At 41.9% G+C, this 144179-nt stretch overlaps 1 protein-coding gene across 1 annotated transcript; it reads left to right on the forward strand.

Annotated features, from left to right (window-relative positions):
• Window positions 1–6519: 6519 nt before the first annotated feature.
• LOC126095539 (uncharacterized) lies at window positions 6520–120845 on the forward strand. Its single transcript, XM_049910320.1, has 6 exons — window positions 6520–6702; window positions 37013–37261; window positions 54731–54982; window positions 75362–75558; window positions 89898–90099; window positions 120813–120845. Exons 1-6 carry the CDS (start codon window positions 6520–6522, stop codon window positions 120843–120845), a joined length of 1116 nt encoding a protein of 371 aa, XP_049766277.1.
• The last annotated feature ends 23334 nt before the right edge of the window (window positions 120846–144179 follow it).

The raw sequence follows: 144179 nt of genomic DNA on the forward strand, positions 1-144179 counted from the left end.
AGACTGTAAATTTACGGTTTTCAGCCCAGGAAAGTCGTTGCACGTGGAAATCGCAACTAATCTCGTCCTTTGAATAGTTGTTTACGAGTTCTAGCCACTACTGGCCTCGTAAGAGGAAGCTGCGACACATACGTCTTGGCCAGCTCTGTGGTAACGTGCTGACCTGTGAAAAAGTGTCTGTTATAGTTCATAGTTCCAGTCTCACTGACTTTAACGATTTTATCCCTTCTGTGAAAGAGCTACACGCAGTCAGATCAAACATCGATAAGGAAATGGCAAGAAAATGCTTTCAGCTCATAGTGCAATGGTGAAAAACTTACAATGCTGCACAACAGGTAACACCTCTTTCCGCTGCTGACAAGCAAATTTTGGGTTTCTAGGAATACGTAACTATATTTATGAAATTCCACATTTGCATACCTCTTGAGTATGACACAGAATATCAGTTAAACACAGACCCAATCAAAAGGTAAGTGAGTAGTATTTTACTAATTCGTGTCGACAGAGGCCGCTTGTGTACACATACTCGGTTTTATTAAAACAGATTTTCGTCGTAAGGTTATCGTGAGTAGTTTTATTTCATTTCTTATAATACAGTGCACAATTTTCGTAACGTTTCGTTTAGTGTTGTTAAAACAATAGTAAACATGAGAGAGAAATTAATCATCAACGATATATGCGAATTCTCTGATGTTATCTGTAACAGTCTGACAATGTACATGCAGTTTATTGATTACATGGATGTAGAAAACTTGTTCCGAGTTAAAACTGTTAAACAAGGTTTGAATAAGAATAAAATGCCACTACCCCACGACAGCTAATGTAGAAAATACTTTCCTGAGGTATTTTGGCACGATGCGCTCTCTCCATACATAATGCAAAAGTTTCGAGATGCATCTGCTGCCTGGTTATCTAATAAACCCGAAAAGAACCAAATGCAGCAGATTTTAGCCCTTTTTCCACATGTGACTATTTTGGGTTGAGAATGAGGGGAATTATGTTCAAAATTCCACTTGATTGATAACTTCAGCAGACAGCAGAATTGCGTTTAAAAAAATGTTGCAGTGATTGTACTCGAACTCGCGGCATCTTGCCTACGGTGGACAACACTTACCATTACGCTACTAGCTGACACATAGCCACTGCACCTCCAGAACTCAACAACAATTCCTGCAGAACCTCTGCATTCCACAGTGCTGTGAGAGAATGCATATAGCCGGGTCTAGACTTCTGAGAGACAAACAGTTGCAGCTTTTCTTTTGCACTGCACGACGTTTTCAACAAACAGATAGCGCAATAGAGTAACTCAAATGGAAAGGAATACTTCGTATTTAAATTTATGCATCCTACACTGTTGGCAATTCTGTGTAGGTGGCAGTCACGTGATTTTATTTCCGTGATTACAAAATAGAGTCGAATGTATGCACTGGGTAGCCGAGGCACCTAGTTCGTAGTGATTCGGTCAACCACGTAAATGAATTCACTGAACATTCCTTGTCAACACTAACTATATCTGACGTTTTGACTCCCAGCGAGACACAGAACTATTTGCGGGATCTCAGTAAGTTGAAGATGTTATTCCGAACTGCTGGTGGAGAAAAATTCGGTAGCTGACGTCTCTGTGTGTAGTCAACAACGATATGTGTGGGGCTCTATTCCCAGTCAGCACTGAACTCTTCGTCATATTATTTCTAGTTCAAACATCCTCACATGTCGCTGTTGGTGCAACAAACCCATATTTAACGTTCGTTTTCTCTACAATATAACAGCGATAGGTGCGGGGTTGGAGTCCTGGGAAAGAAAAAAATTGATGTTTCGTCTCGTCATTTCAGTTAAAACATCTAGCTACTGCCGAGAAAATCCGATATGTCACGGTTGCTTGTGCTTCGATATCAATCCGATTAGGTTCTGTGTTCGAATCCCTGTCCTACACTAAGCTTTAACTCACCGCATTTCAAGTAAGTTACTTGTGAAGAAGCAATATTTAACATCTCTCGTACTTCGTTAACAGAGACAACAGGTGCTGGGTAGGAATTCGCGTACGTTAAAAATGTTTGCGTTATGTAATTTAACGTTGATATTTGCTAACTGATACTGTCTAAAATCGAGGTATTTCACACTCTGTATGCCTAATCAGGAATGACTGTTAGTTTCCGTCAGTCACGAAATCTTTGCTTAATCTGCATGACCTGGGTTTGAGTCCATATGCAGAACGAGACGGTTCGTCGTGTCATTAGAAGTTCATACATATTCTCAACTAGCTGCTCGTGAATAACTTAAATTTTTAATGTCATTTTGTGTTAAATAATATGTACGGTATGTTACTTTGAAGAGGAAATCATGAATACGACGAGCTTACTACGTGCATTACCTGTCTGACGTAATAATGAGAGTGGTAACATTTCAGGCATTTCATTTATTGTAATAAATTAGGCTTACAAGCCTTAAGGACAGTTTTAACTGTGATAAGGTGTTCCCTGATATTTGTAGTATCGTAGTATTACTTTACATCTTAAGTTTTTGAGACACAGAGCAGTGTTTTCTAGTGGTGACTTGTTGGAAACATTTTCAATAGTCAAACGACTGTACCGAGAAGTGATTAGAGGACCTGCTAGACAGCTGCGTCATGCGGGTTGCATGAGAATCAGGCCAAAATGCAATTAAGGTCGTTCGGATACTTCTGAGCTCGACTTACCTTGAATACAAAGAACCAGTACTGACAGTTATTGATTCATTTGTACTAAAAAAATTGACAAACGACAGACCTGGTCCCCCTTGGTTTACAAAACGGGTCATAGCGCTGTTGCAGAAACAACATAAAAAACATGCCAAATTTAAACGACGCAAAATCTCCAAGATAGGCGACCTTTTACAGAAGCTCGAAATTTTCTGCGGACATCAGTACGAGATTCTTATACGAGCGTAATAGTTTTCACAACGAAACGTTTCTCGAAACGTCGCAGAACGTCCAAAGAGATTCTAGTCGTTTGTAAAGTATGCTAGCTTCAAGACCTAATCAATTCTATTTCTGTGCGACAGCAATGGAAATACAATCGACGACTTTGCTGCTATAACAGAGTTACTGAACATAGATTTCCAAATTTCCTTCATCAAAGAAGACGAAGTAAATATTCCAGAATTCCAATCGAGAACAGCTGCCAACAAGAGTTAATTAGAAATAGATATCTTCTGAGTATTCCATCAACTTAAATCATTAATGAAAGGAAATCTTCTGTCCCAGACCGTATATCAACTAGGTTACTTTCAAAGCATGAGGATGCAATAGCTCCTTATTTAACATTCATATAGAACCGCTCGCTCAACGAAAGATCCATACCCAAAGACCGAAAAGTTGCACTGGTCACACCAGTATTCTAGAAAGGCAGTAAAGGTAATCCACTAAATTACAGGCACATATCATTAACGTCGATATGCAGCAGGACTATGGTACATATATTGTGTTCGAACATTATGAATTACCTGGAAGAGAACATTCTATTGACACACAGTCAGCAAGGATTTAGAAAAAATCGTTTTTGTGGAGCGAAACTAGCTCTTTACACACACGAAGTGTTGAATGCTATTGACAAGGGAGTTATGATTGATTCCGTGTTTTTAGATTTTTAAAAGGCTTTTGACACTATGCCACACAAGCAGCTTGTAGTGAAATTGCTTGCTTACGGAATATCGTCCCAGTTGTGTGACCAGATTCGTTATTTCCTGTCAGAGAGGTCACAGTTCGTGGTAATTGACGGAAAATCATCGAGTAAAACAGAAGCGATTTCTGGCATTCCTTAAGGGAGTGTTATAGGCCCATCTGATATTCCTTATCTATACAAACAATAACGATAGGGAAAAGATATCTGAATGATGAGAAAATTGGCAATAGAACCTAAATAATGAAAAGTGTGAGGTCATCCACATTTGTGCTAAAATAAATCCGTCAAACTTCGGTTACACGATATATCAGTCTAATCTAAAGGCCTAAAACTCAACTCATTACCTAGGAATACAATTACGAACAATTTAAATAAGAATGAACGTATAGAAAATGGTGTGGGAAAGGCAATTCAAAGAAAGCTTTTCATTGGCAGAACACTTAGAAAATGTAATAGATCGACTAAAGAGACGGAGTTCACTACGCTGATTCGTCCTCTTCTGGAGTACTGCTGTGCGGTCTGGGATCCTTACCAGACAGGATTAACTGTGTTCATCAAAATAGTTCAACGAAGTGCAGAGCGTCTTGTTTTATCACGAAATAAGGGATAGAGTGTCACGGGCGGATACAGGATTTGGAATGGACACATTTCAAACAAAAGGGTTTATCGTTCCGGTGAAGTCTTCTCACGAGATTTCAGTCATCAACTTTCTCTTACGAATACGAAAATATTTGGCGCCGACCTAAATAGGGTGAAACTATCATCAACATAATAAAACAAGGAAAATCGGAGCACTCACGGAATAATACCGGTGTTCGTTTTTTCCGCCCGCTGTCCAAGAGTGGAATAATAGAGAATTAGTTTGAAGGTGGTCCCATGAACCTTCTGCCAGGCACTTAAGTGTGTTTTGCGGAGTACCCATGTAGATGCAGATGGAACGCACATTAATGGGCGTAGCGACTAGGTTGACAGAAACTGTATTATGTTCTGATATGTCCTCGATAAGCACACGAATTATTAAACTCTTTTGTAATTACTGACTCACATTTTCTCAAATATTCTGAGGACCGTTTACGCGATTTTGGGATGTCCATGAAGCTGAGGTAAAAACTATTGCATGTACATATTATTAAATATTAACAGATTCTATGTTTCTCATAGATCCGTGAGTCTCTGCATCAAGGCAGACTTCAAGTAAATAGAGGTGGTGGTTCAGTATAGGACAACTGCCAACGTCTGTCTGACCCATCTCAGTACAGCTACAATGCATTATAGTCGGTGACGTCTCCGGACATAGTAACGTTATGTCCATGGTGCTATCTGCTGGAGGCTGCCACTTCTCTTCAGTTGTAGAATTCACCCTCGGCCTGGTGACTTCACTATCTCACGGATGAACGGTCATCTTATGAAGCTCATGATGCCTTCTGGTGGTTAGCAATCGTCTTCATGTGGACTCTGTTGTGGTTCCACTTATGCTCAGTTTGGTGAATCACATCCAGGACAAGCCATCATTTTTTGCTTTGTCGTAACAGTGTGTACGCCACTTTACCCCATAGAGTTCTAGTGAATAAGTCTTGTTCATAGCATATCAAGTATAATAGTCCCCGTTTTAAATGTGCCTACAAAATAAAATGTATTTGTTAAACTTCTTTACACCCTCCGCCATACACCGTTGGGTGGCTTGCGGAGTATAAATGTAGATGTATATTATAATAGCAGGCCGGGGTGGCCGAGAGGTTCTAGGCGCTACAGTCTGGAACCGGGCTACCGCTACGGTCGCAGGTTCGTATCCTGCCTCCGGCAGGGGTGTGTGTGATGTCCTTCGGTTAGTTAGGTTTAAGTAATTCTAAGTTCTAGGAGACTGATGACTTTAGATGTTAAGTCCCATAGTGCTCAGAGCCATTTTGAACCATTACAATATTCCCTTGTCGATGAGATTTCTTCCTGGGTGTCACTCTTTTCGCTGTATATTTCTCGCTGTCTGGTTCATGAGCTTAAAAATCCGATGTACTTCCCGTTAATTTATTGCGACTGCTACCATTGGTTCAGATTACTGTGCGGGATTTCTGCCGCACATTTGTCCCCCCCGCACTGTATGCTGCAGAAAGGACGTAGTTAGCAGTTAGCAATAGCTTGTGGTTACACGCATTTGTTGCTCTTGGCTGGTTGATCAGGACGTTTGTGTTGTTTCGTAGACGAGGAAAAGCACGAGATTTGCACTATAAGAGCGAATATAGGGAGTAGCCAGTTTCTTGTGTTTTATTACGATGTTTTTAGTCAAATGTCTCTGAGCACAATGGGACTCTACAGCTGAGGTTATCAGTCCCCTAGAACTTAGAACTACTTCAACCTAACTAACCTAAGGACATCACACACATCCATGCCCAAGGCAGGATTCGAACCTGCGACCGTAGCAGTCGCGTGGTTCCAGACTGAAGCGCCTAGAGCCGCTCGGCCACTCCGGCCGGGTTTTAGTCAAGGGTTTCATAATACTTATGTTATTCAGGTATGTGCATGTTAACTAATAAATACAGCTCAGCTTCTTTAGTAAGCTATCCTTTCTGCTAATGCGAACTGTTCTCAATGAGAGAGAAACTGAGAGAGGGAGGGAGGGGGAGAGAGAGAGAGAGAGAGAGAGAGAGAGAGAGAGAGAGAGAGAGAGAGAGAGAGAGAGAGAGAATAGTTTTTCAGTCAGAATGTTCGCTTCCATTATGGAAAACCTGAGGAACTATAAATCATGACTCCAATCTGCCTGTGTGTACCAAAGTGTGATTTAAACTTTCGTGCAGATAAGCTTCAAACATTTTCTGTATTTTATGGTCACTGCTTGTGTCACTGTCTGTATTTCCACAGGGTGAACATGACAATGTTCCCGAACTACCCAACAGCCATCCCAAGAGGGGCAAAGCTGCATCCTGTCTGCAAAGACGAGTTGGACATAGACCCTCTGCCACTAGATCCAGATGTCAGGAAGATGAAGTATTATGGCATGGACTCAGAAGTCGTTACAGCACTGAGGAAGTCGTTAAACTTTGATCCTCAGGTACTTTATATTAATACATTTTTATGTAGAGTACTTTCATTTGTGATTTGTATACTTTTGTTTTATTGAATTGTATGTTGGTTTTAGTCCTCTATCAGGGTTCCGACATTGTGTTAGTTTTGTATACGGCCACATTTCCCACACACCCGTGTCTTAGAAACTTTGCTATATAATGAGTTCTTAATTTTTATGTTTTGTGGTTGTTTATTAAAGTGCCCTAGCTTATCACTTAAGCTCATTCTCTTCGAAAATTTGCTTTAAAAATCTGTTATAATGAAAGACGCCTGGAGATATTGCGGGGTTTCAGATAGATTTTGTAATGATAAAACAGAGATTTAGGAATCAGGTTTTAAATTGTAACAAATTTCCAGTTTGAGAGAGAGCATTGGGGAACTGTTGTCAAGAACAGGGGAAAGAAATACAATAGAAAAAGAACGGTTAACTTTGACAGATGAAATAGTAAAGGCAGCAGAGGATAAGTAGGCAAAAGTACAAGGGCTAATAGAATAGCTTGAGTAAGAGAAGAGATATTGAATTTTAATTGATGAAAGGAAAAAATATAAAAACGCAGAGGATGAAGCAGGCGATAAGGCTGAAAAATGTGATCGACAGGAAGTACAAAATAGCTAAGCAGGGATCACTAGAGGACAGATGTAAGGATGTAGACGCAAATTTTACTAGGGGTAAGATAGATACATTCTACAGGAAAATTAAAGAGCCCTTTGGAGAAAGGAGAACCACCTATATGAGTATCAAGAACTCAGATGGAAAACCAGTCCTAAGAAAAGAAGGGAAAGCAGAAAGGTGGAAGGAATATATAGAGGGTCCATAGAAGGGCGATATACTTGAGGGCAATATTATGGAATTGCAAGAGAATATAGATGAAATAGGAGATTTGATACTGCGTGAAGAATATGACAGAGCACTGAAAGACCAAGTCGAAACAAGGCCCCGGGAGCCGATAACATTCCATTAGAACAAACGACAACACTGGGAGAGCCAGCCATGACAAAACTCTTCTATCTGGTGAGCAAGATATATGAGACAGGCGAAATACCTTCAGACTTCAAGAAGAATATAATAATTCCAATCCCAAAGAAAGCAGGTGTTGTACCGAACTATCAGTTTAATAAGTCATGGTTGCAAAATACTAACACGAATACTTTACAAACGAATGAAAAATCTGGTACAAGCCGACCTGGGGGAAGATCAGTTTGGTTTCTATAGAAATGTTGGAACCCGCGAGGCAGTACTGACCCTAAGACTTTTCTTAGGAGATAAGCTAAAGAAAGGCAAATCCACGTTTCTAGCATTTGTAGATTTGGAAAAAGCTTTTGAGAATGTTGACTGCAATACTCTCTTTAAAATTCTGAAGGCGGCAGGGGTAAAATACAGGGAGTGAAAAGTTACTTACAATTTGTACAGAAACCAGGTGGCAGTTATAAGAGTCGAGGGGCATGAAAGGGAAGTAGTGGTTGAGAAGGGTGTAATACAGGGTCGTAGATTATCCCCGATGTTATTCAATGCGTATATTGAGCAAGCAGTAAAGGAAACAAAAGAAAAATTCGGAGGAGAATTTAAAATACATGGAGAAGAAATAAAAACTTTGAGGATTGCCGATGACATTTTATTTCTGCCAGAGACAGCAAAGAACCTGGAGAGCAGCTGAAAGGAATGGACCGAGTCTTGAAAACAGGATGTAAGATGAATATCGACAAAAGCAAAACAAGGATAATGGAATGCAGTCGAATTAAATCAGGCGATGCTGCGGGAATTAGATTAGGAAATGAGACACCTAAAGTAGTAAATGCGTTTAGCTATTTGGTTAGCAAAATAACTGATGGTGGTCGAAGTACAGAGGATATAAAATGTAGATTGCGATTTTTACTCTGCAGCGGAGTATGCGCTGCTGTTGAACTTCCTGGTAGATTAAAACTGTGTTTCCCGGGTTCGAGTCTCGGTCGGCACACAGTTTTAATCTGCATGTAAGCACATAAGCACAAGAACAAAATAATGAACAACTGGAACTGTTGCAATACAAATTTTATCCCACAATCGACTGAATAAAACATTTCAATACTTAGTGCCATTTTTAAGCTTATAAAACGTAACAACAATTTTAAACTGACAATAGCATCTTCACTCCAGACAGAGACATAGAACTAAAACGCAAACATATTAAAGAGGATTACAAGACTTAACTAGAATTGCAGTTCTGTCAATTGATTAACAACCGTCCAAACTCTTCACAGAGAGTCATTTGGAGCATACAAACGAATAACAAAGACGTGCACAGGCAACATAAATTAATAAAAACGTGAAATGAAATTAATTAATAAACACCGTTGAGAAGTTGGGAGCAGTCCTGGGAACAGGTGTAGCCCCTTATTCGTCTGCTACACCGTTGTGCATGTGATTTGTGTCCTTACCGGCGTCGAGAATTACCCAACGCCTTGTTTTTCAAAAATTATATCTAACATATTACCAAACATGGTCCTGACATTTGGGTAACGTTTCATCTTCCGACGTGCCGTTCTCATATAAGCCTCGAAACTAGTGAGATTATCTTCACTATTGTGGTTGATGGTATGTGTCACACACTGCCCTAACAGCCACATCACGGTGTTGTTCTTGGTAGCGGGAAAATGTTTCGTGTCCGACCAGAGCTGGATGTCGGTGCAGTGGCTGGCTAGGGTGCTGCGGGTAATGAGGCCCAGTCTCTGCTGCACCCATTTCCAGTTAATGAGATGACTGCCACAAGTGAAGCGATGGCGTAAGGTGTCGACCAGACCACAGCGGACGCATTTATCACTGTCACATAAGCCGATTCTATGCAACCATTCATTAGTGGGTATAATGTCGTTTACCACTTTATACCATGTGGATGCCATCTCAACAGCGTGGATGGTTAAACTTACGTTGTCAAACTCCCTTCCAATGACCACTCGGGTATTTATGCTCAATGGGATTCCGGACTATTGGAGATGCCCATCTTTTTCATAACAGGTGCGTCGTCGGTAAATCCTGCGTGAGATAGTTTCCATCCATATAGTTTACTTCAAGAAAAAACTGCTTGACATGTCGTAGCTTGTAATGCATTTTACCTACATCAATGTGTGGGTGCATATCGGTGGGTTGTAAGGTTCGAAAGAGCCAACTGGTTACGCTGAGAGGTTCCTTGTCAAACAAGTGGGTCTTTCTTTTAATATATAACGCAGTACACTTTCGATTAATGTCAGGCATGTTGAGTCCACCGACCTGTCTGGAAAACGTCAGCGTGGTGTATTCCACCTTAAACAGTTGCCTTGCCAGATAAATCACGTGTTTGGCCTGCATCTCGGGGACTGGAAATATTTGGGCCGTATAGTACGTTTTACTGAATATATAACTGCTGAGGAGTCGTATGCGTTGGAGAATGTCAACAGACCGCCAATGGTTTTCATAGATGGCACCTTGCATTTTATTGGTGACCTGTTTCCAATTTTTTGCATTCATTTTCAACGGGCATTTGTCGATAATCACCCCATACTGCTGTGGGCTTAGCCACGCTTCGCCCAAGGTACAATAACTGCGTCGAATCCCCGAATGTTGACAAGGATGCATTTACCGGCGTTGATTTTAGCACCGGAAGCACGACAGTACTCGTCTACCGCCATCGTGAGGGTTCATACATCTCCGTTGTTGCGCACTAAAACTCCGACGTCTTCGGCGTAAGCACGAACCACGAAGGACGTCCCGGCGCTCGACAGGCCTGCAAGTTTGTCATGAATGGAGCGTAAGAGTGGCTCGAGCGATAAAACAAATAACATCATTGAGAGAGGGCTCCCCTGCAACACTCCTCTTTGGACCTTGATGGGCTGAGTAAGCTGTCCATTTACGCTGACTTTGGTTGTAATGCCAGTGAGTAAATGTTGCACGACGTTATTAACCCGTTGATCAAAACCACACCGCTGCAGTAGCTGTAGGAGGTACTCGTGGAGGACGCGATCAAATGCCTTGCAAAAGTCGATAAACAGCAATGCGAGATTCACCAAAGCGAGCGACGCTATGGCTATTACATCTCTATATTCCGAAAGGTAAGTCATAATAGTGCCACCAGAGAAGCATGATTGCTGATTGTGAATCACTTGCTTCATTAATGGAGACAATCTGCTGTTGATTGCTCTGGCAAAAGTTTTGTAATCAAAATTGTGTAAAATAATCTGTCGGAAGTTGTCTAAGGTTTTTCGGTGTTTGCTTTTTGGTATCAATACAATTCTACCTTCCTTAATTTCGACCGGCACGTCACTCCCTCGCATCACTTCATTGAGAACATTTGCAAATGCGTGTCCGTTTATGGGCCAGAAACGCACATAAAATTTCCGTGGTAAACCATCATGGCCAGGGGATTTAGTCGATGGTGAGCCAGAAATCAGTTCAAGGACTTCGTCTGGAGCAAAATCATGTACGACCGCCGAGTTCTCCGCAGGCGTGAATATGGGGGGCAGAACACGCACGATATCGCCGCCGTCATCACCATGTGCATCGCATTGTGAGTACAGATTCGTGAAGTACCGGTAAACTGCAGTAAGAATATCACTGTGTCGGGTCAAACGGAGTCCATCATTTGTGTCCAGCTCCCCGATGAAAGCTCGCCAGCGATTGGCTCGATGTTTTATGAGGTGATATAGCGACGCAAGTTCGTCCTCTTGAAGCGATTTTCCTTTAGATCTGATCTTCAGTCCTTCAAGCTGCGTTCGCTTTATGCCTATAACCTTCGCCTTCATTTGTTTGATGGTCGTCAGCTGCGTGTTGGTTGGTGACGTAGTCGCATACAACTCTCGCAGAACTGTCTGGCAAAAATCAATCGTGCCTTTGACATCTTGCGTCCATTGCCAACTGTAGATTTTTAAGGGTAATCGTATTTTCCGTTTGACCACAACATTCAACCAGACTATCTTTCTCTGATATCTGCAGCATTGCTCGAGACAGTGCGCCCATGTCGTGGAGATGACATCTTGTGGCGCGGCATCGGAAAGAATAGAAACATTTAGGCTCCACGGAATCCTATGCCATTTAGTATGCTGTTTGGCGAGATTTATCGTGACACAGAGGGCGCAGTGGTCGGAGAAACTAGCCGCAATGACATCAGCGTCCAGAACATGTTGACAAATATTCTCAGAGATGTACAAACGATCTAGACGGCTACATGCAGTGGAGGTCAGGTACATGTACTTTACCAGGGTAGGAAATTTTAGTTCCCACACATCCTTCAGCAGCAGGTGACACACCAGATCATGTAGTTCCATACAGTAATTAAAGTATGGTGATTGATATTTCCTGTGGATGACACAGTTAAAATCACCACTAATTATGAACTGGGTTGGGTTGCGGCGTAACATGTAGATGATGTCTTGTTTAAAGAAGTTAGCTCTCTCTGATTTTAGAGGCGTTCCAGATGGAGCATAGATATTGACGAGGGTGACGTCAAAAATTTGGCAAGCTATGCCTCTACCGGAGTCCAACATTTCGATATTGCTCACCGGGATTCCGTCTCGTGATAGAATAGCCGTACCTGTACCCTCGTCCGCAGCGGTATTTACAATTGTTGCAAATCCTGATACATGAAAACTTAAGATAGACACTTCCTGTAACAGAACTATATCAGCGTCGGACTCATGGATAAACTGCCGTAGCATTCCTAATTTTAACTCTGTCCGAACTCTATTAATGTTCAGGGACAAAAACTTATAAGCTAGACTCATGATCGTCAGACACGTGTGGGTGTTGGGAAGCGCAGGAAGCGCAGTCCATCTCACCGTTGGACTTCGAACCTACATTCGCAGGCTTTGTAACAGTTTTTGTGCTGACTTTACTTTTTGACTTGCTTCTAGCCACGGAGTAATTTGTTTTAACTTCATTTTGCCGTCGTACAGTCGTCCGAAGTGTCATAGAAGACGGCGGAGATGGCGAGTCGTGGCTGTAAGCAGTATGTGAAAGTCCTTGCTTCGGAACAGGTGACGGCAAGGTCCGACGACGCGTCTCCAGTAGGCTCACTGTGTTTGGTTGGAGCCGCACTGGCTGTTGATATACAGCTTTCCGGTCACTCGCGTTGTTTGGAGGCAGTTCCGGGGTGGCGGGTGTTTATGTTATGCTCTTCACCGCGTGCATCATCCTGTATGTTTACGATTTGCAGTTGACTGACTTACGCCTTTCGTGCGTTGACCACCTGTGGTGAGTCGAGAAGCGGCATCGGAACGGATTTCTGTGAACACTCGACTACACTCTTATTGAAAGTTTCTGCGTAGGGAGATTCAATGTGAATTTAGCGGGTCGTAACTGAGCAGTCCGACATATTCGTGTCTTGTGTGGAAGCCCGTGACTCAGCGTCATCAGTTTTACTTTTTACGACATAGTACGGCGTCGTTTGTTACCGACAGATAGTGCAACTCCGGCGGCTAACGGATGACGGCCACGGGTTTCTGAGGTAAGGGTGGTAAGGTGCTGTTACCGAGATTGTTGTCCTCTGACACAGATGCACTTGGTTGGGAGTCAATCACAGAAAGCATCTGATTTCGAGTTAGTAGATCAGCCAATGTTAATCTCTGGCGTTTTTGCAGATTGTTTCGAAGTACGACAACGCGCCTTGGGCAGTCATCTCGTAAGTGTTCACTCGTGTTACAGATGAAACAAGTGCCTACTTGTCCATTGTAAATGACATGAGCCTTATAACAACAAACCATTTTATAGGATGGGATATTGACTTTAACGGCCATGTCAACTGAGCGAACCCAATTATAACATTGGAGTTTGTGACGGCTCGACCATTTTTCGTTTCTAATGTGTCGGATGTTACCGTATTTGGCGAGGACATCTCTAAGAAAACAATTCTCAACCTCAGGTGGAAAATTGAACACTCGCACTTGTTTACATTCGATGTCAGCGTTAGTAATTGTACTCAATGACTGATCACGATGTCGGAGCTCTGCTTTCCCACCAGTATTCACTAAAATTTTCTCCAATTGTATCTGATCCAAAAACTTCACAAACAAACAGTATTCCGCCATGTCATAATATTCTGTGTAGACCTGGTAGGACGTAATGCCAATAATATCTAATATCCTGTCATGGATTTCTAGAGAAGTCGGTTGCACATTCCTGGAAGATTTATCAAAAACAAAACACAGGGTATTCTTTCGGGGTTCACTGGGAGCCATAAATGCACTACATGAGCATCCGAGACCGCTGTGAGATAATTAATAAGCGTGTGTACGACGGTAGTGAAGAAGCACAGAGAATATCACAGGTCAAAATCCTAGAATTTCTAAAAATATGGCTTGTGGCACTGCGACTCAACGGAAGTACCGGCACGTCCGGTCGTTGTCGCGTCCCAGGCGGAATTGCCAACTGAGCTACCCAACCACGACTCACGCCCCGTTATCACAGCTTTACTTCCGCCAGTACCACATCTCCTACTTTCCAAACTTGACAGATGCACTCCTGCGAACCTTGCAGAACTAGCACTCCTGGAAGAAAGGATATTGTGGAGACATGGCTTAGCCACAGCCTGGGACATGTTTCCAGAATGCGATTTTCACTCTGCAGCGGAGTGTACGCTGATATGAAACTTTCTGGTAGATTAAAACTGTGTGCCCGACCGAGACTCGACCTCGGGAGCTTCTCTCAAGTTTGGAAAGTAGGAGACGTGTTACTGACGGAAGTAAAGCTGTGAGGAAAGGTCCAGACTCGGGTTTGGATAGCTGAGTCGGTAGAGCACTTGCTGCGAAAGGCAAAGGTCCCGACTTCGAGTCTCGGTCCGGCACACAGTTTTAATCTGCGAAGAAGTTTCATATAAAATTTAGACTGCCAATGGCAAGGAAAGCGTTTCTGAAGAAGAGAAATTTGTTAACATCGAGTATAGATTTAAGTGTCACGAAGTCTTCTTTGAAAGTATTTGTATGTAGTGTAGCCATGTATGGAAGTGAAACATGGAGGTTAAACAGTGTACACAAGAAGAAAATAGCTTTCGAAACGTGGTGCTACGGAAGAATGCTGAAGATTAGATGGGTAGATCACGTAACTAATGAGGAGACACTGAATAGAATTGGGGAGAAGAGGAATTTGTGGCACATGTTGACTAGAAGAAGGGATCGGTTGGTAGGTCACTTTCTGAGGCTTCAAGGGGTCACGAATTTAGTATTGGAGGGAAGATTGGACGTTAAAAATCGTAGACGGAGACCAAGGGATTAACACGCTAAGCAGATTCAGAAGGATGTAGGTTTCAGTAGTTACTGAGAGATTAAGCGGTTTGCACAGGATAGAGTAGCACGAGGGGCTGCATCGGTAGTCGTACTACAAGCAATACATTCTATTCTCAGGTTTGTTTACACAGCTCACGTATTGAGTGTAAATTTCAATACTTTCTGCATCCCCTTGAGTTTGATAAATATTTTAATTTCTGAATGGTAACTTTTTTATTACATACGTATAATTTTCTTGCTGGTTGGAGTACGTGTCAATACATAAATTCGTTTTGTTAGCAACTTACGAACTATCGTTTAAAGTAATTTTTGCTACAGTTTTATCAAATGTGATAAAACATCATTGATACAAGGTGTGGGCATACCCAGCTGGGAGGCAGGTACAGCCGGAGTGATGTCGAAGGTGGTTCCGCAGAAATTAGATTCTCACTAACCAAACTCGAGTTAGGCAAACGACATAGACGGGTGAGAATTCATATCTACTGTTTGTATTGCTCCTGGGCATCTAGCCAGGTACAGTCGTTTACGAAGCACGATAACATGTCAGCGCAGATTGCCGTCATCTTGAGGTGAAACCTGTGAAGGAGCTACTGTCAACATGACTCGCGCATATGCTCTTATTTATATGTATTTGACGATGCTGGTGCTGATTTTGCATTGAACATTTCACTATGGCTGCAGTACATTAGGACACTGTTTTTATAAAACCCGAAGATGGTCATTGTAGACAGAAACCAGTAACATGTGAACAAAACGTTTGTGACCATAGACGTAACTTCAAGGAAATTTATTCTATGAAGTAGCGTTTATGCTACATCACTCCTCCTTTTTTCCTACCATGGCTTGCTACCCCTTCCATATCAACTTGGCGGAAGCTACAACGCTGTATCGGATTGTTTGATTGTCGGGACGCAGTCGCTGAATTCTGGACGTCAACTGTGGTCTCTCAGAATTTCTGCTGCAGCTGACAGGTGCGGAATTCATTCTCGGCTGACGTTATGACTTCACATGCTTGTGACGTAGGTCCCATTTTTCTCTTTTTTCTTCTTTTTCTTTCACAACACTTGTGACGGGTTTGATGTGGCCACGAATTACTCTCCTGTCCCAACCTCTTCATCTCATAGTAGCATCCTAAGCCCTCAATTATTGTTTGTATGTCTATCGTTACATGTGTCCATCTTTTCACAGATGGTTGCGGGACATCGGCTGTTAAGTACAGAATGTCAAATGACACAACTTTCCCCCGTCTAAACTTCTAAATTAATTTTGTATTGGGCTCTCAGTTTCGGCGATATATCACTCCATCTTCATGCCCCTCCGACCGACGTGTGGGAATGTTTGTCTAACAGTCGGCAGCCGATGTTTGAAGTGATCTGTGTCTCAAAAACCTACGGATGATAATTATAGAATGCTGACCTCTAGTTTGACTGGCCCAAACGGGGGAGGGGGAGCGGGTGGAGTCTTCCCAGACGTGAATTAGGGGGCCCGAAGATGGCGTAATACATCGCCCAAACTGGTAGGACAATAAAATAACAATTTGGAAATTTAGACAGCTGAAAGGTGTTTGATTTGACGTTTTGTGTCAGTAATTTGCCTACATATTTCCATATTTGTCTTCATCTACAGGTTTAATCCTCTACAGCTCCATGTAGGAAATCATTCCCCAATGTCTTAACAGATTTCCTTTGCTCATGTCCCTTCGTCTTATCACTGGGAAATAGGTTACTTTCTCCGAGGAAATTTTCAACACTTTCTGTCTTTGTTTTTCAGTCTATGACTCACTTCCAAAGGCTTGGCAAGCAGTAATCGAGTGGCCAGTGTTGCAGCCTCTGTATGATGGGGTCCTGGGATTGTGTTCCGCCAGTTTGGAGATTTCATCTGCTCTAACTGGCTATTGTCCTCACCATTATATCATCATTATCGACTGGCAAGATCCCGAAGTGGCATTACATAAATAGAACACACATTGTCAGGCATTTCTTCCTCAAAGTAAAGCCGATGTTTCATGCTAGAGGCCGGCCAGAGTGGCCGAGCGGTTATAGGCGCTTCAGTCTGGAACCGCGCGACCGCTACGGTCGCAGGTTCGAATCCTGCCTCCCGAATGGATGTGTGTGATGTCCTTAGGTTAGTTAATTTTCAGAAGTACTGAGTTCTAGGGGACTGATGACCTCAGCAGTTAAGTCCCGTAGAGCTCAGAGCCATTTGAACGAATTCATGCTAGAGGACTTAATTAGGCCGGGAATGCCATTTTTGCCTTTGCCAGTCTACTTTTCATGTCCTCCTTGTTTCGTTCGTCTTGTCTTGTTTTCCATCTGATGTAGTAGAGTTCCTGAACTTCATCTTCTTCGTTGCCACTAATTGTGATACTAAATTCATCGCTAATTTCACTTCTGCTGCTCCTCATTCCTTTCATCTAAGTTTTACTTTCAATCCATGTTCAGTGCTGAGAAAATTATTGTTTTCATTCAGTACGTCCTGTAATTCTTCCACACTTCACTAAGGGTAGCAATTTCTTCAGTGTATCTTATCATTGATATTATTCCACCCTGAATTTTAATCACAATTCTGTACTTCTATTTTCATTTTTGCTTCTTCAATGTACAGATTAAACAGTAGGGAAGAAAGTCGTATCCCTGTCTTACCCCTTTTTAATTCGGACACTTTGTCCTTCATCTTACTTACTTAATGTGAATTCTTTGCTTTCGTACATATCATACACAGAAGTATGGAGGAAGCGAAAAACCAAAACTGAGGGTCGAGATAATAATTAAATTTATACCACCAACTAGGGACACGATCTTTACATGCACTTCTTCTTTCTTCTTCTTCCTTTTTATCGTTGCCTTGTCCCACGTCTCGTAGGGTCGGCGTTGCCCTTCTGGATCCTTCTCCTCCGTAGTTCTCTATCCATTGCCTCTTCCTTCTTCCATCCTTTCTCCCTTAAGTCGCCGGATATCTTATCCTTCCATCTCATCTACGGTCTTCCTCTCCTTCTCACTCCTTCAATCTTTATATCTTCAACTCTGTTTTCGATATACTCTTCCCCTTTTCTCTGTACGTGTCCGTACCACCTTAGTCTGCTCTCTTGTATCTTTTTCCCCATGGGTCCCACTATCACAGCTCCTCTAACAAATTCATTTCTAATCCTGTCCTTCCTTGTTACCCCACACATCCACCTCAGCATCGTCATTTCCGCCACTTCCATCTTCCTTTCCTGGGCTACTGTCATTACCCATGTCTCTGTCCCGTATATCATAGCAGGCCTTACCACCGACTTGTACTCTTTTCCCTTTCAACCCAATGCTCAACTTCTTGTCACACAACACTCCACTCATATTCCTCCAGTTGTTCCAACCGCAATTTATTCGTTGTTGTATCTCGCTTTCCAGTCCTCCATCCCTCTGTATGTACGACCCCAGGTATTTAAATTTGCAAGACCTCATCTGCTCATCCTTCAGTGATAAATATTCTGACTTTGTCCTGCTAATTTTCATCCCTCTTGGCTCTAGTGCCTTCCTCCAATCCTCCAGCTTTTCCTCAAATCTGTCGATGCTCTGCTCACAAAGAACCACATCATCCGCAAACATCATATTCCACGGTACATCCTGCTTCACATCTTTCACCGGCACATCCATAATCAGGCCAAAGAGGTAGGGACTAAGCGCAGACCCTTGATGTAACTCTACTTTTACTGGAAACTCCTCTGACGTGCCTATACTACTTCTCACCTGTGTCATTACTCCTCTGTACATTTCCTTCACTAACCTCACATACTTCTCTGGCACGCACTGCTCTCGCATGCTTCTCTATATTTCGTCCCTTGAGACTCTGTCATATGCTTTCTGCAAAGCAATGAAAGCCATATGTAGATCGGCTTGTAGCTGCCCGTGTCTCTCCACTATCCGCCTTAAAGCACGTATTGCATCAGTTCATCAGTTGATCCTCTTCCAGGCATGAACCCAAACTGTTCTTCACACACCACAGTCTCCTAGCGTAATCTTGCTTCTATAACTCTTTCCAAAATTTTCATCGTGTGTGCCATCAGTTTAATACCTCTATAGTTACTGCAGTCCTGCACATCACCTTTCCCTTTAAATATTGGGATCAGTACACTAGTTCTCCACTCGTCTGGCATCTCCTCCTGTCGCCAAATCTTCTTCATTAAATTCCAATGCTCAATTCTCTTTTTACCGAGACACTTCCATACCTCTCGGCCAACTGCCTTCCCATTTCTCATCTTTTCAACTGCCCATTCGACTTCATCTCTACTTATATCTATCGTTAATCCTTCGTTTGCCCCTCCTTCCTCAGTTTTCACTCTTACATTTTCTTGATTCAGCAATTTCTCAAAATATTTCAAGCACCTTTGGATTATTTTTCAATGGTCATGCAAAATAATTCCTGTTTCATCTTTCATTTGTTTTATTGCTGTTAGATCCTTAGAAGCTTACCGAGCGAGGTGGCGCAGTGGTTAGCACACTGGACTCGCATTCGGGAGGACGACGGTTCAATCCCGTCTCCAGCCATCCTGATTTAGGTTTTCCGTGATTTCCCTAAATCGTTTCAGGCAAATGCCGGGATAGTTTCTTTGAAAGGGCACGGCCGATTTCCTTCCCAATCCTTCCCTAACCCGAGCTTGCGCTCCGCCTCTAATGACCGCGTTGTCGACGGGACGTTAAACACTAACCACCACCACTGCCACCTTAGAAGATTTATCTCTTGATTTGCCTGTCCGTATCAGTTGTTTCATATCCTGATTTTTCTGTAGTTGTTCGTATGCATCCCTTACTGATTCAGCTTTAGCTTTAGCCACGGCTCGTTATGCCTCCTTCTTTGCACTTTCGTATGCTTGCCCATCCTCAGCACTTCCGGCCCACTTCCTCTTAGCGTCTTTCCTTTCCTACACAACCTTCTGCACCTCTTCATTCCACCACCATGCTTCCTTATCATTTGGCACTCATCTCCCAGATGTTAACCCAAACACTTCCTCCCCGGTCTTCCTTATAACAGCACTATTTATTTTCCACCACTCCTGCACACTCTCTGCCAATTTTACCTTTCCCAGTACTTTTTCACTAAACTCCTATCTGAAATTTTGATTCTTTAATCTCCACCACTTAATTTTCCTTTCAAATTGATTTATGTGCCTCTGCCTTTTACATACTTTCATCTCACAATCCGCTACAACCAAATATAGTTGTTTTGCTATTCCTTCATCGTTTATGACGTTAGTATTTCGCATCTCCCCACTATTTTTTTTCTACATAATATGTAATCAATTTGGATTTTATTTTCTTTGGAAGTAGGTATCTGTAATCACTAGATCAAAAGCCTCTGTAAACTCCACTATCTTTTTTCCTTCCTCGTTTCTCTCGCCATACCCGCATTCTCCATGCCACCTTTCTTCCCCACCTTTCCTTCCGCCAACATGACCATTTAGATCCCCTCCGACTATCACTCTTTCAAATGGTTCTGAGCAATATGGTACTGAACTTCTGAGGTCATTAGTCTCCTAGAACTTAGAACTACTAAAACCTAACCAACCTAAGGACATCACACACATCCATGCCCGAGGCAGGATTCGAACCTGCGACCGTAGCGGTCTCGCGGTTCCAGACTGCAGCGCCTAGAACCGCACGGCCATTTCGTCTGGCCTATCACTCTTTCATTCTCTGGTATTCCGACCATTACTCCATCCAAATCTCTCCAAAATATTTCCTTCTCGTCCTCCGGACATCCCGCTTGGGCTGCGTAGGCTGTCAGCACTGTTACCATTTCTCCGCCAAACATCATCTTAACATACATGATCCTATCATTTACTCTGCTGACTTCACATATCTCCTCTTGAAGCTCTCTGTGCAGAATAACTCCAACTCCATTTCTTGATTCCGGGCGTGCACTACTATAAAGTAGCTTATAGCCTTCAGCTAAGATCTTTCCCTTATTGCCCATCCACCTTTTCCCTTGCACACACAAAGCCTTTATCTTCCTCCTCTGCATCATGTCTACTATCTCTCTTCCCTTTCCGGTCATCGTATCCACGTTTAGAGTTCCCACTCTGATCTTGGACACCTTTGGATCCTTCGCAAAACGCCTCCTCCGGAAATCCGAATGGGAGGCTATTACTCCGGAACATTTATCTTGACAAGCATCCATCATTCCTCTTGTTTTGGCAATCTTTTTTCAACTGGATGCCGTTCCTGCCGCCAACCCCCTTCCCTTGTTAGAGGGGCAGAGGCTTGATAGTTTTGGTCCACCCTGGGTATTTTATTTCCCCAGTACCCACCATATCTGGTGAGCGTTCCCCTATCCGCCACCCGGGGAGGCGCCCGATGGGAGACTAGCAACTCCACACGGGTGGCTGTTGAAAATCAGTACGGAGTAGCGTCACTGCGTGTAGTCCGAGCCACTAGATGTCATGGCATGAAATCAAAGTGCGCCTGAATACGCTATGTCACCCAGTTTGTCAGCGCGTGCACAAAATATCAACTGCGGCTCTTGGAGAACCTGAACGAACAAGTTATTGACCGGCCGTATCCTAGACATATTCGATGTTCGATATTTCAGGAGAGTGGACAGGTCAGGGAAGCAATAGTACCCGTCACACTTCGGGGAATGCTTGCACATTCCTCGCCACATGCGGCCGGACATTGTCCTGCAGAAATAAGGCATGTGTAACGGCTTGCTAAAGAGGCAGTGCCTCGGACTGAAAAACCTCCTTGATGCTCTGGTAGTTACACAGATGGCCCTCAAGATGCAAGAGACGTGATCACGTGTTATAGGCAATGGTGTCCCAAAGCATCGAACTTGAAATTTTTCCGTTATGCCACAAAACAACACCGTCTGCCCGTTTGTGTTCACTATATCAAACTATGTCTTTACTTCGCTACCGACAGTATTAGCACAGTCTATAGTGGTGCCAACGTACAGACAGGCTACTTACACATGGCAGTGTCGAACGCGTATGAGGTCATCACTGTAGGACAAGTTCAAGCGGGACGTGTCCGAAAACAGTACTTTGGGTACTCAGCACTCCAGTCTTGGCATTCACGTGTCCATTGTAGTCTGCAACGTTGTGGGTTCTGGGCGGTGCAAGCCGACGCAATGGTATGTGTGCCACCAGTCTAGCCCGCAGTAGACAGTGTTGAACCGTCAATGCAGACATATCCACATCTGTTGCAGCGCACCGTCAAGCCAACACGATAGACGGCTACAGCCAATCAGACTAGATGATCATCCCGCTCTGTGGTCACACTTTGTCGTCCAGTGCACTGTCGGCGCTGTGTACGGCCCTCTACTCTACACTTATTCCAAATACCCTCACTGTTGAAGAGGCGTGGCTGTACGAGTCGCAAAATGACGGAACGACACCCCGTCTCCCAGAGATCAATCATTCTGCCCCAATCGAGGGCGTCCACATGCTAATATTTCACACAGTTATGTCAGTTAGGCATAGTGGCACTTCGTTACACCTTTCCACGTCTCAGAAAAGAGGGCGCTGTGGGGCCTGCTGTCGGCATCCCACCTCTCTGGCATTTAAATCTTATTATAGTTCCACTGTTCTACACGTCCACTTATCGTGACATATTGCAAACCACTACTTCCGAGAGTTTCACTTTTTACAAAAACTAGTTATGCTACCATCTTTCCCTGCTGCTTATATATATATATATTTTTTCTAGTGATTTTGAACATCTTGCTCACTACACAGTGTCAATGACCTTTTCTAGGTCAAAGAATCCAATGAACATGCCTTGATTTTTCTTGAGTCTTTCTCCATTATCAAGCAAAACGACAAACTGCATTTACTTTCTTTTGCATTTATTTTCCTAATATCAAATCACCGTAAACTAACTTTTCGCCAGTTTTCTTTTCCACTCTGCTGTTCATTAATCTGATTAGCATTTTGGATGCACGAGACGTTAAGAAGTCGTGTCATCAATCCCTTACGAATTGTGTGAACTCAGGTCTTCGAAAGCTCAGTTAAGATCTGACTGTTAATACTGGATCCCCTATATCTTTAATATCGACTCTGAGTTTTTCTTCTATCACATTCTCATACAAGGCCTCCCACTTTGTAGAAGCCTTCAGTGTACTCTTTCCTCACATCCACTATCTTCTCTGCATATGACACTGGGATTCTTCTTGCATCATTAATGTTGATGATCTTAATTTCACCAAAAGTTGTTATGATTTACTATATGCTAAATCAGTCCTTCTTACGACCATTTCCTTTTAGACTTCTTCGTAACTTTCCTGTAGACATTCCGGCTTGGCTTCCCTGCGCTTTCTATTTATTTCATTCCTGACTGTCGTAATTAGCTGTACGCCATTCTTTCCCTGAATATTTTGGTACGTGCTTCTGTCGTTGATTAAATTAAATATTTATTCTGTTACCCTAAGTTTCTCCGCAGTTACCTTATTTTTTGTGTTTATTTGTCTGACTTCTGTCACTACCATTTTTGTGGATAATACATTCCTCTTCAACTTAATTGAATAGCGTAGTATTCTTCACGGTAGTCTCTACAGCCTTGGAGAAGTTCACCCGCTTGTCATCAGTCCTCAGTTCTTCCTTATGCCATTTCTCTCCCCACTGATTTTTATGGGCAATTCTAGTAAACTTCAGCCTACCTTCCATCATTACAAAATTGCAGTACGTGTCCGAATCCGCATCTTGCTGCTCCTTAGAATCCAATAAATGATTTCCAAATCTGACTGAACGTGATTATTCAAGCTGGAATTCTCTCATATCTCTCGACCTCCACCATGTACACCTTCTCCTCTTGTGATATCTGAGCAATATATTCGTTGTGACTAGCTATAAGTTATTGCAGAAATCAATCAAATCCTCTCTTTCATTCCTACTACAGTGTCGATATGCCGTCGCAAATTTTTCTTTTATTCCCTCCCATACTACCCTGTTCTAATGCTCCATGATTTTAATCATTTTCCTCTACCTAACGAATAAAACGTCCAGTTTTCTCACACACTTTCTCTTCCTAATCACCCTCTGCTTGTCACGTTGGCATGTATACCTGAGATACTGTAGTAGTCTGTGGTTTGTAGGTGGTTCTGACGAGAACACTGAATTATTCGCAGTAACTCTCTCTCTCTCTCTCTCTCTCTCTGCACGATTTTTCCATGCATGACAAATCCTAATCCAGTTACAGCGTTTTTTGGTACCGTTCGTATTACCCAGTATTCGTGTGATCAGGAATCCTCCCCTTCTTTACCATTCATAGATCTGCAATTTAACAGGACTAAGCCATTGCATTCCCTTACCAGATTTTCTGGCTTTCTACTTTTTTTTTCATGTGGCCTGCCACGAATTCCTCACCTGTGCTAACCTCTTCATCTTGGGGTAACATTTGAAACCTACATTCTCAGTTATTGGTTTGCTGATGCATTAAAATTTTTTTCTGACCCCTACAGTTTCCACTACTGTTTCCACTAGTACCACTGAGATTATTCTCTGATGGCTTAAGGCATCTCGTGTCAACGTGTCCCTACGTCTCGTCAGTGTTTTCCATATCCTCCTTCCTTCACCGATTCTGTCGGGAAACCCTTCGTTCCTTAATTTGATATTCCATATAATTTTTAAAATTCTACTGTAGCAAATTATCAAAAATTCTTGGATTCTTTCGTGTTCCGGTTGTTCCGTTGTCCAGCTGTGCTCCAAACGTACCGTCTTACCCAAAAGTATCTGAATGGCCTTAAGTGCGTTTCGCCTGATTTGCAAGGAACTCACTAAACGTAGGTGTCTTGCAGTTTCTCTAATCTCCCTGCAGTACAGTCGTTTGACTATAAAAACTTGATACCACGAGAGATCACTAGAGAACACTGTTCTTTATGGTAAACAGTCTACGTGTATATCAACATCGCAATTTTGCAAATGCTAGGAAACATGTCACTAGAGGTTCATCAGTCCTTAATGCTTAGTACTCAATTTTATTACTGTAAGTGACATTTCAGGATCACTACCACTGTCATTAGAATCTGAATTAACTTACTGTGTGACGTAAGTCATTCCAGTAGTCATTGTTATGACTTGGCAAGACAGCCAAGCCACTATGATTGGTAGCCGAAAAGCACGCGTTTAAGCTCACGCAGGCTGGCGTGAGGTCTGGAACTGGACAAGGTAATTAATATAGCCAATAATGTACGTTGCTGCTGGAATACTTAACTTTAATCCACAATTGGTGAACATCGGTCTGACGGTACATGCATCACAAGATAAATAGCAAATGATAATGGCGCCTTGCTAGGTCGTAGCAAATGACGTAGCTGAAGGCTATGCTAACTATCGTCTCGGCAAATGAGAGCGTAATTTGTCAGTGAACCATCTCTAGCAAAGTCGGCTGTACAACTGGGGCGAGTGCTAGGAAGTCTCTCTAGACCTGCCGTGTGGCGGCGCTCGGTCTGCAATCACTGACAGTGGCGACACGCGGGTCCGACGTATACTAGCAGACCGCGGCCGATTTAAAGGCTACCACCTAGCAAGTGTGGTGTCTGGTGGCGACACCACATTCCTCCCCCGCAAATCGGCGTACGGTTGTATTATAAGGCTTCCGCCCGCCGTGGGGAGGACCCCATGTTGACGAATGCGACGAGGTGGGGAGCCCAACAACAGGCGAGGCTGTGCCACCCGCACCCCGCCATTCGGTCCGAGGGGAGCTAGGAAACACCTGGAAACCTAGTCCAGGATGCACGTCAACATGCGGTGTACGCGCCCGTAGAGAGACAGGAGGGGCCGAAGGCTCGACCTCCATCGGGTCGGAGCACCCGACGGGCGAAGACGACAGATGGACCGGAGCGGGCAAGGGTTCCATGGCGGAGGACAACTGGTCACGGGAAGCGATCGGCGGCGCGTGACCCAGGGAGGCGCTCGGCGGTTGCAGCGACGAGTCCACTTCGGGCTTCGCCGGCGGAAAAACAGGCGGCGGCGGCGCGCCGCCATGGGACAAAATGGAAGGCATCGTCGGTGACACCTGGGGCTGAGGCGGGCCAGTAGATGGGTCCCCAGTGCGCTGACCGGACGGCACCGTCGCTGAAAGCAGACGGGGAGCGGCAGATCCCGTGCGACGACAGAGGCGCAGCTGATTGAGATGCCGACGCACCTCACCAGAGGCCCCCAAAACCAGATACATAGCGCGGCCGAGGCAGCGAAGAATGCGCCCTGCGAGCCAACGCCGTGAACCTCGATAGTTGCGATAATATACAACGTCGCCTGGGGCAAAAGCAGGTGTCTGCCGCTGCACAGGAACCTGATGCGGCGGATGTAGCAAAGACATCAAGGTTCGATGAGGGCGACCGTGAAGCAATTCAGCCGGCGAGCGACCATCTCGGGGCTGAGAGCGATACGAGGACAAAAAGAGCAATAACGCCTCCTCCCGAGAATGCGACTCTTTCAGCTTCAACATCTGTGACTTGAAAGTCCTGACCAATCGTTCAGCGGCACCGTTTGACTGTGGCGAAAACGGCGCGGACGTCAGATGTTGAATACCATTGGCCTTGCAGAATGACTGAAATTCTGCGGACATGAATTGTGGGCCATTGTCGGAAACAATAGTCTGTGGAAGACCTTCAATGCAAAAGATAGCGGATAACGCTCGGATGGTGGCAGATGACGTCGTGGAAGACATCCGGACAACAAAAGGAAAATTACTGAATGAAGCTACCAGAACCAACCATCGAGCATTCCAGAATGGACCAGCAAAATCGATGTGTAAGCGTTGCCAAGGGAAAGTGGCTTTTGGCCATGCAAAGAATTTCCGCGGTGGTGCGGATTGTTGTTCGGCACACGCCATGCAAGAAGAGCACATATTCGTAATCGCAGCATCGATTCCGAACGACGTACATTGCTGACGAGCAAGTTGTTTCGTTGTCACTATACCCCAATGTCCTTGGTGGAGAAGCTTTAAGATAGAGGACTGTAACGAACGTGGGACCACGACCCTGGACTGATCATTATCAGAACGCAACAGCAAAACACCACGTCGTACAAAAAGTCTCTCCTTGTGAGCAAAAAATCGGCGAACCAACAGATCCTCGATCCGTGACTTTGACAAGGGCCATTGCGTAGCAACAAAACGCAGAACGGTAGCAAGGACAGGGTCGGCAGCTGTAGCTGTAGCTACACGACGAAAATCAATCGGAAACGAGTCTACCACGTCATCGGTTTCCGAATCAATGAGCAGGCAAGCAAGTTCGGAGGAATCGAATGCTCTATCCTCAGCAACAGGCAAACGGGACAACGCATCGGCGTTTCCATGCTTAGCAGTGGACCGATACAAGATATCGTAGCGGTACTGCGAGAGGAAAATAGACCAGCGAATGTATTTCTGCGCTGCACGTGGAGGTACAGGCTTGGTCGGATGAAAAAGCGATTTCAAAGGTTTGTGGTCTATGCCGATGGTAAAGTGACGACCATACAAGAAATCATGAAACTTGGTAACACCAAATACGAGAGCCAATGCTTCTTTCTCGATCTGTGAATAATTTCTTTGCGCAGACGAGAGCAATTTGGACGCAAAGGCAATAGGGCGATCGTGCGAACCATCTTTGTGCGCAAGCACAGCACCGATCCCGAAATTCGATGCATCCACCATCAACAACAGGAGCTTCCGGGGATCGAATGGCGTAAGGCAAGTATTAGAAAGCAACGCCGATTTCAACTGGCGAAAGGCGCGTTCGCATTCCGTCGTCCAGACGAACGGAACACCTTTACGGCGTAAGCGATGAAGCGGAGCTGAAATAGAAGAGGAGTGGCGCACATATGTATGGTAGTAATTTATTTTTCCCAGCACACTCTGTAGCTGCTTCAAATTCTGCAGCGAAGGCAAGTCTTGTATGGCACGGAGGTGCTCGGGACTGGGATGTATGCCATGGGCATTGAGTACATGTCCCAGATAGGGTAAGTCACGAGCAAAAAACACACATTTGTCCTTCTGCAAGCGAAGACCATTTTGTTGCAAGACCTGAAATAATGTTCTGAGATTAACTAAATGTTCTTCTTCCATCTTTCCGGAGATCACAATATCGTCCAGATAGTTTGCTGCAGTAGGGACCGACGCACAGTTTGTAGATAGTGCTGAAACAAGGCAGGGGCGGATGCACACCCGAATGGCAGTCGTTTGAATCGATACAAACCAAGATGCGTGTTAACCACCAAAACGCGCTGGGATTCTTCGTCCACCGGTATTTGTAAGTACGCATCTGCTAGGTCCAACTTCGAGAAATATTTACCCGGGCACAGTTTGTCAAAAAGATCTTCCGGGCGGGGTAAAGGAAAAGTTTCATTCACTAGTTGTGGATTCATTGTTGCCTTGAAGTCCACACAAAGTCTCAATTTTCCGGAAGGTTTTTGCAATATTACTAAGGGTGAAGCCCTGAGAGAAGCCTGCACACGTTCAATTACACCTTGTGATTCCAAATCGTGTAATGTTCTAGCGACCTTTTAATATATCTTGTGTGGGATCTAAAATTTAAAAACCTCTCTCACACCGGCCTGATTTAGCTTCACTGATCAGGATAGTAAAAACATGCGTATATTAAGGGAATTTTCATTGACAAAGCAGGCTTATCACATTCACACAGTTCAATACTGTTCTGTCCTGATTAAATAGAGCTTAACTTAAATTCCATAAGGCAGTGAAGCAATTTCGAAGTCTCGGTGCGACGAAAATTGTCAGTCGATCTCCTGAAAACATTTGTAATAATTATTAACTTTCGGTGATCACATGGGGAAGACCGGAGATCTGCTGGTAAGACCGTGTTAGCCTATTTATTTGAAGTAACTGGATATCTTGAGCATACAAAACGGCAGGTTCGTCCAGTGTAAATCAGACGTTCCCCACTGATCCCATGCAACACAGCGTAGCAAGCAGACACTGTCAATAATAATCAGTTAAATAATACGGGAACACACTCACTTTAGTTTAGTTCATGTATTAAATTCCTTCTCATACAGAATCTCATCAAGAGGGCGACTAACTCAACAATACATACATATACATCCTTCTTTCATGACTAATCGGCAAGAAGTCCCCTATTCATTTCATAAGGGAAAACATAGATAGCAGAGAAGCTATTCCATGGAGTAAATGGACGCTCCAAGGAATAATTGGGCTTGAAACTACTTTGCATTGATAATCGGTAAGATAAGAAGAGATATTTCGAGATATGTACTGAGTTATATAATTTATAAAATTTCTGAAAATATCGCGGAGAGACCGCTGCAAGAGACATTACATCGCCCCTCGCAGCGAGCAAAGTTGATATGTATCCACTTTGCGGGCTAACTATTGGCTTAGCTAACTCGTTAGAATTTGTGGAACATACGTTCCTATAAATTTTAAGAAGTTAGTAAGATTTTTTTTTTTTGCAAGAATTGAAAGAGATTTTGTATCTTCGTTACTAGATACCTAGTTGTTGCTTTCACGTGCACTGGGGCATACCCGCATCCCACATACACAACCAGGGAAGATGGACTTATATAGTTGTTAATCAGGTCTACCTATTCAGGAACTGGCCTTCACAGGGAAACCCCGGTAAACCTGGAGGCTTAGACCCCAACTAGGTATCACAGATGATATGAAAGACAGAGTAATTTAAAAATTTGAGAGTTATCTAGAATTCATAGGAAAGATAAAATCTGCCTTATAGCCAAAAAAAAAAAAAAAACTTTACACATGCAAATTTTTTTTACAATCTTCTGAAAAATTTTCTTCATCGATGTCTTGCTGAACTGCGGTGAAACTGATCGAACAGGAACATGGGACACGGCACGGAGGACAGGCGTCGCATTGGCGTACCGGACAGGAGACGTAACGGATTTGAGAGACCAGAAGGAACCTCAGGAACAGGTACTCAGGATTGTGGCATGAAACAATCGAAATTCGTCTAAGGAATGGTCAACTATTAAAGATTCCTGGAAGAGAAGGGTTAGTCGAATTTTCCAAATTCATTTTGAACTCAAATATGGACCTGATCCATTCAATCTTGCATCTGAGGAATGGGAAAATCCATTCGTCTTATACTTTCCACACCTAGGTGTCTTAATCGATACTATAGTTGCACAATATCACAACTCCAGATCGGAAAACAATTTTGAAAACATGGATAATTTCATCCACCTTCTTGAGTAAGCCGAAAGGTTCTAATCCTGGTTTTAATGGTTTATTTATTTAATTTGTTTTTTCGTTGGCTTTTCCAGGTGGAAGTAGATCTGAATCTTTCCTAATTTGGTTTCAAGTACGAATGTGGATAGCATGTCAGAATATTAAAAACTTTATTATTTGAGACAATTTCAAAAAAAAAAAATTATATCTTACTCATACATGATTAAAATGAAATTTTGCTGAAAGAGAACGTTTAATTAAGTCTTGCTGCATGACCTCTTCAGCTGAAATTAATCTTAATTAGTATATATGATGATCAAATTTTTCTCTTTTATAATCCAAATGCCGCATGTTCTCATGAACATATATGAATGCAATATAACAATAAACAAATCCAACTGGAAAATGAAACATTATTACAAATTCAATGAAGAACTTTCTTATTAACTCTAATTTTATGAACACACACTAAGCTGGTTAATTAAATTCTCTTGAATAGAATTTAGCTCGCGCAAAAAAAAAAAAAAAAAAAAAAAAAAAAAAAAAAAAAACAGCGAGTCTTTGTATCTGTGGACAGTAGCAATCGACTCTAATTTCCTAACGCGGTTCATTTGTTCTCCTGTGAACTGTCAGTTTACAAACACTAACTTCACACGCAAGCGCCGTATTCGATCATATAGTTTCAGTAAACTTATGCTCACTGGAGGTTAACACTCCCTGAATGTATATTATTTCACACGTATAAGCTTCTTTGGTGATCATCGTGTAGACAGATAATCCGTAAGTCTTCACAGCAGTAATAGCTACAGTTCCACTTACTTTTCTAAATATTCCTATACTATCACAGAAGCAATCGCTTACTGTTCATTAAACTATCACAGATGCTTGGCATGCTGTCATTTAACCTATCACAGTAGCTGAGACATTCTGTCCTTCGCACTTCAATTATTTTTTTTTAACACTCAATTACTTCATACAGACTTTTCATTTAATTTGAAACACTTTCCTTAAAAGTACCTCTTTAGGTCTACATGGGGAAATAATCCCTTTATTCTTCCAGAATCCGGATATGCTAATAAATACGCACCAGGATTCGGTATATCAACTATTATATATGGACCAGTATAAATTAGATTCCACTCTCTGATGGTCTTCTTCAACCTTGATGACTTGATGTGTCTTCTTAAAAGAATTTTCTGTCCGATATTGGAAGTCTGAATCCGTTTGATGTTTCTGTCATGGATTTCCTTTCGCTGTCTTGCTTTCTTCGTAATATTAATGAGAGCATTGCGAATTTTTTCTTCCCATGACATTTTGGTGTCCTCGGGTTCAGGCAAGTTATCTACCCAAAAGTTTCTTTCGTTATCTCTGAACATCAGTTCATTCGGGGTAAAGTTTGTAGAACTATGAGGTAAATTTTTATAAATCTGCTCAAACTCGGTCAAATAGTTTATCCAGGTAGTTTGTTTATCATGACAGTACGTTCTCATGAATCTGTTTAGTTCTCGAAAAAACCGTTCAATTAAATTCCCTTGTGGATGATAGCAAGATGTAAATATCTGTTTTATTCCTAGTTGTGATACTAATTTTCTCCATAAATATCCAGTAAATATCTTCGCATTGGCGGAGATTATAGATTTTGGAATCCCTGCATGAGGAATGTAGTCATTTACAAACTTTACTGCGGCAGCTCTTGTAGTTGCTGATTTTATAGGATATAGTTTAACATATTTTGTAAACACATCACAGAATCCAATAATGTACTTAACACCACCTCTGGCTCTAGGAAGTGGTCCACAAATATCACATGATATAAGTGATCTTGGTGCTTCAGGTATTATTGAGTGAAGCGCAATTTTATTTCCCTTGTTGTCCGGCTTAGCCTTTTGACAGAGAATACATTTCTGTATGACTTTGTGCACTTTTCGTCTTATATTTGGGAAGTAACAATAATATCTAATCTTATTAGCACACTTTACAACACCAACATGACCCCAGGTCAAATATGTAAATCAAATTAATCGTTCTTCATATTCTTCGGGTATGCAGACACACCACTTTGGATTCTCAGCCTTCCCAGATTTAAAAAATAAAATATTATTCACAAGCCGGTAGTATTCCAAATTGACCATAGGATTTTGTTGATTGAATTGTCGTATTATAGCATTCCATCGTCGATCCTCCTTCTGAAGCTGAGCCATTGTCTTACATAAATGAAAATAATATAACTTGTAATTATATTCTTGAAGAAGAAGCACTGGAAATTCTGCCTCATTATTTACATCCAGTTCAGGTGTTATTCCTTCTGGAGATCTTGACAACGCGTCAGCTATAATATTTTCTTTTCCGGCTACATGAATACTTTGAAACTGATGTTCTTGCAGCGCCAGCGTCCACCTTGACAAGCGAGGATGCAGCAACTTACAAGTTTGTAAAAAGGCTGGCGATTGGTGGTCCCAATAAACGGCTATCCTTGAGCCATATACGTAATAATTAAACCTTTTCAAAGACCAAATAACTGCTAAAGCTTCCAATTCCGTAGTGGTATATGCTCTTTCACAGGTGGATAAAACTCTGCTAGCAAATGCAATTGGACAAAAGGTTTTTACACCATCGATGTACCTAATTTGAAATAAACAAGATCCTAATCCGACATCTGATGAATCAGTGACTAACCAGAATCCGACATTCATATCAGGGTGGTATAATAACGGAGCATTTATCAGTTGACCCATAATTTCACAAAAAGCCTTTTCACAATCATTAGACCATTTCCATGGTACATCTTTCCTCAGGAGCCGGTTTAGTGCTTCATAGTTCATTGCTTGAGTTTTAATAAATCGACGAAAAACGAAGCCAAGCCTATAAAGTCTTTCAGTTGTCTTCTGTTTCTTGGAGTTGGAAAATTTTTTATCGCACTAATCTTCGCTTCTGTTGGAAGAATGCCTTTTGCATTAATCATATGTCCTAAGAATTTAATTCTCTGTAGAGAAAATTGGGATTTTTTTTAGATTTGCAGTTATACCAGTTTGTTTGAACATAGCAAAAATCCTCCTAATAAGTTGTACATGTTCCTCCCAAGTTTTAGAGGCAATTAATACATCGTCCACAAAAATTGTTATTCGACTACGTAGTTCTGGTCCTAGGGCATAGTCCAACACAGAAATAAAAACTCCAGAGCTGATATTGAGACCAAACGGAACGACCTTCAACTGATAGCTTCTCCCTCCATATATAAAAGCAGTATATTTTCTTGAGTCCTTGTCTAACTGGACTTGCCAGAACGAACTTCTCAAATCAATACTGGTTAAACAGGATACATCTTGAAATTTCTGTATTAACTCATCGATGTTCTCCGTATGTGTGCGCACAGGTACTATAATTTTGTTTATTTCCCTTGCATCTAATACCAATCGAACTTTTCCTCCTGGCTTTGGTACAACAAGCAACGGAGAACAATATGGGCTGTTCGACGGTTCAGTAAGATTCCAGTTTAACATTTTTTGTATCTCTTCCTGAACTGGTTGTTTTAATCGCCAGGGAATGGGATAGTGTGTGCGGCAAAATGTCTTATGGGGCTTAATCTGTAATGTACAAACATATCCTCTAGTAATTCCGGGCTTCTCATCGAAAACTGACTCATATTATGTTAATATATTGAATAATTGTTCCCTCTGACTATCCGTTAGGCAATCTGACTCAGCAATCTTCTGTTCGACTGTTTGTCTGAAATCCTCTTCTTGAATTGACTTGATCGGTAGTCGGCACATATTATTCTTTTCAGCACAAATCAACTGCACAGCAGCACCACGGAAATATCGCTCATACACTGCCTCCTTTCTCAGTAAGATCAGTGTAACAGTGTAACAGTGTAACTGGTAGAATACTTAACTTTAATCCACAATTGTAGAACATCGCTCTTGTTTGTTCCTGTTCAGGCTTCACAATATTAATTATCAAATGCTATGGCGCCTTGCTAGGTCGTAGCAAATGACGTAGCTGAAGGCTATGATAACTATCGTCTCGGCAAATGAGAGCGTATTTGTCAATGTAGCATCGCTAGCAAAGTCGGCTGTACAACTGGGGCGAGTGCTAGTACGTCTCTCTAGACCTGCCGTGTGGCGGCGCTCGGTCTGCCATCACTGACAGTGGCGACACGCGGCTCCGTCATATACTAGCGGACCGCGGCCGATTTAAAGTGTGGTGTCTGGCGGTGACACCACAGTTTCAAATGATTCCTGAGCAAAGTCAAGTGTGTCCTGCCGATCCAATATGTCCATCACTTGTTGAAGGGAGGGATTGACTAGTTTCAAAATCTGTTCCCGTATACGAACATCAGAAACGTTCTGTGCAATTGCATCACGCACCATAGTATCTGAATAAGGGAGTCCACATTCACACTCAAAAGCACAATCCCTAGTAAGGCCTTGCAAGGTTGCAACCCACTCCCTATTAGTCTGACCGGCCGTACGTTTTGTACGAAAGAAGGTATACCTTTTCGCAACTACATTGACTGATTCTTTGAAATATGCATCTAATGCAGACAAAATTTCTTCGTAGGACAGAGTTACTACGTCGCGTCGGGGAAATAATTTCACTATCACACGGTAGGTTATGACGCCTACGGAGGAAAGGAGAAAAGGCTGCCGCTCGTTACCTTGAATTCTGTAGGCGGCGAGATGGAATCCAAATTGGCGTGACCACTCCGTCCAGCTTTCCAGTGCCGCATCAAAAGAACGAAAAGGCCGTGCAAAAGCGTGTTGTGGCTGCGTGAGCGGTGGAGCGGCGGCTGCCGCATCGTTTTGCATTGCACGTTGACCCTGGACGAGCTGTCCAAGGGCATCCAATAAGGCCTGCGTCTGCTGATTCTGCAAGCGACAAAATTCATACATCTGGAGATTGTGGCGAAGCCATGACACAAGTAAACCAGGAAAATCAATATGATCGCAAAATCCTCGTCGCCAATCCGTTGTGACTTGGCAAGACAGCCAAGCCACTATGATTGGTAGCCGAAATGCACGCGTTTAAGCTCACGCAGGCTGGCGTGAGGTCTGGAACTGTACAAGGTAATTAATATAGCCAATAATGTACGTTGCTGCTGGAATACTTAACTTTAATCCACAATTGGTGAACATCGGTCTGACGGTACATGCATCACACGATAAATAGCAAATGATAATGGCGCCTTGCTAGGTCGTAGCAAATGACGTAGCTGAAGGCTATGCTAACTATCGTCTCGGCCAATGAGAGCGTAATTTGTCAGTGAACCATCTCTAGCAAAGTCGGCTGTACAACTGGGGCGAGTGCTAGGAAGTCTCTCTAGACCTGCCGTGTGGCGGCGCTCAGTCTGCAATCGCTGACAATGGCGACACGCGGGTCCGACGTATACTAGCGACCTAGCAAGTGTGGTGTCTGGCGGTGACACCACAGTCTTTAGCAAAACCAAATATTCTTATGAACAAGAGATTTTGAGACAATATCTGGACTCCCAAAGTTCTGTGAAAATTCGAAGTATTTTTGTTCTTTAAAAGTAATTCCCACAAATGGGAAACATTGTTCTTCATACGAGTGATTGGACATAAACTGTATGTTGAACGAACCAGATAAAAGCAGTGAGATCAAGGCCTGCAAGAGCTCTGTGGAAACCTTAAAATTCACATTCTATCACCACTAATTTCTCTGTACTCATGATTGAGCAATTATTTGTGTACATTTATGAACTTTAAACGACATACGTACTTTTTTGTTCTGGATTTAAATTAATCAGCTGCAGAAATGACACTAAATTCAGGGTTAAATTAGAACCACTCTACACAAGCGAGGCATTATTTAGTTCTACCGTGGCAGCACAGGTGTGTAGATGGTTCTAGAATTTGCAGAGGCTATCCATATGCTTCTGAACGAAAAACTACGGCTACATCTGGTTACAGGTCATCCTTAATTTCTGCCAATCACAGAACTGCTCAGTAGTGAGTGAAGAGCATCATTACTAACTCCTCAACTTACACACAGCACAGTCCCAGCATATTCCATTTAATGGCAGCAAATTGGTCTATGCTCGCATCTTACTGCCAACGACTTAATTTCTGTTACAGTACTGTCACTCCATAAAGTTGACGAGAAACTAGTGTTATGGTGTAACACACCATCGTTCACGCCCACTCCCTCCTCGACCCCCCCCCCACATACCACACCCATTGTGAGTGTTTCATAAATTGTGAGACCAAACGCAGATTTATACCCGAGTTAACCAGCTTCCTAACAGCTTTTCTGATTGAGTGTTATGCTATTGCTCTGAAGAGGAATATTTACTGAAAATACGAATATTCTATATGGCGATCATGCAAGGTTTACATTCTTTGAGTTATATTATTCGAAAAATTGTGAGCATAAGTAACTGAGGACGACCTATCAATTAATGGTAGTAATTAGTGAAATTTAGTATAATCCATCTGTCATCTGACTATTATTAATAACTATGTTTTGACCTATACTGGACTGCGGTACCAACTTAAATATTTAGTACGGATTTGTTACTTAAATTCTGCTACTTAAGACATTGTCAATGTCACCAATATTCACCATAGTAGTGTGACTTAAGATCTTATTTTATTTTATCGTGAGGTTTCAGCATTTCCTTATGCCATCTTCAGGTCCCATACGCCTAGAATAATGACTGCTGAAACTGATAGCCTTCACGATAAAACAAAGTAATATCTTAAGTTACACGGCTGTTGGTGAATTTTATTGGCATAGGCAATTGCTTGACCAGTCAATGTCCCCTGTCCATGGCGGACCAACAGAGACTTCAGACATAAGTGGAGTCCATGCCATGTCGTGTAGCGCCACTTATGCTCGCTAGAGGGGGCCCTACACATTAGTCAGGTGCACCATTTTCTTCAGTGTTTCTTCCAATAACTGAGTGAGTTCGCTCACCTCTGCTGCCCGCAGGTTCGGCTGCCTCACAACCTGCCGGAGCACGGCGTGGCTTTGCCCGGTGGCGGCGCCACCGGCGCTCTGGCGGACGTGCTGTCCGGTGCTGCTGACGCCGCCATGAACCCGCGCATGCTGGTCCACATGGGCACCACCGACGCCGTCTTTCTGATGCCAGTGGTGAGCCGCAGCCGCGTCTGCGTGGTGGTGCCACGAGCGCCGCTGCTGCCCTTCTACAAGACGGCACTCCGAGTCTTCACGGTCGAGGTCAGTGACCACATACACTTGTCAACACTTCGTCGCACTATTACACCGATCACGTTCAGACTGCCTCGTGTAAGGATATATCATTTCAACTGTGAACAAGTATTACTCAGATTTTCTAGTCATTTTAGAATGCCGAGTAGAGGATGATGGGGAAATTTGTAGTAAGAATGCCGAGTAGAGGATGATGGGGAAATTTGTAGTACCTAAGCAGAACTTTAACACAATATTGTACTCTTGACCTGCCCACAAAACAAGGCGCAGTAACTTGTGAGACAATGACGTAACCCAAATCTGGACTAGCCCTAAAGCATGTGACAGAGGACATGTATAGAACGCTACAGTACATGTTATGTGCTAAGAAATGTTTAAATATGTCATATCAAATGGAAGAAACCTGTGCTATGTGCATTTATCAAATACAGGACAGCAAATGCGTGCGTGAGTCGGACTTACAATGAGTACCTACCTGGCATCAATAGACGAAATATGTTTGGTGCACACAAATGAATTCAGTTGCAAAGTATTGAATTTTTTTGATCTTTATGATACAGCGTCATGTGAAAAACCTTATTTTTATCTCTGTCAAACTGTGCCACCGGGTGGCAGAAAAGGTTGAGCCTCCGCGCGAACGTGTTTCAGTTGCCTTTCTACTATGCTCCAGAAGAAATGCGACCTCGATAAGGACCTCATATGTAACAATTGTCTAATCGCGTTTGTACAACCCTTCAGGATAATAAGTTTCGCAGTGCGATTTGGTCTTCCAGCAGTTCTCAATCTGTGAATTCAGTGTTGGAAAAACGCTGCCCTTTGGTGGTTTGTTCCCATTCCAGCTACGAGTATATGATGATAGCACAGGCTCGTGAAGAGATAGGAATGGGCATCATAACGGTCTTGCTTTGGCCAACATGTTACATAAATACAATGAAACACAGATAATATTTTGACATTGCCTTGAAATGTGCCACAGTTCCATGTGATTTGTGTACACAGTGCCTGGAAAAATCCTAACACCAAGAAGGAGTTTTGTGACATAAACGAAAGTTGGTAGGCGTGTTTTTATATCTGAAAGATGACATCATATGTCGCGTCAGTCACAGGGGACTGGCGGTAGTAGCACCTCCGTACTTTCTCTTTTTCTTAGTTCTCAGTCTTTCGACTGGTTTGAAGCGGCCCACCATGAATTTCTCTCTTGTACCAATCTCTTCACCTCAAAGTAGCCCTTAAAACCTACGTCCTCACTTATCTGCTGGATGTATTCCAATCTCTGTCTTTCTCGACAGTTTTTGCCCTCCACAGCTCCCTCTAGTACCATGGAAGTCCGTCCCTGACGTCTTAGGAATGTCCTATCATCCTGTCCCTTCTCCCTATCAGAGTTTTCCAGGTATTCCTTTCCTCTCCCATTCTGCGCAGAACCTTCTCACTCCTTAACTTCAAAGTTCACCTAATTTTCAACATTCGTCTGTAGCACCAAATCTCAAACGATTCTCTTCTCTTCCGGGTTTCCCATAGACTATGTTTCACTATCATACAATGCTGTGCTCCAAACGTATATTCTCAGAAATTTCCTTCTCAAATTAAGGCCTATGTTTCATGCTAGTACACTTCCGTGGCCAGGAATGCCCTTTTTGCCATTGCTAGTCTGCTTTTTATATCCTCCTTGCTCCATCCGTCATTGGTTATTTTGATGCCTAGGTAGCAGAACTCCTTAACCTCAACTACTTCGTGACCATCAGTCCTGATGTTAAGTTTCTCGCTGTTCTCATTTCTGCTACTTTTCATTACTTTCGTCTTTTTTCGATTTACTCTCAATCCATACTCATTAGACTATTCATTCCATTCAACAGATCACATAATTCTTCTACACTTGCACTCAGGATAGCAATGTCATCAGCGAATCGTAATATTGGTACCTTTTCACCTTGAATTTTAACTCAACTCCTCAACCTCTCTTCTTCGATCGCTGCTTCTGCGATGTGGAGATTGAAAGACTACATCACTGTCTTACACCTTTTCTTAATCGGAGCCTTTCGTTGTTGGTCGTCCACTCTTATTATTCCCTTTTGGTTCATGTACATATTGCGTATTACCCGTGTCTCTCTATAGCTTACCCCTATTTTTATCAGAATTTCGAACATCTTGCACCATTTACCGCTTTTTCCAGGTCGACAAATCCTATGAACAAGTAACACCACAACGAGGATACAAATAACGTTTGCTTTAAATACACGTTGTAACGGTCGGAAGCATTGACTGTGTGCATACATAATGAACCCTAGCGACACTAACGCATTTTCCAAGACGGAGTGAGGGTACCTTATGCCCACCTTAAAAAACATAAAAAAGGAAAATTCGTTAATTATTGTTGATTTATATTAAGAAATGATGTGTTAGTAAGGCCTGGGAAACAACCCTATCGTGTAGCACACTGTTAGCATTGTCAATAATCTTTCAATAACGTGTAACATTCATTATGAAAACTCTAACAACTTAAAAACGCAAAATTCGTAAACTGTTAACTTCTTATCAAACCATATAGCTTTGTGTAAGATCCTGAACTTCAAAACACTGAATAAGAATCATTGTGACTTCTGCCACTTCGATTAATTTTAACTGAGAACTTTAAAATGTTTATGGATTTTGATAGATGGAATCCTTAAGAACAATAAATACTTCTTTTCAAAATTTCAAAATATTAACTAACTGACTAGTTACAATAGTGTCAAAAGGTGGGCACGAAGTACCCGCTTTCCTCCGACTCCAGTTTCATGTTGGAATGTTAAACTTGCATCTTATTTGGGAACACAGAGGGAGCGAATTTAAGCACATATTAGCAGCAACAATTGATTTATCCTCGCTGGGCATCGTGTCGAACTGAGTTTGTGTTCTTCACTCCAAGCTACTCTGAGTCTATGTCAGAGTTAATCAATGGTAGTGACTGGCGAGTAATGTCGGCTGAGTATGTCAGCAGCACATGTGCAGATTATTTCAACGAGCGAGACACGTCAGGAGACCACGGGCAACATACTGTCTTTGTGCCTCTTGTTCAAATATAACGTCCCGCCAATAAAGGCAAGAAGTTTAAGGCTGCTTGGCGGAGCTCAGGTGATCGTGTTCAGTATACACTGGCACTCCACATCACAGTACGATTCATTGCTCCATAACGAAAATGGAAGATCCTGTACTGCATTCATGTTTTATTGTGCTAAAATGTGAAAAATCTAAAGATGTCTTATAACAACCCAGACAAAAATATCATGGAGTCTTGCCACCAAGCAAATCAAATTCAATCATTTGGTCTAGTATCACAAATCTGAAATTACATATTGTCTATGCACTGTATATGAAAAGTAATTAATTTTGTGATTTACTTTATTAATATAAATTAAAATGTCGTCAGGCGAGGAAAACGAGATGTCTGAATTGAGGTGTTTTGATCAACTACTTCTCATAAGTCCAATCCCCTCGTTCAACTCATGGGAGATTATCTTCAGCACAGAGCACCTGACGGAGCGACACCTCAACCACTGCCTTGCGGATCTTCAAAGGCAGAGGGATTAAAACCGGACGGAAAATTCTGCCAGCTTGAAAGGAAAAGGATGGCTGCTACACAACAATTGTTACCCTGCTCAGCACCGTGGACGCTGCTGGGGGAAATCTCACACACTGGCAGCCCTCCAAATAAAGCCGCGGAGTACTAACGACAATGGCGACCGGAAATAGGACAATGGTTTTTTTATAAAATATCGTATTAAGAGCGTGACGTTGGATGTACGTAAGAGGAACACTAGATGACAGAAAATTCATATTCATCCTGTGAGTTTACAAAAGTCATGCTCATATACAGACGGCGGTAGCTTCGCGTAAACACATTTAAAAGGGCAGAGTATTGGCGGAGCTGTCACTTGTAATCACGTGACTCACGTGACTATGGTCGCAATAAGGCAATTAACAGACTCTGAATCCGGATTGGTAGTTGGACTTAAACGCACGTGATGCTACCGTTCGGAAATAGTTATGGAATCCAACATTCCGAAATCCAAAGTGTCAAGTGTGCGCCGAGAATACCAAATTTCAGGCATTAAATTCCCACCATGGACAACGCATTGGCCGACAGCATTTACTTAAAGTCGAGAAAGCGGCGTTTGTGTAGAGTCATCAGTGCTAAAAAAAAGAAGCGACACTACGTGAAATAAACGTAGAAATCATTGTGGGACATGTAAATTAGAATAGTGCGGCAGAATTTGGCGTTAATGAGCTATGGAGGCAGACGATGGACGCGAGTACCTTTGCTAGCAGCACGACATTGCCTTCAGAGCCTCTCCTTGGTTCGTGCACGTATCGGTTGGACCCTAAGAAAACTGTGGTCTGGAAACATGAGTCCCGATTTTATTTGCTAAGAGCTGATGGTAGGGTCGAGTGTGGTGCAGAACCCACAAAGCCATAGACCCAAGTTGTCGACAATGCACTGTGTAACTTGGTACTGGCTGTATAATGGTGTAGTCTGTGTTTACATGGTCAAACTGTAGCGATCACTGATTGGAAATGGGTATGTGCGACTAGCTGGAGACCATGGATGGCAATGCGCAGTGTCACCAGGCCGCAATTGTTCACGACTATTTTGAAGAACATCCTGGTCAATTCGAGCGAATGATATGGCCACCCAGATAATCTGACATGAATTCCATCGAATATTTATGGGACTTAATTGGGAGGTTAAGCCCTGCACAAAATCCTACACCAGTAAAATTTTCTCACTCATGGACGGATATAGAAGTAGCATAGCTCAATAGTTCTGCGGGAGAGTTCCAGCAACTTCCTGAGTCCGTACCACGTCGAGTTGCTTCATTACGCCGAACAGAAAGCGATATCGCATGAACTTTGCCACGTCATTGTACGTAAACCCAAAGCCACGGTACGATGCGTGGTGGAAGGTATCTTGCACCATAGCTAGTCATTTCGTTCCCTATCCAACACCCAATTAGAGTGAGGGAAAAACGACTGCCTATATGCCACCATACGAACCCCAGTTTCTCTTATCTTCGTGGCCAATAAGTGAAATGTACTTTGGTCGTTATACAATCGTTCTGCAGCCAGATCGAAATGTCGGTTCTCTAAAGATTCTCAACAATATTTTTCAAAAAGAACTTTTCCTTCCCACCAGGGATTGCATTTGAATTCCGAAGCATCTCCGTAGCAAGTGCGTCTTGTTAGAACCTACCGTTAACAGATGCAACAGGCCCTCTCTCAACTGCCGGCCGGTGTGGCCGAGCGGTTCTAGGCTCTACAGTCTGTAACCGCGCGACTTCTACGGTCCCAGGTTCGAATCCTGCCTCGAGCATGGATGTGTGTTATAGCCTTAATTTAGTTAGATTCAAGTAGTTCTAAGTTCTAGGGAACTGATGTCCTCAGAAGATAAGTCCCTTAGTGCTCAGAGCCATTTTAACCCTCTCTCAACTACTTCGATGTCTTCCTTTAATCCGACCGTGCGTGGATCCCAAACAGTCGTGGAGTACTGGTGTCCGTTTCAGATGAACCACACTCTCTTAAAATGCTCCCTATAAAGTCGATTATTCGCCATCCCTCTTATAATTCTGACATGCTGGCTTCATTTAATATCGCTTTGCAACGTTACGCCCAGGTATTTAATCGACACGACTGTATCGAACTGCACACTATTACATGACAGATTTGTTTCTCCTACTCATATGCATTAACTCACACATAACTACTCTTAGAGCTAGCTGCCATTCATCACACCAACTATAAATTTTGTGTGACATATCCTTATACCATAACACAACAACGACACCTTCGCGGACGCCACAGCATCATCAGCAAACTGCCGCAATTTGCTACTGGCTCTGTTCGCCAGATCGTTTACGTATACAGAAAATCAGAGCGGTCCTACCACACATTTCTGGGGAACTTCTCATGAACACTCCTCGTCGAGGACAACGCATTGGTTTCGGTTACTTAAAAATAGTAGTGATGAAGAGTAGGCTGAAGTTCAAGACATTAGTCAGGAAGAATCAATACGCAAAGAAGTGGGATGCGGAAGTACTAAGGAATGACGAGATACGTTTAAAGTTCTCTAACGCTATAGATACAGCAATAAGGAATAGCGCAGTAGGCAGTACAGTTGAAGAGGAATGGACATCTCTAAAAAGGGCCATCACAGAAGTTGGGAAGGAAAACATAGGTACAAAGAAGGTAACTGCGAAGAAACCGTGGGTAACAGAAGAAATACTTCAGTTGATTGATGAAAGGAGGAAGTACAAACATGTTCCGGGAAAATCAGGAATACAAGAATACAAGTCGCTGAGGAATGAAATAAATAGGAAGTGCAGGGAAGCTAAGACGAAATGGCTGCAGGAAAAATGTGAAGACATCGAAAAAGATATGATTGTTGGTAGGACACACTCAGCATACAGGAAAGTCAAAACAACCTTTGGTGACATTAAAAGCAACGGTGGTAACATTAAGAGTGCAACGGGAATTCCACTGTTAAGTGCAGAGGAGAGAGCATATAGGTGGAAAGAATACATTGAAAGCCTCTATGAGGGTGAAGATTTGTCTGATGTGATAGAAGAAGAAACAGGAGTCGATTTAGAAGAGATAGGGGATCCAGTATTAGAATCGGAATTTAAAAGAGCTTTGGAGGACTTACGGTCAAATAAGGCAGAAGGGATAGATAACATTCCATCAGAATTTCTAAAATCATTGGGGGAAGTGGCAACAAAACGACTATTCACGTTGGTGTGTAGAATATATGAGTCTGGCGATATACCATCTGACTTTCGGAAAAGCATCATCCACACAATTCCGAGGACGGCAAGAGCTGACAAGTGCGAGAATTATCGCACAATCAGCTTAACAGCTCATGCATCGAAGCTGCTTACAAGAATAATATACAGAAGAATGGAAAAGAAAATTGAGAAAGCGCTAGGTGACGATCAGTTTGGCTTTAGGAAAAGTAAAGGGACGAGAGAGGCAATTCTGACGTTACGGCTAATAATGGAAGCAAGGCTAAAGAAAAATCAAGACACTTTCATAGGATTTGTCGACCTGGAAAAAGCGTTCGACAATATAAAATGGTGCAAGCTGTTCGAGATTCTGAAAAAAATAGGGGTAAGCTATAGGGAGAGACGGGTCATATACAATATGTACAACAACCAAGAGGGAATAATAAGAGTGGACGATCAAGAACGAAGTGCTCGTATTAAGAAGGGTGTAAGACAAGGCTGTAGCCTTTCGCCCCTACTCTTCAATCTGTACGTTGAGGAAGCAATGATGGAAATAAAAGAAAAGTTCAGGAGTGGAATTAAAATACAAGGTGAAAGGATATCAATGATACGAATCGCTGATGACATTGCTATCCTGAGTGAAAGTGAAGAAGAATTAAATGATCTGCTGAACGGAATGAACAGTCTATTGAGTACACAGTATGGTCTGAGAGTAAATTGGAGAAAGACGAAGGTAATGAGAAGTAGTAGAAATGAGAACAGCGAGAAACTTAACATCAGGATTGATGGTCACGAAGTCAATGAAGTTAAGGAATTCTGCTACCTAGGCAGTAAAATAACCAATGACGGACGGAGCAAGGATGATATCAAAAGCAGACTCGCTATGGCAAAAAAGGCATTTCTGGCCAAGAAAAGTCTACTAATATCAAATACCGGCCTTAATTTGAGGAAGAAATTTCTGAGGATGTACGTCTGGAGTACAGCATTGTATGGTAGTGAAACGTGGACTGTGGGAAAATCGGAACAGAAGAGAATCGAAGCACTTGAGATGTAATGCTATAGACGAATGTTGAAAATTAGGTGGACTGATAAGGTAAAGAATGAGGAGGTTCTACGCAGAATCGGAGAGGAAAGGAATATGTGGAAAACACTGACAAGGAGAAGGGACAGGATGATAGGACATCTGCTAAGACATGAGGGAATGACTTCCATGGTACTAGAGGGAGCTGTAGAGGGCAAAAACTGTCGAGGAAGACAGAGATTGGAATACGTCAAGCAAATAATTGAGGACGTACGTTGCAAGTTCTACTCTGAGATGAAGAGGTTAGCACAGGAAAGGAATTCGTGGCGGGCCGCATCAAACCAGTCAGTAGACTGATGACCAAAAAAAAAAAACTTAAAAATTCTTGAAACCACTCGTGTTTATTAATCCGTGTAATCTTCCCTTGCTTAACAATCTGCAGCTGGGTACCATGTCAAATGCTTTTCTGAAATATAGGGATATGGAACCTGCCTGTTACGCTTCATCCATAGTTTGCAGCATATCATGTGAGAAAGGATCAGTGATTTTCGCACGAGCGATGATTTAAAAACTGGTGTCGACTTGTGGTAAGTAATTTTCCCGGCTCAAGGCAGTTTACTATATTCGAACTCAGAAAATGTTCAAAATTCTGTAGGGAAGCGATATTAATTGTACTGATCTATAATTTTGGCGGTTGTCTTCGTAACTGAGTCAAGATGAAATTGAAACGATGTAAGTTCCTTGTAGAAATTGGATCTTATACCGTGGCTTCTTAAGATACTAAAGCGTCAGCGGAAGTAGTAATATTAATCAGTCAAAATTTTAAAGTAAGATACAGGGTGATAATTGCACTATATACAAAACCGTAAATTACTTGCAAACTAGGATGTGTACACACTTTATTCAACATGTAAATGTCACTACAGATACTCTAATTTACGTTATGACATGTTCGATATGTCTGCCATCATTGGCGATGATGTGGCGCAGACGAATAGCGAATTTCTGCATGACCCGCTGATGTGTCGGAACATCGATGCCATCGATGACCCCCAGACTGGCTGTTTTCAGCTCAGAAATGGTGTTGGGGTTATTGCTGTACACGCTGTTTATAATATAGCCCCACAAAAATGAGTCGCATGTGTTCAGATCCGGAGAATATGGCGGCCAATCGAGGCCCATGCCAGTGGCCTCTGGATACCCTGGAGCCAAAATGCGGTCCCCAAAGCGTTTCTCCGGGACATGAAACACTCCTGCTTCGATGGGGCGAGCTTCGTCTTGCACGAACCACATCTTGTCAAAATTAGGGTCACTTCAGTTAATGAGGATGAAATCATCTTCCACAACCTTCACGTACCGTTCGGTAGTCACTCCGTGACTGGACACTGCTCACCACAGTCACCCGTTGATGGCGAAGAGGTCTTGATAGCGAAATACGGATTCTCAGTCCCCAAGTGCGCCAGTTTTGCTTATTGTCAACTCATCCAAATGATAGTGGGTTTCGTCCTTGAACTATACTTACTAAACATGCTAAATCCCATCACGCACCGCAGCCAACCGTTCCGTTTGAAGGTCCAAGTGCAAATCGTTGAGAAGCTATGAAGATGTTACTTCATGTAGGTCAATAATTGTCACCCTGTACCCTCATACTCATGGGTAAATGAAAGGACATTATCCTACGTGACGCTCAAAATATGACACATGAACTCAAAAGTGCGAAGTTCATGGTCAATGGCTCCGGCCACATACAAAGCCGGAAAACCAAAGTCGGAACAGTCAGAGATACAAGACCATACGAGTGTCGATATCAGCGACGCAAGTGGAGCATAACTAGCGCCAGTCGTCACGGCTCAAGCAGCAATCGCAAAATATAGGTGACTCCACACAGCTAAAGAGCACACCAGTAGACCAAGAAAAGGGCCACTTTAACCGTGGCCGAAACTTTGGCTGCTGTGGTATAGTTTGGTATAGTTTTCTTTCTTTACACTATGACTCTGTGCGACACTCAGAAAATCTTTATTTCAAGTACCTATAAGATTTAAAGCAGAAAGAGGATTTCTAAGAGCAGTATACACCAAGTTCCCAAAAGAAGGCGGAAAGGAAGATACAGAAAAAATTTGTGAAACATTACAAGAATCATTTGGTGGCGTCATGAATGGAAAAGCAGATGACATTATGGGTATAATGGGATACTTTTGACAGATTTCACATGCTTCAATAAAACCGCATTATGAAAGTGGCGTGCAGCGGCTAGGTAGATTATTTATTAGCCTGTTTCGATGTAACTGACTTAGCAAGCATGTCTTGGGGGTGGGTTGGCAGGGCCCGCGCAAGCAGCGGCGAGAGACGGTGTTCAAGGGTTGGAGAAGTTACCTACCTGTGAGCCGAGAAGCCCTAACGGGCTGTTGGAGTGAACTAGGCTAACAGCGAGTTCTGGCGGTGGCAACCATTGTTAGTAGGATAAGGAGTTCAGACACGTGTGATTCTATTAGTATTCACAGAACCTGTGGCACGCCTGACTAATTACTACCCAACTTGTGGAACTGCAATGCTAACGAAAAGCTCCCTTCTGGAAATACATTTTTATCCAGCCTTCCTGTTCACTGCCAGTGCCATACTAGTGAGGACTGTCTAGGTAATTGCTTCTGCTAGTGTAACAGCGTGTGTGTGTGTGTGTTTTTGTGTGTGTGTGTGTGTGTGTGTGTTTGTGTGTGTGTGTGTGTGTGTAGTTAGGTATTCTCACAAGGAAATGGTCAAACAACACATGTCAAAACCTACGCTTAAATTTTTTACGCAGAAAGAAGGCAACGAAAGAAATCCCGTGTCAAATTTTTAGCTGCTAAGAGGCACTGCAGGTATTAAAAAAAAAGCTCAAAATTTCCAAATTTGCAGCGCGCCAGGCGGCTGTAGAACTAGACACATACACACTGCCGAGATCGGTGGTACATTTCTTAATAGGAAACACGACATGACCCGATCGTAATATGTAAACGACGTTTCAGGTTACCGTTCACTGATAGTTTCTCTGACACTACAGTATGCAGTTACAATTCTCTCGAATTAGCAACTCAAGTAACATCTATTAAAAAAATTTAAGTTTCTTTTTGCAGTACTGCTAAGTATTCCTAATTTCCAGGCTTCGTCGATCTGGATACGCATGTTCAAGAAATCGTACAGAATAGGATGTCGCAAAATTACCAAGTTTACGTCACGTGAGCATGTAGAGCAGCTGCCAGTGATAGAGAATGCTATAGAGATATTCATAGCTGACGTAAAGACGAACTTGCTGCTATCCCCGAATGTGCTCTTTATAGCGTTGATGAGTCACGTTTCCTGAAAGCACTGCGTGCACATCGCACTTTACCATTTCCGGGTGAAAGAAGGACGGAGTCGGTTGTGCAATCAATGAATGCAATGACACATTCATATACGATAATGCCAGTGATAAGTATGAGTGGGTTACTGTTTCCTACAACCGCAAGGCAAATTAGGACCAAAAATAAAACATCGACAGTTTAGTTGCAAAAAATTTTGTAATCAACGTATCAAATCTGGAAAAATGGGAAACAATAATTTTCAACATTTCGTTCTAAACGTATTCCTATCAGATACAGAAACTAAGTCATTGCTTTTATTGGATTAATGATCTGGATATAACGATGCCTCTGTTTTTGTGGAGGAGGACGACGAAAAATCTCTATATATAATATGAATTCTGCCTGGAACTACCAGTGCAGTTCAACCTGTAAATAAAGTATTTTTTCGATATTGGAAAGCATTTTCCAGGAAATTACCATACAACACAATTTCCGATACCTCTCTGATTTCAAGTTTATCAGCAGAACAGTATTCTTAAGCTTCATTCATTTGTGTATTACCAGTTTTCTTCGCCACACTTTACTACTTTGATCAAGTATGCCTGGTATGCTGTGCAATATGCAGAACAACGGCTGGGATTATTTCTGACTCCATCCCACTTCCGTCTAAATAAAACTAGTGGTTACTGCGAAGTGCATGACTGCATCAATTTTTCCTCAGTTTGGTGCCCCTGCTGCAAGAAAAATGTTCGTTTTTGTCGTTCAATACACAGTTCTCATTTTTGTGACGACTACAGGTAATAAAGAACTGTTTCACTGGTGGTTAAATGTACAACATTCAAACATTATTATAAGGAATGGCCTACAGAAATTGTTATAAAATGTAGTAGTGCAAGACACATTTCAATTCAACATATTACAAGTCCTCATTGATGGAACAAGGCTGCGACATCAAACACAACCATGATTTTATTTTCTCTGCTAGAAACTTTTATCAGAATTATACGTGCAAGAACTGAACTATCGATATGAAGTTATTAGAAAAAATGTTTTTATGGTTTTAGCCAGGTTTTAACCGGAACAACCAAGCTAACAAAAACGAGCAAAAGAGCATGCTGTCTGCTGTACGCGGTATGACTCTTTCATGTCTTTCAACTGCACGCCACTGAATCTGCCTATGTGTCCCTAACCTTCCCCAGTTACCTAATCAGAAAATGGAGACTTGCATTTAACGTGGAATCCGAACCACGTGTCTTTCGTGCCACTCCAGCATCTGTGAGAAGTGAATTCTCGGTTAAAAATCATAGTGAAAAAGTTGTGGTCTGAACGGGATTTGATCCTGCGCTCTCTGGATCACAATGCACGCTTTGTCACTAGACCATTTTTGTTTTAGAAAAAACCAAAAAACTAAAAACGAATATGACCATGACATCTTACGTAAGTAGTGGAAACGCTAGCTTTGTCACCTCTGGAAATGATGCTCGACGTAGGTAATTACTGTTCTATTCATAAATTACCTCTCAGGGTCAATGAGAAGCCAGAGAAAAATAGCAACCGACATACAAGGAAAATTTTGGACCAGTGCTAAGTAAAGATGGAGATGTAGTTCCGTGTAAAGTGCACGATCTCCACCTATATCACGTTTCGATACAAACTGAGACACATAAATTCTTCCTTCTCTGCTGTCGTGTCCTGACATAGGTGAGAGAGGGAGAAAAAGGGGTTACTGGTCAGCCTGTGCTCCCGAGCGGTACAGAGCACAAGGCAGAAGGACAGTTCACAGCAAATGCATTTGATTGCTTTCTTCTATCTAAGCCAACACTGGTACAGACATCTACAAAAATGCAATTGGTGAGACTTGGTAGGGAACTCGTTGTGGAGACTCTTCAAAAAACAGGGTTTTCCAACAGTTCTTTATTCCAGACAGGACTAACTAATACACTGGAGGCTAGTTCTAGGTTTAGAAAACGCATGAATGACACTGTTACAACAGCAGCCAGTTCAGAAATCCCAGGAGTGGATGCTAACCACAGCAGCAAACACTAGCATCATCTTAAGGCAACAACTTAGTTGGTAAACAAAACATAGTGAATGTGACACCGTTCACTGAGGCACTCCAAGTGAGCGGGCAGACTTACGCGGAGCTGGACCGAGACTGGAGTCGGCTGACGCTGATCCGGCGCCCAGATCGTCTGACTGAGAACTCCGCCAAAATGCGGAATCTAGGGGTATTATATAAAAATTTAGTTTCTGCAGGGCATCGTATAACTTTCTTGGCTAATGCCTTTCCAAGATTGATGTATGAAATACTCCTTCTTTCATACAGACAAGGGGGAGATTGAATCAAAAATTAAATACTTGAAGACTAACGAATCGCATCGATATGATTGAGTGCCTAGCAGAATATCAAAGCACTGTGCTGCACATCTTAGCCCTATATTTAGCCATATTTGTAATTTTTCCTTTATGAATGGTCAGTTTCCTGAAAGATTAAAGTACTTAGTAATAAAGCCGCTTTATAAAAGGGAAGAAAGGGATAGTGTAGACAATTTTAGATCTATTTCTATGCAATCAGATTTTGCTAAAGTTATTGAAGAGTCTGTTTATGTAAGGATAATTGATCATTTTATATCACACGATTTACTATCAAATGTACATTTCGGCTTTACATGTCGTTTAACAACTTAAAATGATATATTCCCTTTTCTCTGTGAAATATTGGATGGGTTAAACAAAAGGTTTATAACAATAGCCTAAATTTTTGATTGAACTAACGTTTTCGTTTGTGTTGGTCACAAAATATTTCTCCAGAAATTGGACCATTATGGAATACAAAGAGTAGCTCATAATTGGTTGACCTCTTACTTTAGCAATAGACAACAAAATATCATTATTCACAATGTTGAGAATGAGGTCGAGTGGGGTATGGTCAAATGGGGGTGGCCACAGGGGTGTTGGGGCCACTCCTGATCCTTATGTTTGTGTATTATATGTCCGCTAGTATTATTAGTAAATCTAAAATATTTTTGTTTGTTGACACTAGCTTGGTAGTAAACGATGTTGTGTGCAACATTGGCTTGCTTTCAAATAGTGCAGTTCATGACCTAAGTTCAGGGCTTGCATAAAATAAACAAATGCTAAATCACAATAAGACTCAATTTTTACAGTTTGTAACACACAATTCAACCAAACTTGACTTTTAATTTCACTGAATGGCCATGTGATTAGTGAAACTGCACAGTTCAGATTTCTATGTGGTTAGATTGATAGTAAACTGTCATGGATAGCCTACATTCAGGATCTTGTTCAAAGACTTAATGCTGTCATTTTTACTATTCGAACAGTATCTGAGATAAGGGATCGTTCGACACGAAAATTAGTCTCCTTTGCATATTTTCATTCTCTTATGTCATATGGTATTCCTTATGGGGTAACTCTTCCCATTCTAAAAGGATATTTTTGGCTCAGAAACGGGCGGTTCGGCCAATAAATGGTGTAAGTTCACGAACCTCTTGTCGACTCCTGTTGACGAGCCTAGGTATTTTGGCATTGGTGTCTTAATATATATATTCCTTACTGCCATTTCTTATTAACCAAATTATCTTATTCCCAAGAATAAGCATCTTTAACTCAGTTAATACTCGGCAGAATTCAAACTTGCATTTGGATCGGTCTTCCTTAACTTTTGTGTAGACGGGTCTGCAGTATACTGCAGCATCGATTTTCAGTAAACTACTCCTAGAATTCAAAAATCTTAGCAGTAATCCACGTGCTTTCAAATCGAAACTGAATAGTTATCTCATGGGTCAGTCCTTCTATCCTGTCGAGGAGTTCCTTGAAAAATTAAGCTGATTCTTGTTGTGTTGTTGATTACGTTTACTTAAACTTACGGCTTGACTTTTTTCGGGTTCATAAACGTTTTATTTTTTCCGTTATTAGTTCTATGTTGTAATTTCATGTAGTGACTCATTCCATGACCTTGGAGATTTTCTCCTCAGTTTGGTCCTACGGATATTAATAAATAACTAAATAAACCATTGATCTCAATACTCGGATTATTTTAGCTTCTTTAGTCAGCAGAGGAAATTTTCTGTAGAGAAGAAGCTCGTGGCACAAGAGATGAAGGTCCCTGACAAAGAACTGAATTGTGCTTCAGGCTCTAGAATGTGTCTGCTCATGTATTAGTGCGGATGGGAACGCGCATTAAAGTCACAGAGCATCACTAGAAAGGTCTAGGTCATTTGACTAGGCTTTTTCTGTGATATTTATTAACGTTTATCTTACATTGCACGTCATAATAAATAAAAAGATTGGGAGTCTCAGCTGCAGGAATGTAATTAGATTGCCACATAAAATATATTTTGAGGAAATAATGTACCGGACCATGGCTTCAAACAGTTTGTAATCACTGTTGCTAGACACTTATTTCCTTCATTTACAGTGTAATAAAATAATGATGTTCTCATTAATCAGAAAAAGTTAGACAGGATCGTTACCAGGATTTTAAATGGAGGATTCTAAAAGGAAAACTATATTGGTCCGTGGACTTTGATGGGAGTGTTAAAGTGCAAGTGATCTACCAGGCAATAGCCATGTTGCTGGTGGTATTTCTAAATGCGAGCTCGTGTCTGCCGGCAGCACTTCTCGGCTGGGACTTGCATGCAGTGGGTGGTGCTTGTCGTATAGCAGTGGCCAGATCTGGCTGTCCGATGTTAGCGGTACTGACATTTAGAAGCCAAATCTCAAATCCATCATCTATCTATGTCCCTACTCCAGCGTCTCCAGATGAAATGTCTGCTATCGAGTTTCAGAGTCAAGCACATTTTGCAGCCTTGAAGTTAAGTCCCCAACAACGACAATCTCCCTCCTAGCGTTCCTCTGACATCCCTCTGGCCGTGGCCATGTATCCCACTGGCCAGATGATTTTCTTTTTCTGGCGAATCACATTACTTTACAACAAATTTCTGAACTGTTGTGCACTACCCACTTGCTCATCATCTGTTGAGAGCTGAAGCTCCGTGACAAGAGGACGTGTCCATTTCTCATCTCTGCCCTTGAGAAACTTCTGCACATTTGCAAATGTCTGCTTTCACTACAGCCTGACCACATGGTTTTAAGTCCACGACCGGGAGACACCATTTCGGCCATAAAACACAAGCTGCGTTTCTCGACCTTTGGCTCCGAGCAGCACAGCTTATTGACTGGAAATAGGTATTACACCAAGTGGGTGGAACAGCATTTCTTATCTCGTTACTGAAGCATTACAACTGTTACATCGCTTTCTGAACTATGGCTCTGAAATCTGTATGATTTTAAGTCATTGTTTAAGACGATTCTGGCTCTCCTACCCGGTACTAATTCAGTTTGACATTACTATCACACGAAAAGTTCATTCTGACTGCCACCATTTAGCATCGATCTCGGTTAGAGCTGTCTATCACACTATGCATGTTGGAGGTGATGAATTAAATAGATTTATGCCAGAAGGCTAAGACAAAATATTTAAAGTTGTGGACTTCCAACACACTATCTGGGCCGAATGATCTATATTCCTAAGAATATTTCAGGGTCTGCATTAAAGGGACAAAATGGGCTATTAGCTACAACCACGGCAACTTCTAGACGTTCATGCAGTTCGTTCTTGGAGTTGTAATCCGCGAGTAACACATAACTGTTGAGTCATACCTCATTCGACGACACTGTCCAGCATTTGAAGGGGCTAGCAGCTACATGCACTGTACCGGTATATATTGCATTGCTGTTGTCGAATAGATGATCCTGTTGTGTTCCTTATTGATTTTCGAATGTGCACCTTCAGCTTCATGACTTATCTGTTTACATGTTTTGAATATTCATACTACATAATTCTTGTGACTAAAGTACTCTAGTCTTTCTCATAACTTATTCAGGAACTATAGTATCACTTCTTGGTTATGCGTACCATTTGTGGGAAAGTTGAGATAATTTCCATGTTACCAAATAACTAAGGTAAGCCGTCCCTAAGCTTACACACTAATTAATCTAACTTAACCTAACTAACGCTAAGGACAACATACACACCCACGCCCGACGGAGGACTCGAACCTGCGACGGGGGGAGCCGCGCGAACGGTGGCAAGGCGCCGAAGACCGCGCTGCTACCCCGCGCGGCCCAACATTTGTACATCAGTATATGTGAACTATGTTCAGATTCAGCTAATGTGAATGTGTTAATAACAATGTGCACCGTTTCAGTATTAGATGCACGAGTATTTTATTAATTTAAGGCAATGGATATAAAAAGTTAGTTTTTATTGATTTCATCTAATTTAGACACGAGCATCAGCGGAACTTAAGTTTTTTTGTAGTAATATGCTTTGCAAAATTAAATTTCGACTCGTATTTCGCAGGCATGGGCGACCATACTCAGTTCTTACTTTGCATCATCACTCTGTTGGCACGTCTTCAGAAAGATTTACGCGAGTAGCGAGAGACGGGGTCCCAGGTTCTCGGACTCTATGAGACAAGTGCTCAAGTTGTTCGTGACACTGCCTTATTCGTCGCTGCCATCCCTGCAAAGAGTATCCAGTCGGATGTTCGCTGCTTCCTGCTTAATCTTCAGCATCATTGTTTTCAGTGCCTTCCAAGGATCACTTGTCAAGGTGAGTTTTACTAAACAGTTACAAAAGGTGGTTTTAAAAGATTTCATTGTAAATTTATTTCTCTTCCAAAGATGTAGGCTTCGTCCGAGATAACGTTCCCATGTAATAAAGACAAGTTTATTCCATGATTGTTAATAAGAAATCACTCCTCTCCACATAACTCTTTAAAGATGATCAGGTGAAAACTGATGAGGATGAAGCTTTGTTGTTGTGTATTTTTGAAAAGTGTATGAATGAAATAATAAAAACTCATAAAAGTGCCTAACAGCTTTGTAGCGGTATCCAGTACAGCAAATTTACCATTTATTTTTGTATAATATTTGCGCCACTAGGGAATGAGAAATTTAACCTATCTTCAGATTTAGTTTCACGACAAAACAAACAAAATCTCACAGACAATACAATTTCGCATGTTTTTTGAACCACAGATTTGGAGTGTGTTTGTCATATTACAGCGGTATTAGCCTCCAAATTTAATGAGGTTTTTCTGTTATATATGATGCAGTAGCAGTTACAAAAGAAGAAATTGTCGTTTTTGTATGTGTAACTAGCTGATACATAATGAGCTAGGTTCTTCTCTCCTTTTTAGCGAATTCGTTGGTAACTACAACATAAAATTCAGATTCAGACCTCATCTACCACCACAGGAGACACTTTTCCAGTAATAATAGAGCAAAGTTTGCAAGCCGTTCTTGAGTTCGTGAATTGCGTGCATAGTTCTTTATTCTTTTTATGGCTGAAAACCTTCTCTCAACCGAGACAATCGTTACAGGAATAGTTCACACAGTTTTACAAATCCACAAAACGCTGTTAGGAGTCCTTTTGATGTAGTAAAATCACCTACATTTCTATGTCACATGCGTAATCACCAGTTGTGTTATTAAGCGGGAAATCTAAAAATATGACCCATGGCAGACTTTTGGCAAACTCAGGAAAACACAGAATTCGCCAAAATTACGTTCATTTAAAAGTTTAAAAAATAACAGAGACTCCAAGTTACTGAAACTATCTTGTAACCTCCCCATCACTGTGTCGAAAATTCCGCTGAAGTTTCGTAATCCGACTGCAGCAGTATACCTACGACATTTAGTTGGTGGTTCTTCCGCATGTCAGCTATGAATGACTCTTTCACATACGTTTCTTAAATCTGTCACGTTTGGTTCTCAATATTTATCTGAATTTACTGGTTCTTAATACAAAATAGCCAATGTAACTCTGGCTTACAGTACATCCAATGATGCGTCTGGAAATGACATCTTGCATCGTGATTTAATATCCACGAGCAGCAGTGTAGACACATTCGTCCTGCTTCTCATCTGCACCTATTTCCAACTTGGAAAGTGAAGACAATGTATTGCTGTATTCGTATACGGTTTGGCAAAACGAGACGGAGAACTCCACATCGTAACAGATACTTTAGGCTACTGTTTCTTTTCGTTTTCATCTAGAGCCCTGATTGTTCTTGTTGACTTGCAAAGAACTGTAGCAGGGTCATTCAAATTGGGGAAAAAATTCTGCATTCCTTAGTATTACGCACGGATAGTAGTAGCGTTCAATTCAGTTCGCGAGCGAAAAAGTGTGCAAATTTGCAACAAGAATTACGTTTTTGGCTCTAGGATTCAATTTGTTCAAACTACCAGTAAACATCACCACCGGTCGTTACAGTGAGTGATTAGTTATTCATTGCACCCGTAGTCGTGTACCTCTTGTAGCATAAATGACATAGACCCACAGTTGTTCTGTCATCAGAACTGGTCATGGATATTTAACATCTTTCATTGACTTGACCAGGAACAGTGACGTAACAGAGTATTGAGGAGACCAGCCAGAAATTATTCACGTCACTTGTTTCGTCCAATACTATTGAGACAGCATTGATCTCATCTGTATCCTTTCTTATTTAATTTATGAAAGCGTTAGCAGTAAAAACAATTAAATCACTCTCTATTAAATTTGACACTCTTATAGTCACAGAAGAATGTTCTCAAGGATATTTCTACTTTTCCTCAAGTTCACTGAGGAGCTGTGCGAGTTTACGAGTTTAATAACCATTCTGCGGTTAGTGTGATTTGATGTCCTCTGAACGCCTTACCTTGCATTGTCATAAAACAGTTTATATCAGTCAGGCGTTTCATTGTGTCCCTATTTATTCGTTCAAGGTTATCACGTAGATTACAAACTATATTCTGCTTAGTCCAAATACAATCAGTTCAGGTCTTTCAAGACGTATTTTCATTAATAATGGAGAAAAAATGGTGTCTGAGAGTGGGTGAGCTTTATAATAGCCTTGTTAACGTTGGCCACGTCAAAATTACCTATCAAAATTACCGACACTACTCCAAGCAGATAAACAAATGAAATTACCGAGAACATAGTTTCTGCATTACAGGGCTTCGTGTCGGCCACTCGTTGCTGTTATTTAGTTGTGTATCGTAATACCATGTGCAATATTTCATCTTAGTTGTAAACCATAATTCAGACGTAGGTCTACCTTGTTGTACCATCTCCGATTCTCTTGGAAACTTGCAGACTTGTGCAGCAGAATCACACGACCGCTACCCTGCTCAACGTCTCCAGGGCCTGCTGGAAAACCCTTTTACGCCCCCTATGCCTCCCACGTAAGTTTTTGTTGCCAAGTGCGATAGTCCCGCAAAGCAATCTTACAGTTGTGGCGTTTCTGACATCCCTCTCCGATTGGGGTCCCAAGAAGTAACTTGTGTCGCTTTGGGCTGAAGCCAGCCCTGGCCTTTCCATTCTTTCTCCATTCAGCACTATAATACGTATCAACCTCGGTTGCTTACCATCCTTCTAACTGCAATGTACCCACGCGATATTTGTATTAAACTGTTACATCTACATCTACACAGATGTTTCGCAAGCCACCGTACGGTGAATCGCTCCTGGCAAATGCCGGGATGGTTCCTCTGGAAGGGCACGGCCGACTCCCTTCCCTAATCCGATGGGACCGATGACCTCGCTGTCTGGTCTCTTTCCCCAAAACCAACCAACCAACCTACTACAGTTCTCACATGTTCTTTCCATTTCATATCGCCTTGCAACGTTATGGCCAGATATATAAACGACCTGACTTTGTCAAGTTGGACACTAGTAATGCAGTATCAGAACATTACATTTAGGGCTAGCTGATATTCATCACACCAACTGGAAATTTTGTCTAAGTCGTCTTGTATCTTCCTACAGTCACTCAACTTCGACATCTTACCGTATACCAGGACATCATTAGCAAAGACCGCAGATTTGCCCACCCCGTCAGCAAATAAAATATATGTAGCGAACAACAGTGATCCTATCACACTTTCCTGATGCTCTCCTGACGATACCATGATGTACAACGCTCATATAACTTAAAACTATGAACCACATGTAAAATTAGTCGTTTTCCTAAACCATGAAAGCGTTTCCCACAGCATAGAAAGAAACAAACAGCTCTGACCCGTTATAACCTCACAGCACGGTCTGCAGCTACCCGAGTGCCGATCCTAGTAACCAGGATCCGTGGGTAGCCAAGCAATTCGGACCTCCTGCGGCCGCTTGTGCACCACTTCGGAAAACATCGATTCCCACTAGAAACAGGACGCATAGTCAGTGCGGAAATACAAATGCTGCTGAGAATCACGAGAAATCGACAGCGCTAATGCAAAAAGACTTCGTAACGTTTCATTTGTCAACGTGAATAAGAAATACTTTTAAATAAGGTTTCCATTGGTTTTACCGTTGTTTCTGGTTCATGCCGGTAAACAGCGCTTACGTGGTGCCCAATGAACAAGTCACTGATGTGATGCAGTATTCCCTGGAGAGCCCTTACATAGTTTGCAGTTTCCTGACATACGGTTTGCGGATCCTAAGCGCCACAAACTGAAAACATCACAAAATCTGAGAAAGAAAAATCAATTTTATCACATTGACACTCTTGTGTACAATATTCTCGGACTTCTTGCTGCGTCATTTCTAGGCAAAACCTCAAGTTTCCGAAGATTACCACAGTTGCCTTTTTCAAAACCAGCTGCCTATCTTGGTTGCTGCTGTGGTGGCCTTATATAGCACATGGACGGCTTATGATCGGTAAGATATTACGTCATGTTTTCATAGTGTGTCAACATCTGCGCTGGTGGCATCACCTATCCCTTATGATTGTAAACAAGGTGACGACTTTATCTGCTTGTTCTTAGTTTCGGGAGCTCTCTTGTACGCACCACTAAGGTCATATACGATGTCCCGCTTTTGGTTGTTCTCGCCGATTATTCTATCCACCACATCTCCCAATCGGCTTTCACTGCATACAGCTAATCAAATACATCTGAGTTAGAGGATGGTGACATGCATTTCGAGAGGGTCCATTCTAATCGGATCAAAGGCAGTATTTATGTTTAGCCATAGCACAGTGGCACCTTGCGTACGAAAAATTTTGCATTCAGTGTGCAGAGTGTCAGTTGTGTATAGCCCTGAATGAAACCTTCTGACGTTTGCAGAGGCTCAGGTGACGTTCTACGTTCGCCAGCACCGTGAACATTCAATAGCGATTCTGACAGTAAAAGGATGGAACTTAGCCTAGAATCTGGAGGTAAACAAAGGTGTAGAGTATCAAAAGAAGAAATACGTAACGTCTTGCCGGCCGCTGTGGCCGAGCGGTTCTAGGTACTTCAGTCTGGAACCACGCGACCTCTACGTTCGCAGGTTCGAATCCTGCCTCGGGCATGGATGTGAGTGATGTCCTTAGGTTAGTTAGGTTTAAGTAGTTCTAAGTTCTAGGGGACTGATGACCTCAGATGTTAAGTCCCATAGTGCTCAGAGCCATTTGAACGTAACGTCTTGACAACGACCATGTCATTAGAGAAACGTTTCTAGTTTTTTTTCTTTTAAATGGATCCATCTGGGCATTTTACCTTTAGACGACACGCGAGACAAGTGGGCGGTGATATGAAATCTACTCTTCCCCAATGTTATTGTACTCTCTTAAGCATGGCAGTGAACCAGTTTTGACGTTGCTCATCGCAGTGGGAGCATGAATTAGGAACAATCAAGATAATATGTACATCGAAGAATCAAAGAGGCAATGAGTGAAATAAAACATATATTAAAGAGCGAGCCTGAAATTCAGAATTAAAGGATAAGAATTATATTATTCACTGACAACATTTGCTACTCTCAGAGCGTGTAAGAAAGAATTAGTCGACCTGCAGAACAGAATTAACCTTCTAATGGGTACAGAAAATGGACTGAGTGTAAATCGGAGAAAGACGAAAGTAAAAGAGAGACTCAGATAAGAGTTTTGCGATAAACTTCACATCACAACTGACGAACGCAAATTAGACGAATTGAAGGAATTCTTCTACCTTGGAAGCAAAGGAGCAATTAAGACACAAAAAGCAGATTAGCAGAGTTAAAGAGGGGTTTTCTGACCAAAAGAAGTCTACTGGATTCAAAAATAGCCCTTAGTGTGAGGAATAAGTTTGTGAGAGTGTCTGTTTGGAGCACAGAATTGTATAGTAGTGAATCATAAATGAATGAGCATATTCTTCACAGAATCACAGAAGGAAAATATTTAAGACATTGGCAAAAAGCTGGGACACGATGATAAGAGACATAATGAGACATCAGGGTATAACTTCTATGAAATTAGAGGAAGCTGCAGAGGAATAAATGTGAGACAGAGCATGGAATATATGCAACAAGTAATTGAGGACGGAGGATACAAGTGTTACTTTGACAGAACAGGTTGGCGTAAGAGCGCAGTTTGTATTGGGCCTCATCAAAACAATATGATAACTCAACAAATAAATATAGACTAGAGAAAAGAAGATATGAAAGTTAAGAGTTGATTGCATTCCATCAGTATTTTTATCCACTGGTAGACATTATCTCGAGCCTAAGAAGGTGTTCATCAGTAATTAGGAGTTGTTTCCTTTGATATCACTAAATGCGAAATGTTTCCCAATCTGTAGCGTGGTGATCCAGTAACCAGTAAATAAGATGAGGGAGAGACTCATTTTTTTCCGTTTTTCCTCCTTCACTTTGTCGCTTGTAGCTTTCAGAAAAACGGACGACCATAGCTTTTACATTTTTTAAATTCAACCCCATTATTTCAAGGTTATCGGATTTTATGTTTTTAATACATGACAGTAGCATATATTCATCTTAAACATTTTTCTTGCTTATTACAAGGAAAATTTACACTCATGTTCTGAAAAAACAGAGGACCTTGATTGACTAGAGATAGGACGTTCATACTCACAGGACATGTACATTAGTATGTTCTTCAGAAATGATAGCATTTGATCCAGTCGGTCCACGGGTTGAGGGTCAACATCGAGGTTGCGGCGCAACACTACCTACCGGTAAAATGTGCTTGCGGCTCTCGTTGTCGGTATAAACCGATGGGAATGGATCAGTGTGACTTGAGCAGACTTGCAAACGTATGGACGAACCGCACCGTCAGATCAGTGAGTTTGAAAAAGGCGCATTATTGGCATTAGAGAAAATGATGCCTCCATCCGGGCAAACGCTGCATGAAGTGTTTCAGCAGTGTAATGGGTGTGTACAGAATGGTTCACGGAAAGCTGTAGAACACGACAAGATGGGTCAGCTCGCACCACCCACACCAACTCCCGAGAAGATGAACACATCCGAATGTCATTGCAGGACAGGTATGCGTCCTCTTCAGCTCTGGCGCAATGGTGTAATATATCGTAAACTATCAGGGGTGACAGTCTGTCGCCGTTTCTTACGGCATGCTCGTCTCTACAATAGTGTAACAGTGTAACAAATAGTACACAGTCAGGGCTGACAGTCCGTTGTCTTTTATTACTGCATGCTCGTCGTCTACTTCTCCACCTACCTTTGTCAAATATGCAGAAACATCCTAGACGGCAGTGGTGTATGGAACGACGTCACTGACGACAGCACTGACATCAGATAGTGTTTTAGGATGAACACAGGTTCTGTTTGTTTGAAAATGATAGCCGCATTTTCGTTCGCTGTCGACACTGGGAGCGGCATCACAGCGACTGTATTGGCAGTAGACAAACAGTGCCAGTTCAAGGTCTTACGATGTTGGATGCATTGGGTACAACCACAAATCACAGTTGGTGCATGTCCAGGACACTGTGACCAGTGTGACCTAAGTGATTGACATTCTGCGACCCATAGCCACGCCCTTTCTGTACAACACCTCAGACGCCATTTTTCAACAAGACAATGTATAACGACATGTTGCTGCATGAAAAGATGCATTTGTGCTGTCACATGATGTCAGCCTTTTGCCCTGACCCGCAAGATCACAAGACTTGTCGCCGATCTGAAATTTGTGGAATGTAGTGAAACGACGTTGCAGCGCTGTGACCCACCGCCAATCACCACAGATGAACTTTGCAACCAGTTGAATGCAGCATGGAGACGCCACTCACGCCTTATACGCGTCGATGCTACCACTCAGGATCGAGTTATCAGTGCCCGTGCCTCCTAGGCAACAGGATGCATTCTGAACCGAGGTGACTTAAATGCTAATTATTTCTGTAGAAGATACATGTGGACCCGCCAGAGTAGCCGAGAGCGCTAATGCTCTGTTTCCTGGACTCGCGTAGGCGCGCCGGCCCCTGATCGAATCCGGCCGACGGATTAACGAAGAAGGCCGGTGTGCTGGCCAGCCTGGATGTAGTTTTTAGGCGGTTTTCCACATCCCGCTAGGTGAATACTGGGCTGGTCTCCACGTTCCGCCTCAGTTACACGCGTTGCAGACATTTGAAACACGTTCGCACTATTTCACGATTTACACAAGATGCAGACAGCTGGGGTACACTGATTCCGTCCCTGGGGGTACGGGTTGGTGGCAGGATGGGCATCCGGCCACCCCAAATACTAACATAGCCAAATCCGTTGTTACAACGCCGACCCTGCGATCGCTGCGGGACTATGGCGTAAGCGAAAGAAAGCAAGAACGGAAGATAGGAGTTACATGTAACGTGAAAATGAACGTCTTACCTTTAGTTTTTTTCTGAACATTAAGTGTATTTTTGCGATTGTTTGATCATCGATAGCAGTAACATGCTTACCAACAACTATTTTCCTATTTTCGTCTAATCCCATAGTAGTGTCAATCATTTCCAATTTGACTGTATTTTAGTGTAAGGCAGTCTGAAGGAGCCACGAATCAGGTGAAACACTCATTACTGACGAAAAAATAGAAAAGTATTTCACCACCGCATCTAAGACTAATTTCCTTCTCCTCATCACAAAATGTCTCCTTATTCATCTTAAGTAATGCACGAACACCAGTATTCAGTTAGTTGTGGCCGAAATAAGAAGCACGTTATACTGACACGTTCATACCGCTACAGTGAGTAACAGTAGTGGGTCAAGGTGGCAAATTATTACCCGAACGTCATTAACATGACTTCGGAAGTGTGGTCCAGAAATTTATCCGAAATTGTCCCATTAGTTGGAATTAGGGAAAGTGGACGTAGAAGTATAGTATTTACCTATTTGATTTGTAATATGGTACAGTTCAATTGGCTGCAACTGATCTTACTTTCGCAAACTGTTATGCTTAACATGCATTTTAGTACGTGGCGGCAAGCGCTGTCGGTAAATGATGTATTGTGGTGGCTGCGAAATATGCTGCGCTCTTTGCGCTGTATATGTAGGAGGACTTATGTACATCTACACTGGTTGTTCACTATATTTTGTTACTCGCAATAAGCTTGTTGCCTTCTTTAACACACTTGCATACGTTTTATGACCTGTTGGCAGTTGAAATGCCACACAATCTCATGTCTTGGATCCTTAATATGCTGTTTTTGTGATATAGCCGGCCGCTGTGACCGAGCGGTTCTAGGCGCTTCAGTCCGGAACCGCACTGCTGCTACGGTCGCTGGTACGAATCCTGCTTCGGGCATGGATGTGTGTGATGTCCTTAGGTTAGTTACGTTTAAGTAGTGCTTAGAGCCATTTGAACAATTTTTTTTATGATAAACGCAGCAACGACTAGTCAAAACGTGTTATGGCACTCAGAGTATGTCGCTAGAATTACCTAAAAGCACAGTGGGTTTATGCTTAGAGACAGTGACGGCGTCCAAGCTGCTCACAACATAGTTATCGCCCATTGATGACACGGATTTGTAAGAGTTGCCAGATGCAACCTATTCACAGTCGTAAGAAACAAGTCAGATGTGCTGGACACGGAAAAAGGCAGATATTGTCACGCTATGCATTGTAATTGAGCATGGGCGATGTGTTTTGGTCACGAGAGGCTATTCAGCACGCGCTTGAAGGGCTCGGAGGTCGGGTGCCGGGCCCAGCCACTGCTGCGGTGGACATATCGGCGGCCAGCAACAGTAGTAGACCTGTCAGAAACCAGTGGACCTGACGTCAGTTCCGCAGCGAGCGTGCACAGTGGAATATTTTACACTGTTCGGGTTTGCACGACTAGAGCCCAAACCGTGATAGATACACTACTGGCTATTAATTTTGCTACATCACGAGGATGAAGTGCTACAGACGCGAAATTTAACCGACAGGCGGAAGATGCTGTGATTTGCAAATGATTAGCTTTTCAGAACATTCACACTAGGTTGGCGCCGGTGGTGACACCTACAACGTGCTGACATGAGGAAAATTTCCAACAGATTTCTCATACACAAACAGCAGTTGACCGGCGTTGCCTGATGAAAAGTTGTTGGGATGCCTCGTGTAAGGAGGAGAAATGTGTGCCATCACGTTTCCGACTTTGATAAAGGTCGGATTGTAGCCTATCGCGATTGCGGTTTATCGTATCTCGACATAGCTGCTCGCGGTGGTCGAGATACAATGACTGTTAGCAGAATATGGAATCGGTGGGTTCACGAAGGTAATACCGAATGCCGTGCTGGAACCCAACGGCTTCATATCACTAGCAGTCGAGATGACAGGCATCTTATCCGCATGGCTGTAACGGATCGTGCAGCCACGCCTCGATCCCTGAGTCAACAGATGGGGACGTTTGCAAGACAACAACTATCTGCACGAACAGTTCGATGACGTTTGCAGCAGCATGGACTATCAGCTCGGAGACCATGGCTGCGCTTACCCTTGACGCTGCATCACAGACAGGAGCGCCTGCAATGATGTACTCAAGAACGAACCTAAGTGCACGAATGGCAAAACGTCATTTTCTGGGAAGAATCCAGGTTCTGTTTACAGCATCATGATGGTCGCATCCGTGTTTGGTGACATCGCGGTGAACGCACATTGGAAGCGTGTATTCGTCATCGACATACTGGCATACCACCCGGCGTGATGGTATGGGGTGATATTGGTTAGACATCTAGGTCACCTCTTGTTCGCATTGACTGCACTTTGAACAGTGGACATTATGTTGTGTCTATACAAGACAGTCTAGACACAGGGTGAGGTTACCGATAGGCACGCGTACACACACGCCGGCTGGCGTGAGTTCTGGAACAGGATACTTGATGAATGCTATAGAGAAAAGAACGGAGCATCTCATATACTTAACTTTATTCTCTTGTGTGGTACATCTCTATGGTGAATACAAGTAAGACTCTCTCCAGATATGGTTAACTGCGCCTTGCTAGGTCGTAGCTATGGACTTAGCTGAAGGCTATTCTAACTGTCTCTCGGCAAATGAGAGGAAGGCTTCGTACGTCTAGTCGCTAGCAATGTCGTCCGTACAACTGGGGCGAGTGCTAGTCCGTCTTTCTAGACCTGCCATGTGGTGGCGCTAGGTCTGCAAGTACTGATGGCGGCGACACGCGGGTCCGACATGTACTAATGGACCGCGGCCGATTTAAGCTACCACCTAGCAAGTGTGGTGTCTGGCGGTGACACCACATTCCTCCCCCGCAAATCGGCGAACGGTCGTGTTATAAGGCTTCCGCCCGCCGTGGGGAGGGCCGCATGTCGACGTATGCGATGAGGTGGGGAGCCTAACAACAGGCGAGGCTGTGCCACCCGCACCCGGCCATTCGGTCCGAGGGGAGCTAGGAAACGCCTGGAAACCTACTCCAGGGGGCACGTCAACATGCGGCGTATGCGCCCGTAAAGAGACAGGAGTGGCCGAAGGTTCGACTTCCATTGCGTCGGGGTATCCGACGCGCGATGACGCCATGTGGTCCGGAGCGGGCAAGAGGTCCAGGGCGGACGACAGCTGGTCACGGGAAGCGATCGGCGGCGCGTGACCCAGGGAGGCGGTTGGCGGCTGCAGCGAAGCGTCCACTGCGGGCGGCGCCGGCGGCGGCTGCTGCGGCGACGGCGGCTGCGCGACGCCATGAGGCAAAATGGAAGGCATCGTCGGTAACACCTGGGGATGAGGCGAGCCAGTAGATGGGTCCCCAGGGCGCTGACCGGACGGCTCCGTCGCTGAAAGCAGACGGGGAGCGGCAGAACCCAGGCGACGACAGAGGCGCAGCTGATTGAGATGCCGACGCACCTCACCAGAGGCCCCCAAAACCAAATACATCGCGCGGCCGAGGCAGCGAAGAATGCGCCCTGCGAGCCAACGCCGTGAACCGCGATAGTTACGGTAGAATACAACGTCGCCTGGAGCAAAAGCAGGAGTCTGCCGCTGCACAGGAACCTGATGCGGCGGATGCAGCAAAGACATCAAGGTTCGATGAGGACGACCGTGAAGCAACTCAGCCGGCGAGCGACCATCGCGGGGCTGAGAGCGATACGAAGACAAAAAGAGCAACAACGCGTCCTCCCGAGAATGCGACTCTTTCAACTTCAACATCTGTGACTTGAAAGTCCGGACCAATCGTTCAGCGGCACCGTTTGACTGAGGCGAAAACGGCGCGGATGTCAGATGTTGAATACCATTGGCCTTGCAGAAGGACTGAAATTCTGCGGACATGAATTGTGGGCCATTGTCTGAAACAATAGACTGTGGAAGACCTTCAATGCAAAAGATAGCAGACAACGCTTGGATGGTGGCAGAAGACGTCGAGGAAGACATCCGGACAACAAAAGGAAAATTACTGAAGGAATCGACAACAACCAACCATCGAGCATTCCAGAATGGACCAGCAAAATCTATGTGTAAGCGTTGCCAAGGGGAAGCGGCTTTCGGCCAAGCAAAGAATTTCCGCGGCGGTGCGGATTGTTGTTCGGCACACGCCATGCAAGAAGAGCACATATTCGTAATTGCAGCATCGATTCCGAACCAAGTACAGTGCTGACGAGCAAGTTGTTTCGTACGCACTATACCCCAATGTCCTTGGTGGAGAAGCTTTAAGACAGATGACTGGAACGAACGTGGGACCACGACCCTAGACTGATCATTATCAGAACGCAACAACAAAACACCACGTCGTACAAAAAGTCTCTCCTTGTGAGCAAAATATCGGCGAACCATCGGATCCTCGATCCGCGACTTCGACAAGGGCCATTGCGTAGCAACAAAACGCAAAACGGTAGCAAGGACAGGGTCAGCAGCTGTGGCGGTAGCTACACGACGAAAATCAATCGGAAACGATTCGACCACGTCATCAGTTTCCGCATCAATGAACATGCAAGCAAGTTCGGAAGAATCGAATGCTTTATCCTCGGCAACAGGCAAACGGGACAACGCATCAGCGTTGCCGTGCTTAGCAGTGGACCGGTACAAGATATCGTAGCGGTACTGCGAGAGGAAAATAGACCAGCGAATGAATTTCTGCGCTGTACGTGGAGGTACAGGCTTGTTCGGATGAAAAAGCGATGTCAAAGGTTTGTGGTCTGTGATGATGGTAAAGTGACGACCATACAAGAAATCGTGGAACTTCGTAACACCAAACACGAGAGCCAAAGCCTCTTTCTCTATCTGGGAATAATTTCTTTGCGCTGACGAGAGCAATTTGGACGCAAAGGCAATAGGGCGATCATGCGAACCATCTTTGTGCGCAAGCACAGCACCGATCCCGAAATCCGATGCATCTACCATCAACAAAAGGGGTTTCTGGGGATCGAATGGCGTAAGGCAAGTATTTGAAAGCAACGCCGATTTCAATTGGCGAAAGGCGCGTTCGCATTCCGTCGACCAGACGAACGGAACACCTTTACGGCGTAAGCGATGAAGCGGAGCTGAAATGGAAGAGGCATTGCGCAGAAAGCGATGATAATAATTAATTTTCCCCAACACACTCTGTAGCTGCTTCACATTTTGCGGCGAAGGCAAGTCCTGTATGGCACGGAGGTGCTCTGGACTCGGATGTATGCCTTGGGCATTAAGGACATGGCCCAGATATGGCAAGTCACGAGCAAAAAACACACATTTGTCCTTCCTCAAGCGAAGACCATTTTGTCGCAAGACCTGAAATAATGTTCGGAGATTTTGTAAATGTTCCGCTTCTGTCTTTCCGGAGATCACTATATCGTCCAGATAGTTTGCTGCAGTAGGGACCGACGCACAAATAGTTTGTAAATATTGCTGAAACAATGCAGGGGCGGATGCACACCCGAATGGCAGTCTTTTGAAACTGTACAATCCAAGATGCGTGTTAACCACCAATACGCGCTGGGATTCTTCGTCCACCGGTATTTGCAAGTACGCATCTGCTAGGTCCAACTTTGAAAAATATTTTCCCGGGCACAGTTTGTCAAAAAGATCTTCCGGGCGGGGCAAAGGAAAAGTAGCAGTCACTAGTTGTGGATTCACTGTTGCTTTGAAGTCCACGCAAAGTCTCAATTTGCCGGAAGGTTTTTGCAAAATCACTAAGGGTGAGGCCCAGAGAGAAGCCTGCACACGTTCAATGACACCTTGCGATTCTAAATCTTTTAATGTTCTTGCGACCTCATCACGCAATGCGTGGGGAACATTGCGCGCTCTGAAAAATTTCGGTTGCGCGTTGACTTTGAGTTCCAAATGTGCTTCATAGTTCTTAGCGCAACCAAGGCCCGGTGCAAAAATGTCTGCAAATTCCTCACATAGACGAGAAACACTGGCGGAAGGCACAGTCTGGTTCACCGATAGGACCTGATTCACAATAGACAAGTTAAACAATTGAAATAAATCTAAACCAAACAAGTTCACTGCAGCAGAAGAACGAAGAACGTAAAATGACACAAGTTTTGTTTGTCCCTTGTATGTTGCAAGAAGGCTGCACTGTCCTAACAGGGATATGCTGTCCTGAATAACTAGAGAGCTGAACTTTTGCGGCACGCAACGGCGGTGCGCCCAGTTGTTTGTACGTAGCGTGATTGAGCAATGAAACTGCAGCTCCAGTATCGAGCTGGAATGGTATCACTTGTCCGGCAAAGTCCAAATCTACAAAAAGTTTATTATCCTGCTGACGACAAGAGCGACTGTTTTGTGCAACTTGAACAGACACTTGTACAGAATCACGTGCGACGTGACGGGATTGCCGTCTACGTCGACGCACACTTTTTGCGGGACGAACACAGTCACAGTTAGAGAGAGGAACACTGGGCGGAGTGGCATTAACTACATGAATGTCCATGGGCGAAGGTTCCCGAGCCTGAGTGTCCGTGGTTCGATTCCGGCGCGAAGCAAAGGGCCTGGAACGGTTGTGATTGTCTGATCTGAGCTTTTTCTGGCAAACACTTTGAACATGTCCTTTCCTATTGCAGAAAAAGCAAATAGCTTGGCGTGACGGGCAATTTTCACGCGAATGTCTAGTAGCACACCGCGGGCATGATTTCACTGCATTTGCGGGCTGGCGAGGCACACCTGGTTTAGAGCGCGGCGTCAGCTGCGTCGAAGTGCGCGAGGGCCGGTTACCGGGCCGCGCAGCGCGTCCAGCGGGCCGGTTAATGTTACACACTGCTGGCGAAGCTTCAAAAGACTCCTGAGCACAGTCAAGTGTGTCTTGCCTATCCAATATGTCCATCACTTGTTGAAGGGAGGGATTAACTAGTTTCAAAATCTGTTCCCTTATGCGAACATCAGAAACGTTCTGTGCTATTGCATCACGCACCATTGTATCCGAATAAGGAAGGCCACAGTCACACTGAAATTCACAATCCCTAGTAAGGCCTTGCAAAGTTGCAACCCACTCCCTATTAGTTTGACCGGCCGTACGTTTTGTACGAAAGAACGTATACCTTTTTGCAACCACATTAACTGTTTCTTTGAAATAGGCATCTAAAGCCGACACAATTTCTTCGTAGGACAGTGTAGCTACGTCGCGTCGGGGAAACAATTTCACTATCACACGGTACGTTTGCACGCCGACACAAGACAATAAGTGAGGCTGCCGCTCGTTACCTTGAATTCTGTAGGCGGCGAGATGGAATCCAAACTGTCGGGACCACTCCGGCCATGTTTCCTGCGCCGCGTCAAAGTTGCGAAACGGCGGTGCAACTGCATGTTGTGGCTGCGGGAGCGGCGAAGCGGCGGCGGCCGCATCGTTTTGCAGCGCACGTTGACCCTGGACGAGCTGTCCCAGGGCATCCAATAACGCCTGCGTCTGCTGATTCTGCAAGCGATAAAATTCGGACAGTACATCTGGAGATTGTGGCGAAGCCATGACACAAGTAAATGTAAGCAATTAGAAAGAACAAAACCCTTTTTTAACTCGTCGCCATGTTTTGTTGTGTCTATACAAGACAGTCTAGACACAGCGTGAGGTTACCGATAGGCACGCGTACACACACGCCGGCTGGCGTGAGTTCTGGAACAGGATACTTGATGAATGCTATAGAGAAAAGAATGGAGCATCTCATATACTTAACTTTATTCTCTTGTGTGGTACATCTCTATGGTGAATACAAGTAAGACTCTCTCCAGATATGGTTAACTGCGCCTTGCTAGGACGTAGCTATGGACTTAGCTGAAGGCTATTCTAACTGTCTCTCGGCAAATGAGAGGAAGGCTTCGTACGTCTAGTCGCTAGCAATGTCGTCCGTACAACTGGGGCGAGTGCTAGTCCGTCTTTCTAGACCTGCCATGTGGTGGCGCTAGGTCTGCAAGTACTGATGGCGGCGACACGCGGGTCCGACATGTACTAATGGACCGCGGCCGATTTAAGCTACCACCTAGCAAGTGTGGTGTCTGGCGGTGACACCACACATTATATTTCAGATGTGTTACGACCCGTGTCTCTACCCTTAATTCTATCCTTGCGAAACCCTACATTTCAGAAGCATAATGCACGACCGCATGGTCGTACGGGCCTTTCTGGATACAGAAAATGTTCGACTGCCCTGGGCAGCACATTCTCCAGATCTCTCACCAATTGAAAACTTCTGGTCAATGGTAGCCGAGGAATTGGCTCGTCAAAATACGCCAATCACTACTCTTGATGAACTGTGGTATTTTATTGAAGCAGCATGGGCAGCTGTACCTGCACACGCCATCCAAGCGCTGTTCGATTCAATCCCCAATCGTATCAAGGCCGTTATTACGGCCAGAGGTGTTTGTTCTGGGTACTGATTTCTCAGGATCTATGCACCTAAATTGCATGAAAATGTCATCACATGTCAGTGGTAGTATAATATATTTGTCCAATGAATACTTGTTTATCATGTGCATTTCTTCTTGGTATAGCAATTTTTTATGGCCATTAATGTACAATGAATGTACGTCAAACACAACTCTACCAGTGTGCAGACACAATTTATCATTAATGCATGTGAGAAGGTACAGCATAGACGTGACTGTTGTAATAGAGATCCAGCAAATGTATAATAAATTTTATAATATTTACAGTGAGGTGACAAAAGTCATGGAATAGCGATATGCACATATACCTATGGCTTTAGTATTGAGTATACAAGGCATAAGAGACCTGTGCATTGGCGGATCAATCTTTTTGTGCTCAGGTGATTCAAGTGAAAAGATGTGATTATCTCACCATGACAGGAACTAACAGACTTTTAACGCTGAGTGGTAGTGGGAGCTAGAAGCACGGGACATTCTTTTTTGGAAATCCTTTGGGTTCAAATGGTTCAAATGGCTCTGAGCACTATGGGACTTAACTTCTGAGGGCATCAGCCGCATTGAACTTAGAACTACTTAAACCTAACTAACCTAAGGACATCACACACATCCATGCCCGAGGCACGATTCGAACCTGCAACCGCAGCGGTCGCTCGGTTCCAGACTGTAGCGCCTGGAACCGCTAGGCCACTCCGGCCGGCGAAATCGTTAGGGAATCCAATATTCCGACATCCATAGTGCCAGGAATGTGCCGAAAGTACCAAATTCCAGGCATTTCCTCTCACCACAGACAACACAGTCGCTGACGGCCTTCGCTTAACGAACGAGAGCAGCGGCGTTTGCGTAGAGTTGTCAGTGCCAAAGCACAAGCAACATAGCGTGAAGTAACCGCATAAATCAATGTGGGACTTACGGCGAAGGTATCCGCTAGAACAGTTGTGTCAGTGGGCTTTAGCTGCAGATGATTGACGCGAGTGCCACTACTGACTGCATGACATCGCCTGTAGTGCCTGTTCTTGGATCGTGGGAGTATCATATAGACCCTATACGACTGGAATACCAGTGGCTTGGTCAAATAAGTCCAGATTTCAGTTGGTAAGAGCTGATGGTAGGGTTCAGGTGTGGCGCAGACCCCACGAAACCATGGAGCCGAGTTGTCAACCAGACACCGTGCAGCTCGGTGGTGGGCCCTTAATAGTGTTGTCTGTCCTTAAATGTAATGGACTGGGTACTCTGCTTCAACTGAACCAATCATTGGTTGGAAATGGTTACGTTCGGCTACTTGGAGGCCATTTGCAACCATTCAAGGACCTCAGGTCCCGAAAAAGAATGGAAGTTTTGTGGATGACAATGCTCCATTCACGTGGCCACAATGGTTCGTCACTGGTTTAAAGGACATTATGGGCAATTCGAGCGAATGATGTGACCACACAGACATAAACGAGAGGTCAATCCGTGGACAAATTCCTGCACCAGGAACACATCCGTCAATATGGACAGCTACGGAAGGCAGCATCGCTTAATTTTTCTGCAGAGGACTTCTAACGACTTCCAAAGTCCGTGCTACCTCTGGTTGGTAGACTATGCCGCCCAGTACTACACTATATTAGAAGGTCTCCCGTAATCTTTGTCATCTCAGTGCATAGTTACCTGTTATTCGGGTTACTAGAATGGAAAGAGCAGGAAATATTCAATAGAGAAATGGCGCCTTTTTTGGGAAAACTCTACACATAAACTGTGCAAGGTGTTAATTTTGATTAAAATTTCGGCTAGGAGCTATAGGCACAGTTAAATTTTCGTTCATTTATGTATAAAAAGTTTTGAATCAGGCAGCTGAAAGTACCAAGCCGTTAAGTGAGGGTTTAAGCAGGGTGTTACGTGGAGGGGAGGTGATAGAAATTTTTTGTGTTGTCAGTCGTGACACTTAGAATTATTTCACACTGGTTCAAATCAAATGTTCAAATGTGTGTGAAATCGTATGGGATTTAACTGCTAAGGCCATCAGTCCCTAAGCTTACACAATACTTAATCTAAATTATCCTAAACAAAAACACAAAAAAGGGAGGACTCGAACCTCCGCCGGGACCAGCCGCACAGTCCATGTCTGCAGCGTCTTAGACCGTTCGCACACGGGTTCATTGAGGACTCAGATTATTTCTGCCTTAAGCAGAACTTTGATTTATCTCTCGCAGTAGTTTAATGGAACTTTTAAATTTGCGTGTGAAGTTGATTTGTTCTCTGAATTTTTATAGTGAGTCTGGACTTGACTCATTTCGTTAGTGTGGGACTTCGAGTATTAGCCTATCTGCTACTTATCGCCACTTTGGACTGTCTGTTATACTTTTATGGTATGTGAGTTAGTGTGAATTTTAGCCTATTATGATTCTTAGCTGTGAACAATGTGTTTGTTATTTTATATAGTCACAAACACTATATTGGGGGCTTCACCAATTTTCGATCACTTAAATTCGTAGTTGCTTTCAGCAGGCCAAATGTAACCGTTACAACTGGGGTACGTTATTTAACGTTGACTGCACCTACGTTCAACCTACTAATTATTTGTTTTACTGATTAATACATCAGAGATGAATTTATTAATTATTTTTATTTTAAAAATTATACAAAAATTAGGCGGAGACCTCATGTCATCCATAGAATAGACATGGAGAGGCGTTATTGTAGCAATATTCACTCCGTAATAAAGAGCTGCATACATGTCTTTACAAGAAGAGAAACACGAGATTTCCGGTGAGCAGAAGTATCTTCTGAAGAGTTCTACATAACTGACTTTTACGACTGTATCATATACATATTCATCAGGCATTAAGGGAAGTTGTTATTCAGACAGAAGTTACCTTCCGGAATTGGTTTCCGCACACAGATTTGTCGCTGTAATTCCGAGGTAATAGATACAAATTAGGCGGAGACCTCATGTCATCCATAGAATAGACATGGAGAGGCGTTATTGTAGCAATATTCACTCCGTAATAAAGAGCTGCATACATGTCTTTACAAGAAGAGAAACACGAGATTTCCGGTGAGCAGAAGTATCTTCTGAAGAGTTCTACATAACTGACTTTTACGACTGTATCATATACATATTCATCAGGCATTAAGGGAAGTTGTTATTCAGACAGAAGTTACCTTCCGGAATTGGTTTCCGCACACAGATTTGTCGGTGTAATTCCGAGGTAATAGATACAATACTCACTACAGGTCAGACGAAAGACGTCACTGGCTATCTCAGCAAGATAACCAGCACGTCAGTAGCATGACAACGTGTTTAGGACTCATCCACAATTCCATCAGATATTCTTTTACGGTGAGTAATTAACTGAGTAGCAGTACTTAGAAAGTTTCAACCATGCACGGACATATAAGCTAGAAGATATTTAGCTGTACAAAAGTTAATGTGGTTACAACAACATGAGTATCCAGTACAATTTCGCTTGATGTGCAGGCTTATATTAAATGAAGTGCTTCCTGGTTGACGTATTGGTAGAGCTGATTCAGTTGTTTTGCCCCCACAGTCATTGATTTCACTCGTTCTGGTTACCAATTTCGGAGATGATTTTGAAATGTTTTCTCTCGACAGTCTCACAACAAGCGTAGATTGTCTGGTGCAGCTGAGGCATCCTGTAGGGTAGTGTCCCTAGAATGTCCCCAGTCAAACAGCTGAAAAAGCGCGAGAGTAGTTTAATGGGCATCAGGCAGCAACCATATATGTTTCCTGGCCTCCACAGCCTCCGGTTTTCAATGTTATCTCGTTATTATAGCATACTTTGGAAATATTTTTTTCTCCTTCTAGTGGCGTAAAACCGAAAATACACCTAATTATTTACGTTCAGTGATGTCCGGAAGAATTCCTCAAAATTCAGATATTAAAAGTGTTCTTACACCATATTAAATTAGTGTTTTGTCTGCCCTCTTTGTGAACTTCTCAGCGAGCATTGTTGAAATTTTACAGTTTTACCACTCGTATTTTGCAGATACTAACAAGTCCAGAGCACTCACCCGATATCGACACTCTTGAAGACCTGGACGAGTCGGGAGTGTCTATAGCCGTCACTGGCACCTTGTTAGCTACAGCCTTCAACGGCGTCGACTCGGCAGTCTGGAAGCGCCTCGCGTCGAAGACGATGCTTGCACCTTCATATTACATAAAAAAGGGACTTTTTGAAGACAGGTGCGCCTCTCCAGATGCAGACAAAATTGCTGGCTTTTGCACTTTTTTGTTGCTTGTGGAATTTGCTCAGTTACCCAGTTTTCTACTCATAGAGTGTTAGAAATGGCTTATCTCATAGAAGTTTCCCTCAATAAATTTGTAGAAACTATGTCTTCGACTCACGAAAAGAAACGAAATTGGATAAGGAATGCAACTGACAAATACTGAAGTAAATTATAAAACTGTTATCGACAGAGCATTATATATGGAGCGATACTGTCACTTAAAGATATCTTGCCGCCTCCTGTCTCTTCATGTTTTGTTTTCCAGATTGAACTGCCTCATCAAAAATTAACTATGTTATTCATATTCCGAATCAAATCGTCATTGTTTTGTAAATCATCACCACCTTGCACGGAATCAGTAACTACTAGTGTATTTATCTAACCTTTCAAAACGTTGGCGTAAATACAAATAATAAAACATGAACATTGTAGAATACTGCATACTAACAGACGGGTATTAATTCAAATTTGATTTGATTGTATAGGTAGTGTGATTGCTTCCTACCATTTGCTAGAAGTCCGTTTCGGTTAGAGAAGGAAGGTCATCTTATTTACAGACATATGGACATAAGAAAAGATTCTCACTGACAAATGTCTCAGCAGCACTAATAGCAAGGATTTTAAGCATTAATAGTGACAAGTCATGGCAGTCTGTCTTCTTTATAGATATTTCCCCTTTAATAGTTATCATTTATCCAGGTTCGACTGTAGATACACATCACTTGCAAATACTTGAAGATAAAAGTTTTAGCTAAAGCCAACAGAAACTGGAAATTATGTTTTAGATAACACATATTGTAGTATATACAGAGGAAACATAAAATACACTAACTTCAAGAATGTTTTGGTGACAGGAAATTAAATAGTAAACATCATCTTATTTGAATGCACGACTTACTTCTTAATTTGCTTTTTTCTTGATAGATGTGTAATCTTACGTATAGTCAAGTATAACTCAGCCATGATTTACAGAGAGAAGAAGTACACAGAACGTGTAACGACGCTGGAAAAGCGTAACGTGGCACGACGCGGAGACATGTATACGACTTCGGATAGCAGTATTGAATCAACATCCTCGCCATCTGTGCCATACAATCTACTCCTCAAATTAGGGTGTGCGTTATAGTCTCCTCCCTTGTAGTCTCTTTAATACATCTCTTAAATTGAACGATCACGCCTCAATAAACTGCTCTAAGAAGGCTGTGAACGTTTGAGAACTACATTGTCTTGTGTCGGATATCGACTGTGCTGATCAGCATACCCCTAGACAATCTAGTCCGATCTCTTGTGAGCTACAGAGAACGGACCCATAAGATTACGCAAATTAATTTTAAGGAAGTGATAGTGTCATGCACACGGAAACGTCTTACTGAAAATAGAAGTGACCCAAACATGCATGAAAATCTGCGCTCTACACCATGCACGTAGGTATGTTAAAGAGAAGATGGGTCATTTATCTAGTCACTATGACAAACAGCGTTTATCATGGTAAGAAGCAACATATGAGTTATAACTGTTATGAACGAATGAATGTTTAACAATTGGATAATGGCCTTTAATTGTAAAGCATAACCTTGGCTCCGGTGGGCGGTCGCGAAGAAGCCTAGTAATAAGGATATTTCGCGGAAACGACCAGTGACTTCAACAGTGGTTAGGTGATTACAGAAAGAGCACGGAAAAATACGTATAAACACAAGAAATATCGCCCAAGAGTATATTCAAAGCAGCTAGCTGGCTGCGAGACGATCAAACTCTGCAACTGGCTCCTGAAGGGAGTGAACTAACTTTGAGTCCCCACCGCATCAGTGTTTCCAACGCTGTCCCACCTTACAATACCGATACCACTTGAAAACATAAGGTGGCGACAGTAGAGTGGCTGGAGATTCTGCGTCGGCTGTCTCTCTCACTCTCTTGTGTTCACTCCCCAATCTCCTAGCGGCAAGTCATTACTCTACTGCCGTCTTAGCAGCAAGCGCACTTTATCTTAACGGTCTAAATCTTGTTCGCTTCTGTCAGAGCAGGAATCTTGTCAGCCAATAAAAGTAGTATAGCGAGTTTTGTGCAGTAAAATTTTAATATGTGTAAACCAATTCTTACTCTTACAGATTTCGTTATTAGTAACCAGCAGTGTTGTAACGTGGTGTCAGGAGGAGGCCAGGGGATATCTCTCATTGTATCAAACGATTGCGAAACTGACAAATAGGAGAGCGCACATGTATCCATGCATAAAAATATATATATATGAACCAAAATATGCATTTGTATAAGAAATTTTAAGAAGTTATTCTGGAACATGATCATTGAGAGAACGGTGGTTTTCACGCTGGTCTCTCGAAAGCAACACCGGGCTAGATTTTTACGTTTCTAAAAGGGTTTTTCGGAACAGTGCTGTTTTTTGGGGAGATATATACCCCCGTGTAACACATGGAGTGCTTCGACGGGGGACGTGAAAACTGTACCATCTACCTGAGTCTGAAACGTAACCCTGGACTGACCAGTTTACGAATCTGCATCTTCCTTTTAAGGAAACTCTTATGATTTACCCGCCAGCTAGAAGGCTGACAGGTCTGCGGGACAATCACCATAATAAGAGAGAAGTGAAGGAAGGGCAATAACCAACAGAGTCACTGGTTGTACTGAATATGGTCTCAAACTAAGAAGCAGCGTAAGACAAATATTACATTGATCAAGGGATGGTGCATTTAATATTATGAAATATATTGCGTGACAGTTCAAGTGAAAACCTGCCAAGTAACAACAGGTTCGCCCATAGGGTATGTATTGAGGGTGAAAATGCATGGCTTCCCAAGGATTGCCATACATATTGCGAGACCTGTCTGAGACGTAAGCTTATGCCTTTAAAAAAAAAAAATCTTGGACTTTACAGTGTGTTCATCATTAAAGTACCAGTTGTAAAACGTTGTAGAGGGAGAACTCTTCAGAATGACGTCAAATTTAAAAGGCGTATTATTGACACAGAGGGATACGTCGTTATATATATGCCGTACACCTGGCTGAAAATGACTTACAACTTCGTGGCGCCTTCCATCGGTAATGTTGGAATTCAGTACGGTGTTGGGTCGCCCTTAGCCACTCTCACAGGCATACGTTCAATCAGGTTCTGGAAGGTTTCTTGGGGATTGGCAGCCCACTCTTCACGGAGTGCTGCACTGAGGATAGGTATCGATGTCGGTCGATGAGGCAGGCACGAATTCGGCATTCCGAAACATCCCAAAGGTGTTATGTAGGATTCCGGTCACGACTCGGAGCAGGCCATTTATAACAGGCATGTTATTTTCGTGTAACCACTTCGCCTCAGGCCGTCATTATGAACAGGTGATCGATCGTGTTGACAGATTCAGTTGCCGTCCCCGAATTCCTCTTCGACAGTGTAAGCCAGAAGGTGCTTAGAACGTCAGTGTAGTACTGTGTGACCCAAAACAGTAAGGGGTGCATGCCGCCTCCATGAAAAACACGTCCACTCCAGAACACCACTACCCAAGAATTTTATTGTTGCCATTCCACGCGCTGGCAGATGACATTCACCGTGAATTCACCATACCCACACCCTGCCATCGGATCGCCACATTGTGTACCGAGATGCGTCACTCCACACAACGTTTTTCCACTGTTCAATCGTCCAATGATTACTCTCATTACACCAAGCGAGGCATCGTTTGGCATTTACCGATATGATGTGTGGCTTATGAGCAGTAGCCCGACCATGAAATCCAAGTTTTCTCATCTCCTGCCTAACTGTCATAGTACTGCAGTTGATCCTGATGCAGTTTGAAATTCCGGTGTGATGGTCTGGATAGATATCTGCCTATTCCACATTACGACCCTCATTAACTGTCGGTGGTCTCTGTCAGTCAACAGATGAGGTCGGCCTGTACGCGTTTGTGCTCTACGTGTCCCTTCACGTTTCCACTTCACTATCACATCGGTAGAAGTGGATCTAGAGATGTTAAGGAGTGTGGAAATCTCGAGTACAGACGTATGGCACAAGTGACACCCACTCACCTGATCACGTTCGAAGTCTGTGAGTTCCACGGAGCGCCCCATTCTCACGATGTCTAATGACTACTGAGGTCGCTGATATGGAGTACCTGGCAGTGGGTGGCAGCAATGCACCTAATATGAAAATCATATGTTATTAGGGGTGTCCGTATACTTTTGATCACATATATACAGGGTGGTCCATTGATCGTGACCGGGTCAAATATCTCACGAAATAAGCGTCAAACGGAAGAACTAAACTTGTCTAGCTTGAAGGGGGAAACCAGTTGGCGCTATGGTTGGATCGCTAGATGGCGCTGCCATAGGTCAAACGGTTATCAACTGCGTCTTTTTAATGGGAACCACCATTTTTTTACATGTTCGTGTAGTACGTAAATAAATATGAATGTTTTATTTGGACCACTTTTTTCCCTTTGTGATAGATGGCGCTGTAATAGTCACAAACATATAGCTCACAATTTTAAACGAACAGTTGGTAACAGGTAGGTTTTTTAAATTAAAATACAGAACGTAGGTACGTTCGAAAATTTTATTTCGGTTGTTCCAATGTGATACATGTACCTTTGTGAGCTCATCATTTCTGAGAACACATGCTGTTACAGCGTGATTACCCGTAAATACCACATTAATGCAATAAATCCTCAAAATGATGTCTGTCAACCTCAAGGCATTTGGCAATATGTGTAACGACATTCCTCTCAACAGCGAGTAGTTCGCCTTCCGTAATGTTCGCACATGAATTGACAATGCGCTGATGCACGTTGTCAGGTGTTGTCGGTGGATCACAACAGCAAATATCCTTCAACTTTGCCCACAGAAAGAAATCCGGGGATGTCGGGTCCGGTGAATGTGCGGCATGTATGGTGCTTCAACGACCAATCCACCTTGTAAGACGTCGTGGTCTCCTGACCTTCATTGCTTACATATTCCGCCCTCACAATCATATTCCGCACATCAAGACGCTTCGTTCGAACTCAAACTCGATAAGATAAAGTCAATGTTGTATGAATTCATGTAAATGATATGCAAATAACTAATAAATCGCAAGTGCGCACCGCGGTTGAAATACTCCAGGCTGGCGTACACACACACACATTCCAGACACGACGGTCACAGGAGCTTTTAGTTCGAGAGAGGCAACCGCACTCCAGGAGGCCGGTCCCAACCCATCTACGTTGGCCGGTGACTGCCCGTAGAGCGTTTGCCAGAGTGAAAGGACAACCCTGTGTTCGGCTTAAAAGCAAATTCCGCTATATTCTGTGGGAGCGGCCAGCCTGCGCATTCTTTACACATAGCACGCAGAGATTTCCACAGGGAGACAGCAAACGCCAAACGCCGATACTACAGATTGCCGGATTGGTCGCCTTAAACGAAACGTCATTCTCTCGTTTTAGAAGAGCAATGCTGATTGGCAGGCGATATTTCTGATGCCTTGAGCTGAAGGAGTAATGGAAGAGACTGAAAGATATATCCCTTCACGTCTGGCGTGGAGAGGGGCCGTTCCGTTGTCGCTCTTGGAGCGAGAACACGTAACGAGAGCGTGATGATGATGATGATGTTTGGTTTGTGGGGCGCTCAACTGCGTGGTTATCAGCGCCCGTAAAATTACCCAATCTTTGCTCAGTCCAATTTCGCCACTTTCCTGGATGATGATGAAATGATGAGGACAACACAAACACCCAGTCATCTCGAGGCAGGTGAAAATCCCTGACCCCGCCGGGAATCGAACCCGGAACCCCGTGCTCGGGAAGCGAGAACGCTACCGCGAGACCACGAGCGGCGGACATAACGAGAGCGTGCGCGCTCGTACGTGTACTCAAAGAGCGAGGAACAAGTCTCTCCTCAGTACTTCACCGGGCGAGCACCTCTGTCGAGAGCGAATCGGAGTGTGACTCTATATTGAGTCCTTGCGATTAAGCGTTGTTCACTGTGTTGGCAGCCACACTTATTGTGCGATGTGTACGGACAGAGTTATAGATAAACGCATGCGAGCGAATTTTTAGTGGCATCGCGGTGCACTGGTTATCTGACCGGTGTACCACGCCAATAGTTAGACTAGGGGTGAATAGGAGTCCTTGACTTCATCAAGACGTAGGGGGAGATTGATTGGCGAAGGTCAGTCCAGATAGAACGAGAGTTATCTTATTTGTCAGCAGTGAGCGGCGCAGACAGCAGTCATCGCTGCTTATGGTATTGTGCGCTATAGCTCTTGCGAGCCCCATATTTCCTCCACAACAGTACACTTCACTGCATTTCACACGCAACAGCCTCGACCCTACCTAGCAACATTCTAACGGATAATTATTCAAGTTGAGTAGGTGCGGCTCTCAGCCATTCTACCAAGTCAATAACAATCTTAAACTTTGTATAGAAATACTATCCTTGAGAGGTAACTTCACATTCCGAAAAGAACTAGGATATAACTTGTTCAATTCATAACTAAAAGTGCCATTGTGATTCCTCAGAATTTTTGCAAAATAAATAATATTTTCGTTAGTTTCATATTTTTCTTACACTAACTAGCACTACTCCAGTACCCAAGTGTCCCACTGGTTACGTACGAAATTTTGTGAATTTTTGTGTCATTTCCTTACAGCGGACGACTCCAGAAGATATTTATTGCTGATAGTTTTTCAGGCATATCTCTTTAGAACGTTAGGAGCGTCTGTCTGACTTCTGTAGTAGTGTGGGTTTGGAAAATGCATCTTGTAGGAGCCACGGGGGAAGGGTACATCTCAGATTAATCAGTTGCGCAGAATGACAGAATAGAAGCAACCCCACGCTCACAACCTGTCATGAAATGTGCTATTCAATACCGCTTCAACCGCATGTGGGCCATGTGTCGGACATCCATAATGTTGGAAGTACATCACCGTTCTGTCATTCAGTGAAACATCTTGTAGTAACATCCCTATAACATTACGTAGGAAATCAGCATACATTGCACCATTTAGATTGCCATCGATAAAATGGGGGCCAATTATCCTTTCTCCCACAATCCGCACCATGCATTAACCCGCCAAGGTCGCTGAAGTTCCACTTATCGCAGCCATTGTGGATTTCCCGTTGCCCAATAGTGCATATTATGCCGGTTTACGTTACCGCAGCTTCGCTTCGTCGATAAATAGAACATGTGCAAAAAATCTGTTATCGTTCCGTAATTTCTCGTATGCGCAGTGGCAGAACTGTACACGACGTTGAAAGTCGTCGCCATGTAATTCCTGGTGCTGAGAAATATGGTACAGGTGCAATCGATCTTGATGTAGCATTCTCAACACCAACGTTTTTGAGATTCCCGATTCTCGCGCAATTTGTCTGCTGCTGATGTGCGGATTAGCCGCGACAGTAGCTAAAACACCTACTTGGGCATCACCATTTGTTGCAGGTCGTGGTTGACGTCTCACATGTAGCTGAACACTACCTGTTTCCTTAGATACGTAACTATCCGGAGAACGATCTGCACACTTGGATGATGTCGTCCAGGATACCGAGAAGCATACACAGCACACGCCCATTGTGCGTCTTCATCACAATAGGGATACATCAACACGATATCTACCTTTCCCGCAATTGGTAAACGGTCCATTTTAACACGGGTAATGTATCACGAAGCAAATACCGCCCGCACTGGCGGAATGTTACGTGATACCACGTACTTACACGTTTGTGACTATTGCAGCCCCATCTACCACAAAGCGAAGAAAGTGGTCTAACTAAAACATACATATTTCTTTACGCACTACACGAATATATAATAAAAATGGGGGTTCCTATTTTTAAAAAAACGCAGTTGATATCCGTTTGACCTATATATATGACATTGTAAGTGTCTTAATATAGCCGGCCGGTGTGGCCGTGCGGTTCTAGGCGCTTCAGTCTGGAATCGCGTGACCGCTACGGTCGCAGGTTCGAATCTTGCCTCGGGCATGGATGTGTGTGATGTCCTTAGGTTAGTTATGTTTAATTAGTTCTAAGTTTTGGGCGACTGATGACCTCAGAAGTTAAGTCGCATCGTGCTCAGAGGCATTTGAACCATTTGTCTTAATATAAATGGAGTGACTACAAATGGCAGATGAATCGCAATACATCGGCTATAGTTTGAGGTGCATATTATACCATGAGATAGCCACAGAACATTTTCAATATGCTGTCCACCATTTTCTGCCTGTAGTTGAAATGGAGAAGCATAGGAGTGTCCCAGGGATCACGTTCAGCATGCGACGCGCAGTACTGCGTTAGTAACTGGAGCGCTGAACAGAACATCCTGCAGCTATCTCCACAGCTAGAAGACACACGGCTTAAGATGGCCAACCAGTAGGGGAACGGGGGCTGATAATTTAAGCGTTTAGAAAATGTCCCTCTAGCAGCCATTTCACTGGCTATGGAATGTACGGAGTCCCATCTCGCCAGGTCTTTGGAGAACCACTTATTTTTTAATCTTACCAGTCCACCTAAATTTCAACATTCCTGTAGAGCCCCAGTATTACCAGTTTCGTATTCATCCGTGGAGTCGTTTACAAAGATGTTAGTCGTGTCATAGTATCACAATTTGAGAAAAACAAAAATTACATAATTGAAGTATGCAGAAATTTACATCCTTACACGTCTAGTCTCACAAGGATGGTAGAGGTAGACAGCAGTGGTCTTAAATTAGAACAGTACTGAACTTTGCCCAGTAATTGAAGCATATCACAGAAAATCTAAGTTTGGACGCGTGGATGAAACCTGGAGCCCCCACCCCAATGCCAGTCTATTTGAAACAGTGCTGCTTCATTCGGTTTAGACCTAGTGTACAATAATTTTGCAAAGTAGTTATTTAATAAAGTAAAAAGCTAGTGCTACACCATTCACTCATCTCTCACTTCTAGTCACTGCACACACCACACAAGCTACACTCTATACACCCATTATTTCATAATGTAGCACTGCACAGAGTATCAGATAAAGGCAGTAAGGAAGCGAAGATATTTGGTATCCATTTCGTTTACCACTACTTCCCATTTACTATCATGAAAATCTGGGTCAGCGTCCCTCCATAATGACTGAGATGCTGAGCTTAGCTTCAGTATTGCACATTGCATGCTTTTGGAAGTGAAGTTTGTTGAAAACAAAAGAAAAGGAGAACAAAAGGAAAATAGTGTGTGAAAATATTATGTGAAAGGATAGAAGTTTTGTTACCGTTACTGTTATTTATTTGTGCTACATTCCTTATCAAACCCCGCTCTGTGTTACCTACATAATCCTTTCGTGTGTAGAATGTATTGACTGACAGACACTTTTCAACTACCATTTTAAATAAGTCAATTTTAATAAGTCTTAAACCTCCTTGGGAAGTTTATTGTACAGTTTCATTCCTTGTTAGAGTATTCTGTTTTGAGTTTTATGTTTCTTCTTTCTTAGTAAACGTAAGTTCATCCTATATCTTGTCCGCCGCTCGTGGTCTCGCGGTAGCGTCCTCGCTTCCCGAGCACGGGGTCCCGGGTTCGATTCCCGGCGAGGTCAGGGATTTTCACCTGCCTCGAGATGACTGGGTGTTTGTGTTGTCCTCATCATTTCATCATCATCCAGGAAAGTGGCGAAATTGGACTGAGCAAAGATTGGGAAATTGTACGGGCGCTGATAACCACGCAGCTGAGCGCCCCACAAAACCAAACATCATCATCATCCTATATCTTGTTCTATGATCATAGAAAGCGCTGCAAAGGCAGTACTTATGAGTGTTATTTTTGATGTGCACAGGTGACTCGTGAATGTACTGTGTTTCTAACACCTCTTTGAAATGAACACAACAACGACTATTCTTTATTATTCCTATGGCCCTTTTCTTTAGATGGGAAACAGTACTGACATTTTGTTCATTTGTTCCCAGAAAATAATTTTATAGCTAATCATTGAGTCATTATATGAGTGGTATGTGTTTGAAAGACACGGGCTGCTAATCACTGATGACAGGGCTCTTAACGGCATGACTTCCTGTGTGCAGATTGTGACACCATTTCAGTTGTGAATCGGCACTCATTCCTCGAAATTTTGTGTTAGTATGCAGTGCATGGAGACGCATTCCACATTTGATTTAAAAGTCACAATTATTTCGCAAATTGAAAGACAAATTATTAGTTTCGTTTACCTTCAGTTTAACTTTATACATACTCACTGATTACTAACTGCGTTTTCATTTGGTTTCTCAGCAAGAAGCTCTTTCGTTTACTCGGTGACTGTGAAATCGTTGTCTTCAGCGCCGAGGACATTTTATGCATAACTGACCCTACTTGGAAAGTTATTGATGTATTGCAGCAGTAGTACTGGTTCCAGTAGGCTACCGAAGGAACATGTGTATTAATGCATTTTATTTCTGGTAAGAGTTTCACGAGCACCGTAGTTTTATCTGAGATATGTGTAACCTCTACACATTGTATCTTATCTGTTAGACATGATCGGAATAAGCCATTAGCTACACCTCTTATTCCAAGTGATTCTAACATATTTAGTTGAATGTCATGCTCAACAGTGTGAAAAGCCTTGGAGGGAGGTAAACATATGGCTGTGACACACTCAGTTTTGACAAGAGCATAAAGTAACATTTTCGTGAATTCTACTGTGGTTGATTCTGTACGTCCACCACTTCACAAAATAAACTGTGGTTCGCCTCCTAGTTATCTGTATCTTTTTCATTACCTTTCTTCAGCATAGGCACAGCTCTGACCAGTTTTAAATATACAAAAAATTCCACTGATGCGAATGATTTATTCATTATGTTTGTTATGGGAGTTTGTACACTCTGTACGTAATGTTTCAGTACACACATTGATATTTAATTTCAAAAAAATGACTCTTCACTTTTTAAGGTATATGCAGTTTTACTGAATTCATGTTCTGTGGTTGGTAGTATCATCATCGTACTTAGTGCATAATTATGTAGAGGAGCTACAGATGTATTTGGGAATTTTGTAGTAGTTTCTCTGAAATACTTGTAAAATGCCTATTCACATTGTTTTCTAAACGGTGTGAATGTTTTATTCTTTTATACTATTCCTTTCTCTTTCTCTTTCCTCTATAATCACGTCCTAATTGATTTGATATTCTTGCCTAAATTATATCTTACTTTATCATTAAATGGTGTTCCTATAAATCGTTTTATACATGTTATAGAAATTTAAGATGTCATGATAATTATGATTATTTATTATGGAGCTGACATAGGTAAGGACTTGGGAACACTTTCTAATAAATGCTGTTCAGCATCTGCTTTTCTGTAATATTGATACTGATGTCGGTGTTCGTGGATCTGATGTTTCAAAATTATGTTTAAACAATTTTGAGAATTTTACAGTTATCTTGGCTTATCTGTACACTTCGTTCCAGCTTCTGTTTGCTAGTTCTCTTGAAACGTTTTCTATTTTCATTTCTGATAAACTTCTTTCATTGGGCTTTGGTTTAGAGATTTTTTTTATACCTGATGAAATTATTGTTATTTGCTAGAAATGCCTCGTCTTTTACAGCTACATAACTTTTCCCTGTCTGTATTAGCGGCCACGTGATTGATTAATGATGCAATCATTGCAATAATCCTTGTTGCACTATTGGCCAATAAGGACATGTCGAATCTGTGAATGATATTTGTGAGTGTACAACTAGTTTGATGTGTGGTATTTGAGTTTATATTTCCGCCTCCACCTAAAGCTATGATGACATCTATAGGTAAGCCATCGTATAGAACTTCTGTAATCTTAATGAAAGGAAATATCTGCACTACCACTGAGTGATAGTTACGTACACACAAAAAGATGAACTCGTTGAATTAATGAATCAGTTGAACCAGTTTTCCCTTCACAGACCTTTTTAGGTGTAGGCCATGCTTAGTGAAACGTGCTTACGTCAAAGCGGTAGGTGGATCAAAACAAAATGTCCAGACACTCTGTGACCAAAATGGTACTGAAACAGAGGATGACAGACTAAAGGCCGAAATACTAAATGTCTTTTTCCAAAGCTGTTTCACAGAGGAAGACTGCACTGTAGTACCTTCTCTAGATTTTCGCACAGATGACAAAATGGTAGATATCGAAATAGACGACTGAGGGATAGAGAAAGAATTAAAATTGCTCAAAAGAGGAAAGGCCGCTGAACGTGATGGGATACCAGTTCGATTTTACACAGAGTACGCGAAGGAACTTGCCCCCCTTCTTGCAGCGGTGTACCGTAGGTCTCTAGAAGAGCGTAGCGTTCCAAAGGATTGGAAAAGGGCACAGGTCATCCCCGTTTTCAAGAAGGGACGTCGAACAGATGTGCAGAACTATAGACCTATATCTCTAACGTCGATCAGTTGTAGAATTGTGGAACATGTATTATGTTCGAGTATAATGACTTTTCTGGAGACTAGAAATCTACTCTGTAGGAATCAGCATGGGTTTCGAAAAAGACGGTCATGTGAAACCCAGCTCGTGCTATTCGTCCACGAGACTCAGAGGGTCATAGACACGGGTTCACAGGTAGATGCCGTGTTTCTTGACTTCCGCAAGGCGTTCGATACAAAAGTTACCCACAGTCGTTTAATGAACAAAGTAAGAGTATATGGACTATCAGATCAATTGTGTGATTGGATTGAAGAGTTTCTAGATAACAGAACGCAGCATGTCATTCTCAATGGAGAGAAGTCTTCCGAAGTAAGAGTGATTTCAGGTGTGCCGCAGGGGAGTGTCATAGGACGTTGCTATTCACAATATACATAAATGACCTGGTGGATGACATCGGAAGTTCACTGAGGCTTTTTGCAGATGATGCTATAGTGTATCGAGAGGATGGAAAATTGTACTGAAATGCAGGAGGATCTGCAGCGAATTGACGCATGGTGCAGGGAATGGCAATTGAATCTCAATGTAGACAAGTTTGATGTGCTGCGAATACATAGAAAGATAGATCCCTTATGATTTAGTTATAAAATAGCAGGTCAGCAACTGGAAGCAGTTAATTCCATAAATTATCTGGGAGTACGCATTAGGAGTGATTTAAAATGGAATGATCATATAAAGTTGATCGTCGGTAAAGCAAATGCCAGACTGAGATTCATTGGAAGAATCCTAAGGAAATGCAATCCGAAAACAAAGGAAGTAGGGTACAGTACGCTTGTTCGCCCACTGCTTGAATACTGCTCAGCAGTGTGGGATCTATACCAGATAGGGTTGATACAAGACATAGAGAAGATCCAACGGAGAAAAGCGCGCTTCGTTACAGGATCATTTAGTAATCGCAAAAGCGTTACGGAGATGATAGATAAACTCCAGTGGAAGACTCTGCAGGAGAGACGCTCAGTAGCTCGCTACGGGCTTTTGTTGAAGTTTCGAGAACATACCTTCACCGAAGAGTCAAGCAGTATATTGCTCCCTCCTACGTATATCTCGCGAAGAGACCATGAGGATAAAATCATAGAGATTAGAGCCCACACAGAAGCATACCGACAATCCTTCTTTCCACGAACAATATGAGATTGGAATAGAAGGAAGAACCGATAGAGGTACTCAGGGTACCCTCCGCCACACACCGTCAGGTGGCTTGCGGAGTATGGATGTAGATGTAGATGTAGTTGTAGATGTATTAACAGTCCAGACTGGAACTACTCTAACACGTATAATGACATTACTGCCATTTTTATCCCCCTGGTAATTCATCTCACAGCCCTGTTAAACCGTTTTCTCGTAATCCATGACCGATTTCAATACAATACTGTGTGCTCCAGTCGTACATTCTCAGAAATCTTCTCCTGAAGTAAAATACGATGTGCGACACTAGTGAACATCTTTCAGGTTGTTTGCCTGTGCTAGCCCGGATTTATGTCATCAGTGGTCCGTCGGTATTGCGATATTTTGCTTTCAGTATAGTAGAATTGTTTCACTTCGTCTACATCGGAACCCCAACTTTTAAGTTTATCCCTAATTTCCATCCTGCTACTCCTCATCAGTCTCGTTTTCCTTTGGTTCACTCTCAACAGAGAGTGTGTGTGTCCTTTAGGCTGTTCAGTCCATTCAACGGATCCTGCAGTTATTTGTCAATTTTCGACATGTAGCGATCAGGAATTCACCCCAGTGTTCTTCACCTGTCAGAATGACTCTGTGCGGAAAATATGCGGGCACCTGAACGGAATTGTAATCGCCGTATAGGTATTCATGGTGCTATACATTCCATTTCGTATAGGAGGTATTCATGGTGCAATACTTTATAGGAGGTGCAGTCCTTTCCATTTACGTGAGTGTGTTTCAAGTTGAGGTCGCACCACGCCGGCAGGAACCTGGCGGTGATCCCGGAGTACCTGCCGGTGGAGGAGAGCTACGACAGCGAGGGTCGCATCCACGTGGTCGGCGAGTGCCTGGCAACACTCGCAGCTGCCTACGTGGTGCCCCGCCAGTCGCCGTACCGCCAGCAGTTCGAGACGGTCATCGCGAGGCTGGTCGAGGGCGGCTTGCTGGCCCACTGGAATGACGTCACGGTACGTGACTAACTCCACACTCGAGGAAGAGGCACTGTGTCTATTAGTATTGCAAGGGATTCGCACATGGCGGGCACTGGTCGTCGTATTCTGGAACAGACATTCGAGAGCGCCGCGGCTTCGGAAGCCTGTGCAACAATCCAGTTCCAGTTACTGTGATTCTCGATCATCAAATAAATCCAGAACTAGGTATTTGTTTGTACAGATATTAGACCGTGGTCGAAAAGTATATTTCTGCACCTGAAGTTCCCCGAATTGTAATGCTGCAGACATCATCAGAAGCTATGAGGCGGTTCTAGGCGCTACAGTCTGGAACCGCGCGACTGCTACGGTCAGAGGTTCGAATCCTGCCTCGGGCATGGATGTAAGTGAAGTCCTTAGGTTAGTTAGGTTTAAGTAGTTCTAAGTTCTAGGGGACTGATGACCTCAGAAGTTAAGTCCCATAGTGCTCAGAGCCATTTGAGCCAGAACCCATGAGGACTCAGATTGCAAACCGAAACTTACAGAAGTTAGGAAATCCGAACTGTTTTAACGTGTCCTCATAACATTCGGATCCTGACGACATAAGACCTCGTCCTAAGAACGCAAAGCTAGTTTGAAACTGCTGTTTGGATCTTTATAGACTTTGATAATGTCACCAGTATTAGGAGGTGAAACAGAACTATCACATCGATAACGGTATAATACTCATAAAACAAATTTTTCAAGGCAAATACCGGCTGCGGAAACCTCCAACGTATAATCAAACACTAGGTAGTTCCTTTGAATTGGCCGATTTCCTTTTCCTATCCCAGTTTGTGCTTCGTCACCCGTTATCTTTTCGTCGATAAAACAGTAGACCTTCCGCTTTCTTCATTCCTAGTTTGACAGACTAGGACACAAACGAATGTGGTGTCCACTCGAAAGCCTTCTGTCTATTACAGCTTCCCCCCTCCACCGAATCAAAAGGTGTTGAACAGTAGACAGTCAATTGTATGGCGTCAGTAAAGAACTTGGGATTAATTCTGGATCATCACTTAGAGTGGACTAAAAACACAACTGCAGCCTGTAAGAAGACAGTGTCACTACATTCACTAAAGAAATTCCTTTCGAGTTTAAAAAAAAGCTCGCAGACTCACTAATACTTCTCATACTATGCTATGGTGATGGTTTCTTCCGAGTACTGTCGTATGAAAGCTCACTGAGGCTATACACGGGGGTGAGGAATGCTTGTGTGCGATACATTGCGAATTAATCCATTTCAACCGCATCACTCCTGCCTAAGAGCAATTGTCATGGCCGCGTGCGGCAGTTATCATGGTTGCGTGCTGATAAGCTTAGATACAATCTTAGTCTATGTCTGCTCCTTCCTGTTTTGAATCACTGCACTCCACCTTATTCATCTGCCACACTTACACTGTTATCTGAACAGCAGACGTATTCATTCTCAGAAAAATAAAATCCTCTCTGTATCACCATATACTACCGCCTTTTTCTACAAACTATTTTCTGTGTTAGGAACCAAACCACTAAACGATCTTCCTCAAAAAATCTGAGAAATTAAATCCCTTTCCAACTTAAAAGACAGTTAATGTGAAACGTCCCCTTTGAAAAATTGTACAGGACTGAGCTCAAACTAACACACAATATTTTTAGCGCAACGCCATCTGACTTTCAAAAATCTCTACAAAAGAATGGCCTGACTAACATTAACCTATACCTTTTACAAATCACTTACCTCACAAAAATCTTCATTACTCGAACTACTGCAATACAGCGAGCGCCACTACTGCCAGCTAAATAAAAGATTCAAACTACGGAAGGCACTAACTACTGATAGGCATAGTTAGCAAATGAAAGATTTTAATAGAGAACAAACAATGTATTTACCTTAATAATCATAATATATATATCAATTCATGCCATCCAGTATTACAAATTTCAAAACTCCGCCATCTCTCTCCCCACATCCACCACTGCTGGCGGCTCACCTCCAACTGCGCAACGCTACGCGCTGTTCACATCCAGCTGCCGCTGCCCAACACTACAATGGCAGACAATAATGCAAACTAGCCACAGACTGCACACAGCACAGCCAGTGATTTTCATACAGAGCACTACGTAACGTTGCCAATAAGAAAATATAAACAGCCTACTTACAAATGGTCCACTTTTAATCACAATAGCCATAATTCCCATATACTACTCTGCAGCTCACTCTCTTCAGTACCCCCTCCCCAATGTTGGCAACATCTACATCTACATATATACTCCCCAAGCCACCCAACGGTGTGTGGCGGAGGGTATTTTACGTGCCAATGTCATTACCTCCCTTTCCCGTTCCAGTCGCGTATGGTTCGCGGAAAAAACGACTGCCGGAAAGCCTCCATGCGCCCTCGAATCTCTCAAATTTTACATTCGTGATCTCCTCGAGAGGTATAAGAAGGGGGAACCAATATATTCGATACCTCATCCAGAAACGCACCCTCTCGAAACCTGGACAGCGAGCTACACCGCGATGCAGAGCGCCTCTCTTGCAGAGTCTGCCACCTGAGTTTGCTGAACATCTCCGTGACACTGTCACGCTTACCAGCTAACCCTGTGACGAAACGCGCCGCTTTTCTTTGGATCTTCTCTATCTCTTCTGTCAACCCGACTTGGTACGGATCCCACACTGATGAGCAATACTAAAATATAGGTCGAACGACTGTTTTGTAAGTCACCTCCTTTGTTGATGGACTACATTTTCTAAGGACTTTCTCAATGGATCTAAACCTGGCACCCGCCTTACTGCCGGTTGGAGTGGCCGAGCGGTTCTAGGCGCTACAGTCTGGAACCGCGCGACCGCTACGGTCGCAGCTTCGAATCCTGCCTCGGACATGGCTGTGTGTGATGTCCTTAGGTTAGTTAGGTTTCAGTAGTTCTAAGTTCTAAGGGGCTGGTGACCTCAGAAGTTAAGTCCCATAGTGCTCAGAGCCATTTGAACCATTTTTGAACCCGCCTTACCAACAATTAATTTTATATGATCATTCTACTTCTAATCGTTCCGCACGCATACTCCCAGATAGTTTACAGAAGTAACTGGTACCAGTGTTTGTTCCACTATCAAATAACTATACAATAAAGGTTCCTTCTTTCTATGTATTCGCAATCCATCGCATTTGTCTATGTTAAGAGTCAGTTGCCACTCCCTGCACCAAGTGCCTATCCGCTGCTGATCTTCCTGCATTTCGGTGCAATTTTCTAATGCAGCAACTTCTCCGTCAACTACAGCATCATCCGCAAAAAACCGTATGGAACTTCCGACAATATCTACTAGGTCCTGTATTTCAAATATGTACTTTCCTAGCAACCACGTACTCTGCTGACACTGTCAGTTCAATCTTCTCCTTTTTCTTTATCCCTTCAGCTTGTATAATACTGAACACATTTTCTAAAATACCATAATAATCCACACAAGTGTCCAACTTACGATATAATCACACAAACTGTCGTTACGACCGTGTTCTGCACGGGAGAAGGCATCCCGATCAATGGACAACTGCGACAGCAATGGCGTCAGGACCCCTATCGCCAGGCGTTGTGTTGCAGGATAGTCCCACATCCATAATCGCTGTGTTCACAGTCACAGACGATGCAATATGGCACAGACAAGACGCCTACAGACTCTCTACCGTGAAGGGTCATCTACATCTACATCAACATCTTAGGAAGAATGATGTGGCCCGATGGCTTAACGTGAATCTTTCTGTGATTTCTCGGATGAGGCGATAGTTCATAGAGACCAAAACTGAATCCCGAAGACCAGGACAGGGCCGACTACGTTTGACTTTAGAATGAGTGGACCCTTATTTGGAGACATGCTGTCTTTTTACCTCTGGTGCGTCTTCAGAGAAGGGAACGTCTAGAATGGAGCTGCCAACATGTCATCTAACAGTCGAACAATGGGCCAATTTTATTTTCGCAGATGATTCCCGATTTGGTCTGGAGAGGGATTCTCGGCGGTTTCAAATCTGGAAGGAACGAGGAATGTGATTTCGGGACAAAACTTTGTGGAAAAATACCGATATTGAGGATATTCCCTAATGTTGCGGGCAAGAATTATGTTTATCACTATAACACCTCATCATGAAATTGTACGGATGAATCATCTAGATTAAGCTGCTATGAGGTACCGTTAGGAGATCTTGGGATCTCACGCGCGGTTGTTACGAGATGCTGTGGGCCCAGACTCCCTATTGATGGACGATAATGCTCGGCCTCATAGAGCACGGTTTTTTTTGGAAACGGAAGATATTGCATAATGGCGTGGCCAGCTCGCTCTCCCGGTTTGAATTCCACAGAGAATGTCTCGGATGCACCAGGGAGACATTTGGAACACGTCAGCGTCAACCAACCACTCTCCAAGACTGTAAGCAGGTCTGCAGAAGGAATGGGCGTTATTGCCTCAACGTGAGATTGATGACCTCATTCACAGCATATCATGTCGTTGTCAGGCCTATATTGGTGTCAGAGGGGGTCACACCCCACACTGAGCACATTAACCAATTGTCGGAATGCGTTGAGTTGGAGAAAAAGCGAAGAAAATTTTTGTCTACCGTAATGCATGTTGCAGTACATTACGTTCTGTATTTTTTACATTGTTTCTACTTCACTATCACTTGTTTACACTTTTTTTAGCAAAACAAACGTAACCTCACTGAATTTCCGTTTGCTTTTTAATATTGGACACCAGTGTTTCTTTCTTAATGCCATTTAATATTATTATTATTGTTGGTGTTCTCTATTATTTTCACTGCTATTCTTATAGTCAAATATTATTATTATCATCGTTATTGGAGGCAGTTATTATTAGTAATATAGTTATTACGTTTCTACTACTGTTACTATAATTGCTGTTATTATTATTATTATTATCATTCCTGTGATCTTGTAATGTATGTGGTACATGTTGTCCATGGTCATCTGGTTGCGCTTCATCAGCATTAAATAAATAATGTAATATGTAATTTTTCAGTTCCAGCCATGTAGGGATAATTAGAAGGCAGAGAAACAGGAAATGAACACCAACGTAATAACTGTTGAAAATAAGAACAGGAACAGGAAGTCAGAATGTTATTTTTTCTCCCATTAAGGTTTCAATAGCTTCTGTCTTCACATCTTTTATTCTACTTGATCTAGAGATCTAGAACTGAAACAAATTTGGTAACCGTTTAGCGTAAAAACGCTCTGCAAGTCCCGCCGTCTCAGCTCAAACGGGGCACTGCAGGACACACGAATGGCTGCCAGGTGGGCGCGGAACAGAGCAGATTAGAACAGGGAGCTGCAATGAAAACTGCAGGTGACACGGCACGTCACGTGATGAATTGCTAGAACGACTGAGGCAGCGGATGAGGAGAGGTTTCATTCGGCTGTGACCAGTGTGGTATTATTCGTGACACGCCTCGAGCCCTGGCCTCACGAGAATCCATTAGCGTCATGAAAGCACGAGTCACAATGACAAAATAAGAGTGTGCGAACCCATACAGTAACACATCTATAGAAGATCTCAAGACGTAGCAAAAAACGAGCTTTTGCCCTGCATGGTGCACTATTTTAAAAAATACGAGACATCAATAAGAGACAAAAACCACATTTATAAAAATCATAACTTTGTGTACAAAACAAACCAGAGCTGACCAAAGCGTCATTTTATATACGAGCGTTAGAACTTTTATAGTGGCAACTATTTATTTACAGCTCGTACAAAATAGATACATGTTTCAAAGTTTCTTAGCAGTGCAGTTGTGTTGATAGTTGGAGCGCGGCGGTCTACTGTCCGAGGAATTTGTAGAAGTTCTGAAGCAAATGCCGTGAAGTGTTTACTTCAATTTAGAAATCGAGTTGAACTCACGAGGGCTTAAATAATGGGAGTGCAGTAGGTGCTATAGCTCTTAGCAGCCCCATCGGTCAAACAAATCAGTAAGAGCCTACACTGCACGTGCCCGAACACTGTCCTGCAAAATAATGGTCAGGTCCTAAAGTGTCATCACTTCTGTCTCTATGCTGTTTATTTTTGAAACACAACCTACGACCAGCTTAGAGACAGAAGTGGTGACACTTTCGGCTGGACCTGACCATCATTTTCCAGGACAATGCTGAAGCACGTTCAGTGCAAGCTGTTACTGATTTGTTTGACTGATGAGACTGCTAAGTGCTATACCACCTACTGCACTCCCCTGACTTAAGCCCTCGTGAGTTCAACTCGATTTCTGAACTGAAGGAAACACTTGACGGAATTCGCTTCAGGACTGCTACAAATTCGTCGGACAATAGACCGCGCCGCATCCCTAGAAGTTGCGAAGAGAAGTTGACGCTTGAAATAAATGAAGCGCACAGCTAACGCACGTCCTGAGACTCAAGCTTGCACCTCAAGCTGCCGGCAATCGTGATGTGATTGACGTACTACGTCAGTGGACTGTTACTGTATTGTGTGGTGTTGTATAACAACACATCATTGGCCCATATTTCACTGATGGCACTCCTAAAAGGGGATAGTTTAGCCCCTTCTTGAGTTGTACCTTACTTTAACCGGTCCACCTCTTATAATGTGTCAAATAATGCGGTATCAGCCTGATGTATGTCCTGCGCATAATGTTAATTGTTGCTAAATGACACTTAGAGGTACAACTAATTATAACATACTTGGTTTCACGCTTCTAAACTTCTTAAGTTCTGAAATATGTGCCTTGTAAGGCATAGCAAGAGCGTCACAGTTTCTGACGTAATGCATCGCATTGAGCACTGTGCTCAGAGCAGGGGTTGCCTCCACTGGCACCTGTATCTTGCCGTAAACGTGCTAATATCACCACGGCACACTCTACCTTCATTGTACAAGTGTCTCAGCTGCACTGCTCTCATACTGTAACGCAATTCACATACGTTGCCACATTAAGACCTGTTTTATTGTGGCTTATTACATTTGCCGTCATCCGGACTTCAGTAATAAAGAAAAACTCGAAACTCTTTTAATTTATGGTGAATGTCACAGAAATGCAACCGCAGCTGTGACACTGTATGCTGAACGCTACCAAGATCAGCGGTGTCCGTCACGTCGAACCATTGGCAACATCTGTAAGGCAGTCACGGAAAAATTAAGCTGGGCTCCCACAAAACGTCAAAGTACTACTGGTAATGGAAACTAAATCGCTGTTCTGGCTCCCGTAGCGCACAATACTCAGGTGGCTGTACGAAAAATTGCACGAGGTGTAGGAATAAGCCGTCGGCATGGGCTTCATCCTTTCCGTATCTCACTGCACCAAAAACTGTACGGGAATGACTCTGAATCCCGCATTGCATTCTGTCGTTTTGCACTTCAGATATTCCACTATTCCTAATCAATATGTTGTTTACGGACGAGGCTTCATTTACAAATCATGGTAATATGAATCTGCGGAACCTGCACTACTGGCCCGTCCAAAATCCCCACTGGTTTCGTCTAGTTGCTCATCAACGACAGTGGAGTGTAAATGTTTGGTGCGTTATCATTGCTAGCTGTATTTTAGGTTCCTATTTTTACCGTGTAACATTGAATGGACAGCGATGTGCATCACTTCTTCAACACACACTAGCGCTCCTCATGGAGAATCTAGGATTGGAAACTCATCTATCAATGTGGTTCCCACATGATGGATGTCCCGCAAACAATGCTAACGTTGCCATAGATGTTTTAGATGAGACATTTCCAAGTAGGCGGATGGGGCGGGGTGATACTGTGCGATGGCCATCACGGTTCCCGGCTTGACGCCATTAGACTTCTTTCTCTGGGGCGCAGTGAGAGACAGAGTGTATCAAGAACGCCCAACGACAGTAGAGGATATGCAACATCGTCTTACTGCGACGTGTGCGGCAATATCTGTAGAAATTCTACAATCTGTGCAATACTCTCACGTTTCCCGTCAACAGTTGTGTACTAATGCAAACGGAGGGCACTTCAAACATATATTCACGTGACACAGTTTCATTGGTCAAGATATGGTTGCATTTTCTGTGGTGGATGTAATGCACAACAATACAACTTCTGTCGGTGACAGGGCACTAGTAAATGTGTTTAGCAAAGTGAATTCAAGGGTGTTATCTCTAATTATAGCTCTAGTTGTTATTTCGCAAGAATAAAAATACATTTACAATTTGAAAAAACATAACTTTCCGTTGGTCGTGCTACTTGTTTATTTTGGTGGGTTTGTGCATACCTTCTCATTGTATGAGCCCCTGACACATGCAGCGTGAGGTGCACGCTTGGGTCTCAAGACGTGCGCTAGCTGTGCGCCTCATTTATTTCAAGCTTCAAGTTCGCTTCACCAATTTCTCGGAATGCAATTGACGTACTGCGATGCAACCAATGCCATTTTTTGTGATTGTTCATGCTATTGATTGCATAAGAACTAAATGGGGATGTCGTTTTAAAAATACAGAAGTTTGTATTAAAAATATTATTTGTTTACGCTTTAAATTTTTTATAGTACTTGATTTCCTAAGTCCCTGCCGTACGTCTATGCTGGTGAACACTGTTTTTGAATACCTATTGTCGGCCAGCCTGGATGTGGTTTTTAGGCGGTTTCCCACATCCTACTAGGTGAATACCGGGCTGGTCCCCACGTCCCGCCTCAGTTACACGACTCGCAGACATTTGTAACACATTCCCACTGTTTCACGATTTACCCCAGACGCAGACAGCTGTGGTACACTGATTTCGTTCCGGGGAGGGGGGGGAAGGGGATCCGGCCACCCCTTAACTTAACTATGCCAAATCCGTACTTAACCGTGCCGACCCTGCGCCCAGTGCGGGAACAAGGCAGTAGCGAAAGAAAGAAAGAAAGAAAGTGGAAAACATTTGCACTAAAATAAAACTTCCTTTGTAGTCAAGAGGGAGATAATGAGAGCAGTGTTGTATTTCTTCCAGGTTGGCAGTCTGCACTATCCATGTCCGCAAATTGAAGGAACAGCGGTTGCGCTCGCCATGGCGGACCTGAAAATGCCCTTTTGCACGCTAGCTGCGGGGCTGATATTTAGCACCGTTTGCTTTCTAGTAGAGATCTTTTGCAGGTCACTACATAGGGGTTCATCTCCTCCGAAAATCACAAATAGGCCATGTGGTACTAAGCATTTGCGCAGCGAAAGAAGAAGGAACATCGCTGCATATATTCAGCCTGTAGAATCTGCTCTGAAACATTTCAAAACTTAGATGAAGTATTTATGTATTAATCTCTTAATTGCAACCTTCTTGTGTGTCGAATTCAATCACATAATATCCTTTCATGGTGGTATTTGTTATTCTTAGCTCTAATAATGTAATATTTACTGTAGCACTTTTTACTTAATGGTAGCACTTTATACGGACTTAAAAATATGAGTGTATAAAAGAAACAGTAGTTACTTAGGAACACACTGAAATGAAAGCATCATGAAATTGTGCAAAAAGAAAGCATCGCAACACAAGTAAATGAAAAAAGTGATAAAACTGTCAGTTTATGATTATATCACAAAAAAATTTCCTTTACCATTTGTTGTCCGACTTTAAACTTGAAATTAAAACGTTGTGTAATGTCTTGGAACCCATCGAACCGATACCTTGCCTATATCACTGTCGATGACAGACAGAAAACGTCGAGATCCTCGATCCCTGGAGTGAATGAATTGGAATAGAGGAATTGCTTTTATAAATTACCTGTATACATAATTGAGCTTTATGGAACACACAGTGCGCTAGGTCTACTCGACTTGCCCATTTATTATATTAATCCAGTCTTTTTTTTATTAATCCAGTCTCGAAACGTTTTAGATTTGCGAAGTGTGCGCCAGGACCGCTATTTGACCTAATCAGATGAGACCGATACCTTATAAAGCTTTTGCGCAATACTCTTTCACCTGTCTGTTTCGGAGGAAAACTATGCTACCACACCAGCACTGAGCGTGTCTATAAATGAAAGTAAAGACTAACATCTCCCCATCTAAATTAGGCGAATGAAACATGGTCTTTTCTTTATTAAACATGCTCCTGTGGTAGAAACAGATTAACGTAAACGATCACAATTTCAATTAATCAGAATTTACATGGAAATAGTCACTGCTTCACAACTTACATCCTTACTTATCGTTCTCTTTTGTATCTGTGTTATCAGCAAAAATTTTAATAGTCCATCGGTCCACAGCAATGGTGATTTATAAAGCAGGAAACTAACTTCACTTTATGAAAGGTGTAAAGCAAGTGTTACAGGCAGTCAAAGCACGTAATAGCAATTACATATCAAACGCTTTGTGTCAAACTTTTACGCTATTTTAATGAAAACGTGTTTAAAATCGCCCACTATGATAACTGGAAGCGCACTAGTGCTCCGTAGGGACTAGACTGACTATCGCTGATCTAAAGAAATCTGTGGACACCCATCTGTTTCCGAAACACAAAACTCCACTGATTGATAATCAAAAAGCGAACTGTCCCTGATACTCTTTGTACACAATCCGCCATCAGTTTCGGTTAACACATATCTCGATCAACCGAATGTATGTGATGAGGTAGCTGCGCTGACAGAATTCATAAAATAATGCTGAATAATAGAAACCAATGAATTACTTTCAAGTCAGTGTTACACAGATTACTGATATCAGTGTTCGGGTGCTAGCTGAGTGCCCACGCTGCCATAATTTTTATCAGTGAGAATGTTCAGCAACTCTGAGACCCAAATTTCAGTGGCTCCGAAATATCCCCTGAAGGCATGAGAAAACGTTAATGAAGATCAATCCGTCGTATAGAAAGGAAATCTTTCTCTAGTCATACAACAGCGCAAGTAACTAATTTTAATCTCTCTTCTTATTGCGCTCATTCCCACTTTCAGATGTACGACGATGATGAGGGAAAAAAATAAAATAAGTTATTTTCTAGGGAAATAAAGAAAATACGCGAAAGATGCCACCGCACTTTCTGTACCCAATGCAATGAATGTGATTTTGGTTTTATTTTATCTATCATTTTGGAAGTATGGAATATTCATGATCCTATCGGTTCCCATCGATTACAGGAGGTTCCTAGCAAAATGAACTAACAGTTGTAGTAACGTTGTCACCAAAACCAATCATGTTGATCAGCCAGAACATTATGAACACGTACGTAATAGAAGGTATGTCCACCTTTGACAAATATAATACCACCAAGTATCGTGGCATGGAAGCAATGAGGCTTGGTAGGCCGCCGGAGGGATTTGGCGCCAAATATACACATACAAGTCACCTGTTATTGTTGTTGTGGTCTTCAGTCCTGAGACTGGTTTGATACAGCTCTCCACGCTGCTCTATCCTGTGCAAACTTCTTCATCTCCCAGTACCTACTCCAACCTACATCCTTCTGAATCTGCTTAGTGTATTCATCTATTGGTCTCCCTCTACGATTTTTACCCTCCACGCTGCCCTCCAATACTAAACTGGTGATCCCTTGATGCCTCAGAATATGCCCTACCAACCGATCCCTTCTTCTAGTCAAGTTGAGCCACAAATTTCTCTTCTCTCCAGTTCTGTTCAATACCTCCTCATTAGTTATGTGATCTACCCATCTAATCTTCAGCATTCTTCTGTAGCACCACATTTCGAAAGCTTCTATTCTCTTCTTGTCCAAACTATTTACCGTCCATGTTTCACTTCCATACATGGCTACACTCCATACAAATACTTTCAGAAACGACTTCCTGACACTTAAATCTATACTCGATGTTAACAAATTCCTCTTCTTCAGAAACGCTTTCGTTGCCATTGCCAGTCTACATTTTATATCCTCTCTACTTCGACCATCATCAGTTATTTTTCTCCCCAAATAGCAAACCTCCTTTACTACTTTAAGTGTCTCATTCCCTAATCTAATTCTCTCAGCATCAACTGACTTAATTCGACTACATTCCATTATCCTCGTTTTGCTTTTGTTGATGTTCATCTTATACCCCCCTTTCAAGACACTGTCCATTCCGTTCAGCTGCTATTCCAGGTCCTTTGCTGTCGCTGACAGAATTACCTCCCGTAAATTCCCGTGAGGCGTGCGATGAGCTCTGACACACCGTTCAATCACATCCCAGACCTGTACGATCGGTTTAGCTGTGGCGAGTTGGTAATGGGAGGGGGAGGGGGGCAGTACATCAACTGAAACTCGCCAGTGTGTTCCTCAAACCAATCCTTCACACTTCTGACCTTGTGACATGGCGCATTATCTTGCTGAAAAACGCCACTGCTGTCGGGAAACATGATCGCCATCTGCAACCACTGTACGATACTCCATGGCCGTCATGGTGCCTTGCAAGAGCTGCACTGGACACATGGATGCTTACGTGACGGTTCCTACACTATAATGGAACCGCCTACAACTCATTCCCGCCCCTCAGTGTAGGTGTGAAGGACTGTTCCATGAAATACGACAGATTCGCGCCTTTCCATCGGCATGATGAAGAAGATACCGGGATCCATCAGAGCATGCAACACCGTGTCACTGCACCAACGTTCAGTGCCGAAGGTCACAATCCCATTTCTGTCGTAGTTGCCGATGTCGTAATTATAGCATTGGCACATGCATGGGTCGTGAGCCACAGTTTTGCGTCTCTCCTGTTTTACCAGTCTGCCCATACTAAGACGTCCGACATTTGTAATAAGATGTGGCCGCCCAACCACACGATGTCTGGACATGGTTTCACCCTGTTTTTCGTCAAGTGTTGATGACACTCACCACAACTTGCCCTGAACACCCGACAAGTCGTGTAGATTTCGAAACGCTAGTGACGAGCCTCCGGGCCATCACAATCCGCCCTCGATCTCTCTAGAGATCGCGTGCCTTCCCCATTCTGCACAAGGACAGCACACTAACTGACGCTACATGCTTCGTGCATGTGCTTGACCAACAGTCATTCCTTGCCAGGTGATAATGTTATCGCCTGGACAGTTATACACTCCTGGAAATGGAAAAAAGAACACATTGACACCGGTGTGTCAGACCCACCATACTTGCTCCGGACACTGCGAGAGGGCTGTACAAGCAATGATCACACGCACGGCACAGCGGACACACGAGGAACCGTGGTGTTGGCCGTCGAATGGCGCTAGCTGCGCAGCATTTGTGCACCGCCGCCGTCAGTGTCAGCCAGTTTGCCGTGGCATACGGAGCTCCATCGCAGTCTTTGGTAGCATGCCGCGACAGCGTGGACGTGAACCGTACGTGCAGTTGACGGACTTTGAGCGAGGGCGTATAGTGGGAATGCGGGAGGCCGGGTGGACGTACCGCCGAATTGCTCAACACGTGGGGCGTGAGGTCTCCACAGTACATCGATGTTGTCGCCAGTGGTCGGCGGAAGGTGCACGTGCCCGTCGACCTGGGACCGGACCGCAGCGACGCACGGATGCACGCCAAGACCGTAGGATCCTACGCAGTGCCGTAGGGGACCGCACCGCCACTTCCCAGCAAATTAGGGACACTGTTGCTCCTGGGGTATCGGCGAGGACCATTCGCAACCGTCTCCATGAAGCTGGGCTACGGTCCCGCACACCGTTAGGCCGTCTTCCGCTCACGCCCCAACATCATACAGCCCGCCTCCAGTGGTGTCGCCACAGGCGTGAATGGAGGGACGAATGGAGACATGTCGTCTTCAGCGATGAGAGTCGCTTCTGCCTTGGTGCCAATGATGGTCGTATGCGTGTTTGGCGCCGTGCAGGTGAGCGCCACAATCAGGACTGCATACGACCGAGGCACACAGGGCCAACACCCGGCATCATGGTGTGGGGAGCGATCTCCTACACTGGCCGTACACCACTGGTGATCGTCGAGGGGACACTGAATAGTGCACGGTACATCCAAACCGTCATCGAACCCATCGTTCTACCATTCCTAGACCGGCAAGGGAACTTGCTGTTCCAACAGGACAATGCACGTCCGCATGTATCTCGTGCCACCCAACGTGCTCTAGAAGGTGTAAGTCAACTACCCTGGCCAGCAAGATCTCCGGATCTGTCCCCCATTGAGCATGTTTGGGACTGGATGAAGTGTCGTCTCACGCGGTCTGCACGTCCAGCACGAACGCTGGTCCAACTGAGGCGCCAGGTGGAAATGGCATGGCAAGCCGTTCCACAGGACTACATCCAGCATCTCTACGATCGTCTCCATGGGAGAATAGCAGCCTGCTTTGCTGCCAAAAGTGGATATACACTGTACTAGTGCCAGCATTGTGCATGCTCTGTTGCCTGTGTCTATGTGCCTGTGGTTCTGTCAGTGTGATCATGTGATGTATCTGACCCCAGGAATGTGTCAATAAAGTTTCCCCTTCCTGGGACAATGAATTCACGGTGTTCTTATTTCAATTTCCAGGAGTGTATATCGAAAGTAGATCGATGATCGAATGTTCTCGCTGATCACTGTACGAGTATATCGGCAATTTCACATTCCATTCAGGGTTTGCTTTTAACTCCGTTAGTTTCTCGTGTCGTGCTCATTTTGTGCAAAACGACACATTGTAGATGCCATTCAATAATCATAGAACAGTATAATTTCTAGCATCAAACGCAGTATATTGTAATTTAGCTGTATTTGTTACGTCAGACAGATTGGTTTTTCCATTTTCTATCCTGTTGTACAGGGTGGATTACGTGGATCTTACGCATCATTTCAGGAAATTCTCAACGTCTGAAAGGGCAACAAGGAACTTCCTAACCGGAATGTCTGAGATCAGATTTCCAATTCCGATACTACCATTTCAACCATGGAAATCACCCCTAATTATTGGTCGAAATTCCATGCGGTGTGGTTGAGGGGGGGGGGAGGGACGTGCGGAAGATAATGGACGGTGAAGGGGGGGGGCGGTTGTAACGATGTTATAGTATTGTTAGGGAAGAACTGTCCCTGTAAAACGTACATGCGCGCTGAAGGTGTATATACACACCATCTGCGCGCGGGCTCGTATCTCTCTCTGTGTGTTTGTGAGTGTGTGTGTGTGTGTGTGTGTCTGTGTGTGTGGAAAGGTGAAACCACATAAGTTACCATAATTCTCTCTCTATTTTATGTACCTTCCAGGGACATACAGAGAACGTAGTGTTACATTTCTGAAGTTGCTGTTGATGACGTGAATTAGTTTCAAATAACCAAAGATGAATTATGTGTTAAATACTTGTTTATTAAACCATTTCCGGTGAAATATTTTCTCACGAAAAAATCGGTGAGGCAGTTTACGATCTACATTGACGCAGTATAAAATTAAACAATTCTGTTCGTAAGCGCATCGACTCTGTTAATATTCAGTTTGTACTGATATCACCGACGAATTCACCAGGAACCAAGAAAACATGCAACGCAACGTTTATAGCTTTTTTCGATGTGTAGAGCATCGTTATGGCACAAAAGACAACCAAATCAGTTTCTCAAGAAGTGGGCAGATATATTAGAAGCTTCGTCAGCTGTATAAGTATGGATAAATATGAATTTAGAACAATACGATCAGTCAGGGAGATTTGTAGGTGTAGCAATTTCTGGCTAGTATAAACTCCTCATCTATACCTACATACATAATCCGTAAACCATCTGCAACGCAAGACGGAGGATACCTTGTTCCACTACTGTACTATTCCCTTTTCTGTTCCACAAGCAAATGCATCCAGGGATAAACGACTATACTCTTGCGTAAGAGCCGTAATTTCTCTTATTTTTTCTACGTGGCCCTTACGTGAAATGTACATAGGCGACATTAAAGATTGTATCTCCCACTCATCTGCATTAGCTTCCATTTTTCTAGATTTACTGTTTTCTATTACTTAAGACGTCTCCGAGCCACTCTCCTTGCCTGGAACCTATTGGGTATCGTAGGACCTTTGGTAAGACTTTGGAATGGGGCACTGTATCGAAGGCTTTCCGGACATCTAGGGATATGGACACTGTCTGTTGCCCTATAACCAAATTCCGCATGATATCGCGCGAGATAAGGATAAGCTGGGTTCCGCACGAGATATCAAAGCTGATTTGCGGAGAGAAGCTTCTGTGCCTCCAGTTAATTAATTACATTCGAACTTACAATATGCTCATGATACATGCGCTCGACCGATTTTAAGGATATTGGCCTGTAATTTTGCGGCTCCGTTCTTTTACTCTTCTGCTTTGTTTTTTGTTTTGTTTTCCTTTAGGGCGCAAAAAACAGCTGGGGTCACACGTGTCCAATTTTACCCTTCTTATATACGGGAGCCACCAACGGCTTTTTTACATTCGCTTGGAACTTAGTGCTGAGCGAGAGATCCGTGACAAATTAACCTGCCTGAAAAGTGTATCTGTCACCGTGAGATTTTCCTTTTGATTCCAAAAATCAAATATGCGCTAAAAGAGTCTCCTTTCGTGACGTTGTATCAGAAGAGGGAATAGCTCAGTCCCACGAGAAACAACACGCAGTTACGCTATACGTAGTGAAAGGAAAGTAGCCCGACTACCATAAACTATATTGCGTCTTGCTTTGAAGGCGACCACAGCTAACAGACCACTCTGGTAAGTGCACAAAACAAGCAGCGTAAGAACCGTTTCGTTTGCATGTCATTTCAGAGATCGCTTTTCATTGACTGCGGCGTTCTCAGGTTCGAAGGCATCACTTCAGCTGACAAACACTATTATTAACACAACAAAGTACCTTTGCGTCAGAATTTTAAGTGGGTGTGTTTAGTTCATACTGGAATGCTTAATTCTGAAGTGCAACCTAGATCTTCTCTATCGCGGTACATTTATAACATGGAAAATAATATTTTTTCCAAGATACGGTGAACTGGCCGGAAACTATTCTAGAACGTAACACAGGGCATAAAATAATAACATATCTTATAAAAAGTCGCATATACTGCCAAAACACTAACCATACCTGGATATGTCAGTGTACCACCAAGATTAATTTAGTTCTTTTGGAGAAATGGGATGAAGACTTCTCTTAGTTCTTTTGGAGAAATGGGATGAAGACTTCTCTTTTGTAAGATGCCAACATGAGTCAATCCAAACGAACATTAACAGTACTCACTCACCGTTCCCTGTTTCCAGTGCCCATGACAGCGATTCTCCGTGGTAAGAATGTCTTAGTGAACGGGTTCATTCCGTTCATCGCTAACAACATCAAAATATTGCAATACAAAATCAAGATGCGACTTTAAATGGTGTATTTTTAGTGACAGTGTACACCCAATTTTTTGAAGTGGTCCAACAGTACGTCGCTATATAGTCATGAATTGCTTGTCTTCTATTCCCTGGAAAGCTATGACCAAGAATTCTGAAAGTAAGTAAAAAATGTAACTGGACATTCATGAGTTTAACATCAAAAGTTTCATTGTCCAACAATTTTCTGATTTGTGGTCCATTCAACTAACCTTCTTTCCACTTGATCTCACTGATCTTGGAAATGTAATAGGAGACGGAGAGATTATGACTTTAATTGGCAAAACTAATCATCTATGCTTAAGATTTTGGTATCCTGGAGCCCATTCCTTAACATTAAAATATTTTGGATGTCTCGGTTATCCCTAAAGGCAGAAACCCACATTATGCTGTGAAATAAGCCTATAAACATGCAAGTTATGCTATGGCATTTGAATCACAGCGCATAATTCAATCTTGATTTTTACATTTTATGGTCTCAGGTAGAAGGAACATTAATTAATAAATACACAAACACACACAAATATTAAACTTTCATTTTGAAAGTATGAAAACAAACCTTTATTTCCATACTTAAGAATTCCATACGCTGAAGTACTTGTGTCTTGAGATAATGGAAAAATGGAAACATTATAAGACCTTACGTTTTATCATGTTTCTATGGGTACATTTTGATTCTGCGACCAAAAATAGGTAAGAATGAATATATGTCACTTCACACGGAAAATGGTATACTGTCCAGTTTTGTTGGCAACTGTGTTTGAAGCGTATCCAGATACAAAGAACAGCAGAAGCCTATAATTGGACGCTCTTTAAGATCAAACAAATATATTTAAGTTCCTCTTTACGAAAATAAATTTACCTATCGCATATTAGTATTAATAGGTTATGGAAAGTCTTACACTTTTTTGTTTTGTTTCTTGTATCGTCTCTATCTGTAGTAGCAAATTGGTACAATTAACAACGCCTAACTATGCAGGTTCACAGTGCTTGAGTTGCAGAAAGTAACTTCGAAGCGTCCACGCATTGCACTATGAACTTGGTAATCTGTTAATGACAGATGTATCAATTTCCCATGACAAAAGCCTTCCGCGCCGCGTACGTTACTGCTCATGTACAGAGTCTCTGATTTACTGATGGACTAATTTCCCGCGTTAATTGGCTTTCAGTTCCGATTGGAAATTACAGGGAGCCGGAAAAGACAGAATGTATCGTATTAATGGGTAGCCTATTGTGCTGTTTTAAACAATCGCTTATCAACACCTAGAGGGAAGAAATTAAAGGCAGTAAGATTACTATCCATAATTGGCTCAACAGAATTGTATTTTCATTGAATTTCCATTGTATGCTTAATTCGTTAGTACACTTGTCATTCTGCTTGTCATTCTGTCTTAGCTATCTTGCCTCTCGTCCAGGAATTTGTATCGAAACACTACAGATATGAATAGTAGGGGAAGAATCAAATATTTTCTTAAATTAGGAATGTTTTTCCTTATTCACAAGGATGTAACGAAACAGCTGTGGCCTCGCTTAGATGTCTTAGGTACACTGCCGTTAAGGACACACAGTGTACTTGGCCGGATCACATATTTAATAATTAAATTAGTACAGGCTCTAGTGCAAATAGGGCGGAGCACTACCTCACACTCTCTCTGTATACTAACGTAGCCTTGAAACAAACAGCTCTTGGAAGGGAACGTGAACCGCACCCTACTCTCGATGCACAGAAGGAAATTTTTGGACTATATGAAGATTTACAAAGGGATGAATTTCTGGAGATATGTTTAGGTGGCCATACACAAAATGCGATTGAAAGTTTTAATTCCACTATACAGCGATTAGCTCCTAAGTATTTGCACTCCGGACTAAACGTCGTTCAACTGTCATCGTATTTCCTCAAATGAAGGAAATTCGTCTCTTCTGATGGTCATGAACGAGGCAGGAATTGTAATAGGCATGCAAAGCTTCAATTATCCCGAACAAATGCACGAGCTGGCAGAATCAACATAGTTCATTGGAATCGAAGGAAGATCGGAAAGCACTGCTGCAAGCGAAAAACGAAGCCTATGAGGAAGAAGGATTACTATATGGTGCTGCAAACGCAGATAAATCGGTAAGTACTTTACACTATTGTTAACATCCATGAATTTCTTGTTTCAGAGAATTTATTTTTCAAACGCGTTTACCTCGAAATTACTTTTTTCACATTTGTGGGCAGTGTAACACAAAAAGTATACTACCGATCTTTATGAAAATTGATATTACGATTCTTTATAAAATTATTATGTCAACCAAATTGTGAGATGACATCAGATTTTAAGGGTACTTATCTTTGCATAATTAGGGAAAATTTTTAATTTTCATTATTTTCATCTGCATTGAGATCCATATACTCAGAAAATAAGTTATTAATGTAAAATCAAAACCTTTTTGATTTGAGATGAAAATCGGAATGGCTACACTGCACGCAGTAGGAGAACAATACTCACAACCTTCAGCGGACATCACAGCGTAACTTTGTTATTTTTGGCAGAAATTATTCAAAAAAATTCACAAAGACTGTTCTAAATATAAATGAAATGATCTCAAAATTTGATTAAATTCTAAATAATTCTTCCCACCTCAAAAAAAATTCCAAGAAATCAGTGTCAAACAGCCTCCTAATGTCGTTTTCCCCCTTAAGAGTGACTATAGGAATTTGAAGATTATGAGGTGTTGATCGACCACTGCATCCATTTTTTTTAAAGTCTTTGCGGATTCATTGTGCTAGCTACACCGCAGGTAATACTTGGAATTGAAGAGTTATTCCATCCGCTGTTACCATGCGGTGTTTCACAACCACCCTCTGCAACGAAATTCCTAGCAGATCAAAACTTCCTGCCGGACCGAGACACGAACTCTGGGCTTTTGCAAAAAAAAAATGGTTCAAATGGCTCTGAGCACTTTGGGACTCAACATCTGAGGTTCAAATGGCTCTGAGCACTATGGGACTTAACATCTACGGTCATCAGTCCCCTAGAACTTAGAACTACTTAAACCTAACTAACCTAAGGACATCACACAACACCCAGTCATCACGAAGCAGAGAAAATCCCTGACCCCGCCGGGAATCGAACCCGGGAACCCGGGCGTGGGAAGCGAGAACGCTACCGCACGACCACGAGCTGCGGACCATCTGAGGTCATCAGTCCCCTAGAACTTAGAACTACTTAAACCTAACTAACCTAAGGACTTCACACACATCCATGCCCGAGACAGGATTCGAACCTGCGACCGTAGCGGTCACGCGGTTCCAAACTGAAGCGCCTAGAACCGCACGGCCACACCTGCCGGCGGAATTTTGCATTTCGCGAGTAAGTGTTCTCTAAACTGAGCTTCTCAAGAACGACTCACGACCCATCGTCATTGCTTTACTTCCTCCAGATCCTCTTCTTCTACCTCCCAGACACCACAGAAGTTCGCATGCGGAACGTGCAGAACAAGCACTCCTGGAAGAAAGGATATTGTGGAGACATCGCTTAGCCACAACCTGGAGGATGTTTACAGAATAAAATTTTCTCACTGCAGCGTTGTTGTGATGATATGAAACTTCCTGGCGGATTAATACTGTGTACCACACCGAGACTCGAACTCAGGAACTTTGCGTTTCATGGGGAAGACAAAGGTTGACTGACCACGAATCATGACCGTCCTTACAGCTTCACTTCCTCCAGTACCTCACCTTCTACCAACCAGCCATCACAGAAGTTCGCCTGCGAAACTTGCACGACTGGCAGTCCTGGAAGAAAGGACATTGCGGATTCGTGGCCTAGCTACAACCTGGGGGATGTTCTTAGGATGAAATTTTCACTTAGCAGCGGAGTGCGCACTGATACGAAATGTCCTGACAGGTTAAAACTGTTTGCTGTGAGGATGGGTCGAGAGCTGTGCTTGGGTAGCTTAGTCGGTACAGCACGTGCCCGCAAAAAGCAGACGTCGCGAGTTCGACTCTTGGCACGCCACACAGTTTCAGTCTACCGGGACATTTCATGTCAGTGTACACTCCACTGCAGAGAGAAAATTTCATTCTAGGAACCCTCCTCAGTGTTCGACGGTCTCTGTCCATGAGCACATCAAGTATGCCTGGCGATAGTTTATCTGTGGTTATTCCTTCTTGTTTCCACTTCACAATAACATAAGCAACAGCTGACTTCTGCAGCTTCAGAAAGATTGAAATGTCTCTGGTGGACTTGACACTAAGGTGATATCCAGTGACCAGTCCACGTTCAAAGCTATGGAGCGCTCTTTACCGAATCATTCGGTAGCTGCTGCTACACTGCTGACAACACAACTCGGTAGTCCCTCACTCCTTTTATACTAGCGGATCCGCTTCTTTTGACATCTAGTCGTCAGTTCAGTACAACATAGGTGTGTCAGGATATTTTTGATCAGATCTTCATATGGAAGATTCGGTTAAAGACATAGTAAGAAGTTTCAGGGACATTAATCAACAATTGATTAACATGTATTAAAATACGACCTGTGTACAAGTTGTAATTTGTCTCGTTGCATGAATCCCATTCTTTGGTAAAAGACTTGAAAAGTATTTATACCATGTTATACGAATCGAATAGTTAGCCTGTTGTCAGCTATTAAAAATAAGTGTCTTGATAATTTTAGTAATCATTTACGGAGCAAAAAAAGTAAAAAATAAACAAAAAATAAAAATGGACCAGATAGTTGTGAAACCTGGTAGTCAATAGATAAGATTGTGGACGGGGCCGTAATCAGTTACTATTGGTAGTCATTTACAGTTACACACTTTTATTTTTAAAAAAGTGATTACAGACTCAATAATAAATAAAAATATACCACACTTTATTAATGAAGGAATAAACAACTGTGTAAATAATGGTGTTTTCAGTGGGTTACAATTTAGCAAATCACAATAAAATACAGAGACAGAAAGTGTTTAAAAAACAAAACAAGCAATTGTGATCACGGCTTAAGGCCTTACACGCCAAGAATGGCAATAACTTAACAATGTTTAAGAACTCGCTGCAATTAAAACTTACTGGTATTGAAATATTAAAAGGTAAGTGGCCACAAGCACAGTAGAAAGTATCAAATGCCAGGAATGACAGTAAATAAGGTTTTAAGACTTACTGCTAAAATACACATATCGAATTATTTTTTTGAAGCAAATGACCATAATCAAGGCTGAAGGCCTTACACGCCATAAATAGCAATTATATAAAAAAATTAGAAACCTACTGTAAAACAGCAAATACAAGCAAAGTTTAATTAAAATAAACAAGCAACTGACCACCAAACGGGTGAAATAAGATGATGGTAACCTTGTAACGCAATCCTTACACTGTTTGATTAATTCCAGAAGGCGACCGGAACTATTACCTAGACTTACATAAACTTAAATGTAGGAATTACAAGGTATGGTAATGAATAATACAATAATAAAACACAAAGACCAGTCACAGACGGTGCTCCAGGAATTCACCTCTGAGAAGGTCCGGCAAAAAACGCTTTCGCGAGCGACGATATAGGCAGGCAAAAGTTGCATTCACTTCCCAAGATGGTAACTTAGACTAGTGGCAGTCTAAGGAATGACTAATGATAGATAATCTTTCTGAAGCTACCTGACGTCCAATAAACCAAATGAAAGAATGGGACAACAAGCCAAATCGGAACCGGCGGACTGCACTACGCCCCCAGAACGAGAAAGGAATTTCTACCACCAGAGTCGAAGAATCACTAACGGCTTACAATCAAGAAGGCTATCAAAACTACACGCCTTACCGGACAACAGCGGCAAGGCGAGGAAACGTACACTGCCGCTACATACACTAACCCCCATGGTAGGTAACTGGGGAGTTAGCGGCCACCAGGCAGGAAAGATACAGCTGGTTGAATTTAACAAATTGTATCAAGTTGAACGCAGTAAATAGTAATAATAAGTCGAGGAAAGCTAATCAGAGCCATTTTCCCCAAGCATTCCACTCGCCGCTTTTCGCCTTGGCGACACTACGAGCAGCAACATGAACCCAAGCCACTGGAGAATCGCGAGATGTCACAATGGTGGAGGTTTCTCTACTTGAATTCAAATGCACCCATCCTAAGGCTTGCTGGATCCGGTCTACGACTAAGTTGTGCACCCTCGTGACCTCAGCCCTTCCATCCGGCAGTCCACGCGTGGTGCCTGCGGTCCCAGTGTGTTCACGCACTGTGCGGACCTGACTTCTCCCAAGTCCCCAACCGAACTCGCCACTCCACGACCCGGCAAAACAACGACGTCGCCCCAAAGATAGGGCAACAGTTACTATATATCGATAACCGGCGCTGCTGCCACTAGCGGACAGGCAACGCTTGCGAAACGAGTGGCGCCAGTCAAGACGAGAAAAAGGCAAACAACCGCAACCATGCCAACTAAATGATACGATTTGGCCTCCAACAGAGGGCGGAAACCTACGAACAGCACCAACGCGAGCCGCAACACGGCTCAACGTATTAAATTTTCCTATTACTACGAAATAAAGAGTAAGAAAGCTTTAGAAATTTGAACTACTGCTTTACGTGAATGTGCTGTAAGCAAAAGAAGGGTTTACGAGTGGTATACCCCTTTCAAAAACTGTCGCGAAGACGTAGAAAATAACAAGCACCGTAGAAGCCGCAGCGGATCATCAACATACGAAATCGTCGAAAAAGTGAAAGAAATAATTATGGACTAACCCGAGACCACAATCAGACGAGCTGCTAATGCTGCTGGTACATCGGGTAGTAATGACATGAGATTTTTCTCACATGTTTTGAGTGTGAAATTTGCGACAGCGAAATTTGCTCGAGTATTACTGAATTTCGGACAAAGACACTGGGGAATGCAAGTTGCTTACGTGTCACTTGATGTAGTCGACATCTATGCAGAAATGCTGAAATGTATCACAGCAGAGACATAACGTCGAACTGAGGTTTAATCATCCAACTGGAGCCATTCAGTATCGCTAAGACCGAAAAAAGCGCTGTCAAATGTGAATGTTATGTTCACTGTGTTCTTCCATTTTAACGATGAGTTCTTGTCCCAAGGTCAAAATTTGAGCGATAAGGAAGACTGCTTACAAGATCAACGCCTTTTGAGTAATGTAATCCCAGCTAACTCCCTATTTTGGTGTCGAAACAATTCATGGATTTTACACTACGATAATAGCCCCGCTCACATTTAGTTGCTTGTTCGTGAAAGTTTTACCAGAAGCAATGCCGTAACGATCTTCAAATCTCCGTATCCGTCAGAAATGGCCACATGACTCACTCTTGTTCCAAAAAGTAAAGAAAACCTTAATGTGCTATCCTTTTACAGATCAGTTAAAAACGCTTTTTGAGAGGGTTAGAAGTGGTAAGAATGTTATCATGAATGCACAGTATCTAATGGGGAATGTCTTGTAGGACATAATCATGATGTGGACAAATAAATAAAATTATTACGAAGACACAAAAATTCCCGCTATTTTTGAACACACCTCATAAACATGCTAAATTGCCAGACTTTTATGTGACAATTACTTTACATGTAATCACGCAACAATAAATCGTGTGTTATTTTTTGCGCCTCAGAAGGCAAATTTCAATAAAACACATGCTGACTGGGTGTTTTGATTAGGTTTGGAGGTAAGTAATTTTAAAAGAATTAATATACATGGTTTCCTACGTAAAACTTGATCTACTCCTCTACAACCTCTAGAAGTGTGTAACACGAATTGTGTGGAACACCGTATATGTGACACTGTAATAATTGTCTTTATCACTCAAAATAACTATTTTCCCGAAACAAAGCAGAAAATAAATGTGAAGAAACTTATTGTTGTTTAGCCGTCACGGAGATATTTGTGAGCGTGATTGCCTTTCAGTAACTTTGATCGTTACATTGATAAGAACAGCAATACGTCATTTTAAATAGCGGTATGGGTATTTTGTTCGTTAACCCTCTTCCTGTAACGAACATATTCAGCCAAACGTTATATTATTAACAACATTACACTGAAATGCCTTTGATTCTCCCGTACTAGTACAACGTTTACCTCTGGGTTGACATAACGAGTCCGCTTGCTAAAGTCGGCAGAAAATTAGGAAACACAATAAAATTGTACAACGTCCACTCAGTAAACCGTCTTCGGTTACGGGTTTGTGTAAGTACAAGGTACACTAATGAAGAGAAGATAGAAATGCTACTCATCTATCGCAAACAGAATGTAAGTTCGCATTTTCCATGTGTTTCCCTTCGCTTACTTACAACTACAGCTCGTGAACGAGTTACGCTCCCACAGGTACCTGAGAGCTGCTACAAAAGGTCAATGTTATTTTCATTTAAAGCTTTCAATAACGCCATGTTTATGTGTATGGTACATTGTGATACGTTTTGATCAGGTCCTGGAAGAGGAAGAGGATTAAAAATCAAAAAATCTCCACCTGTTCACATGTTCGTAACAAACTATGTTACAAGAAAAGCAGTCATGTTAATTAATGGTCCACTGGTTGATATTGTTTTATTTTGCTTACAAATAGTTATTAGGGATGGTCAAAGTAAATGGGATGCGAAGAGTAGGAAATTCGGCATGGCTCCTTACACACAATGTAAATAAAATATTTTTTCCCATGACAATGAACAGCAGAAATTTACTGCAGGAAATGCATGACACAAATCTGAATAGTAAATTCGTATATATTCTGACAGGTTTCGGACATTTGACCATCAGCCAGAAATCCACCAACGTCAAATAGAAGAAGCAAAATGTAAACACGTACAGTGCCGGAAGCGCATTCAATAAACCAGTCTTAATTTGGTACTTATGGAAGAAAAACAATGAAGCCTTCAAATGTATCACGTCATGCAACTTGAGAATAGTACCCTTGTTACAGGGACATTGCTTAATAACAAAGCTTCACAGCGATATAAAATGGCCCATTCAGCTGCAAAGGGCAAACCGAACATTTTGTCTTTAAGTGCGCCCAAAACAGGTATGCATGTTACCAGACCAAAGAAAGTACGTGGCAAACCATTGCATTTACCACATCGACAGAAATGAATTCACAAAAACATAGGTCTAAATGGTGACATTTAAGATTACGAACCAGAATATATCTACTTTTTTCCTTTTCATTATGTGGGTAAGTAGTTACACAACAAAATCATGAGCCGTATATACACAAAGTAATTTCAAAGAATACAAGAAGCTTATGTCATATTTACTATATGAACAACAGACATTTTATAATCTTCAAAGAAAAAAGTCCTTTATGTGACACACTAAAATATACTACAGAGAGAAAATGTGACACAAAAATTAAAAAAGGCGTGAATACAGTGCAGGTATCATTACCTGGAGCCGGAGTGTAGGACTACAGTGAAACTCTAAAATTATTAAGTCAAGGAAGCACAGTTGTGAAAGAGTAAGCTATGTGTATAGCATAATGACAACATACGAAGTATATTTGTCGACTCACTGTGTATAAATCATTCTGCAATCAGAAACCAACACTGCCAAATATATTAAACACTGAAATATGTCATGGAAAGGTAAAACCTGAAACAAAAAACTAAAAATCTGTTAAGTGCAGTGCAAATGTCTCTCATTAACGGGATATAAATCAAGGTGCTTAAAAACATAGAGTAATTATAAACACATTACATAAACAATTAGTACGAAACTTATAAAATTTTCAGAGTAGATAGTGGAGAAGTACTGGGGATTAATGTTCAAGAATGCAGTATACACTTAAAATACCTTTATACAGTAATAAGGACATTCTCAGTATTTAATCTTATCTATAGCATCTTACTTTTCGTAAACCTTAAGATCCATCTTGTAGGAGTGTTCATGATTAAAAAAAACATTACTGTTGGGTTCTAAGATTCTAAGAAAAGTGCATGTAACAAGTTATATGTATATCACATTCATTTCATAAGGTCATGTTAAGGGAAATTCAGGAATACGGAACTACATATCACTGAGGAATAAAATAAACAGTAAGTGTAGGGAAGCTAAGACAAAGTGACTGAATGAGAAACGTGAAGAAATCGAAAAAGAAATGACTTCAGTGAAATTAAAACCAAGGGTGTTAACACAAAAAGTACAATAGGAATTCCATTGTAAAAGGCAGAGGAGAGAGCAGATAGTTGGAAAGAGTACGTTAAAAGCCTCTATGAGAGGGAAGATTTGTCTGGTGCGATGGAAGAAGGAACAGGAGTCGATTTAGTAAACATAGGGTATCGAGTATTAGAATCAGAATTTAAAAGAGCTTTGGGAGATTAAAGATCAACTACCACAGAAGAAACAGATAACATAGCATCATAATTTATAAAATCGTTGGGGAAAGTATCAACAAAACGGCTATTCCCATTGGTATGTAGGATGTATGAGTCTGACTATATATGATCTAACTTCCGCAGAAATATCATCCACACAATTCCGGTGATTGGAAGAGCTGACAAATGCGAGAATCATTGCACAATCAGCTTAACAGCTCATGAATCCAAGTTGCAGACAAGAATAATATATAAAAGAATGGAAAAGAAAATTGAGGATGTGTTAGATGTAGATAAGTACGGCGTTAGAAAGTTAATGGCACCAGAGAGGCGATTATGACGTTGTTGTTGGTAATGGAAGGAAGACTGAATAAAATTCAAAACGCATTCATAGGATTTTTGGAGCTGAATAAAGCAGCAATGGCGCATGGTGCAAGATTTTCGATTATAAAGAAAACAAGGGTAAGCTACAGGAGGGGCATGTAATGTACATTGTGTATAAGAGCCACGAGGAAACTATGAGAGTGGAAGACCAAGAAAGAAGTGCTCGGATTAGAAAGGGTGCTAGACAAGGATGTAATCACCCGCCTCTACTGTTCCATCTGTACACGGAAGAAGCAAAGATGTAATCTCTTGCCTATACTGCTCCACCTGTACACGGAAGAAGCAATGGTATAAATGAAAGAAAGGCTCAAGAGTGGAATTAAAATTCATGGTGAGAGGATACCAATGACTCTATTCGCTGGTGACATTGCTATCCTAAGTGAAAGCGAAGAAGGATCACATGATCTGCTGTATTCTATGAACAGCCTAATGAGTACAGAGTATGGATTGAAAGTAAATCGAAAAAACACGAAAGTAATGAGAAGTGGCAGAAATGAGAACAGCGAGAAACTTAATCAGGATTGATGGTCACGAAATAGATGACGTTAGGGAATTCTTCGCCCTAGGCAACAAAATAACCAATGATGGAAAGAGAGATCAAGAGAGAGAGCACTGGCAAATGGGAATTCCGGCCTACAGAAGTCTGCTAATATGCCTTATTTTGAGGAAGAAATACCTAAGAATGTACGTTCGGAGCATAGCATTGTATGGATGTGATGTGTGAACAGTGGGAAAAACCGAAAAGAAAATAATCTAACCATCTGAAATGTGGCTCTACAGACGACTGTTGAAAATTAGAACCGACTGTTCGAGTAAGTAATGTCGAGGTTTTGCGCAGAATCGGAGAAAAAGCAATACATCGAAGACACCGTCAAGAAGAAGGGAGAGGATGATAGGACTTCTGATAAGACGTCGGGGAATAGGTTCCACGATACTAGAGGGAGCTGTAAGGGTAAAAACTATAGAGGAAGATAGATATAGGGATACATTCAGCAAATAATTGAGGACGTAGCTTGCATTGCTACACTGAGATGAAGATGTCGGCACAAGAGAGGAATTCGTGGCAGGCCACATGGAACCATCAGCCAGAAGACTGATGACTAAAAAGTAAAGGTCATTTGAAAAAGGAACCAACACGCTGAAATGAAACATTAAAGGCATCATTAACAGCTAAGACCTGCCCCAAAGATAGTTAGAACCAATAAAAGGAATACCATCTTAGGTTAACAATTAGTGTAATGTACATAATGACAACGGAATTTCTCTCGTCTACTTTCAAAGTTAATGCTTGTTCCTCAGTGAGTTTAACATTTGTACTCTTAATTAGGGAATACTCATGTGTACGATACTTATGCTGGTTATTACCTTCTTTGTTTTACAAATGTTGCTATATTACTATATACGAAATTTTTCTGTGCCACATAACCTTTGATTTGATCTATTGCAAACTTTGTGGTGAAAACTAATTTTTCTACATTTTTGTGATTCACTTTGAGACGGACGCTGTACTTCAAAACAATGGAAAAAAAGGTCACGTTAGTCAGATTGATCACGTTGTCATAAAACTGAAACTGGAGAGTTGTTTTGCATTGTAAATTCTGGCCCCAGTTATTGAGAGATGCATTCACAGTGTTCACCCATGTTTTCGTTTGTATTTCATGTTTTCTCTCTAGGAGTCACTAAAATGTATCACATAACGCACTATGTTGTTTCTACAAATGTAGTTTGGCAGCTCGTTTTATAGTAGACGTGAGATACTTTGTTGGATACAGTGACATTATGTTGTCCATAAAAGGCCTATGATGTTCTTGCTTAACTGCTTAATTACATCATGTATAAAAAAAATTAGGTTTGTGTGGTTATATGTTTCCATTTTGGACCCTAGTTTTGTATAAAAATTTTCTGTGAATTTACTTCGACTTATTTCATAACTGCCATGGTTGTATCTTTGTCATGTAATTTCTTTTCTCTGGTAACTTACATAACTGGTTCTGTCGCACTTACAATCGTACGTTCAGTATGTTCTCTGCCGCTAACTGGGCAACATTACGTCGTTGTGAAACTTTGTTGTTTTGTTGAACACAATAATTCTGATTGTAATAGGGATGGGATTTTCATGTTGCTTGATGTATGAAATATGAACGCTTTATTGTTTACCTTTTGTAAGTAGAAAATTACGATTGCTTTATTGTATGTGCTTTCGAAGTTGTACATTTCACGGTGGAAGTGTTTCTGAATGATGGTCAAGAACCGAAATTGCTCGGAATAAATACGAATTTACAATACAACACTGTGTCGTGCAGAAAAGTAAATAGCTGTCTTTGTTGTAACACTTTTATTAAAGCGTATGTTATTACTGCTGTGGTTCGTAATGATAAGACAAAATTTCGATCTATCACTGTGAATACAATTAAAACTCAAGGAAAAAAGGAACTGCCAAAACCGGTAGCAGTCATCAGGGATATGGGGTAAAAATTTGATAGTTCTGCCGGAAGCGCAGACAGTGACAATGCCTTTTCTGGCCGCTGTGGGTGACACAGTGTCAGGGAATGCCCTAACGTGGCTTCGTTTCTTTTTAAAGCAGACTGCAGAGACGTCCGTGTCAGCGACCTCCGCGCGTGTGTTTGTGGCTGCCGGCAAATGTCACATCGCTGCCCGCATTAATAAGAGACGTCGCCAGGTGATGGGCGGACAGCACCGGCCGCAGAGACAACGCCCACCACTCTGAACGCTGCGGTGGCCGGTGCACCGCCTACCGACACTCGAGACAGCGGCGGCGTGTCACTGAGTGAGCTCCGGCTCGCCGCTCTCCAGACACCACAGAGCACCGTGACGTGTCGCGTGAAAAAAAAAAAGATAAAACTGAAAAGCTGATTTTTGGTGTTGTAGGGAGCGGGGGAGGACGAGGAGAAGGGTGGATAGAATGTGCTTTGGTCAACGGTTTTGGCCCAGTTCTTTGTGGCTTTGCCATTCTACTATGCCGATGATTCTCTTTAATCTCATGGTCATTATTCTTCATAGAATTCTTCATACCAACGTTGTGAAATACAAGAAAATGTGCACAAGACCAGCACTTTATTGTGGAACTTTCTAGTCGTTGACTAGTCCATTACCGTCTTCAGCTACAGCGATTAAGAATTAGACTATATGCTGAATGGAACTAACAGTCGATAGAGCACTGTCTACGGATTGAGAGAAAACCGCAGAACGGCGAAAACATTGGCGAGTATCAAAAATTAGATTAGTGATACCTTAACGTCACAATTGGGGACCACGAACTGGACGATGGGAAGGCGTTCTGCTACCATCGAAGCAAGAAATAGTTCAAATGGCTCTAAGCACTATAGGACTTGAGGTCATCAGTCCCCTAGAACTTAGAACTACTTAAACCTAACTAAACTAAGGACATCACACACATCCATGTCCGAGGCAGGATTCGAACCTGCGACTGCAGCAGCCGCTTGGTTCCGGACTGAAGCGCCTAGAACGGCTTAGCCACCGCGGCCAGCTTCGAAGCAGGAGCACACATTAGAGCATTGCATGTAAATGAATAATAAACGTTGGGGAAACAAGAAAAGAAGAGAGTCGAAATGAAACTTCCTGGCGGATTAAAACTGTGTGGCGGACCGAGACTCGAACGCGGGACCTTTGGGTTTCGCGGGAAAGTGCTCTACCATCTGAGCTACCCAAGCACGACTCACGCCCCGTCCTCACAGCTTTACTTCTGCCAACTGTGACGACGGGGCGTGAGTCGTGCATGGATAGCTCAGATGGTAGAGCACTTGCCCGCGAAAGACAAAGGTGCCGAGTTCGAGTCTCGGTCCGGAACACAGTTTTAATCAGCCAAGCACTTTCATATCAGCGCTCACTCCTCTGCAGAGTGAAAATCTCATTCTCGAGAGTTTAAATGTTTGACATGTAGTGATACAGAAGGATGTTGAAAATTAGGTGGACTAATAAAACAATAATAAAAAAGATTATCTACAGATTCGGTATTACACAGGTGCAAAAAAACACAGCGTGGTAGGAAAGGTGTTAAGACAGCAGGAAATAGCTTCAGTGAAACTAGACGAACCACTAGAGCGTAAAAACTGTAGACGAGGACAGAGATTCGAATGTTGACGTACATCCAACAAGGACACTGAGTGTAATACACCGAGATAGGAGGGGAAGAAATTGTGGCGGGCTATACCAACCAGTGAGAGAAACTGATCACCCCCCCCCCTCCAAAAAAAAGAAGATATAAACTATATCCAGGTGCTATCGAGATTGTTACTCACTTCGGCGCAGGATCTGTTATCTTCACCGCCAGGGTAACAAAGTGGTGAGATGAGCTCCCACAAGCAGGCGTTAGGTTTGGTACCAAACACTATCCGTCCAAAAACTTCCGAGACTGATTTTATTCCTTGCGTATAAGCGACGTCAGCGCAGTAACTACGGTGTTAGTTTGACCTAACAACCGTAGAGTATGTGCAAAGTTTGTCCGGCACACCTCGATACTGATCCTGTATGAACAGAACAACGACGCGTGAATCCCGCTACGACTTGACTAAAATGAAAAACGCGGACAGTCCGTACCTGAAAAAAGTCATCACAGGTGACGAGACTTTGCGTTATCAATACGACCTTAACAGTAAAAGACACTGTGCAAAGTGCACATGAAGGCTGGTCGACGTTATGACATAACCGACATTCAAGCCAATTGTAAGTAGGCTGTTTATGTTTTCTTATTGGCAACGTTACGTAGCGCTCTGTATGAAAATCACTGGCTGTGCTGTGTGCAGTCTGTGGCTAGTTTGCATTGTTGTCTGCCATTGTAGTGTTGGGCAGCTGGATGTTAACAGCGCATAGCGTTGGGCAGTTGGAGGTGAGCCGCCAGCAGTGGTGGATGTGGGAGAGAGATGGCGGAGTTTTGAAATTTATTATACTGGATATTATGAACTGCTATGTATATTATGGTTTTTCAAAACTATTAAGCTAAATACATTGTTTGTTCTCTATTAAAATCTTTCATTTGCTAACTATGCCTATCAGTAGTTAGTGCCTTCCGTAGTTTGAATCTTTTATTTAGCTGGCAGTAGTGGCGCTCGCTGTATTGCAGTAGTTCGAGTAACGAAGATTTTTGGTGAGGTAAGTGATTTGTGAAAGGTACAGGTTAATGTTAGTCAGGGCCATTCCTTTGTAGGGATTTCTGAAAGTCAGACTGCGTTGCGCTAAAAATATTGTGTGTCAGTTTAAGCACAGTCATGTATAATTGTTCTAAGGGGACGTTTGATACAATATGAAGCACGAGGTGAATCACATCTTAAATTTAGGCTTTTCTGAGAGTTTAAGATTGTAGTGCGAATGTTTTGGCTTTCCAACTTATTTGGGAGAGACGATGCAGAACACCAGAAGTATTAAAGCGACGCTCTTATCTTTTTTCTGTTATATATTAATCCAAACATTTTGGAAAGCGGAAGTATGTCGTGTATCTGACGTCCAGGTAATACCAATAATAATCCGCAGAGTAGGTTTGTTAGTACTCGATAATACAACATATTTGTATGAAAACATGTATTTTACTACTTCCATTATAAATTTGAAATTAACAGTTCTTATCTGGAGAGTTCCTTAGCGTCTGAGGTGTTTAAATTGTTGATTTTTTTTAAAATTCTGAATTGACGCGGCATATACACCGAGAGATTTTTATTCAAGAAATACGTCGCGAAAGACTTCGTAGCCATACGATTTTTTATTTCCTTCGCGTTACATGAAAGAAGTTAGTGACCATATTGTTAGGAAGGCCTGAGCGTAGTGCCGAAGCACTATAACCTCAACTAGTCTCACTCAGTATTTCATTGGTGGTCGGTATGTGTTCTTCATTTCACCCCTTCAATCTCCACTCCACAATACAACATTTACACACAACTGCTTTCTAACTCTCCCATAATATGCACCAAAATCTCTTGATATCTGTACAGTTAACGGCTATGTTCTCATTCATCTACATTTCTACAGTCACGAGAAGGGCCCAACTATCAAATCGAGAACATTCATAACCATCAGCCGTACACGGAGACTAGTTTCTTTCATTTACAAAAATCTTCGATGATGCAGATGAATCTCTTTTCATCTAAATTGTACCAGCAATAACTGGACCTCAAGTGTCACATATTTACTTTCGTCTTCTCCATGTGTCCTTCCAACCCACCTGCAGCCTCTACCAAAATTACATTCACTCCTCCCCTCAAATATCTCTATAGCTCCAGAAATCACACACCACCTATCGAGCGATGACCGAAACCTCACTGCCTTTTCAAAATGTATCCAACCGTGGACGGCTATCATGCTCTATCAAGTTTTAACGTACGTTCCGCACCCCGTAACACTGAAACTTAAACAGCCTCTCAGTTTCTCACTCAGAAAAGCAGTAAACGAAATGCTGAAAAGGGCAAGATGTTGAAATCCAAATTGACCTGTAGCTGTAGGGATGGAATTCTGGAGACTTATATGTAAACTGGTCAGTCACACTGTGGCGGGATAAGAAATACCAAGTCAGTAGCGTGTAACAACATATTTGCTCTTCATAAAAGGAAAACAAAATTAATTAGAGGAGGATTAGTGTCCCGGTATCTACTAGCAAACTTTTTAACTTTATTTTGAAAAACAGGTCGGATAATTAGATTGACGGAAAGGTGCGAGAAGACGAGGCAGCTTTCATGGTTGTACAATCTTGTTTGGATCATATATTTAGCCTTACACAAATACGTGCAAAGGAGTATACTAAAGCTGAGGAAGTACAGCTCATATTTGTGGTTTAGAAAAAGTTTATGACTGTGTATCCGTCAACGCTCTATAGGAAGTGATGGAGTATTCTACATGTACCTCTACATCCATACTCCGCAAGCCACCTGACGGTGTGTGGCGGAGGGTACCCTGAATACCTCGATCGGTTCTCCCTTCTATTCCAGTCTCGTATTGTTCGTGGAAAGAAAGATTGTTGGTATGCCTCTGTGTGGGCTCTAATCTCTCTGATTTTATCCTCATGGTCTCTTCGCGAGATATACGTAGGAGGGAGCAATATACTGCTTGACTCTTCGGTGAAGGTATGTTCTCGAAACTTCAACAAAAGCCCGTATCGAGCTACTGAGCGTCTCTCCTGCAGAGTCTTCCACTGGAGTTTATCTATCATCTCCGTAACGCTTTCGCGATTACTAAATGATCCTGTAACGAAGCGCGCTGTGGATCTTCTCTATCTCTTCTATCAACCCTATCTGGTACGGATCCCACACTGCTGAGCAGTATTCAAGCAGCGGGCGAACAAGCGTACTGTAACCTACTTACTTCGTTTTCTGATACATAAGCACAGAAAATATCCCTAATTCGCAACATATACCAGTAGTCGGACGCTGTAGTTTAGGTAGGGAGAAATTGGAGTGACCTTATTCAAACATCGACAGTACTTAGATAGAGCTGCAATACGTCGCCGACCTGAGCTTGAACGTGGTGTTATGGTCGGCGTATGAGCGATGGGACGCAGCATCTCCGAGGTAATGATGAAGTGGCGATTTTCCCGTACGACCATTTCACGAGTGTACCATAAACATCAGGAATCCATTATAACATCAAATCTCCAATGAGCTGCGGCCGTGAAAAACTCCTACAATACCGGGACCAACGACGACTGAAGAGAATTGTTCAACGTGACAGAAGTGCAATCCTTACGCCAATTGCTGCAGATTTCAATGCTTGATCATCAACAAGTGTCAGCATGCAAACTAATCAATGAAGCTAGACTTTCCCATCAACACCGACGTTGCACTGTTGATGAATGGAAACATGTTGCCTGGTCGGACAAGCCTCCTCGTTGCAAATTGTAACGAGCGGATGATGTGTACTGATATGGAGATCACTTCTTGAATCCATGGACCCTGCATGTCAGTAGGGGACTGTTCAAACTGATGGAGACTCTGTAATGGTGTGGGGCGTATGAAGTTGGAGTCATATGGGACCCCTGATACGTCTAGGTAAGACTCTCAAAGATAACACGTACGGAAGCATCCTGTCTGATCACTTGCATCCATTCGTGTCCGTTGTGCATTCCGACGGACTTGGCAATTTGAGCAGGACAGTGCGGCATCCCACATGTCCAGAATTGCTACAGGGTGGCTCCAGGAACACTCTTCTTAGTTTAAGCACTTCCGCTGGCCACCAAACTACCCAGAAAGGAACATTATTGAGCATATCTGGGGTGTTTGCAACGTGCTGTTCAGAAGAGATCGCAACCCCCTCGTACTCGTACGGATTCATGGGCAGCCGTGCCGGATTCATGGTGTCAGTTCCGTGCTACAGTATTGCATAAACCAGTCGAGTCCATGCCACGTCATGTTGCGGCACTTCTGCGTGCTTGTGGAGATCGTACATGATATTAGAAAGGCATACCAGTTTATTAGACTCTTTAGTGTATATAAGCAGTATATGTTACAGTGGTGCTAACAGTCGTGTGGAGGTACTGGAATTCCTTACCGACATGGAGCAATCTATACATTATACTTTGTGACTACCAAATATTCGTAGCACGAAAAGTGTAACTTGTTGCGCTACTCCGTTGAGAACTAAACTGAACTGGTTTCCTATTCTTTAATTTCGTGTGTGTTTGTGCTCTGATCCTGAACAATTCAAGTTGTGTAATTACGTAAACATTATGATAAAAAAGAGTCGAGAAAATTCTCTGAATAACTGGGGCTGAATTAACTTTTACTAAAATACCAGAAAACGTAAAACTGTATACCAAATAAGGTAGCCTGTGGAATTCTGTGTTACACATTGCAGTGAACTGTTCTGCAAAGTGTGACGTCACAGTACTTAAGGCGCAAATGTAACACAATGAAAGCTCTACATAAAACTGCAAAACGAATTTTGAAATAATAATTGTCTAAAACGATATTCTAAAATACACTGATAATTTACGTGCAGTACTGAGTAATAAAAATTCCAAACATTAAATAATACACCTGAAAATGTAATACTGTACTGTGAAAATAAGACTGTATGAGAAACGAAATTTGCACGAAACTTTACCTAAACTGATAACTTTGAAAAGCAAGCCTTGACTGTGTACGATTTCAATGTATCCTGAGTGTGATATGGAACTGTTCCTAACAAACTTTCACTGTTTACCTATGGCGAGGGAATATTACAAGTCAAAAGTGACGCATATAAAATGCAGCGCAGCAGCAAAGTAGGAAAAAAGAAAAGAAAGCGTTGCGCAGTGCGGTTTGAAACGCGTACGTTTCATAGGCAGCGATGGCGAGCTGCAGAATCTCTGGCCAGAGAGCATATAGTCAGTTCTGTTGCGAGAGAGTAATAGAACGCGAGTACTGTTGTTGCATGTAGCGAGTCGGTAGATGCAGTAGTGGTACGTAGCGAGTCGCGAGAGCATGTAGTACAGTAGCACGCGAGAGACAGTCAGTGTTGTGTGAGGAGTTGGCGGGCGCCGACATGGCTTTCTGGTCAAGATTCAAGACGAGGTATATTTTTTAAATAAGGTAATGAAGCAGCTTTGCGCACATATGATAATGTAATGTAAATTAACTGTAACTAATTTGTTCAAGAATCGCCCCAATAATAATTTTGTTTTTAAACCAACCATTTTAACAAACAATCCTTTTGAAATAATATTTGCCTTGCATTTCCTTAAAGAAAAGTTTGCCTTAAATTCAAAAAAAAAATATATTTGCAATCCATTTCCTCCAAGTGTAACCTCACCACAAAAATGAAAGTCAGTTTAATAAGAAATGAATGAAAACTCAGTGACAATGAAAGCGCAAATAGACCGAAATGTCGATCTTAGGCCCTGTTCTTACCTCAGTAAAATTGCATCTGCTCTTATTTTTTCGCCATAGCTTGGAGGAAATGCATCACAAAAATTCTTTGAACTTAAGTAAATTTTTTCTTTAAGGAAATGCATGGGAAATTTTCTTTCAATAAAATGTTTGTTTTTGTTAAAATGCTTGGTTTGAAAACAGAATTATTATTGAGGCGTCTCTTGAACAAATTAATTACAATTACAATACATTATTAGCTGAGCGCAAAGCTGCTTCATTACCTTATTTAACAATATACCTCCTTCTGAATCTTGACCAGAGTCATGTCGACGCCCGCCGACTCCTCACACACAACAGCGACTGTCTCTCGCGTGCTACTGTACTACATGCTCTCGCGACTCGCTACGTACCACTACTGCGTCTACCGACTCGCTACATGCAACAACAGTACTCTCGCGCGCTATTACTCTCTCGCAACAGAACTGACTACATGCTCTCTGGTCAGAGATTCTGCGGCTCGCCATCGCTGCCTATGAAACGTACGCGTTTCATAACCCTCCACTGGGGGGGCAAAAATTTGGCAGCGATGGTGAGTCATTTGGACTTGCCAAGTGCGGCAAAATTTTTTCTTAACTAATTAACTTTACAATTACAAAGAATATACAGATATAGAACATGAGATAAATATGGTGCACATGCATCGAGTACAAAATATATCAGACAAAGGCAAAAAAATATATACAATGAGTACAGAACATATGACATAAGTGCACATGCACTGAAAAACTCTTTAGCGTTTTCACAACAAATAAACAGAATGGCAAAAAGTCATGTTGACAAGTGACATGAGTGCACATGCACTGCAGTTGAGAATATATCAGCAAAAGAGAAAATGTATATAGAATAAGTAACAATTGACCTAATCACAAAATGTATACAGAATGAGTAGAGATCATATTGAAAAATGAGAAAAGTGCACAGGCACTGAAGTTCAGTAGAAAACATATTAACTCATGACACAAGAGCACATGCACTGAAAAATTCTTCAAAATTATCACAACAAATCTCATTGACAAATGACATAGGTGCGCATGTATGGTAGTTTAGAACATATTAGAAAACCACAAGATATATACGTAACGAGTACAAATGGCATCAAGTGCACATGCACTGAAAAACTCTCCAATATTTTTTTACGACAAATAAACCTAATGATTACAAATCACATTGACAAATGACAAAAGTGCACACGCACTGTAGTACTCTCTAGTATTTTTCTACAACAAACAAACAAATCAAGGAGTGTAATAAAGTGCACATGCACTATAGAAGCCTTCAGTAATTTCACGATAACTGATCTCATTAACAAAAGAAAAGAAGTGCACACGCACTGTATATGACTTTTTTATTTTACAATAATTAGGGAAGGAATAGGAAGGATTGCATCATGGTTGTAGCACTTAGGTTGCACGCAGGTGCACTGAAAGTCCATATCTTTCCACAGAAATACAACACCAAGTGAGACAATTTGCAGTTCTTTTCCCAGAAGTATTTATCAGCATATCCAAGACACTGAAATGTCGTAGTAATATTCCATGTTATTCTTTTGGCAGTACATCTGGTACACCAAGCAGTGGGACCATAATAACGTCTCCATCGCTCACGGTGGTGGACAGCATGTCGTGTCAACACCACGCTCTTACAAAGCACACCAACGTAGAATTAGTGCAAAAACCAAGTATAGTGCTCCATGAGCATGAGGATAGACAGGACAAACGGATATTACAGTAATTTCTGGTAATTAGATCAGAAGGTGAAGGACATTAAGTCTTATGCTAGTCATCATTGATAATTACTAGTCTATCAAATGATTTGATTAATTGGAGGCACTCATCGCCCAGTTACTGAACATTTCTCTACCATGTATGAAGTATTACAGAATAATTTTCATAAGTTATCTATTTACAGAGAACATTGGCACTCATTGACCAGTTACAAACCATCAGAAGTCATAATTCAAAACAGGAGCTAATGAGTGTAGCATCAAGGTACTAGTATTCATATATATAGCATAAAAGTGACAAAATACAAATTTAAAATATAAGAAACAGTGGCATTCGTTGGCCAGCAAGTATTGAGTATTACAAAACATTTTTCATCATTCAAGTGAAATATGACATATTTAAAAATAATTATTGGCACTCCTTGATCAGTTACTAAGCATCAGAAGTCATCATTCAAAACAGGAGTTAATGAGTGTAGAGCATGTATGCATTATTACAAAATATCATTCACTATTACTCTGAACTCATCATTCAAGTGACATAAGACATAATTAAAATGTAACACTCTGTAACTATTACTCAAAGTCTGTGATTAGAAAACATCATTCAGTATTACTCATAACTCTTTTAAATTGGTAGCATTATTTGGGGCTGGTAACACATTTTTTTTTGTGCTAGCAATCCATTGCGTTGGGATCGATATTTAATTGCTGGGGCATAATAATATTTGCATTTGACTTATTGTTGCAAATGTAGATGTGTAACATCATTCGTCATAAGTCAGCTGTAGCAAGGTTATGAAACAAATAGAGTATATGTGATCACATTCATGAATGAAACAGGTTTAATGACCAACTGCTTATAGCACATTAATATCATGAATGATTTCTCCTGCCAAAAATACAAAATGGATTATTAAACTGAAAGAAGAAACGCATATTATGCTGAAAAGTAGTGAACTTCGAATTAACAGGTAATGAAATGTGTAAAAAATATATATGTTCTCTCGCTCTCCTTTCCAAAAGCTTCAGTCATCATACCATGCGACATAAGACATACTGTCAAAACGAACTACAACAAATACCTAAATAACTACAAAGCATTTCTTAACTAACAGTAAATATATAAACTTCATCATTATTTTCATCTGCAAATAAAAACTTCATTATCATTACCATCATCACCTGCAAAGAAAAACTTCATTATCCATATTAGCATATTGTGCATCACTATTCATCATCATTCGTTATCATCTGCAAAAAGACACTTCATCATACAACTATTCATAGTATAAAGTTCCTTATTTCTAGCATATTTCATCACTAAAACTAAGATGTGTAGTTCTGTCTGACAGTCTGCATCAATCGCCTCGTATTCTGAAAGAAAAAATTTGTTAAGACTGCTATCATACGATGTGTATAGTATATTCTCGTTAATTCTTGTTAATTCTGATCCATTTACTCTTCGTGACGAGGTATTGCATCTTCTTTCGTTCATTCCGAAGGTGAAATTCCCATTTCTGTTTAATTTATGTCTTTTACACGTTATTTCTTTCTGAAAATGATGAACAATGATTAATGTCTTGCATTTAAATCATATACCCATTAAATAAAAGCTGGTTTCTAGTGATATAATTGAGCATACAGCATAGCATGACAGAAAACGTAATATGTCAAAAAACATAGACAGTGTTCAGATGCAAAAATGTACACAGAGTATCACAATGTAGCAGCAAAAAAAAAAAAATGTAAAAATAGTCACGATGTTGAGATATCATAAGGCAAAATGTCAAAGTCAACTGGTGTTTGTTATATCTTAAATATTTCATAGTGGATACAAACAAAACAGTAAAACAATCATACATACATAAAAATGGAAAATGTGCACGGTCTGATGTGTAACGACAAGAAAAGCGACCTGCTAACCTTACCCTGCCAGGCACTTGCCAAGAAAAAATACGATAATTATCAGTGAGTGTTCATGTGAATATAATTGCATAAATGGTCATAAAAAAATCAGGAATTGGCATTACAGTGTGATAAATCATAAAGTACGTTCACTCAATAAAAGGTTTAATGAACTTCTATACGCAGGTCCATATCGGATTCGCAGCATTCCCCATCCCAATGTTGTACACGTCGAAACTTTGAAAATCAGGAAAAGTAAGGGGAACCATCATGTGTCAAACATTAAACCCTTTATTGAATGAAACCACTTTACTAAGTAACATGCTATGAAGCCATTTGCACATTTTATGACCACTTATGCAATTATATTCACATGACTAATTACTGATGATTATCGTATTTTTTTTTTTTTTTTGCAAGTGCTCGGAAAGGTAAGGTTAGCAGGTCGCTTTTCTTGTCGTTACACATCAGACCGTGCACATTTTCCATTTTTTGTGTGTATGATTGTTTTCCTGTTTTGTTTGTATGCACTGTGAAATAGTTAAGGTTTAACACACCAGTTGACTTTGACATTTTTTGCCCTATGATATCTCAACATCGTGACTGTGTTACACTTTTCTTTCTTTTGCTGCTGCATTGTGATATTCCCTGTACACTTTTGCCTTTGAACACTGTCTATGCTTTTGACATATTACGTTTTCTGTCATGTTATGCTGTATGCTTAATCTTCTATAATATAAAAATGAATCGCAAAATGTGTTGGTAAGCGCATAACTCAACAACGCCTCGACCAATTTGGCCAAATCTTTTTTTAAAATGTTCGTTGAAGTTCAAGGATGGTTTTTACGGCGAGAAAAATTAGAATTATTGCTGGAAAAACCCTAAAAATAGCCCTTTTCTTTTTCCTATACAAATGATTTGTAACTAAAACGTAGTCAATTTGAGCTTTATTGCTATGGTATAAAGTTCATATTAAATTACAAGCACTCACTGTTGTCTAAGCAATGTAGGTGTGTTCCTAACGTCAAAGATCATATCTATCAAAACAATGTGCGTGTGTGCGTTGGAGCACAGAATACATAGTTGGAGAAGTTTAATGTCGCGTTCCGAAACTCGCGTTTCTTTTGTATTAGTTTCGGCACGCGAGATAAAATGCATCAGTTTCCACGTCATTACATCAGTCAAACAAAAATCGTGTTACCAACAGTGTTTTATTATTTTTATAATATCCAAATTACAATTCGTACGGCTTAAAAGGATTTGACTTCAAGTCATATAAAATTTAAAAAAAAAAAAAAGTTGTCTGTGACCCTAATCTACTGAGTTTGCTTTTGTCAACTGATACACGAAACAAATTCGTGTTTTGTGCAGAGTGTTTACTTAGTTAGTGTTTGTTTAGTTCGTGATTAGTGAAAAACTAATTTATATTTGATATGCCTCCTATAAGACGAAGCAATTTAGGTAGAAGAACCAGAAATGCTACAAACCAAGCTAATTACCGATCTAATCGTACGGCACAAGAACGTGACGACGGAAATGAACGTGAAAGAATTCGGATATCACAAACGCGTGAAGTGCGAGCGCGACATTCAACTAATAATCACGTAAGTTTGAATCGAGCTGCTTTCAGTTACGATGTGTCAATTGACTACAGTAACTACCAATGTGTTGTTATTGGTTCTATGAACTCGGTTTGCTCACACTGTAAGGCATTAAAATACAAAAACGAAGCCAATGGATTGTGTTGCGCAAATGGTAAAGTGAAATTGATACCATTGGACCCACCACCAGAACCATTGTACTCATTGGTTTCAGGAATAGGAACAGATTCTATACACTTTTTGACACATATCCAACAATATAACAATTGCTTTCAAATGACTTCATTTGGGGCAACAAATGTAGTTCGGGAAAATTTTATGCCAACTTTCAAGGTATGTATTATAGCAGTTACTCATAATTATTTTAGCGAACAAAATTTTCTGTCACAAAAGTTAAGATGTGTCACTAATCTTCAATTTCTTAATCACTTATATATCACTTAGTCATCATATTATATGGTGATTCAGTTTCAGTGACACTTTTATTATATTTTATATTTGATAGATATTAGTTCAAACTAAATATATACTTTTTAAGATCAAATATTATTTAAGTTTGATCACTGACAATCCATTAATTTATACCACACCATAATATTTTATTTTATTTACAGATACAAGGGCAAATATATCACAGAGCAGGTTCACTGTTACCAGTGTCAGATAGCGACAACAAATTCCTGCAAATTTATTTTATGGGCAATTCACCACAAGAAATTGATCTGCGTTGTGCACATAACAATTTAGTAAAGAGGTCTATTGTAGAACAATTACAAACTTTATTTCATCAACACAATCAATTGATTATATTGTTTAAAACTGCCCTGGATCTGATGCCATCCGATAATCACAAAATTGTAATCAGAGCTGATAAAACACCTGCAGGTCAACATACAAGACGTTTTAATGCACCAACTATTGATGAAGTTGCTATCGTTGTAGTTGGAGAAAACTTGGAATCCCGTGATATTGTTTTACATCGTCGGAATGATCAATTACAACGTATAAAGGAAACACACCGCTCATATGATGCACTGCAATATCCCATTATATTTTGGCAAGGTGAAGATGGCTACGATTTCTCAATAAAAATGATAAATCCCATTACAGGTAACTAAAATATTAATTTAGCTATGGCGATAATATCTCAGTCATTATATTATGTATTTTAATTTTATATTTGAATGTTATTAAAAGTTCTGACACCAACAAAAAAGTCAGTTCAATGAACTATTATTCATACCGCCTAATGATTCGGGAAAATGAAGAAAATCACATATTGAAATGTCGGCGATTATATCACAAATATGTTGTTGACATGTATGTAAAAATTGAAACGGAGAGATTAACATTCATCAGGTTGAATCAAACCAAACTCCGATCTGAAGAGTATATTCACCTTCGAGATGCGATTAATACTGATGGAAATGCACAGAATGTCGGTCGGATGACTATTCTTCCAGCAACATACATCGGAAGCCCTCGGCATATGCACAAATATGCTCAAGATGCCATGTCGTATGTTCGTCATTATGGTACAGCAGATTTGTTCATCACATTTACATGCAATCCGCAATGGATAGAAATCAAGCAGGAGTTATTCCCTGGGCAATCACCCATTGATCGTCATGATATTACAGCCAGAGTCTTTAGACAAAAGTTGAAATCTTTAATGGGTTTCATCGTAAAACATAATGTGTTTGGTGAGACACGCTGCTGGATGTATTCTGTGGAGTGGCAGAAACGAGGATTGCCACATGCACACATTTTGATTTGGTTGGTTGAAAAGATAAGGCCAAATGAAGTTGATGCAGTGATATCAGCTGAAATCCCTAATGTACAAGTAGATCCTGGATTGCATGAGGTAGTTATCAAAAACATGATACATGGTCCCTGTGGAACTCTTAATCAAAATTCACCGTGTATGATGGATGGTAAATGTTCAAAACGATATCCACGGACATTAATATCGGAAACAATTACTGGTAATGACGGTTATCCATTGTATCGTCGCAGATCGACAGCAGACAATGGAAAATCAACAATTGTCAAATTAAATCAACAAGATATTGAAATAGATAATCGTTGGATTGTTCCATATTCACCCATTTTATCAAAGACATTCAAAGCACACATCAACGTTGAATCTTGCCATTCAGTGAAATCTATTAAATACATTTGCAAATATGTAACCAAAGGGAGTGATATGGCTGTGATTGGAATTGGTGCAGAGAATTCCAATGATGAAGTTACCCAATACCAAATGGGCCGCTATGTCAGTAGTAATGAAGCAGTTTGGCGAATATTTTCTTTTCCTATTCATGAGAGACACCCTTCTGTTGTTCACTTAGCTGTGCATTTAGAAAATGGACAAAGAGTGTATTTTACAGCACAGAACGCAGTACAAAGAGCTGCTCAGCCACCATCTACTACATTAACCAGTTTTTTTGAGACATGCCAAAACGATCATTTCGCACAAACATTGCTATATTCTGAAATGCCAAAATATTATACCTGGAATCAATCCTCAAGGAGATTTATACGACGGAAACAAGGAAAACCAGTTCCAGGATATACAGATGTATATTCCACCGATGCGATTGGCCGGATTTATTCAGTACATCCAAGCAATGATGAATGTTTTTATTTACGACTGCTATTAGTCAATGTACGTGGCCCAACATCATTCCAACAGTTACGAACTGTTCATGGTGAATTGTGTGGATCCTACAGAGAAGCCTGTCAACGTTTGCAATTGCTTGAAAATGACGCTCATTGGGAGCAAACTCTCAATGATGCTGTAATATCATCACACACTCATCAAATACGAACATTGTTTTCTATAATCATATCTACATGCTTCCCATCAAACCCAATTGATTTGTGGATCAAGTACAAAGATTATATGTGTGATGATATTTTGTATCAAATACAGAAGAGAATGGGAAATCCAAATATACAAATCAGTGAAGAAATTTACAATGAAGCATTGATTTCAATTGAGGACATGTGCTTGATAATGTCAAACAAACTATTAATTCAATTAGGCCTGACCGCGCCCAATCGTCCAATGCATGACGCTTTTAACCAAGAGTTGCATCGAGAAAAACTGTATGATCTCAACGCTTTGAAAGAATTAATTCAAACAAATCTTCCACTGTTAAATGAACAACAGAAGTATGTATTTGAAACTCTTATGAAAGTAACAAATGATGAAACTGGAGGGATTTACTTCTTAGATGCACCTGGTGGTACAGGAAAAACTTTTTTGATTTCATTAATATTAGCAACAATTCGCTCACAAAATAAAATTGCACTTGCACTCGCTTCGTCGGGAATCGCAGCAACTTTGCTTGAAGGTGGTCGAACAGCCCATTCAGCACTAAAATTGCCATTAAATATGCAAAGCAATGAAACTCCAACCTGCAACGTTTCGAAGAACTCTGCAATGGCAAAGGTTTTGCAGCAATGTAAATTGATTGTTTGGGATGAATGCACGATGGCACATAAAAAATCTTTGGAGGCTTTAGACAGAACCTTAAAAGATCTACGGAGCAATAATAACCGATTTGGTGGTGCAATGATTTTATTAGCAGGAGATTTTCGTCAAACATTGCCAGTGATTCCACGATCAACGCCAGCTGATGAACTCAATGCATGTATAAAGTCCTCCAATTTGTGGAAACATGTCAAAGTACTTCATTTAAGCAAGAATATGTGTGTCGAGTTGCAAAATGACCAATCTGGAAACATATTCTCTAAACAACTCATTGGCATTGGTAATGGCAAATTTCCTATAGACATGTTGAGTGGCTGCATTAACTTTCCTCAAAGTTTTTGTCAGTTAACTCGATCAAAAGATGAACTTATTCAGAAGGTGTTTCCAGATGTTTCTCAAAATTACAGAAACCATGATTGGTTGAGCGAACGAGCTATACTGGCTGCAAAAAACATAGATGTAAATGAATTAAATTTCAAAATTCAAGAACAAATTACAGGCGAATTGAGGATATATAAATCAGTTGATTCGGCTACTAATCAAGATGATGTAGTCAACTATCCACCGGAATTTTTAAACTCGCTGGATTTGCCAGGATTGCCACCTCACAATCTTCAATTAAAGGTTGGATCGGTGGTTATAATGTTGCGAAATATCAACCAACCGCGTCTTTGCAACGGTACACGGTTAGCGATAAAAAAATTACTAAACAATGTGATAGAAGCAACTATACTCAAAGGAAAGTATAAAGGAGAAGATGTTCTCATACCGCGCATCCCAATGATTCCGACTGATGTGCCATTTGAGTTTAAACGACTACAGTTTCCAGTGCGGCTTGCTTTTGCTATGACTATAAACAAGTCCCAGGGGCAATCATTAAGTGTTTGTGGTATTAATCTAGAAAACCCATGTTTCTCACATGGTCAATTGTATGTTGCCTGTTCCCGTGTTGGAAAACCATCAGATTTGTTTATCTATGTGCCAGGTAATCAAACAAAAAACATTGTATACCACAAAGCACTACAATGATAATAATAATAATTATGATTCACATGATTAACAATAAAGCGATTACTTACTTTTAAATCCTTATATATGTTTTATTTAATTATTTTTTATTCACAACGCCCTATCACCAGGGTGACGGTTCTGTTCAGGAGAATTTTTTTAAATACGTAGGCAAAAAAACTGCCATATTACAAATCTTTTTGACAGGACGAAGTCTGTCGGGTCAGCTAGTTATGTTACTATAAATCAGTCATTATTTAGTGGGTATATGATGTAAATGCAAGGCATTAATCTTTGTTCATCAATTTCAGAAAGAAATGATGCGTAAATGAAATAAATTAAACGGAAATGGGTATTTCAACTATGGAATAGACGAAAGAGGATACAAAAACCTTATGAAGAAGAGTAAATGGATCAGAATTAACAAGCATTAACAAGAATATACAATACACATCGCAGAATAGCAGTCTTAACAAATTTTTTCTTTCAGAATACGAGGCGATTGATGCAGGCTGTCAGACAGAACTACACATCTTAGTTTTAGTGATGAAATATGCTAGAGATAGGGAATAATTGTATAATGAATAATGAAGTGAGTTTTTTGCAGATGATAATAAGTGATGATGAATAATGATGAAGAATATGATAATATGGATAATGAAGTTATTCTTTACAGGTGATGATAATGATGGAGTTATGGATGATGAAGTGATGGATAATGAAGTATTTTTTCTTTACAGATGAGGATGATGTTAAAGTTTATGTATTTACGCTATGTAGTTATTTAAGTATTTGTTGCAGTTTGCTTTGACAGCAGGTGTTATATTGCATAGTAGGATGACGGAAGGTTTTGGAAAGGACAGCTATGGAACACATTTTTATACACATTTCGCTACCTGTTAATTCGAAGTTCACTACTTTTCAACATAGTATACGTTTCTTCTTTCAGCTCAATAATCCATTTTGTATTTTTTCCAGCAGAAGCTTTTCATGATACTTACTAAACCTGTTACTTACTATACCTGTACTAGCATTTACATTTTTTTTACCCATTTGTGACTATCATTTATAAATGTGATCACATATACTGCCTTGTTTCATAACCTTGCTACAGCTGACTCATGACGAATGACGTTACACATTTTTCATTTACAGGAACAACCTAGAAGCAAATTTTTTTCTTTCTCTTCTTGCTTTTCCTTATAATTACCCAAAGCAATGCATTGCTAGCACAAAAAAAGTATCACCAGTTCCAAATAATGCTACCCATTTAAGAGAGTTCTGAGTAATACTGAAAATGTTTTCTAGTCACAGACATTGAATAATAGTTACAGTGTGTTATATTTTGAATATGTTCTATGTCACTTGAATAATTAGTTATGAAAAATACTGAATAATGACTTCTAACCACAGACCTTGAGTAATTGTTACAATATGTTACATTTTCACTATGTCATGTGTTACTTGGATGATGGAAAGTGTTTTGTAATATTCAATACTTGCTATACGTTTAGTAACTGGCCAATGAGTGCCAATAATTACTGAAAGCAGGTCAGTTATGAAAAGTGTTTTGTAATATTCAATACTTGCTGGCCAATGAATGCCACAGTTTCTTATATTTTAAATTTGTATTATGTCACTTTTATGCTATATATATGAATACTAGTAGCTTGATGTTACACTCATTAGCTCTTGTTTTGAATAATGACTTCTGATGGTTTGTAACCAGCCATTGATTGCCACTCTTGTCAATTAATGAACATTTTTCTGTAATACTCTATACATGGTACAGAAATGTTCAATAACTGGGCTATGAATGCCGCACACTACTAATGTAATTCCTAATGAAGACTAGTATGTGACTTGATGTCCTTCACCTTTTGACCTGACTACCCTGAATTACTGCAATATCCATTTGTCCTGTCCATCTTCATGATCATGGAATATTATATTTGGTTTTTGCACTAATTCTACGTTGGTGTGCTTTGTAAGAGCGTGGTGTTGACACGACATGCTGTCCACCACCGTGAGCGATGGAGACATTATTATGGTCCCACTGCTTGGTGTACCAGATGTACTGCCAAAAGAATAACATGGAATATTACTACGACATTTCAGTGTCTTGGATACGCTGATAAATACTTCTGGGAAAAGAACTGCAAATTGTCTCACTTGGTGTTGTATTTCTGTGGAAAGATATGGACTTTCAGTGCACCTGCGTGCAACCTAAGTGCTACAACCATGACGCAATCCTTCCTATTCCTTCCCTAATTATTGTAAAATGAAAAAGTCATATACAGTGCATGTGCACTTCTTTTCTTTTGTTAATGAGATCAGTTATCGTGAAATTACTAAAGGCTTCTATAGTGCATGTGCACTTTATTACACTCCTTGATTTGTTTGTTTGTTGTAGAAAAATACTGGAGAGTACTACAGTGTGTGTGCACTTTTGTCATTTGTCAATGTGATTTGTAATCATTAGGTTTATTTGTCGTAAAAAAGTATTAGAGAGTTTTTCAGTGCGTGTGCACTTTATGCCATTTGTACTCGTTGTGGTTTTCTAATATGTTCTAAACTACCGTACATGTGCACCTATGTCATTTGTCAATGAGATTTGTTGTGATAATTTTGAAGAATTTTTCAGTGCATGTGCACTTGTGTCATGAGTTAATATGTTTTCTACTGAACTTCAGTGCCTGTGCACTTTTCTCATTTTTCAATATGATCTGTACTCATTCTGTATACATTTTGTGATTAGGTCAATTGTTACTTATTGTATATACATTTTCTCATTTGCTGATGTATTCTCAACTGCAGTGCATGTGCACTCATGTCACATGTCAACATGACTTTTTGCCATTCTGTTTATTTGTTGTGAAAATGCTAAAGAGTTTTTCAGTGCATGTGCACTTATGTCATATGTTCTGTACTCATTGTATATATTTTTTTGCCTTTGTCTGATATATTTTGTACTCGATGCATGTGCACCATATTTATCTCATGTTCTATATCTGTATATTCTTTGTAATTGTAAAGTTAATTAGTTAAGAAAAAATTTTGCCGCGCTTGGCAAGTCCAAATGACTCACCATCGCTGCCAAATTTTTGCCCCCCCCCCCCCCCCCAGTGGAGGGTTATGCAACGCGTACGTTTCATAGGCAGCGATGGCGAGCCGCAGAATCTCTGACCAGAGAGCATGTAGTCAGTTCTGTTGCGAGAGAGTAATAGCGCGCGAGTACTGTTGTTGCATGTAGCGAGTCGGTAGATGCAGTAGTGGTACGTAGCAAGTCACGAGAACATGTAGTACAGTAGCACGCGAGAGACAGTCGGTGTTGTGTGAGGAGTTGGCGTGCGCCGACATGGCTTTATGGTCAAGATTCAGGACGAGGTATATTTTTTAAATAAGGTAATGAAGCAGCTTTGCGCACATCTGATAATGTAATGTAAATTAACTGTAACTAATTTGTTCAAGAATCGCCCCAATAATAATTTTGTTTTTAAACCAACCATTTTAACAAACAATCCTTCTGAAATAATATTTCCCTTGCATTTCCTTAAAGAAAAGTTTCCCTTAAATTCAAAAAAATATATATTTGCGATCCATTTCCTCCAAGCTATGGCGAAAAATAAGAGCAGATGCAGTTTTACTGAGATAAGAATTTGAGTTTAACCAGGGCCTAAGATCGACATTTCGGTCTATTTGCGTTTTCATTGTCATTGAGAATTCATTTTTTTTATTGAATTGACTTTATATATTTTGCTGGTAGGTTAGACTAGGTTCTATTCTCGTTAACATTTAAATATTGTCTTTCAAAATTCTCTGGGGGGGGGGGGGGTTACTCTTGGCTCCATTTATATTAACTAATTGTCCATTATAAATAATTTTGTGGGGAGGTTACAAGTTCAAGGACATACAACTATTTTAAGCACCTAAGGCTTCTGCGAGGCGCAATGGGCGACACGCAATCAAAAATCCAAATTTTCGTGAGGAGATAGTGGACGATATTGCATTTACTAATTGATGTAGAAGAGGGCAACATCCAAGAACCATGTTGAAACTGTGATTAATTAGCAATGGCAATCACTGCATCGTGCCACTCGACTCTTACAACTGTCATCTGGTTTCTGTGCAAATTGTAAATAGCGTTTCGCTCCCTGTGTTTTACCCCTGCAAAATTTAGAATTTGAAATAGAGTTTCCCACTCTACATTGTCAAAAGCTTTCTCTAAGTCTGCAAATGCTATAAAGATAAATTTGCATTTCCTTATCCTATCTTCTATGAGAAGTCATAGGGTCAGTACTGCCTAGCGAATTGCTACATTTCTCCACAAAATTTCTGCTTTTGCTCTATTAAAACATTTAGTTCCCCCCTCTTTCATATATCAACCACCTTATCCTGTGTGTAGTACCCGCAAATATTAAAGTCAGTATCTATTAAAATAATAATAGATACAAAGCGATTTTCCACATCCACTCAGTAAGGACATCCATTACAAATAATGCAACATTAATTTACGACCGTATCCCCCCCCAAAAAAATTAAATGGTTCAAATGGCTCTGAGCACTATGGGACTTAACATCTGAGGTCATCAGTCCCCTAGAACTCAGAACTACTTAAACCTAACTAACCTAAGGACATCACACACATCCACAAAATTTGTAGACAAAGTCAAGATACATACACTGTATTTCATGAAGTATTAATGTTAAATGCCCTGTATTTCATCTGCGCATGTGTGTGTGTGTGTATGTGTGTGTGTGTGTGTGTGTGTGTGTGTGTGTGTGTGTGTGTGTGTGCGTGTGTGTGTATGTAAGCGTGTGCGTCAGAGAATGTGAGTGCGTGTGCGTGAGTGGACGTGAGTGTGTGAGTGGACCTGTGTGCGTCTGCGTGTGTGCACATGTGCACGAGTGTATATGTATATGCACATGCCTCAGTATTTGGGCAGACAATCAAACATAACAGATTTAAGGACATCGTTGATCTCTAAATAATGAATAAATAAATAAAACTTGATTTGCGATCGAATTAGGAAGTGATGTAGAAGTAAATCTTCCACTTCGACGGTGCATGTTCCCTGTTGACAAATTTCAACAAGTCACTAGTGAGAGAAAACCCTCTATATATTTACAACATTGAAAATTACTAAATATGGCCTCTATTAAATTAATATGAAAGACCCTGTATCATTTTGGAAAGATGAAGATGAATAAAAATATTAAAGTGCTCCAGATTCCCCGTAATTTTTAGTCGCATACTGTAACATATTGTACCAAGTATGACACGTTTTGCATAAATCCTCAATGGGTTGTTGCCTTGAAACGACAGGCTTTCATAACAAGTAAGTTACAATAAGAAAAGAAAATTCCTTAAGACATGTTATTACATCGAATTGTTACGAAAACGACACATGTTACAGGAACACCCAGTGCACTGGTGCTCTGGGAGAGCATACATTCATTTGACATAAGTTATGAATTGAAACCTAGCAAATATATGTGTCAATTTTGAACAAATAATTCAGTATGGCATCTTCCAAATTCTACTTGTGACATAGAAGGCGAGATAGCATCACACTGCTTGTTCCTCTCCACGGATGAAAAGGTTTTTCTTATCTTGAAACTCCCTGGTAGATTAAAACTATGTGCCAGACCGAGACTCGAATTCGGGACCTTTGTTTTTCGGGAACAAGTGTTCTACCGACTGAGCTACCCAAGCATGACCCACAACCAGTCCTCACAGCTTCAATTCCGCCATTACCTCGTCTCCTACCTTCTTTACTGGTCTTATTATTTCATTCTTCGGAATCCTTTGGATAGTGAAATTCCACGTTGTGGCGTACAAACATGACCAATCCTAATCCACAGTTTCCTTTTCGCTTTCACGTCCCACCTGAGGATCGTTTTATCCCTCTGTACGATTAGCCAGTCTCACAAGTGAAATTTAAAGCTGTGGGGTTGTGCCCGTAGTCTATGGTATCGTGTTTGATTATTAATGAAAACATCCTTGGTCCCGGGTTCGGACCCCACCACCGCATTAATTTTGACTAAATATCGGCAGCTATGACGGCCGAAGATTTCCGGGATCAGAAATTGCCCTCATTCTGCCAACGGGCTTATCAAAGACGGCGGAGGAGCAGGCAGAGATTCAGGGCACCGTCTTGCCCTTAAGATGGAAACTGCCCCTAAGGGCTGAAGAATCAGCACTGAACAACGTCTTCAGGATGCAGAAGGCAAGGGAAACCACTGTATTAAAGACACATACTGTGTATCCACAGGACATGTGCCTTGTAACTAAAAGTATCATGATGATCTCTCCATTGGCAAAAGATTCCCGAATAGACCTCCTTCTGGGAGGTGCCTGTCAAGAGGGAGGTGACTATGTGAAAAGATTGAATAACTAACGAATGGGTAATGTTCCACGAGTCGGGCGCGGAATGGTTCCAAGTGTGAATGTGGTAGGAAAAATAGAAAATCTGAGAAGGAAAATGCTAAGTAAGGGTTATGAATTGAGGTTAAATGGAAAGAAGACAATAATTTCTGGCCAGATGAGTAAGGGGTAATATCAACAGCAGAAAATGAAATAACGGGAGTAGGATTACTTATGAAGAGGAAGGCAGAGCAGAGAGTGAGTTACTGTGAACAGTTCAG

Source organism: Schistocerca cancellata, chromosome 8 (genome assembly GCF_023864275.1).
Source record: "Schistocerca cancellata isolate TAMUIC-IGC-003103 chromosome 8, iqSchCanc2.1, whole genome shotgun sequence".
NCBI lineage: Eukaryota > Metazoa > Arthropoda > Insecta > Orthoptera > Acrididae > Schistocerca > Schistocerca cancellata.

Bases quoted from the DNA above. Each gene is read 5' to 3' on its own strand.
- LOC126095539 (XM_049910320.1), top strand. From the start codon at position 6,520: ATGACAATGTTCCCGAACTACCCAACAGCCATCCCAAGAGGGGCAAAG. The intron at 6,703-37,012 runs GTACTTTATATT...TGCTGCCCGCAG, and splicing joins CGTTAAACTTTGATCCTCAG to GTTCGGCTGCCTCACAACCT. The intron at 90,100-120,812 runs GTACGTGACTAA...TTGGTGTTGTAG, and splicing joins CCCACTGGAATGACGTCACG to GGAGCGGGGGAGGACGAGGA.